Genomic DNA, 126,150 nt, shown 5'->3' with positions numbered 1-126,150 from the left:
AGTTAGAGCAAATTAAACACTTACAGAACCAAGGAACTGATGAGTGATTTGTCAAGTGCGTCTTGATTGTAAAGGAAATAAAGTTCCTCAAGCGGCACATTTACAATGGCATCACCACGGAAATAAAGTTGATCTCCAATCCGAACTTCTAGCATGAGTAAACCGGTAGCTCAAGCCTCCGTGTACCATTGGTGCAATTTGTACATCTTCGTTGGAAGACGGTCCACCAACTACGGCTACACAAGCTCTTTCCCTAACTCAAATTTCCATTTACCAGCCCCAGCGTGCTTTGGGATGTGATCCTCCCCTCGAAGTTGAGCTGCGGTGAGATTTGTATCTTTAGAGAATGGAAGCAGGTTCTTATCAAACTCCAAAAGCACCTGGAGCGGGGCAATCAATTGATTGGATTGGGTTCCTAGTTGTGGAATACTTGACCCACTTTTCTTCTTCTTCTAAAAAGCCTTTGTTATTGTGCGGTCGTAGTCAGATAGCGGTGGTTTCTCTAGCTTTTTCTTTTTCTCCAACTTTATGCCTCTAATGAAAGCCCAAAATGTAACCTTATCAAGTGGTGGATCTTTCTTCATGGGAGGCTTTTGTGCAAAGTGAGCTTTAACCTCAACATCCACTACTGCGTCGATTTTTGCATCAGTCTTCTCATAAGCTTTCTTGGGATTTGGTTGCTTCTCCTTCGGCTTCTTCTGCTTCTTCTTTGTAGCCGCAGTAGACGGAACTGAAGGCGTCTTTCGCCGTGTAGCCTTGCTCATAACGGGGGATGTGGACTCATGCTAGGATCCCTATCAGCTGGTGGAGAGTGTGGACTCATGCTAGAATCCCTGTCAGCTAGTGGACTCATGCTAGGATCCCTATCAGCTAGTGGAGAGGATGCCCTGGTAGATGGCGTAACTGATCTTGCCCTTGAGCCCTGAGGAGATGATCCCGAGGTTAGGGGATTCGGTTGCGGAATCCTTGTGTAGCGCTTGGGCCATAGAATCCAACCGTGGATGGCTTCTTCTAGATTCTTTTCCCCATCAGCTCCAGGTATCTCCAGTTCGAGGTCATCCCAACCGTCGACCACTCGGTCCACCCCAACTTTGGTGTAACCACGAGCTGGAATCTCCACGCCATGAATTGTTTGGTCTTGTGTCGGTTGTTTAGCCACACCATAAGTCAGCATGATGAGCTTGTTTTTCATGGGAGTAACAAGCTCACAAGGGCCCCTCCTAGTGATGTTGTCCACGGGGTGGTGTTGGTTGTCCTCAACCATGTCAGAAGATCCTCCAGCTGGGGCTTCCGTGGAAGCGACACTACTTCAACGCTGAGAGGGGCTTACGTCGATATTAGCCCCTGATGATGCAGCTACTTGTTCACTGGCTTGTTTGCTAAGAGCTAGAGCCACATGCCGGTCGATTGCTTCCTCCATTCTTGCCTCTGTCAAAGCTACGTGTTCTTGCAACTCTCGCAGCTGTTGTGCGTGTTCGGCCTTACTTCTTTGGCGACTTCTGTAGGAATCAATGTGCTCACGAAAGGCAAACTTCCATGGAATTACTCCTTTGCCTCAGCAATGTCTAGGGTGTTCTGGATAACCTAGTGCCATAGTCAGCTCATCCTTCTCTCGATCAGGCACAAAAGATCCTTTGGTCGTAGCCTTTATTAACTCAACAAGCCGTCGTAGCCGATTCTCTTAATTCTTTGCCAAACACAAATGATCCATCTTTGGGATTGAGCATGCTGCCATGAGTATAATACCAATGCTTTGCTCGTTCTGGCCATTCTAGAGTCGCCGGTACTATCCCCGTAGCAATTATGTCATCTTCCATCCTCTTCCATTTGGTGACCCCCTTGTTGTAACCTCCTGGTCTAAGACGATGAAAGTATTTCTTCTAATGAGCATTGTCAGTGTTGGTTTTAGTTGCCTTAGCACTCTTTTGCGACTGCTTGAACTGCACAAACGAATCCCAGTGATCTCTTAACTTTGGGTGCTTCATGAAATCTCGTGTAAGACTCTTCTTTATATAGTCTTTGTTCGGGTTCTTCTTGTATGTCTGAAAAGCAATTGCACCCTTCCGAAAGCCCCAATCTTTAACTTTTTCTTCATCTACACCTTCGAACATGAAGTTTCTTTTATCTGCTCCCATATCATTTCCTTCTCTCACTCGGGGACCACGCTTATGGGGACCGTGCTTGTGGGGACCACGCTCTCATCAATTTCAAGGCTTTTCCAATTCTGAAAGCTTATGGGGATGTTATACCTAACAAGAATTGATTCACCAATTTGGTCTTAGCATTGTTTGGAGCAGTTAGTTCACCCTCTTCATTAAGTTCCGTGATGATGATACAACCCTGTAACTTCTTCTTCGGGCCTCATTTCCGTTTAGGCCTGCTTAATCTAGATGGCTGAAAATGAAATAACTATTAATTCCAATAATCTTGATAAGTAGAGAATTCAAATCATGTTTGTGTATAATAATTTCTATACCTCACCTTGTTGCCTATCATTGCCTCCCTCGGCAATTGATTGCTCCTCATTGCCATCACCAGACATGTTGAGGTAGATGTCAGTCTGGCTGTGATCGACCTCTTCATTTGGTTGATCGTTTGTGCGACCTTGAGCAATAAAGTCGATTAAGTATTCCTCGTCCCATCGGGCCTGCTCGTCCTCTGATCGTGCCATTGTAACTAATACCATATAAAAAGAATTACTCTAAGAAATAGTAGGCCGCAACAATTAAAGAATAACACAATAAAGAATTCAACACTTGTACAAATTGTTACGGTGAATTCCTCATCATCAACAATTTTCTAATATTTTATGCACAATTACTGTAAAAAGAATGACTATAACTTATACATATAATTACAAAAATGTCCATAAAAAGTAGTTAGATCAATAAATAACAGGTTATTCCAAGAAGTAGTAGGAATTTAAAGAATTATTCTAAGAAGTAGTAGGAATAACACTTGTTACGATGAATGACTAAAAACAGAATTATTCTAAGAACTAGTAGGAATTTTACAATTTTCTAGCACTATTCCACTAATTTTACAATTTTCTAGCACTATTTATACATTTCCTAACACTACATATATAGATCAAATTTATAATTTTTTAGAATTTTCTATAAATTACCATGGCACAATCAATGTTGTACATATATAGCTAAAAATTACAATTAATAGGTTTTTCCAACAATTTATAACTATTTTCTCTATATTCTAAGATTTTTCCTATTAGTTCTTGCTATTTTAAACTTTTTTACCATATTCCAGAAATAAAATGCTATTTTAACAAATTCCAGAAATAAAAAAAACTGACGTCATCCGACCATGGACTTACGTTAGCACATACGAGGCCCGTGGCCGGCGTGGTGCGGTGTTGGGGGACGGGGGGTGGGGAGGCGTTGGCTGGGAGGGGACCGGGCGGCGCCGGTGTTGAGGAAGTCATGGGAGGCGTGCAGCGGCGCATGGACACGGGGACGGCACCGGTGTACATCGACGAGGAGGGGGGCGGGGCGGCGCCGGTGTCGGGGAGTGGCGGTGCCGGTGTAAGGGAGGAAGCTGCGGGAGGTGGCGGTGCGTGGACACGGGGGCAGCGTCGGTACGGTGTACATCGATGGGGAGGGGGGCGGCGTGGCACCGGTGTCGGGGAGGGGCGGCGCCGATGTCGGGGAGGAAGTCAGGAGGCGGCGCTGACGATGAGGGCATGTGGCGGTGGCGGCGCACAATGGGCTTGCGCATGGCCGGGGGTGCGCGGCGACGGCGGCGTGTGTCGACGGGGGCGACGGTAGCGAGGGAGGACGTCGATCGAGGCGGCGGCAGCGGAGGATTTGGAGAGGAAGCAGGGGACATCACGGCTAAGTGTTGGGGGAGGAAGGGGATAGGGTTTTTATCTCCCCTTTAGTACCGGGTCTCATCCCCACCTGGTACTAATACCCTTTAGTACCGGGTGGTGGTGAGCACCGGTACTAAAGGCCACCCCTTTAGTACCGGGTGTAGCTACCACCAAAGAGGTGGGCAACGTGCGAAACGAAAATGCACCCCCTTTAGTACCTGTGTAGCTACCACCTGGTACTAAAGGATTTTTAACCCACTATTTCAGTTCACGCCAAGACAAATATTTCATTTCCTTTCCGTCAAAATTGCTATTATATTCATTTATTGCATAGTAATTGAAATAACGTTTATAAAATTGCAAAAAAAGTTTGTTATCTTAATGTTGATTAGATCTACACAATAAAAATACTAGATGCTGTTAAATATCAAACATAGTGAAATTAGTAATAATAAGTTAGTAATAGGTTATAAATGGACTTATACTTATGTTAACTTAAAAATTAGAAAAAATGAATATTTTGACCATGCAAAAATCTATAAAAATAGTGCTTGTAGTGTTATTAACATGTTTACCATGACTTAGTCATGTACTTGTTTAATTGTATCTAAATTTATTATTTAATATTGAATGATGCTACAAAAAATCAAAATAATTAATATTTTAACCATGCAAAAATAGTTTTTTTAATAAACCCATAGAATACATGACATATCATTACAATGCGTTATTACATTACTTTGTCACTTAACCACAAAACACACGATAATGGTTCTAATACATTACACATCATCATCTAATGTGTAACACCTGCCATTTTAGTCACCAAAGTAACTTTGAAGAATTGGAAGCAATTCGAGAAGAAAAGACAAAGAAATTGGCCGAAAATCAAATTCGGGCCAAATTTGACCGAAATTTGAATTTTGAATTTGAAATTCAGAAAAATTCGGCAAAAATATGGGATAAAGGTGTAAAGGTGATTAGAACTTGAGGATCAAGAAATTGGAACAGAATTGGTCCTAGATATCTCAAAAGAATCAAAGAAAGAAAATAAAACCGAAATGCACTATTCACCATCCGATGATAGGAATTCAGAAAAGAACAGCAGCAGAGTCTGATTTCAAAATTGATTTCTGATGAATTTTTCAAATAAGTGAATCAGAACAACTACACCATATTAAAGAGTGGACTCTGGACTACTAGATTTGGGTGTTGTTGGTCAAGAATAGCAGAGGAAGCTATTTCAAATGGAGGCCTAAAGTCAGCATCTTGTCACTGTAATTGCATCACTGAAATTAGCTAAGTCTGAAAACAGCAGTACATGGCTGACTTTGGAGTTGATTTCAGAGAAATGTAGATAAAAAGGTGTAGGTGTTTTTGGGCAAAATGGAAACCTTGAAGATAGTAGAACACAATTGGGTAGAAGTTGGATTACAAGGAAAGGATTTGGATCACTGAACTCAATCACAAAGTGAGGTGGATAGCACTGGTAGTTAACTGACGAACTGAACTTTGAGTTCAGCGAAATTCAGTTGAAGCAGAGAAAGAAATTCAAATTACACTGTGCTCGGATGTTTATCTCGGGTTAGAGCCAAAATAAAAGTTGAAGGATCCAAGTTTATCTACAACTTTGTTTAAGCGACTTGGGGACCGTCGGTTTTGGAATCGGCCGTGGTGAAGCTCTGAAGTTTCGGCGTCAGAAGAAAAAGGGGGGGGGAGCGATGACAGAGCAGGCAGGACGTGTCGCCGCCGCCGTCGTCGGTCGCTCGCCAGCGCAATAGCTACGCCACCTCCTCACCACGCAAGCCTACGAGTAGGCCACGGTGTCGCCCATGCGTGCGGTAAACCGTTCGTATATTTACCGCTCCCGCGCCGCCGCTTCTACCACCGTCCTTTTTACCGCCGCCGTCTTCTCTGTCAAACATCGCCGCCGAGCAAAATACTCCCACCACACCGCCGCTCCCGTCGATTCCCTCCATCCACACCTCCACCCACACCCCACCAGCAACCCTAGCAGCTTGTTGTCCGGCCTCTCCGCCAGCACGCCCTAAACCGCCGCCGTTTCTGTCCGCCGACGCCGCACCTCCCGCTCACGGTGAGCACCCCCTTGCGCTTGTTCTCTTCTTTCTTGGGTAGTCTTAGGCAGGTCCTTAGGATGCTAGGATGGTGTAGCAGTAGTCGTTGGGGTAGTTTGCGCCGTTGTCGTGCGTAGCCGCGACCGGCCGTGGGTGCCGCTGCCCGCCGCCGTGGAGGGAATGGCTCCGGCCATCTCTCGAGGAGCTGTTGCCACGTGCGGGTGCGTGAAGGCACGGAGGTGCTGTCCTGGCCCAGTCTCGCCGCCGGTAGGGCACCGGCCGGCGAGCAGCACCGCCCCCTATCTTGCGCGCGGGATTTGGCGGGAGGAAGAAGAAGGCGCTGGAGCCTTGGGCCCGCGCATCAGTAGGGAAGAGAGGGAGAAGGAGTCGGCCGGCCGGACGCGGAGGCCAGTTGGGCCGTGGCCTTAAAGGCCCAAGAGCGCGCACGGTTAACCAAAGAGAGAAAAAGGGCCGGAGGCCCAGGGAGAAAGACAGGCCGCGCCCGCGGGGGAAAAGAAAAAGAAAGAGGGCCGCTGGGCCGTCGCGGGTGTAAGAAAGGAGAAGGAAAAAGAGAAATCGGCCCAGTCAGGCCCGGCCGGGAAGGAAGGAGGCCGGCGGGTAGGAGGAATAGGAGAAGGAGTGGGTCCGCGCCGCGGGCCCAGCGCAAGTGAGAGAGGGTAGGGTCGAGCCGCGTGAGAAAAGTTTTCCGGGGGTGTTTTTCGGAAAAATTAGATTTCCTTTATAGAATAATTAGTTTAAATCCGAATTTCACCATTTAAATCACAGAAATTTCTAGGAGTGTCCAAAATTAGTGAAACCAATTTTGTTAGGCTTGTTTTATTTTCCTTTATGCATTAAAATTTTTACACCATAGAAAAATAATAAAAATTTGGGTATTTATTTAATGCCTTTCTTTTAAGGTAATTAATAAATACTTAATCTTTATAAAATGCATAAAATATGAAGTAACATTTTCATAATTACAAATTATTCTCAACTCATAGGAAATTAGGTTTTCAAGTTAGAAAATAATTATAACCTTTGTAAAAATAAAAGAAAGGCCTTAAGTAGGGTTAAGTAGGAAAATAAAATTTGTGGGCTAATCTTTTCGGGTTATTGTGTGTTGGCTTGCAATTTTATCATGATAAATTGTATAGTCCTTGTTGGCTTGCAACTTTATCATGAAGGAAAGTTGTATAGTTTTTTATTCAAAATTTGCATTCCTAACCCCTGCATGTGTTGTGCTATAGACCCCGAAGTACCAGAAGGAGATTACTTGGAATTTTCAGAAGGATCTTCGGAGTTTGAAGAGGTCTTTGAATTAGTCCCCTGCGAGGCCAACCCGTCAGACAGTGCTAACTTTTTAAGCGAACAAGGCAAGCCCCGGTGCATTACACCTATTATTTTGAAGTCAATATTTCATGTGTCCTTTATTCAGCTAATTGCTATATGTATGCACTAAGTCTAGGAGTTGCTTGAAACCTATTCTTGTGCATGATCATACCTTGTTTTAAGGACATCTTTGCTACTTGTTCAAACCTTAGTAGATATCCCAAGTCTAGAAATGCTTAGTTGCTTACATGCTTGGTTACCAACCTTAGGAAAAACTTTGAGTCATACATGTTATTTATGGGAAGATGACTTGGAAAGTGAGAAGCGGACAGAAGCTAGGGATGTAGTTCTGTCTGCTAGATTAATTTGGTTAAGGCCCGATTCGTTGTCTTAACCTTTGATCAAGTGATAGTCATCTGATCACTTACTGGGTATGGGACCAGTAAAGCCCACTAGGTTAGTAAACTCTCTGATCGGGAATACTTCGTACCCGCGCTTGATGTGCTGGAGATTGGCAGGGGCGTAGCCTGAAACTCACATGGTGATCGGGCCAGACGTGGGGTCCCATGTGGGTGTGCGTCCCTGGGTCCGGGTAGTCTTATTCCCAATCATTGATTTTGCTAATCGAAAGGTCGTTGTATACGACCTGGACAGTCGTATATAACTGGTGATCGGGGTACTCTCCTGCAGGATGTAAATTGATCCGGATCGCCGCAATTCTCGGTTATGAATGCACTTGATCACTGTTGAGCATCGTAGTATAAATTCATGAATGACATATCTTTCTGATAAGGTTTGATGTATGGCTTAATACCTTATTGTTGCGTTTACTTTCTTCTCATCATCTAGAATGGTTAGGTAATGACTTAACCCAAATAAAAGATAAAACTAAGGCATCACTTGTAGTAAGCTTTTCGGCAAAATGTATCAGCCAAGTACACCAAAAAGCTATCATGTACTTCCAAGAAAAAGCTATTATATTGGTTAGTCGGGTAAGACTTGCTGAGTACCCCGTACTCAGGGTTATCCCTTGTGGTTATCTTTCAGAAGCACCGCAGGAGTCTACCGAGGAGGAAGCCCCGAAGTCCTAGGGTATTGTTATGAGTCTCACAATACCCTTGTTAAGAATTTTTAAATGCTCATCTCCACCTGAACCGTTTTTATGTTTTAAGTCTTAGAACTCTGTCTAACACTGCACTATTAAGTTTGCTTCAAACTAAGTCTTGTAATAACTCGTACCTATCGTATGTATGTAAAAATGTAATATTTGTTGATGCTATCCCATCGCGGATACTATCCTGATGTATGGCTATGAGACACGACGTGGATCTTTCGAGGAGTCCTAGGGACACTCGACGGACGACCGAACTTATACTGTTTTAAGTGCGTTTCGGATAATTGCTGCGTCGGCAGCAATTAGGCGCATTTAAACCAGTTTAAGTTGGACGGTTCCGCCACATAATGGAACGCTAATAACCTTTCTCTTGAGGAACGTCCCTTGGTTGTGATCGCGGCGTAAATATGAAGCGCCCTCTTTGGCTAACAGGATGCACTGGTCAACCTCGACTGAAAATGGCGAAAGATCATCGAACTGATCATAATCTTCTGAAATGTCAATCTTGTCCTCAACTGCAATGATTTTTCTTTTTCTTGGAAGAACTATGTGGCGCTTTGACTGGTCACCTGACTTATTAGCACCCTTCCTTATTGGTTTGCTTGACATGTCCTTTACGTAGAAAACTTGAGTCACATCATTAGCTAGGATGAATGGTTCGTCTCTATATCCAATCTTGTTGAGGTCCACTATTGTCATCCCATAGTTGTCTGTAGTTACACGTCCTCTAGTAAGTTTCACCCATTGGTACCGAAATAGAGGATTTTCAAAGGTCCATAGTCTAGTTCTCATATCTCCTCAATGACACCACAATATCTGTCTTTTTTCTATTGTTGTCTATTGCATATATACGGATACCACTATTTTGGTTTGTGCTCTTTTGGTTTTGGGCTCTCGTGTAAAATGTGTACCCATTTATCTTGTATCCTTGGAATGTCGATATTGAGATAGATGGATTCCTAGCCAACAATGCTAGTTATTCTTCAATCGTTTCATCACCCATCAGTCATCACCGCAACTAAGAGGCGAAAGTGTCAATGTGACGACGTGTAATCCAGGGCTCAGTCTTCCCTTGGTTTGAGGTCCGTACAATAACCTTGTGCTCCTCTATATATGGAGAGATCAGGGATGATTTTTGTAGGACCGTGAAGTGTTCTTTACAAAATGTATCCTCATCGAAGTCCATCGGAGCTTTCCTCCCTAGTGTGCTCTATTCCTTTGAGTCTCCCCTCATGGCGTGATACATGGACTCCAATCGAACTCAGATCGTTAATAAAGTCAACACAAAACTCAATGACCTCCTTTGTTCCATATCTCTTTGCGATGCTTCCTTCTGGACGGGCATGATTATGAACATACTTCTTCAAAACTGCCATAAACTCTCGAAAGGGAACATATTGTGTAGAAATACAAGACCGAGAACAAAACTATCTTCAACAAGGTGGACTAGAAGGTAGGTCATGCTATTAAAGAAGGAAGGTGAAAAGACCATCTCAAAGCTAACAAGGCATTGCACCACATCATTCTGCAGATTTAGTAGATTGTTTGGATGGATTGCCTTTTGAGAAATCATGTTGAGGAATGCACATAGCTTCACGATTGGCATTCTCATTCTTTGGTAGAATACCCCTCAGTGCAATAGGCAGCAATTGTGTCATCAGGATGTAACAGTCATGGGCCTTTAGATTTATGAATTTCTTCTCTTTAATATTTATTATTCCCTGTATATTCGAGGAGTAACCCGATGGAACCTTCATACTATTCAAGCACTCAAACATGCTTTTTCCTTTTCTTCCTTGCTGAGAGTGTAACTGACAGGATACAAGTAATGTCCATCATCTTTGTTTTCCGGATGTAGGCTATCACGTTGTTTCATACGTTTCAGGTCTTGACGTGTTTCAATTGTATCCTTTGCCTTTCCATATGTACCTAGGAAGTCGAGCACGTTCATGCAAAGATTTTTCATCAGGTGCATCACATCAATTGCATTACAGATCTCAAGGATTTCCTAATAAGGTAGCTTCCAAAATATAGACTTCTTCTTCTACATGGGCGCATGTCCGTCCTCATCGTTCGGAACAGGTTGGCTACAGAACCCATGCCAAAGACTACCTCACATCCTTTATCATAGAAAATACACGTTTACCATTACGGTGAACGGGCTTAGTACATTTTTCTTCCTCCCCTTCAAAATGCTTCCCTTTCTTTCTTAACGGGTGCTTAGCAGGAAGAAATCAATGATGGCATGTATACACAACCTTCCGGCAGTGTTTCAAATACATGTTGCAAGTATCATCTAAACAGTGCGTGCCGGCTCGATATCCCTTACTTGTCTGCCTTGACAGATTACCAAGAGCAGGCCAATTATTGATGGTTGAACAGAAATACTCCTAGATTAAAATTCTCCTTTCTGTCCTCATCCCACACACGTACACCTTCTTCTTTCCATAACATTAAAATTTTATCAGCCAATGGTTTTAGGTAAACATCAATGTCATTGCCAAGTTATTTTGGGCCTTGGATAATTACCGGCATCATAATGAACTTCTGCTTCATGCACATCCAGAGTGAAAGGTTGAACATACATAAGGTCACAGGCCAAGTGCTATGACTACTATTGAACTCACCGAATGGATTGAATCCATCCATACTTACACCAAACCTTAATGTTTCTTGCATCCTTTTCAAACTCGGGAAATTCTCTATCAACTGTTCTCCACTGGGACCCATCAGCGGGGTGTCCAATCATTTCATCAAGCTTACATTCTTCTTTGTGCCAACGCATCAACTTTGCATGTGCCTTGTTTCTGAACAAACGCTTTAAGCATGGAACTACAGGGAAATACCATATTACCTTCGCAGGACCTTTCTTCTTGCTGACCTGACCCTCAACATCACCGGGGTCATCTCGCCTGATCTTGTAGCACAGCGCTTCGCACACAGGACAAGCCTCCAAATTCTCGTATTCCTCATCGTAATAGAGGATACAGTCATTAGGACATGCATGTATTTTTTGTACCTCCAAACCTAGAGGGCAAACAACCTTTTTAGCTTCGTAAGTTGAGGACGGCAATTTGTTCTCCTCTAGAAGCATGTTCTTTGTGATTTTCATTAACTCATCAAAACCCTTGTAAGAAACTCCATTTTTTGCCTTCCATTGCAGCATTTCTAGTGTGGTACCCAACTTTTTGTGCCCCTGTTTATAATTTAGGTACACTAATTTCTTATGATCATCTAACATATGCTCAAACTTCTTTGACTCCTTCACATTCTCGCAATCTTCCTTTGCATCTCGCAATACCTGATCTAGATCATCGGTAGGACCTTCTTCTGCAACCATCTCTTCTTTAACCCCGCGCATTGCAGCATCTGCAAAGGCACCTCCTTGACTGGACTCAGGAATGCAGTTATCATCTTCTTCATCATCATCATCTTCCATCATAACTCCTCTTTCCCTGTGCTTGGTCCAAATGAAATAGTTAGGCATGCATCCCAAACTGTATATGTGGGCATGAGTAGTCTTTCTGGATGAGTAATCCTTCTCATTTTTGCAAATTCGGCATGGACAATAAATGAAACCAGACTGTGGCTTGTTGGACTCTACCAGATTGAGAAAACCATGCAAGCCATTAATATACTCCATTGAGCGTTTGTCCAGCTGTACATCCATTACCGATCCATCTATAAAGTATTACCGAACCAAAGATATTTTGATCATCCATAGAATTATATATGAAGCATAGCAAACATGATACAACCATTAAACTCAAATGTTGCTGAAAGTTTAAATAGAAATACACAAATTTAAATTTCAGACCCAAATAACATGATACACTATGACAAACTCAAATGTTGCTGAAAGTTTAGATAGAAATACACAAATTTAAATTTCAGACCCAAACAACATGATACACTACGACAAACCATCCACTAAGTACTATCTAGGAGGACTTTAAGCATCCTTGGACGGTGAAGATGAAGGTTTAGCTGATCCAGCCTCATCCTGTAATTTATTTGTGCCTCCTGCAATGGTAGTACTCAGTGGACCTGAAACCCCAGGACTGGCGGTGGAGCATAACGACCACCAAAAGGAGATTCCTGACCCGCCACAACATCTCTCCAAATAATGAAGCATTGCTCTCTCCCATCTCTCCACAACATCGGCTTATCATGAGGGCCAACTATGGTTTCCCCCTTGCCGCGAGAGGAACAACGATCGCCCTCACCATCGCCACTACCTCCATCATCAGTAGCAATCTCTATGTACCATAATTTATTTAGCTCATATTTGCAAATGACTAAACTATGAACAAATTATATTTTTTCTCCACAATTTATTTAGCTCAAACATAACATATAAATAAAATTTTTCTCTATTGTAGCTTATTCTAAAAATGACTAATTACATACCTCTATTTCATCTTACTATCTCTATGTACCACAATTTATCTCGCTCATATTTGCAAATGACTAAAATATGAACAAATTATATTTTTCCCCACAATTTATTTAGCTCATATTTGTAAAGGACTAAACTATGAAATTATTTCTCTGACCTCATATCTATTTCTTTAACTAATACGAAAAATAGCATCCAAAAAATTGTAGCTTATTCTAAAAATCACAAACATGAGCTCTAAATAACACATGCATATAAATGAAAATTTTCTCCATTGTACCTTATTCTAAAAATCACAAATTACTCTAGCTCTAAAACATGAAACTTAGTATACTAACCATGTATCAAGGGAGGATAAAGTTTCTAACCTTTAGAACACTTGAATGAGTGAAATCCCCACGAAATGGTCAAAAATCCGGCAGCACCTCCCCTATTTCACCATGAATAGATGAAGCCCGAGCTGGAGGAAATGACTCGAGCAGGAGGAAGAAGACGCTTGATTTATAGGAGGGAAGCTCAGGCACAGTAGTACTGGGTGGAGGCTTCACCCGGTACTAATGGGTGACCTTTAGTACCGGTTGGGGGGTTGGAGCCCCCAACCGGTACTAAAGCGAGCCATGGGGAGCTCCTTGGGAACTAGCCGTTAGATCCGGTACTAATGCTCACATTAGTACGGGTCAAAAACCAACTGGTACTAAGCCTTGGGGCGAATGCCGAGTTTTCCGGTAGTGCATGATATCCACTTCCTGCTTGGATGGGGCATGGATACTAGTCCTCATGCGTGTCACCTCCATAGCGCCGTTTCCATAATCAGCAAGGATGAAGTTTTATTTGCAGTAGTAAGTAAACACACAAACACTATTTATACACCAGAATATGGTTCTTCCCAATCCATGAGTGGTGGCAACAAGATTGATACTATAGACCTCACATCATATATAGGTTATACATTACTAAATGTTAATAGTGTCTTGCCCTAAATACTCGCTAGTGACATTTTTGGTGTTCAAGCTTTAACTTTGACCAACAATTAATCGAATTATGTGCATGCTTAGTGTATAAAAGTAATATCAGTAGATTCATATTTGAATATCTTTTAATGCACAATTGATTTTATAGCAATTAATGCTAATATATTTTAAGGGCACCATTGATTTTGTAGTAATTGGTGATACATTGTATGAGAAATTGGTGGTTAAAGTATGCCTCAAAATATTTTTTTCCAAATCCTATTTGATACGTCTATTAAAGAAAAACATAGAGAGTATTATGAAGTTATCATATCTAACAAGTGGTTATAAATTTTAATACAAATATATACATGAGAAAATTCCAAATTGTTGGACTAGGAAAAAAACCATATTGATGCAACTATAAAAATGTTGAGTTGTCAGTTGTCACACAACGTGAGTCAACATTTACAAAAAGTGTCCAAATATTGGATGCTCAATATTTCTAAGAAAAATACTGAACAGAACACTTAAAAAATAAAGTTAAAGTAGGGTTTTATTCCAAAACTGTTTTTTCACTGAAGTCAGCAAGGGAAGCCCTACCTATTTTTATATTTTTTTTATTCCAGACCCGTTTAATTCGCTCCCATGGAGAGTCGAATCCGAGCTTGCTGGGTGCTATTCAGGTGCTCTAACCACTAAGCTAGAGGCCATTTCGCTTTATTCCAAAACGGTTGAATAAACATTTGGTAGAAAAGTTGACTCAAGAAAAAAAATATTGGATTGCACTTAAAAAATATTGACTTGGTAAGTGTAGGTTTTTTGTTGAGTCAAAAGAGAAACTGAAAAACCAGAGTTGACAAGTCTAGTAAAACAATGCAGAATCAATAAAGATTATTGTTCTGAAAATGAGATACTTAATAGTAATAAGAACATTGTTGAGCACTTCGAAAAATGTTGAATCAATGAATTAATAAGTCTGTGAAAGGGCCTCTAGCCTAATGGTTAGAGCACCGAATAGCATCCAACAAGTCTGGGTTCGACTCCCATGGGAGCAAATTAAACGGGTCTAGAATAAAAAAAATATTAAAAAAGGTTGGGGCTTCCCCTCCTGACTTCAGTAAAAAAATTAATTAATAAGTTTTAGCAATAAAGCAAGAAAATACAGCAAGTTCAAAAAAAGAAAATTTTAGAACAAAAAAAATAATTTCCATGCTATTTAATATATAAAAGAAGGAAAATGAATAGAAGAAGATAAGAGGTGAGGATTATGAATCAATGAAAAATATTATATTAACATAGTGAGTAACTTTCGCAAAATATTTGAATTAACCCATACAGAAAGTGTGACGTTAAAAAGGAAGTTACGCCAGAATAAGGAACGTTTTTGCTATCATAAATCTCATGCACTTTCACTAGATACATGGAAAAATTGTTTCCCCAGGAATAAAGAGGAAAGTTTGTATAAATAAACAAATTTGAAACTAAGGGAAGGTAAAAAAAATCACTAGCTAAAATATGGCCGTTGATGCGTGCAAAAGGGGAAATTAAAGTATCAGAGAAGAAAATTGGCTATGCTGCTGCATGCAAATAAGAGGAAAAAACCTACTTAGGGCATCGAAGCATCGATCGCCATTTTTTCAAATCCTGTAGAAGCATTGATCCACTAGTCAAAGAGGTGAGCCACCATAGCGACTAATCGAACAAGCACACATGTAGACCAGTGAGACTAGTCCTAAATGAGTAAAATGAACCCATGGCGACTGGTGGGAAAAGGATGGAAATGCACTGCTCCTTCAACTTTTCTTAGATTTTGAACTAGGCATATAAACTTTTAAAAATTTGAAGTGGTTCATTCCAAGTAAAGTGAACCACTAAAAATTTAAAAAGTTGAAGGACCTAGATTCTAACATTAAGCATTTATGGGCCTAGGTGGGAATCTAGAAAAGGTTTAAGGACTTATGGTACATTTTTCTCCAATTAAAAATAAATATAGAATTTTTAAGATTGGAATTGAGCATCACTAGGTGTGGTTAGCCAATCAGAGTAGGTTTTGTCAGATCTGTAGGTTCACTATAGCTCTTGGTAGTTGGTGTGTCAATCATGGGATGTGGTTGGTTGTCTTTTGATGTGGCAACTTCAATCTCTTCTCTCAGTTTGTTATGTGGCAAGATCTGATTTCTCCTACCATGTGTGCTAGTGTTGAAGGATTTCAAGCATGGATTAGTGGATTCTAGATCTTGTTGCTAGTGACGAGTGGTTATTGCAGTCTTCAAAGCCTTGTGTGGCGAGGACATTTGCATGTGTCCATTTCCCTTACTGCCTTTCAGTTCATTTTTCAAGCTTTGGTAGGCTAAGAACAATCGAAGGAATAATGCAATCAAAAATATATTCGGTGTAGTTTTATTTTGTGGATATCTTTTTATGGTAAGTTATGATTCTCTTGTACCGGATATTGTTTATATATAAAAATATCAAATATGAGGTTCTTTTGGGTGTCTTTCTAAGAATGAAGTTTGTTAGATCTCCCTTGTTCTAACTAATTCTCGCGCAGCATATATCTTGCCTCCATTTATATATTTCGACGAATCTGTAGATGGCTACTGCATGCAAAGTATGTATTATAGTGTGGCATATGAATTATGATATACGTAGATCAGAAGGGAGATCCACAATAATAGAAATATTATCCCTGTTTATTTGTCTGGTGTGCTTGTGATGGAGTCGATAATAGAGGCATATTTTTCTTGAATTCTGATTCAGAATTTCCCAACCGTTTCTCGGATGGTATACAAAACTCTTATCGAATACATGGATGGCAGCTCAAGCTTCTGAGTTGTTGAGTGAAAACAGAATTGTTCCCTCCCGTTAGCTTCTGGTAGACCGGTACCTTTTTCTTTTGGCAAATATGGTAGACTGGTACTACAAAAGAAAAGAAAAACAAGCAGCCGTATCATTGCCCTACAGAAACCGATAGAAGATTTTAAAATATCAAAGTAGTTCATAATGTCGCAGAAATGAGACATAGATTAACAAGAAGAGTATCTCTCTGTTAATTGGTTTGGTTAGGTCGTTAGCTTGCAACCGATGTCAATCTCTCCGCCGATCTAAGTATATACTATGGCACACATACTGATTCAGTGATCGTGCACGTCGCATTAGCTGATGATACGCCGAAATATTGATTCTTCCCCAAAAGCGCGGCTGCTACGAGATAGATCTCATGTGAGAAACCTCACACCCGATCGGCACGATACAGTTATAACGCGTGGCAGCCGGTTAGTTTGCAACGTTTGTTGATTGATTGGTTGCAGAGACGAGAAGAGCCCTGCTCATGCAACAGATAACTTCTTGCGACAGATCGAATAATGAATCCTTGCACAGTGCGCTCATAGATTCGCTTGTCATAATATATATGTCAGTCACTTAATAATTAACTCATCAAGGAATAGGTAGAGTACAAATTAAACTACATACAAACTCGCCTACTACATGTAATAATTTGTGGACTGATTCCTGTTCCATAAGGGGGTTGAAGCTGGATAATATTTTCATTATCTAAACACAAACTACAGACAAACTGTGGCTGTTATTATTGTCTGAATTCTCCAGTTTTAGAGCTTATAAAAATGAGATCTCATCAGCAAACCTCAGGATTGAGCAATCTAGAAGATAAGAAAATCACAAATCAGCAGGGATGAAACCGTGCATTCTAAGTATAAGCAGAACCGAACATCACTGTCGACATCTCGTGGTTTCACCCGACAGACTTATCTCACAAATGGATACTCGTAGTAATTTTGGTATCTCCATATTGATTTTATCCGGTACATTTCCAAACAAATTACCAATTTACTATATCAAGGCCTCTTTGCTTACAACCATTTCACTCTTATACACTTCAATTTTGATCGAGAAAGAGGCAAACTAGAAGCCAAAATGAGAGGTAGCTAGTACGGTGATGGTTGTCTGATCCACATGGCAATCTTTTTCATTGTGCTCTATGGATGATGCCTTGTTTTGCAAACATAATGTAAGTGTGTATTTTTTTTGTTTTACTTGTGATCGTTAGCTTGTCATTGAAATTATAAGGATCATAGGGGTATGTTGTTTGAGTTTTATGTTTGGCACAACGTTTTCGCATCTAAAGGTCACTCTAGCTGTTTAGGGTATAGAATATAGATGTGTGTGGTCAAATATGAAGAGCTTGGACCCCGAATATGTGTCACCTGAAAATGGTGTTAGCATTATATATTTTCCATGAAAATTAATTTCGAACTGATTATATATTTTAATAACTTTCAACAAAAATTTTTTTGGAAATGGTACACCGCGTGCCACACCCATCGAATCAAAACTTTAGATTCCATACCACAGCAAATGTTTTGGGGACATGAGTTCTTTTAGGGTACTCAACAATCCTCAATCTTATACCTCTCTAGTGAACCGGTTTAAGAAAGAGACCTAAGCGGCTTTTAGATCAGAATGTGTGTGTGTGTGGGTGGGTGGGGGGGGGGGGGGGGGGGGGGGGAAGTCTTGTTCCTACTACAATAATGAACCTATGAACCTATTTATTAGCCGAGAGTATTTTTTGGAGACAGCGGTGTGCTAACAGAGTTAGGCTCTAGTACAAAAAGACCTTCTTAGGTCTTTTGTCCACGCAGCTAAAACATATGATGTTTATGACATGCTAATTAATTTAAACACGAAGGGAGTATAGAGTTGGCAAAAGATTTATAAAATGGCTTCAGAGTTTACAAAAATGCCGTAGTTCATTAGCCACGTTGTTGTCGTCAACGGATCGAGTACTACCAATTCCTAACTTTTGAGAAGGCTATAGCTGCTGCTCGACATGGTGCATTCGGAACGTATACCCCTAAACATTGGAAAGGGTGATAGATGGCGGAGCTGTAATGTAGCACGCAAAAGGTGGGTGAACACATCCATGTCCAACGATGTAGCATCGCACCAGCGGACCATGCCCTCCTATTGGCCAATTCAGCCAAGTCAGTCCTCAAATGGTTGGAATGGGATACACATGACTACATGAGTGGATCTTGATTTATTTTAACATCTCTCAATTTGTTCTTTATTTAGGAATGGTGGGTACAAGGTAAGAAAAATGAATGTGTTTTAAGGCGTCCTAATAACAGCTGATTTTTTTTTGTTGTACCTTAGTTATATTTTTTTTAATGATGATGTAAAAAAAGAGAGTGTCGGAACCTCAAATAACACATTTATCTTTTGTTAGTAAAATGGTATATCTAATGTGACCCGTAGATTCCAGAATTGGTGCATTAAGCACGCATATAACCGAAAATAGGAAGCTCTTGAAAATAATACATATGCAAGAAGAGATAATCACAAGAACATATGGATTTTCTACTTTCTACTATCAATCTTGCTACCTAGTTATCTAAAGGAATTTTAACCTATTTTGTACAATGTAATTCTGCAAATCCGTGGAGTCAAAAACATTTTGAGTGCTGATCTTTCGTTCTCTTAAGGAGTGGTCCTACATTGGAGATAAACAATGATGGACAGTCAGGTTGCTGGTTGCCCTCTTGCTCCGAGCGGCATCTTGCCCTAACTATTTTCGTGCAGCATCTTGCCTCGATAGATTTGGACTGCAGCATGTGTAGAGAAGAATAACCTACAAAACGGCTACTGCATGCACAGTAGTGTATTATTATAGTTAAAGATGATATACTTAGATCAGAAGGCAGATCCCTAACAATACAAATCTGATCCCATGTTCGATGTCAGGTTTGCCGTGTTCATGTGAGGGAGAAGAGATCCATGATTAGGACGGAGTCGATCGATAACAGAGGCAAAATTTCCTCTGAATAATTCTGATTTAGAATCCCACAACCGTTTCTTGGATGCGCTATACAGAACCCTGACCGAATACATGCATGCTCTGCTAGCTTCTGATGAGTTGTTGACTGAAAACAGAATTGTCCCCTCTCTCATTAGCATCTGGTGGGAGTGGTACTAAAGAACTGGCAAGTTGACCCGCGCTAATAGCGCGGCTAGATTTTCTACAATATATACTTTTAATATAAATGCTCTGTTAGCACATTATTTGCTTCTTCGTCCTTGAAAACTTTGCCCTACCAGTTTGTCTACTTGACTAGCACAAATACACATTTAAAATACATATACGCTATTTTCTCTATTTCACTATACGTTTGCATTGACCAAGAAAGTATTGAGTTTTATAAAAATAGATGTGACTTGGTATACATATCTCTATTAAATATCATGGTATAACTAACTTTCTTCTGTCAAAGTATTTAATTAGGGGTATACAGTGGATTTGTCATCCAACAACATATTATTTATGTTTAGTGGACCAAAACTTATGAGATACATAGCTGTTTTGGCACAGCTTCCCATCCATGAAAAGCTCTGCTAGACAGTCTTTTGCATTGAAGTATTTCTCTGAAAGACTGGAATTTGAAAAAAAAATAACTTATCATAATTAACTTCCCATTCATAATCACTTTATACTTAAATTTAACCTAGAGAACCATAGATAATTTAACTTAGAGAATCACTTCTCGACACAGAATCACTTCACATTGAATCAGAAATAGTAGGATCTCTATCAAACATACCTATAGATTCTCTAAAGGTCAACAATATATAGCGAAACGGAGCAACTACAATCCATCAAGAGCATATATTCATATGTGAGCTCAAAGAATCAAAACATACCTCGTAAGTTGTGTCTTATCAAGCGATGTTAGTCGTAAATTATTTTGAGATACAAAGAAAGATAAAATTGACTTGTGCTTCCGGTCGGCACTTTGGCCATGCTCGACTCCCCTTGTAGCATCCTCTAACGCGTTCTGATTCCTCGTGCTCACCGTCTCACCGATGCATGCCTATATGTCCAATAGTTGTGGCCTCTCATGTGCTTCTTCCTTACCTGCCTTACCTCACTTCTCAATCAAAGCAGATCAAGTGTGTGGGGGCGTCCGTTAGTCTGTCATCAAACTCAACCAAGCAAGAGTGTCCAGGTGAAACCACCTACACGCTAGAGCCCGGAGGCAAAGCTCGTACATCTGCTTGCATTTTTCAACATGGCTTGCTTGTCACCAACCCTGTTAAGAGCCGCATCTTGGTTTCCACCCATCTCCATATGTCCATGGTGCTGCTCCACTCTTGTGCATAGCGCTCACCAAGCTTTGTCATCATGAACAGGCTTAATTGAGATAACTTCATTTGTTGATTTGCGAGCCCTCTTTGTTTTGGACATATCCGACCCTGTGACCATGCATCTTGAAGTTCTAGCTTCATTGCTTAGAGCTTGGAGAGAATCGAGAGAACTTATTTGTTCTGTAGATTTTTTGGAAACTCAAAATCAACTCCGTTTATCTTTCCTCTTCTAGCGTCCGTTGCAGGTTGCTGCTCCCAACAGCTCTAATATCTCATGTCTCTTCTTCTCTCCTTGCTCGCAGGTCGGCCATTGTTCTTCTCTCCTCCCAACCATTGTCATCACTCTGTATATTATCTCCCAAGATCGGGTCTTATTGCCACTTCACCATGGTCTTGCACCGTGCCACTGCTCTTCTCTCCTCACCAACTCCATGATTGCGATGTTGCTCTTCTGCAACGCGGTCGCGGTTGCTGCTTTGCCCTGGCAGCACCATCACATATCATGATTCATGTTCGCGCCGCTGCTTCGGTCTCTAGGCCGTTGTCATGATTTCGTTTGTGCGTCGTTGTTGATTTGAGCATGGAGATTCAACGGGAAGCAAACACCAAATGCTTTTTAAGGGATCTATGACTCGAGTCAATTATATATAGAAATTCAGTAAACATTCTTTTGCGAGTAAAATTGCAGTAAACATTATTTATAAAGGGACAAAAGAAGTAGATGTTGCCCCGAACCTACATGACATTTTTGTTTGAACTGAAAGGGTCCAAAGAGTAATATGTTATATCGTATATATCTATAAATATAATTTAGGCTTACCTTATCGTCTAGAATCAATTTTTTTAAAAAAAATGTGAATTAGTTATTGATTAAGTGTATTAGATATGCCTGGAGGGTGCCGATTTTTTTTTATTGTTCGTTGTCCCAAAAATCTCAAATTGGTTTCTTAAATCCAAATACTAATACACATAGTTGTCATCATTGGTACATCCCCTAATGCTAACGCGAGAATGCGAGATGTCTTGACTTAGCGCATGTATGTTCCATGTAGTTCCATATCTATTTTTTAGTTCCGAAATTATAGCTATTTATTAGCCGTATTTGATATGGACTCTTTAGGTTAGTTTAAATCGTTAGATCTTTATAAAATCCAATGATGTATATCTTTTTTTAATTAACATGGGAATTTTTAGATGCCTGGGCAAACGTGATGTCTTTTTTAATAGATGGTATAACACTATACTGATTTGGCGAAGTCTTAAAATGAAAGTGTTTGCGACTGTATATAGATAGCATTGTGGCACATGGTAATTGCGTGTGGACATGACCTACACCGGCACAACAGCATGCTTGGTAGGCTCTTGAGTACCACGTGCTTGCCAAATTAGGTCTTCGAGATATATGGTTAACTAATAGCTGAATATAGATGGCATATATCAGTGATTTGGATCTCATCCGTATAGGCATCATGTTTTATTTTTTGAATTCCGAATTTAGGCATATTTATTGTTTTATTTGGTATGGATTCTTTGAGCTAGTCTAGGCCGTTAGATCTTCATAAAATCCAACGGTGTATACTCTTCTCTTTTTTGGATTATCGTGATAATTTCTAAACTCTCTCGATGAACGTAGTGGCTTCTTTTAACTCTATTATATTAAGATAATAATAGATGGAAACTGATAAAAGTTTTTAAAATGCGCAAGTAGTTCATAATGTCGCAACAATAATGAGAGATTGATTAACGAGAAGAGGATCTCTCTGCCAATAGGTTGGTTAGGCCGTTAGCTTGCAACATGTTCATCTCTCTGCCGGGTTTTAGTACTCCAGCACACGCATATACTCGTGCACGTCGTCGCATCAGCTGATGATGATGCGCTGAAATATGATTCTTTGCCCAAGCGGCTGCCACGAGATCGCTCATGAGACCTCACATGGTACACCTACACCGAGCGGCATGATACAGTTATAACGGCAGCTGGTTAGTTGCGTCTTTGCTAATTGACTGGTTGTTGAGAGAAGAGCGCCCGCGACGCACATATTACTTCTCGCAACAGATCGAATAAATCTTGCACAATGCGCCGCAGATTCGATTGCCATGATATGATGATGGCCACTGCACAATTATACATGCTCGAGCGGTTGCATCAAATTAAGCAAACTGAGAGGGCTAATCAAACACCTTCTCGACATTAAGGAATAGGGGAGGAGATTGAGCTCGACATTGTGATGTACTCCTTTCGTCCCTTTTTATCTGTTGTTATCACTTCCCGAGAATTCAAATATAATCAACTTTGACCAAACATATATAAAAAAATATTAATATTTATGATACATAATTAGTATCATTAGATACACTAGTAGAGAACTCACCTTCCATCCACCCCTTTAGTCCCGGTTTAAATTTGGCCCGTGACTAAAAGTGGCGCGCCACCGTAGGTCAGATTGTGGGGGAGCTTTAGTCCCGGTTGTAAATACCAACCGGGACTAAAGCCCCCCTTTAGTCCTGGTTGTAACAGCTAGATTTTTCACACCGATGGCGCCCCCCTTTTGTCCTGGTTGGAAACTCCAACCGGGAAAAAAGCCTCACCCTTTTGTCCCGGTTGGGGTTACCAACCGGTACAAAAGGTTTACTTCCGGTTGGAAATTCCAACCGGGACATATTGTCGCGGTTGGAATTTCCAACCGGGAGTAAACTACCAACCGGGACAAAAGGGGTTTGGTTTTGTCCCGGTTGGAATTTCCAACCGGGACAAAATCTTCTCCCCTATAAAATCGCAAGACAAAGACCTCTTCTTCCTCCTCTAACCCGAGCCACTCCACTCCACTAGAGAGCTTCATCCTCCTCTCCATGGCGAGGAAACAACCTAGGGGAGGTGTTGCCCGAATTTTTTTCCTCATTTTCGTGGGGATTTTACTCGTCCAAAGTGTTGTGAAGTTTAGCCATTTCATCCTCCTTTCATTTATTGTCATTATCCTTTGTTTTATGCTTTAGAGAGGGAGAAAAAATTAGTTTTTTGGAATGAGGGAGAATGGAGAGGATTCTTATTTATACATGTTTTTCAGCTAGAATATGATGGATAGTTAGCTTGTTATATACGATTCATATTAGTTAAAACAACTTGATGTGTGGGAGAATGTGAGGGAGAATGGAGAGGATTTTAAGCTAGAATGTGAGGAAGAATGGAGAGTAAATGTGAGCGGAGAATAGAGAGGATTTCTATATTATATATGAGAAAAAATTAGAGTAAATGTGTTTGTAATATTTAGTCATTGCAATAAAATTAAGGTAAATAAATTGTAGGTGTAAGAAAATAGAATTTGGTCATTGCTACATTTTTTCATGTCACTATAATTTAACAATTAACAATTGTATTTATTTGACCAATAATTTATTTATCTCATGTTTAATGCAAGAACTAAATATTATAAACAATAATCCTATACGAAACCCTATGTTCATTTTCCACGTAATATGATACAGATATACCGGCAATGGATGTATAATGCAGACAGACAGACCAAGGAGTTTGTTGATGGTTTGCATTATTTTCTCAAAGTGGCCAAAACGAACAAGCTAGAGAACGGGTTCATATGTTGTACATGCTTCCAATGGAGTAATAAGAAGGACTACTCTTCCTGGGGCACTGTTCATAGCCACTTGCTTAGATACGGTTACATGCCTAACTATTTGGTTTGAACCAAGCACGTTGAAAGAGGGGTTGTAATGAAAGACGACAAAGAAGAGGAGGATGATAACAACATTCCGGACTGAGCTGCAGGCCAAGCTTTTGCAGATACTACAATGGGCGAGGCTGATGAAGATGAGTTTGCAGAAGATGGACCTACTGATGATCTTGGTTAGGTGCTACGGAATGCACACAGAGATTGCAAAATTGAGAAGGAATCAGAAAAGTTGCAGCGCATGATAAATGATCACAAAAAATTGTTGTACCCAGATTGCAAGTAGAATTTATGCAATGGAAGGTCAAAAATGGTGTGCCCGATAAGGTATTTCAGGGGATGTTGAAAATTGTCAAGAAGATTCTTTCCGAGAATAATGAATTGCCGTCCACAACATATGAAGCTAAACAGATTATTTGCCCTCTGGGATTGGAGGTTCAGAAGATACACACATACCCTAATGACTGTATCCTCTATCATGGTGATGAATACGAGAAATTGGATGCTTGTCCTATGTGTGGAGCGCTGCGGCATAAGATCAGGTGAGATGATCCTGGTTATGTCGAGGGGCAGCCTCCCAAGAAGAGAGTTCCCGTGCAGGTGATGTGGTATTTCCCTATGATACCATGTTTGAAGCGTTTGTTCAGAAACAAGGCGAATGCTAAGTTGATGCGATGGTGAAAAGAAAAACGTAAGCAAGATGAGATACTGAGACACCCCACGGATGGGGCCCAGTGGAGATCAATTGATAGAGCATTCCCGAACTTTGAAAGTGATGCAAGGAACATAAGGTTTGGTTTAAGTACTGATGGATTCAATCCATTCGGTGAGTTGAGTAGTGGTCATAGTACTTGGCCTGTGACCCTATGCATGTTCAACCTTCCTCCTTGGTTGTGCATGAAGCGGAAGTTCATTTTGATGCCAGAGCTTATCCAAGGTCCAAAACAACCCGACAACGACATTGACGTGTATCTAAGACCGTTGGTTGATGAACTTTTACTGCTCTAAAAGGAAAAAGGTATACGTGTGTGGGATGAGGATAAACAAAGAGCTTTGACCTATGAGCATTGTTATTCGTAACCATCAATGATTGACCTGTGTTGAGTAACCTTTCGGGACAGACAAAGAAGGGATATCGGGCCTGCACCCACTGTTTAGACGACACAGACAGCATGTATTTGAAGCATTGTAAGAAGGTCGTATATATGGGCCATCATCGATTTCTCCCTGCTAACCGTCCGTTGAGAAAGAGAGGGATGCATTTCAAAGGGGCACCGGACCATCGTAAAAAATGTGCACACCGTAATGGAAAGCGTGTCTTTGAGATGATAAAGGATGTAAGGGTAGTCTTTAGAAAGGGTCTTGGTAGTGAACCTGTTTTGAATGATGATAACAGATGTGCACCCATGTGAAAGAAGAAGTCAATATTTTGGGAGCTACCTTATTAGGAAATCCTAGAGATCCACAACTCAATAGACATGATGCACCTGACGAAGAATCTTTGCGTGAACGTGCTAGGCTTCATGGTGTTTATGGGAACTCAAAAGATACATTGGAAGCACGACAGGACCTGAAACGTATGAAGCAACAAGATGACCTACATCCGGAAAAGAGAGATAATGGACAGCACTACTTATGTCCTGCCAGTTACACTCTCAGCAAGAGAAGGATAGCATGTTTGAATGCATGAATAGTATCAAGGTTCCGTCTGGGTACTCCTCGAATATAAAGGGAATAATAAATATGAAAGAAAAGAAATTCACAAATCTCAAGGCCCAAGATTGCCACCTGTTGATGACCCAGTTGCTTCTAGTTGCACTGAGGGGTATTCTACTAGAGAATGTCTGATTGGCGCTTGTAAAGCTATGCGCGTTTGTCAATGCAATTTCGCAGAAGACAATCGATCCAACCAAGCTAGTAGAGCTACAGAACGATATGGTGCAATGTCTTATCAGCTTTGAGTTGGTATTTCCACCATCCTTCTTCAATATTATGACGCACCTTCTGGTTCACCTAGTCAAAGAGATTACTATTCTCGGTCCAGTATTTCTGCACAATATGTGGCCTTTCGAGAGGTTCATGTTAGTCCTAAAAAACTATATTCTTAATCGTGCACATCCAGAAGGAAGCATCACCAAGGGATATGGAACAGAGGAGGTTATTGAGTTTTGTGTTGATTTTATTGACTCAATTAATTCAATTGGGGTTCCAACTTCACGCCACGAGAGGAGGCTGTGGGGAACGGGCACCCTTGGAAGGAAATCAAGTTTGAGAAATGATACTAATTTGTTCCACAAGACACACTTCACTGTTTTGCAACAATCATCCTTCGTGGCTCCGTATATCAAGCAACACAAGCAGATTCTATTTTCCCAACACCCGATGCAATCCAATGCCTGGATTATAGATCATCACATGGATACTTTTCCCTCTTGGTTGCGTCAACACCGCATGGGTAACTCTGAGATTCACCCACAACTCTCTTGGTTAGCCAGGGGACCTTCTAGCACAATTGTGAAATTCCAAGGCTACGAGATAAATGGTTATACATTTTTCACGAGAACCCAAGATCAGAAAAGCACGAACAAGAATAGTGGTGTCCGCATAGATGCCATAGACAGCAACAGGAGCAAGGACTCGTATTATGGTTTCATAGAGGAGATATGGGAACTGGACTACGGACTACTGAACATCCCTCTGTTTCGTTGCCAATGGGTGAAGCTAACTGGAGGTGGCGTAACAAAAGATCAGTATGGAATGACAATAGTGGACCTAACCAAGACTGGATACAATGATGAACCATTCGTCCTTGCCAATAATGTGCATCAGGTTTTCTATGTGAAGGACATGTCTAGCAAACCCAAGAAAAAGTCAGAAGAGCCATGGGAGCCAAAGCGCCACATAATTCTTCCAGGTAAAAGAAAAATCGTGGGAGTCGAGGACAAAACAGACCAATCAGATGATTATAATCAGTTTGATGGCATGCCTCCATTCGCTGTTGAAGTTGACCCAACCATCATGCTAGCTAAAGAAGAGGTTTCGTACTTACACCGCGATCATGACCAAGGAACTTTTGTGAAGAAGAAGTTTTTTAACCAAGGAACTTTTGTGAAGAAGAAGTTTTTTAACGTTACATTGTAATGCACTAAATATGCTTAACCTTTATGTAAAGTTACATTGTAAAGTTCTATGATTTCATGTACTACTTGATACAATTTTTAATTTAACATATCTATGATTTCATGTGTGTTTCAATTAGTTGAGGTGAAGATTTATTCGATCAATATGAACAATAATGTTAACCACATATATCAATTGAATTTTTTGCACATTGAAATTATTTAATTGCATAGTTTCTTGATGATAGTAATGCATTAAAATAATTATTTTAGAAACTAAAATAACTAAGTATAGAATTAATGACTGATTCAATCTTATTTTAAATATACTTGCTAATTTAATATATTTTTGCATGTTCGAAATATGTAAAGTTTTTTTCTATAACAAAACCAATTGAAAACATATATAAATTTGTGTGTTTAAATTAGTTGAGGTGAAGATTTATTCAATCAATATGAACAATGTTAACCACATACATCAATGGAATTTTTCGCGCGTTGAAATTATTTAATTGAATAGTTTCTTAATGATAGTGATGCAGTAAAATAATTATTTTACAAACTAAAAGAACTAGTATAGAATTAATGACTCATTCAAACTTATTGTAAATATATTTGCTAATTTAATATATTTTTGCATGTTCAAAATATGTAAAGTTCTTATTTTTTCCTTTCTAAAATCCAGTGAAAACATACATAAAATCTATTTGCAAAAAACAGGCTGGAGATGAAAATTGGAATTTTTCGCTCATGGAAGCAACCTGAGCCAAGAGGATGGGACACTGGTCTTCAATGAGACAATACGTCTGAAGGCCAAAAGGCTTATCAAGAACATTGAAGATGCTAAAGCTAGGAGGTTGAAGGTGGATCGAGAGAATGATGAGCTCACATTGGCCCTCGGGAATCCCAAGCACCCAGGACGTTGCCGAGGGTACGGGGTTGTTCCGTGGTAGTACGTTTTCCGAGGGGACATCGACGCGTACAGAAGTCGCAAACGAAGAAAGGAACCGTAAGAGGAGAACTGGCGGTGCATGTTAGAATCCAAAGTGCATTCACAAGAAGTAAGAATGCAGGAGGAAATCAATCGTCGAGTGGCCCTAGCAGTTGCCGAGTTGGCCCAATCTTGAGCACTGCCGGATTCAAACGTCATCAGCCCTTCTCAATGCCTCGAGAGCAGTTGTGCTTCCACAGGGGTCCCCGAGGAGCAGACGCCAAGATTACCCGTGGACGAGCAACGGTACCCTGTGGATGTCATCACGCAACGCACCTCATGTGAGCTGCATAGACCATTCGGCAACATCACCATTAAGGTATACTTATACATAATATTTATGCAATCTTCTCAATCCATCCATGCCTCAGGAGTTTAATAACTTCTTTATTTCTGCTATATGTACAGGTGGCATGCAGGAGTGCCTTACCAATCCTGCCAGGGCAGACAAGCCATGGTATGGAGATTCCACTGGCTACGCCAGCGTCAGCCTAGAGCAGCTTGTTGATAGCCAATATGAAGGCCTAGAGCTCGACCTCCCGGGAGGCGATGGGGAAAGGACACTAGGAGATGCGTTTCATGGAATCATTCTATGACGCAAATGCTACATCATCATCCCCGGCACGGAGGCATCACTGCTCCCCGTAGATCCCCCGCAGCGACCATCTCCTCAAAGCTCAAGACCGTCATCTCCACCACGGCCTGCTCCAGGACCGTCATCTTCAACACAACTTGCTCCAGGACCGTCGTCACCATCGGGACCGTCGTTTCCTGCTCGATCACGGTCTCTATCTCCAGCACATCCTGGTGGTGCGAGCAACGACGACAACAACACCCCTCCCCGATTACCGTCGCGGGGACTAAGAGCCGCATCGAGCAAGGAACCTGCAGCACCACTTAAGAAGTCGCGACCACCGCCTTCCAAGCTAAGATAGCAAAAGAAGAAAACAAAGGAGATGGAGCCACCGCCAGTAGATCGAAGACAATTAAATTTTTTTAAAGAAAATGTCAGAAGCAGCCAAGAAGATGATGCCACAACTATCGAACTACGACCGGGCATTAGTCAAGGCTGATGTGAGGCAAAAAAAGGAAAGTCATGTTCAAGTGGAACTGTCCCCCACCTTGGGCATCTACCAGAAAAAGACGGTAAAAATATAGCAGCAATGCCCTTGGATCAACAAGCACATATCGTGAAATTCATGCAAGAAACAGGTATGTCCCATGCTGAATGTCTAGGGCAAGTTGATCTGCTAGCTGCACAACCAGTTGTACCAAAATGGACCTTTGAGCTAGGCAAGTCTCTAGTAAGTCCTGAATTGGTATGAAAGCTATCCACGAAGATGTACGAATTTCATGAATGGTACATGAAGCAGTCTGCCGACGAGAGGGAAATGTTCAGTCTTAAGGTAAAACTAATAGATTTTTTCGGCGAAGGCGAGAAAGTCTTGTGGCTGCAATTCAAGGATATATATACGAAGTGTACCATCAGGATGCCTTTGACATCTCTCTCATCAACGCTTGGGCTCTATAAGTGTCTATTTATCTATATGTAAATTTTGGCTCATATCATTATTTTTTGTGCGTGCGCCGCCCTACTAAATTCGTCTTCTATTTTATGTAGGATGCTAATTCAGACGTACCGTAGAGAAGCGTACTTCCATGTTGGCTTCATGGATCCATCCCTAGTTAACCAAAACCAGATATGGGATCAGCTAGAGAAAACGTTGGAGGAGGTATACAATATCCTGGACAAACAATATTACAAGAGTTACATACTACTGCCATACAACTTTGAGTAAGTGTGGGTACCGTCTATTTTCGTTTTCTTTTTCTTACCTGATAATGTTAGTTAGCTCTAATATGAACATTTATGTACGCAGTTTTCACTATATCCTCCTAGTAATTGAGCCTAATAGAAGTCACGTCATTGTGCTTGATTCATTGAGGAACCCACCGAAGGACTACGAAGACATTCAAGACATGCTAAACTTGTAATAATTCTAAATCTTTATCTCTATCCAAAAGTTTGTTTCCTAAATTTTCACCTAACACTGTATCATTCATCATTTTAATCCGCAGCGCATGGAAATATCTCCTCAAGAAACAAAAAGGTCCATTTAAAGAAAAACTTACATCCAAAACAGACTTCCCGGTATGTATGAAGTTTGCACATTTTGTACATTCTATAGCACGAATATTCATAACTTATTTTTTTCCCACTGAAGTGCTTAAGACAGGAACCCGGGAATAATCTATGTGGCTACTATGTCTGTGAGCACATGTACATTTTTGTGGGACCCCGCCGCATGAGATGAAAGTACGTAAAATAAAACTATTAATAGTTAATTATTTTCTAGCTCCTGATATTTAATTGTTCGTGTAACATTCACATATTTCCCAATTACAGATGTATAATATTCAACTAAAACTCTTAGAGATGGAAAGAATAGGGACAATATGTGAAGGTCTCGTGGGATTCCTGGTGAACGAGGTGGTAAATCCACAAGAAGAATTTCATTACAATGGATGAAAATTAGACGCACCGAGCAACACCTCGACAGGAAGAACCTAGGATGACCGGGACAAATTTTTGTATATTTATACTAATTGTATAAATACTAGTTTGATTTGTATAATATGCTAAGATTTGTATAGTATGCTAAGAATTGTATAGTATACTAAGAATTGTATAGATAGTAATTGTATAAATAATAGTTTGATTTGTATAAATACTAGTTTGATTTCATTACTAAAAAACTCTTAAGTACTCAAGGGTAATTAAAGGGGTACGTGATGCATGAAATTACAGGCACCATGCAGGCAGGCGCCTATAACTTCATGCATGCCCTTTAGTCCCAGTTGGATGACCCAGGACTAAAGACCCCCTTTCGTCTCGAAAATTTTATCCGGGATAGTTTTTAGAGAGATTTGAGGTCTACCAACCGGGATTAAAACCGAGTTTTCTACCAGTGATAGATCGTTAAATCTATTTTCATAATAAATTTATTTAAAAATATAAATGTTGCTAATATTTTTCACGGCGACATATATTAAGGATAAACCAACTGCAGTCGTTATCGCTGTCTAAATCCTTCACCTTTAGAATACATCTCAGCGCAAAAGCACATGATTGAGCAGCAGTCTAGCAGAGAAGAAATTAAACCACAAATCAGAAGAGATGCTGAGACCGTGCATTCCAAGTATAGCACTCAACGTCACCGTCGACGACGTCGTCGCGGTTTCACCCGACAGGCATATCCACAAGTATCCGCTTAATCTATTTCGTAATGGCGTTTAGGGGAGCAGGCAGGACGATGCCGAGCTACGCTTTCGGCCCAAACCCCTGCGCTTTGGCCTAGTTTAATCAAGTTAGTGGTGGTCAAATCGGGGCATGATCCCCCTAAACCCCTCCCTCGATCTCCCATCTCGCCCGGCTCAATTATCTATCCGTCCCCCTTGGCTTTTCTTAGGGTTTCGAGCGAACGATTCGTGCGTGGGAGGCGCGCGCGGCGGAACATCTCCTCGTGCCCGGCCACTACCTAGGGCTCATTCCCACCTGCCGTTTCTTTGCCAGTAATGCCCTCCGTCAGGTTTGCCAAAGCTTTCAAAGGCGAGGAATGGTGCGGCCTCTAGGCCTGTATTGTATTGGTGTAGGGCTTGATTTCCTGGGATGATTCCAACAGAAAGGTGCATCATGGATATCTCCTCAGATATGGCTTTGTGAGTGATCTGAGGCCTATCATCGGCAGATAATAGCTAGCACTGCTGCATTGCCTGTAACTGCAAGACACATCGGGGTGCGGTTGGTAGCGTCGTCAGCTTTGTAGTAGTGCCTTCAATTGTTGAACCGAAGTATACCGAACAGATGCTCGATCAGTTCCTAATAAAACTAGCATTGTTGGGAATTCGGGAGCTTTTCTGCGCATGACCGGTGTGATCAGGTCAACTAGAGTAGTTTTGAGGAGGTAAATCAACGGTTCTTTACGAGCACGATCGTGTGTTCCAGTCTTCCAGACATCGGAAATTCGAATGCCGTGCAGAAAGATCAGTTGACGGCAATGTTTATTTCACCAAAAGTCAGTCAGGGGTCAAACCGTGGATGAAAATCCTAGTCTTACTGCATCACATCTTGAGCGCAGCTAGCAGCTAACGTATCTAATACTCTCCTAGCCACTAGTTAGGTGGCAGAAGCATCCAAAGGAAACTGATCAGCACCTAGCAGACATGAAAGTACCAAGTGGCCGGAGAGACATGCCGATCGAGTGAAGCGTAAAGGAGACGGCCGCCGGTGGGAAAGTCAGTCAGCAAGCGGGCACCCGATGCTGCCGAGCAGAAACGGAGGAAGCCGCGCCCGAGCACGCGCCGGTCAAGCTTTTCTCGGTCGGACGACGGGAAAGAGCACGGCAGGATCCCAACCCCAACCGCGGAGACGGGCAGGGGCTCCTCGCCTCGTCGGCTGGGGGTTGGAGCCGGGTGCTCGGTGCTCCTGCCGCGCACAACACGTCACCAACCCACTGAACCTGAACCGGGGCCGGGCGCGGAAGAAGGCATCGGGTTCGGCTGTCGTCAAAAGGCGAGCAGGGGACAGCGCGCCGACATGCCAACTGCCCCCCGGCCCTCCCTTCCCTTCTTCCTTCCCCCACTGCGCGCGACGACGGCGACCTGGCATCGGGCGTGGTCCCGGATCCTGACCAGTGGGTCTCACGTGCCTCCGCGCCACCTGTCAGCCGGATCGGGCGAGGCGCCCGGGGACCGGGACTGCCGGAGTGGGAGAGATCTCCATCGCCTTGTCCGCGCCCTTTTGTCTTCTCTTGCATTGCACTGCAAGGTTGTCTGTTCCTTGCTCGTGTCCCAAACGAGAGTTACTGTGCTGCTGCTAGAAAAGGTTCTTTCTTCGGCTTCCAGATGGTAGAATCAACCAACGTTTAATCCTGACAAAATCGAACTCTTGTTCGGTTAACTTGTAGTTCCGGTTCTTGCACCGAGCCTGGATCGAGTTTTACGCGACCCGCGAGGCCGCGAGTGCTGCGAGCCTGCTGTGAACGTGCGCGACACGCTCGTGGTCACTCACAGTCACAGCAACCGGCACCTGACAAGTGGCCAGCAGCGGCCGTAAAACTTCGGGGCCCTCCGGAACCCCAGAAGGTGCTGCCGCCGAACGCGCCCCTCCCACACGCGCGCGCGCGGCGGGGCCCGCGCCGACCGCGCGCATCTTTATAGGCAGCGGCATCGGCGCGGCCACCCCACGAATCGCGCACCATTCCTCGCTCACCACCATCGCACCGCACGCCCTCGCCTCCGACAGCGACCGCGCAACCGCGTCGTCCCCCGGTTCCTCTCCTCCGCAGCCGGCAGCCGCCAAGACAGCCGGGAAGACCCACCAGAGCAAAGCTAGCGCTCCACGGAGGCGACGATGACGACGAGCTCAGCCAACTCCGCGGCGTCCCCGGCCGTGTCCGGCCTCGACTACGACGACACTGCGCTCACCCTCGCCCTCCCGGGCTCCTCCTCCGACCCCGCCGCCGCCGCCGACCGCAAGCGCGCCCACGCCGACCACGACAAGCCGTCCTCCCCAAAGTAAGCACCGCCTCCAGTCCCCTCTCCCCCTTCTCCTCTCCCGCCGCGCGCACCGATCGGGGCGCCCGTGGATGATGGATCCTGGCTTTGTTGACTGACCTGGAGGCGACGATGTGCAGGGCGCGGGCGGTGGGGTGGCCACCGGTGCGCGCGTACCGGCGCAACGCGCTGCGCGACGAGGCCAAGCTCGTCAAGGTGGCCGTCGACGGCGCGCCGTACCTGCGCAAGGTGGACCTGGCGGCGCACGACGGGTACGCGGGCCTGCTCCGCGCGCTGCACGGCATGTTCGCCTCATGCCTCGGCGCCAATGGGGCCGGGAGGCTCGTGGACGCCGCTACCGGTGCCGAGTACGTGCCCACCTACGAGGACAAGGACGGCGACTGGATGCTCGTCGGAGACGTCCCCTTCAAGTAATTAGCTTGCCTCTTCTTCTCGCTAATCCACTTGGATTGTCAAGCGTGCTAATCAGTTTCTTCCACATGAACGCAGGATGTTCGTGGACTCGTGCAAGCGGATCCGTCTCATGAAGAGCTCCGAGGCTGTCAACCTATGTAAGAACCAAATCCATGTCCTATAGCTACAAGATCCACATACTTAGCTGATCATCGCACAAGTGCTAACGTTCCTTCTTTGCTTGATGCAGCTCCAAGGACATCATCCCAATGATTGTTGTCGTCGACGCATATGCGCTACGCTGCGGCGGTTAATTTGTCTGAATTTGTTCACAACAACGCGCGCAATGGAAGAGGCTTGGCTGCTCAGGTCCTCCATGCGCCTTATACACCGTAGGATCAGAGTTCAGTCTGTTGCTGTGTTCTGTACAGGCCACACACCACCCATGGGAACTTCTCTCAGTTCCAAGTGCCCCTTCTCTCGGCCGGACGGTTTGGTTTTTGGACGCCGGCGAGAAGTGCCACTTTGTCAGCTAGATTATTAGGCCGGCTTTTTCAGTTTCTTTCAGACTTGGTTTTCCATGTCAGTCTTTGTTTGCCCTCAGTCATCTTGTCTCGAGGGGTGTTGATGTATACAAGAATATGGTACATGCTGCGTGCTGTTTCCATTGTAAGGTCAAAGAATACAACTGTCACTGTTCTTGCAACTTCGGTAGCCTGATCTACTAACCCATCGTTTCCTGATATGTGGTGGTGTTTTATTCCATTGTTTGGAAATTCTGAGCTTGGCTTTGTGGATGGCGATTGCTGTGGAAAATTGGGGAGCAATGGTAGTGGAAAGCTGTGTGCTGGGATTGCGGCAGCTTGGATAACTTAACCCACTGAAGAAAATGGCGCAGGGACTGAACCCAAAGTGGAATGTTGAAAGGTCCAGCTGCCTAAATCTGCTGTTCACTTGACCTGGGTCATCCAAGGAACTGATCTTGTAGTTCACAACTTCACATAGCCGTGGATGAGACTGCACTCCAACTAGCCCTACCGTTTCGTCGTAAACATCATGATCCGAGAATTTCCAAATTTGTTCAGAAATTCAGTTGTCAGAAACACAATCATGATAACAGAGGTGCTGCTTAAGGTCTATCAGCTCAGAAGCACAAACGCCACATGTTTCCCTCTGAACCTAGCATGTAGCATTTCAGAACTTCCTGTTGCAGAAGACTCTTTCATTTCAGCCAGTCGTTTTGCTCCACCAGCTCTGATTCGGCCCATGGTTTTTAGCGCGGGGTGATGCAGGACCAGTCCCTACTGCAGTGTCTGCAGTTTCGTTCAGATGACGATGCCCACAGGATTCGCGTTTGGATGATGTATCTATACTAGCAGTTGCGCAATGATGTCTGTCGCTGAAAGCAACATCTTGCGGTTGCGGCTGCAATAATATTGTGCCAGTATTTTCCCAATAGAAATGACTGAAATAATATCTTGCCCAACTTTGTGTAATCAACTTATCATGTGAACCTGCCGCTGTAATCTGCCAGCTCTAATGTTGCACGACGTTGTAAATTGTTTCTAGCTATTAATGAAAAGATGTACTGGTATCTTGCGTATTCGAGAAAAAAAAGAAATGACTGTTTTGAAAAATGAAACTAAGTTTGCAATGTTGCTTGTAAACAGTTTGATACAAGGGTGGGAAATGTTTCAAAATGTTTTGAAAAACGAAAGTGAACTTGCAATGTTGCCTGTAAACAGTTTGATAAAGGGTAGGAAATGTTTCAAAATGCTTGTATATAATTAGAAGCTTCTTTCCTGCACTATAACTCACGGGCCAACCCAAGCCTATGTGCTTATTGCCAGAGGCTTGTATTAGTTTGCATGGACTAGCTAAGCTTGTGTTGCTATGGTTTTATTTGGTTACATAGTTTACCTTGAATACAATCATCTCTTTGTTGTTGAGGTAAATTTATATCAAAAAAGTTTAAAATACCATCTTCATGCATTGGATAACTCTCCGATTCTCTACCATCCAAACAAGATAATTGTCAAAGGAAATCAAATCAAACCATACAAATACTCCAAAAATTGAGGCAAAATCTAGAAGAAGCAAATGTAAAATAGAAAGTAATTCCAAAATGAAATATGATGAAATTTCAATCGTTTTGAGCTGAAGCACATTCCAAAGGACGGTCGTGGATAGAAGAGACAAGTTTGCCCATGCGAATTTGCTTCTACTTTTCTGACACCAAATATTTGAAAAGATTTGGAAAGATTTGAAAAAAAAATAGCAACCAAAGTCAATCACATTAGCATACTTTTCAGAGCTAAGCAAATGATTGGCAAATTTGACCAACTGTTGACTACATCATAGCACAACTTTTATACATTTAAGTCCATACCACATGCAAATCTAGATCATGTCCCATCATATAAGTGCAGCAAAAGCAACAATACACCACCATATCACATTCACATCCCAACAAAAGCACCAACTGGGTATAGAGATACTAATGTCCAGTGAAAATACATCACATTTTTGCGTCTATTCCTAACAATGCAGCCAAGCTCCTTGATCTCCCTCCACTTCCACTTCCTCCTCCTCTACCTTCTCCGGCACCTACCGTTCTTGTTCATGTTTCACTTGCACTTGCACTTGCACTTCCTCTTACCATCCTCTTCCACTTGCATTTGCAATACATATGAAAGGACAAAAAAATGGATCAATGAACAAGTTGACTAAATAAGAAAAAAAATGCAAATGAGCTTTAATACATATCTCAATTGATGTTTGTGAAGATGAGAACTTCCTCTCTTTTGACTAGCAATCGGACCTTCTTAGCAATGTTTGGCATTATGGTCTAGCTCGTGACATTTAGAGCAAGATCACTTTATCTTACTAGTGCCAGCCTCATCATATATGACTTGATTCTAGAGTGTTATACTTGGATGTTATTGGATTGAAAGTACGTGCATATGACTTTTTGAACCTATCAAATTCATGGACAAAGTCATCCATCCATATACCTTCCTACCAAGGTTAGCAATGAAAACTAAAGTATGCGTGCATGGCTTTCTAGTCACTTCCCAAGCCTTATAACCATATGTTTTTGGCTCCAATTTGATTGCATGCCTGAATCTGTTCACAATTACTTCAGCTGTCCCAGCCCCATATATTAATGGTTGATGGTATTGGCTTTAGCATTTAGAGCATTTTTGATATTTGGGGTGATTATTTCAAACATGTTACTAGCATTCTTGGCTCTCAAAACAAATTTCTCAATGATCATCTATAATATCTTGTCATGTATGTTCACAATTTGATAACCATTGGTTTCTTATACCCAACTACTAAAGCATTCAGAGAGGTTGTTATTGATGTAATCTAAGTGTCACCACAGCATGTATCATATTAATATTAATGATTTTTTCTTGATTTTAGAGGTTCATGAGCAATGGAGCAAGTCCTGACATAACTCCTGAGGTTTGCATAACTTTACATTGTTTTCTTTTTGTCAAATAATGTTTATTGACATTGTGTTCGTACATAAACTTATGAGTTGTTTTACAATGCAGAAATGCATCAAGCTTATTAAGTAGTTAAATTTAATTGATCAAGGTCTTCGGAGCCAAATAAAAATGCTCGACAACATAATCATCTTAATGTTCACGCTAACTGGAGGAGCTCTTATTGCAGTGTCAGCTGAAAATTGTATTAATAAAAAGAAGAATGCACAAAGGGCTTTGCAGCTAACAAAGTCACAAGAAAATTTGGACAGAGGTATGGATCATTGTTGGAGGTATGCCCTAGAGGCAATCATAGAGATGATGATATTCCATTTGTATCCATGATTTATATTGTGTTCCTTGAATATCCATTAAAGGCTACTTGAATTGATTTGCAATTATGTGAATTGTGTGTGAAACTCCTTACTTGTATGGTTATTCTAAAGTTTTCCCTAGTCGGAGTTCATGTGAGGACACACATGAATATTAGACTAGCACATGTATTAGTTGATGACTATGTTTCACAAGTCATGGACATGGAGATGTTGGACTAATAATGTGGGCACATGTGGAGACATGTGCTAGGAATGACCCAACACGAGAAGTAGTTCTCTCTTTAAACAACATATACGCTTTGTCCTTAGACCTGAGATTGTCGCATGTATTCAAGATGTGGATCGACCTACTTATGGGCTATCAAACGCTACGCCGTAATAGGGTAGTTATAAAGGTAGCTTTCGGGTTTCTCAAGAAGCATGCTATGAGACATGGTCAATCAAGATGGGATTTGCCCCTCTCTGATTGAGAGTGATATCTCTGGGCCCCTCGAGTGATCGGATCCGAAAATGCATGGACATGCTACATACGGTTAAGAGTTAACCTACAAAGGGATTCCGAATCACAGGATCAAGAAAGAGCGGTCGGCTTGAAGCTAGACCAAATATCGTGAGGCAAAGGGAATAGCATGTATATTATGTTGTGATGGTTCGTCTGATATGATCTTCGTGTGCGTATAGGAGTTGGCACATCTTGCTAGAGGCCGCTACCGATTATTGGGCCGAGTAGGAGTACTCGGGCCATGTCTATACGTATCCGAACCTATAGGGTCACACATTTAAGGGGCTGGAAGCCCAATTCGGATGTGATCCGAGTTGGATTAGGTTTAGAAGTACTAATGGGCCTCGGACCCAGAGGCCCATTGGGAACCTCTATAAATAGAGGGGTGGGGCGCCCTAGGGTTTACACCTTTTTGGCGAAACACATCTGTCGCGCCTCCCACGCCCTCGCCTGTTGCAACTCGCGGATCTAGCAGTCCGGATTGCGACGCTTCCTCCCTGCACGTGTGGATACCTTGGAGGTGTTACGCCTGCAGCACTTGGACGAGCCGCCGACGAGCCACGACGAGCCGACGACGAGCCGCGGTACGAGGGAGATCTTGCTGCACGTGGACGAGCTGCTGAGGAGCTGCTGGACGTCGACGTGATCGACTACGTACGACTACGCTGATCCACTTCGCTGCATTGACGCAAATCTACATCTTCCGCACTAGTAGTGCGTCGAGTGGTAATCCCGTGATCCTTATACGGCAGTTTTCCTGGTTTACGCGGTAGAAAGTTTTGTTTTGCGCTAGTGTAGCCTACCTCGTATCCCAACAGTGGTATCAGAGCCGTAGCTGCTTTGTTTTGGATTCGGGATGTGTGCATATGGAGATATGCGAGTTTTTAGTTTGATCTATGTTCTGGTTTCGTGTTCTTGCTGCAATGGTAGTGTAACAACATACTCCTACTGGTCGGTTTCCGCTATCGGAGTTAAGTGATACACGTAATTCCAGTTGCAGTGAGTAAAGATCAATGTGATTGGTCGAATCGAAATCCAGGTTCATACGTCAGGCGCATGAGATGTGCAATAGTAGATGGGATCTACTACCGGGATCGAGATTTTTACCGTGTGTGTATGCTTCGGTAAATCAGCCGTAACTTTTCGGTACGATCTTGGATTGGGGCGAATTTTATATGAAAATTGATCTACAGAAAAAGTTACACATGAAATTCAACGGCTTTGCCATTTTCGGCGAAATTAGATTTCCCAAATTCAGCTTGGAAGATGGAGTTTCGGGCATCCGAAGTTTGGAACGTTAGGACGCTTAACTCTGTTTTGCAGGATGTATGTATGTATCTTGTGATCAGTATGGCCCCTTTGTGTATGTGATGCATGTGTGTAACTCATTCGTGACCTGTGTGTCGCGCGTACGGCAACACGCAGGAGCCATATGTGTTGTCACCTTAATGTATTTAATGGTCTGCGTACCAATCTGTGATGATCCAAGCAACTATGTAATCTTCATTACTAGCTTCCTTACTAGCTATTAGGCGTAATAGCATGTTCTAGTTCTTGGAGGACTCATCACCAGGAGGATGGCGCACATGGAATATGGAGATGGAGATCACCATGATGAACAGGTTCTATGGAGATGGAGATCACCATATGAAAACGGACCATACTGTGTCACAACTGTGTGAATGCTATTCTGTTTATGTTTTACTTTCTGCATGCTGTGATGTTAGAAGTAGAACGATCCCTCACAAAGTTTAAGTTAGTATGCCCTCCCAACTAAAACTTGCACCGTCCCATGTCTTGTACAATTAGTGGTGGGTCTATGAAAATAGGGTGCCACTAGTTTTCCTTGATTAGACGGGTTTGTGTCGGACACTTACACGCATAAGGGTTGGTTTGCTTAACAATGTTAACTTAACGGTTAAGGACCTTGGGGCATAAAGGTTGGGCGTCGAGACATGGATATGTCACCCAACAACAGGAGTCATATGTGATATGATTAGCAAAAGTTGCTTACCGATCTACCTTGTTTTGCTAGCGGTGATGCTAAAGCTTACTAGTACACTTGTTAGTTGTGGATACTGAATCACTAAGTATCAATAGAGGGATATTGATTTTAGTGGGAGTAGATTCTGTTAAAATAGTTTAATATGATTTGCTCCATCATGGATACGTTTGTCTTAGTGTATTTTGCATTACTTTTGTTGTAGATTAAATGGCACCTAGCAACACCACATCGTTTGCTTTGCGTTCGGTCCTTGAGAAGGACAAGTTGAATGGAACAAACTACTCAGATTGGATCCGTAACCTGAGAATTCTTCTCAGGGCCGATAAAAAGGAAGATGTTCTAGACACCCCACTACCACTAGTACCTGCTGATGATGCATTTGCTGCCGTTAAGGTTGCTTACAAGAAGGCATTTGATGCTAATCTTGAGGTAAGCTGCCTTATGCTTGCTTGCATGGAACCCGAGCTGCAGATGCAGTTCGAAACAAATCATAAGGCACACGATATGATCGTGGCGCTCAAGGACATGTTCCAGACACAGGCTAGGACTGAAAGGTTCAATGTGTCCAAAGCCTTTCTGGAGTGCAAGTTAGCAGAAGGCGCAACAGTAGGACCACATGTAATCAAGATGGTTGGTTACACTCAGCGATTGGAGAAGCTGGGCTTCCCAATGGGCAAAGAGTTGGCCACTGACTTCATTCTTTCATCTCTTCCGCCTAGCTATGGAAACTTCATCTCGAACTACCATATGCATGGGATGGAGAAGGGTCTGAATGAACTGTGTGGTATGCTCAAGACAGCAGAGGTAGACATTAAGAAAAGCGCTAGTACCAGCCATGTGATGGCTGTACAGAACAAGCCTACCTTCAAGAAGAAGGACAATTCTTGGAAGAAGAAGGGTAAGGCTGGAGTGTCCAAGCCAAACCCAGCGCCCAAGGCTAAAGCTGGACTTGCTCCAGATAAAGAGTGCTTTTATTGTCACGAACCTAGTCACTGGAAGAGAAACTGCAAGCAGTACCTAGCTTCGTTGAAGAATGGCAGAAGTAAGAGTACTTGTACCTTAGGTACGCTTGTTGTTAATGTTATAGACAACATTTTTCTCGCTGATACAATTATTAATTCTTGGGTATTTGATACCGGATCGGTTGCTCATATTTGCAATTCGATGCAGGGAATGATAAGAAGTAGAAGCGTGGAAAGAGGAGAAGTTGATTTCCGCGTGGGCAATAATGCAACAGTTGCTTCGTTGACCGTCGGGACGATGCAACTCCACCTCCCGTCAGGATTTATTATGGAGTTGAATAATTGTTATTTCGTTCCTAGTTTAAGTCGAAACATTTTGTCTCCTTCATGCTTGATGAAGGATGATTATTCATTTGCGAGTGAAAACAATGGTTGTGTGATCTCTAAGAATGATATGTTTATGGCTTTTGCACCCATTGTGAATGGATTATTTGTTTTAAATCTTGATGGTTCACCTGTCTGTAACGTAAGTGCTAAAAGGCCTCGGCCTAATGATTTGAGTCCTACCTACTTGTGGCATTATCGTTTGGGTCATATAAGTGAAAAGTGCATGAAGAAGCTCCATTCTGATGGACTTCTAACTTCGTTTGATTTTGAATCATACGAGACATGTGAGGCTTGCTTGCTAGGCAAGATGACCAAAACGCCTTTCACAGGATTTCCTGAGAGAGCAGTAGACTTGTTGGAACTCGTACATAGTGATGTATGCGGACCAATGAGCACGACGGCTAGAGGAGGATTCCAATACTTCATAATTTTCACTGATGATTTTAGTAGATATGGCTATGTCTACTTGATGAGGCACAAGTCTAAAACCTTTGAAAAGTTCAAGGAATTTCAGAATGAAGTTGAAAATCAGCGTGGCAAGAAAATTAAGGCCTTACGATCTGATCGTGGAGGCGAGTATTTGAGCCACGAGTTTAGCAATCATTTAAAGAGTTGCGGAATTGTTCCACAACTTACGCCACCTGGAACACCTCAGAGAAACGGTGTATCCGAGCGATGTAATCGAACTTTGTTAGACATGGTTCGATCAATGATGAGCCAGTCGGACCTACCGTTGTCATTTTGGGGATACGCTCTAGAAACAGCAGCTTTCACACTTAATAGGGTACCATCTAAATCCGTAGTTAAGACACCATATGAGATGTGGACTGGAAAGGTTCCCAGTTTGTCTTTTCTAAATATTTGGGGATGTGAAGTGTTTGTCAAGCGACTTCAGTTGGACAAGATCACACCCAAGTCGGATAAGTGCATTTTCGTGGGATATCCAAAGGAAACTTTGGGATATTATTTCTACAACCGGTCAGAGGGCAAAGTGTTTGTTGCTCGGAACGGGGTTTTCCTAGAGAAAGAGTTTCTCAAAGGAGAAAAGAGTGGAAAGACAGTGCATTTTGAAGAAGTTCAAGATGAGCCGATCGGGCAAGAATCAATGAGTGATGTTAACGTAGCAGAACAAGTTGAGATACCCATGGCAAGAGAAGCACCGCCACAACCACGAAGGTCGGCAAGGCTCCGCGAAATGCGGGAAATATTATTGTTGGACAATGATGAGCCTGCGACATATGCAGAAGCAATGATGGACCCAGACTTCGAAAAATGGCAGAGTGCCATGCAATCCGAAATAGAGTCCATGGGAGACAATCAAGTTTGGAACTTGGTTGACCCGCCTGATGGTGTTAAAGCCATAGAGTGCAAGTGGATCTATAAGAAGAAAAAGGACATGGATGGAAATGTTCACATCTATAAAGCACGAGTTGTTGCAAAAGGTTTTCGACAAGTTCAAGGAGTTGACTACGACGAGACTTTCTCGCCCGTAGTGATGCTTAAGTCCATTCAGATTATTCTAGCTATAGCTGCATATTTCGATTATGAGATATGGCAGATGGATGTCAAGACAGCTTTCCTGAATGGAAACCTAGCTGAGGACGTGTATATGATACAGCCTGAGGGTTTTGTCGATCTGAAAAATGCTGGAAAGGTATGCAAGCTTCAAAGATCCATTTATGGATTGAAGCAAGCATCTAGGAGTTGGAACATTCGTTTTGATGAAGTGGTCAAAGGGTTTGACTTCACCAAGAACGAAGAAGAGTCTTATGTTTACAAGAAGGTTACTGGGAGCTCTATAGTATTTTTAATCTTATATGTGGATGACATATTGCTGATTGGAAATAACATTCCTATGTTTGAGTCCGTAAAGACTTCACTGAAAAATAGTTTTTCGATGAATGACTTAGGGGAAGCGGCATACATTCTGGGCATTAAGATCTATAGAGATAGATCGAGAAGGCTTATAGGATTAAACCAAGATACTTACATTGACAAAGTGTTGAAGCGGTTCAGCATGGAAGAGGCAAAGAAAGGGTTCTTGCCTATGTCACATGGCATTCATCTCAGTAAGACTCAGTGTCCTTCAACTGCTGATGAGCAGGATCGCATGAGTAGAGTGCCATATGCCTCGGCTATTGGATCTATCATGTATGCAATGATAAGTACTCACCCAGATGTTTCATATGCGCTAAGTATGACAAGCAGACACCAGTCTGATCCAGGTGAGAGTCACTGGACAGCGGTGAAAAATATTCTTAAGTACTTGAGAAGGACTAAAGATATGTTCCTCGTCTATGGAGGTGAGGAGGAGCTCGTTGTAACAGGTTACACCGATGCTAGTTTCCAAACCGACAGAGATGATTCAAAGTCACAATCAGGATTTGTGTTCACGCTAAATGGTGGTGCTGTTAGTTGGAAGAGTTCCAAGCAGGAGACGGTGGCCGATTCTACGACAGAAGCTGAGTACATTGCGGCTTCGGAAGCCGCGAAGGAGGGTGTTTGGATAAGGAATTTCCTCATTGAGCTTGGTGTGTTCCCGAATGCGTCCAGCCCATTGAATCTCTACTGTGATAACAATGGGACAATTGCGCAAGCAAAGGAGCCAAGGAACCACCAGAAGAACAAACACGTAATGCGGCGATTTCATCTTATTCGAGACTTCGTTAACCGGGGTGAGATCAAGATATGCAAAATACACACGGATCTGAACATTTCGGATCCGTTGACAAAACCACTCCCGCAGGCTAAGCATGATGCGCATGTAAGAGCTATGGGTATTAGGTACCTTCTAGATTGACTCTAGTGCAAGTGGGAGACTGTTGGAGGTATGCCCTAGAGGCAATCATAGAGATGATGATATTCCATTTGTATCCATGATTTAAATTGTGTTCCTTGAATATCCATTAAAGGCTACTTGAATTGATTTGTAATTATGTGAATTGTGTGTGAAACTCTTTACTTGTATGGTTATTCTAAAGTTTTCCCTAGTCGGAGTTCATGTGAGGACACACATGAATATTAAACTAGCACATGTATTAGTTGATGACTATGTTTCACAAGTCATGGACATGGAGATGTTGAACTAATAATGTGGGCACATGTGGAGACATGTGCTAGGACTGACCCAACACGACAAGTAGTTCTCTCTTTAAATAACATATACGCTTTGTCCTTAGACCTGAGATTGTCGCATGTATTCAAGATGTGGATCGACCTACTTAGGGGCTATCAAACGCTACGCCGTAACAGGGTAGTTATAAAGGTAGCTTTCGGGTTTGTCAAGAAGCATGCTATGAGACATGGTCAATCAAGATGGGATTTGCCCCTCTCTGATTGAGAGTGATATCTCTGGGGCCCTCGAGTGATCGGATCCAAAAATGCATGGCCATGCTACGTACGGTTAAGAGTTAACCTGCAAAGGGATTCCGAATCACAGGATCGAGAAAGAGCGGTCGGCTTGAAACTAGACCAAATATCGTGAGGCAAAGGGAATAGCATGTATATTATGTTGTGATGGTTCGTCTGATATGATCTTCGTGTGCGTATAGGAGTTGGCACATCTTGCTAGAGGTCGCTACTGATTATTGGGCCGAGTCGGAGTACTCGGGCCATGTCTATATGTATCTGAACCCATAGGGTCACACACTTAAGGGGCTGGAAGCCCAATTCGGATGTGATCCGAGTTGGATTAGGTTTAGAAGTACTAATGGGCCTCGGACCCAGAGGCCCATTAGGAACCTCTATAAATAGAGGGGTGGGGGCGCCCTAGGCTTTACACCTTTTTGGCGAAACACATCTGCCGCGCCTCCCACTCCCTCGCCTGTTGCAACTCGCGGATCTAGCAGTCCGGATTGCGATGCTTCCTCCCTGCATGTGTGGATACCTTGGAGGTGTTGCGCCTGCAGCACTTGGACGAGCCGTCGACGAGCCACGACGAGCCGACGATGAGCTGCGGCACGAGGGAGATCTTGCTGCACGTGGACGAGCTGTTGAGGAGCTGCTGGACGTCGACGTGATCGACTACGTACGACTACGCTGATCCACTTCACTGCATCGACGCGAATCTACATCTTCCGCACGAGTAGTGCGTCGAGTGGTAATCCCGTGATCGTTATACGGCAGTTTTCCTGGTTTACGCGGTAGAAAGTTTTTTTTTTTTGCGCTAGTGTAGCCTACCTCGTATCCCAACAATCATCTCACATGAACTAAGATAGCCATCACCAAGTTGAAGGTAACTTTTTACTCACTTGATGTTCCTAGTTAACTTAGTTTTCGTTACTCCTTATTGAGTTATGTAATGAAAACTGATTTTGATGTGTGTGTTATTGTCAAAAGCCGGTGTGTTCTTGTGAAGCTAAAATTAAAGCAGTACACCAACTAAGGGCTCCTCAATGGATGACTTCACTCAAGACCTACCATTATTTGCGTCATTCCAAGGTGATGTTATTTTGGTTGAAACTAAGTCAAGATCCAACGGCTCCTTTGCATTGTTGATGCTATTTCAAACAACCCCTATCTTTCTTTTTTATGATGGATAAGCAAATATTATTGTCATTGATCTACCTTTGTTTCTAAATTGCAAGTATCTTTGCTTTATGGTAGACAAGTGAATAACATTGTTCTAAAGTACCATCTAACTTTTTTTTGCAAATTATGACCGGAATTATTGCAATAGTACCATGATTCTAGCTATTGAGCCCTACCAACAAAAGTCTAGCAAGGCGTGCAGTATCTGCAATATCTTAGTATAACTGTTGTAGCATTTCTTCATGCAATCTGCATGCAATCTATTTTAAAAAGAGAACAAAGATGGTTCTAATGACAACACAATTTTTCATCACTTCACTATAATATTACCATACGGTCTATATTGTATCTACAATAGTCAGCATGGAATAGCAACAAAAAATACAATTATGAGACTGGAAGTACAATCCAGTTTGAAAATAGAAGGCTCGTTGTTGGGGATTTGACTTCTCTGAACATAGAAGAGAGAGTAGGGTGGACAATAGAAATGAGAGGATGATGGAAGAAAAAAGAGAGTAAGTGAGGAGTGCTCAAGTGAGTCCCCTCCTCGTGACCCATTGGGTACTTTATACAAAGGAGTGAGGGAGGTGACAATTTGCCCCCAAGCCCCTGGTGGGTACACCATTTATAGGTAAGCCCTTGGTCCTTTACATCACTACTAGATTTTTACCCTATTACCACAGAACAAATTGCAACAACATAAAAATTGTTGCAATTGATAGGTGTTATTGCCACCATTTTGATAAATGCTTGCAGTATGACAATAATATTATGACGAATATCTTCCGTTGCAATAATCTTGAATTTCCTTGCAAAAGGTAGCAATTATTGCCACCATTTACAAAATGGTTGCAATTGCTTAATAATATTGCTATGAATTTCTTGAGTTGTAATAATCTTGACTTTCATTGCAAAATCTTGGTCTATATTGCAACGAAAAACTAAATGGTTGCCATGAGGGAAGTACTGTTGTGATGCATGTACACTATTGTAATGTTTTCCATCTATTACCACGTATTTTTGTGCATTATCATTCCGAAGAGAGGGGATAAAACATGATATTTAGCAAAATCTACAGCAAAAGTTATTCTAGTGTAGTGGTAACTGAATATGTATCTAGTTATCTAGGAGGTCCTGGTTTCGATTCCATCACAAAACAACTGAATGTTAATTATTTTGATTCCTAATTTATTTTTGCCACAAAATCTATGATTGTGAAAACTTTTTATTGCAATAGTTTAATTGCATGGTAATTACTAGGTATTGTAACATGACAAAAAAATCGTTGCAATGCACCTATTACAACAAAGGTAATTGCAACGGCTCACAACACAACCCCCGTTGTGGCAATTTGTACCTATTGCCACTATATTAGCCCTATTACCACTTTTTTCCAAACGTTGCCATAGGCCAAGGCCCATTTACTACATGAGCTAGGCCATTCCCACAACACCTGCTTTCTGCAACTAGCAGTTTTTTTGGTAAAATGTGAAGTGCTCACAATCCAACATCATTGAAATTGTTGTTTTTTTACAGAGAAATATGAAGTTGTTTGCAATCCAAGTCATTGAATTTGTTGTCTCAATGCACAAAAGAAAATCATACCTCCAAGTCCCCATCCATGTCAAAAGATCTCATCCAAAAAAACATCTCAAAAAAGGGTGATTGGCTTAGCCCCATGCGATCATGTGGGGGAACAGAAACACATCTCGAGTGAGGCTGGAAACGGCATATCAACTCCATTCACCACCACCAGTCAAGACACTTCCTTGGCTTTGGGATCACTTGAATCCTCAAACCTTTTGCCTTGCAATATTTTAATAATTTGCTTCTACTCCACACATATGAGATGATTATCATCCAACAAGAAAGTGCATTAAGATCCTTGTCCCCCATCTTCTTCCCCATGAAGTAGTTGAACTTATCAATTGTGAAGCTCTTGGTAGATAACCATATATCATCATCAACAACAACAACAACTACTACTACTACTACTACTACTACTACTACTACTACTTTGCCATCAGGATCAAACTCTGAGTCAGGCGATCATCATCAAACTCGAATGGTGCATCCCTTGATCACTATAATAGCTACTATCACTTGGCACCACAAGCAAATCAATGTCAAAATATATGCTCTCGTCATCAACTCCTACACCCTCATCACCATGTGCACCTTTCCCTTTGGATTTGATGGCTCTCTTTTTTGTGGATATGGCTCTATCATTTGTGGCTCACATTTGTGGGTGATCTATCCCTTGCTGAAGGGTGACACCTACATTCAGTTGATGAAAACCGCGGTGGGCCCTTAAAACCATTTATCTAGGCATTGATGTGGGCTACTTCTTTCTATAGATCGAGTTAGTATGCCGCAACGGGTTCGTACAAACGATTAAAATTGAAGTTAGCTTACGGTTTTCATGGAGTCTACATCTATATGTCAGGGGTATCTTTCAAGCTGCGAATGGTACAAAGAAACTATCAATCTCTAGTCTGACAGAAGCCAGTTTAATGGCGTCCGTGCAGCAACAAATATCTATAAGTTTATAATTTATACGATTATTCTTTAAAAATAGCTGCTTTATTGTTGTAGATTGTCGGTGACTTTTGTAAAAGATCCATCACTTCTTATTGATAATGAATGACATTTCAATTTTTTTACTAAAATGGATGTTTGATGTAGAAGTCTGAATTTTCCAACTAATACAAACATGTTTCTCGCACCCGTATGGTATCCATTCATTTTGTTTTCTTATCGATTTTGCATATAACCATATTTATTTATCCAAAAAAAAAGTTTATTACTGCTTTCATGGCTGCCCCCGGAGATTCGGCAACCATGTGCTATATAGCTATATTGAATTAATCCACATTTCGCACCAGATGGGAACATGCAAACGTTCAAATAGAAAAACACAAATTATATCAAATTAATAATTTTAATGCATAGAAGAAAATAAAAAAATCCTAAGTAAATTAGTTTCACTATGTTTGGATATTTCTACAAATTATAAAGAATTAAAAATGAAAATAGAATTTAAATCTAATTTATAAAACTCAAAAACCATTTATTCCAAAAAATACCATGGAAAACCTAAACCTACACACCCCTATCCCAACCCCTCTCACTGACGTGCGGGCTCGATCAACGAACAAAACCCCTGGTGAGACCGTGGGTACGTGCGTGGCGATATCTCGCCTCCGGCAAGGTCTCCGATGAAAAGATCACTGCAGCTCGTCTCGCCTCACTCATGAGCACTGATTGGTGGTGTTGTTGGCCTGGTTTGGACACTGAACATTGGAGAACGGCGATAGCATGGCAGAGCAGAGCAGCACTAGGGTTCGCAATGACGGTCAGCAAAACGACATTGACTTGATGCAAACAAGCTTCACCTAAACTCAGAATGCAAGGCATGCTTCGGAACCAGGGCTCTCCACAGCCAAAGCAAAGATCTCGACTATGGCAGCCATGGTGGAGGCGCACATGCCGCAGCACTGGCACACCAGCCAACCAAACCACACTCCAGGCCAACAAGCTACTCCTACAGCTTCTATGACTCATGCACGACACAATAACACCCTCAAACGACGCTTACAACTACTGCAAGGTAGTGCTCACCGGTGGCGGCTCGACAAAAATAGGGACGATGGACAGAGATGGGGAAGACGATGGTGAAACGGTTCTATCATGGACGGGGCTGGACAATAGCTATCAGAGGTGTAGGGGACTTCAAGGTGAAGGTTTCGGTAGAGGGAATCGGCGAGTGGCGGTTGGACGACGGAAAGCTTCACCGGAGACCTCAGGCGGTGAAAATGGTGTGGCAGGAGGAGAAGGGATAAATCCAGCCGGAAGGGTCGGTATTTATTAAAATTATTACCATCCTTGACCGTGCCACCTCCTGCTTGCATGCATGAGGTTGTCCTCGGGGCGCACTGGCAAAACTAACGTTCTCATCGGTGGCAAGCAGCTATGTGGCAGCATCGTGCTCCTCTGCTCTTCTCCTCCTTTTTGAAATCTGCCCGATTTGGCTCCAAATTTTCTCCCAAATTCAAATCCAAACTCAATAAACTCCTTTAACAGAGCTTGTAGCTGAATCATAGGGCTTCAACTTACAGATTGGCACTTTGGTCTGAAAATCAAATCTTTGGTTGAATTTGAACTCCAAAGATTGAACCCGACACTGTCCTTTAATGCTTAGGGAGTGTTTGGCAGAGCTCCCAGAGCTGATTCTCTGCTGATTTTAGCAGGAGCTTTACTAAATAGTTTTTCAGAGAGAAATGATTCTCTGCTAATTCTATGAATTGATTCTCTAAAATGAACTAAGAGACTGGGAGCGAAAAAAATAGCTTCTCCTAATTCTGTGAAGTGATTCTCCATCCTAATTTTAAGAGTTTATGCTAGAGAATCAAAGAGAATCACTTTCAGTCATAGAATTACTTCTTCTAAAGAATCAGCTCCCATAGAGAATCAGAATCAGATGAAGCTCTACCAAACACACCCTTAATGACTGTCTAATTTAGTTTCTTCAGTCAAGGTTCAAAATAGTTTGAACTTGCAAACTTTGAGCTCTGATTTGAATAGGAAATTCTTACTTTCTCTGAGCAACAACTAACCCAAATTACACACTGGATATCCAAGTTTACTTGTTGTCCAAAAATATCCAAAGTCAAGAAGTTAAATCTCTCAGAAATTCAACTCAAAGTTGTTCACTCAGTTCAGTTTTTAGACTTAGGATTTTTTTTCAAGGTTTGAATAGGGTTCACCTTGCGTAACATCTTTGACCTTGAATTTGAGATCCTTCTGATCTAATTTTTGGTCCAAACTTGATTCCATCATGTTCCATGCACTTTCAACTTTTTATTCCAGTTTTTTCCAATTTTTTCAAATATATTTTTATTTAAAGTTTGACTAAATTGACCATATCTTGACCATGACCCCAAATGATGTCTTTTTAGCCAACATTTCTCATTAACTTCCTTGATGACCTTCTTTATTTTTGCTTAACACAGGGTGTCATAGGTTGTGGGGTTGGTGGGAAGACATCGGTCTTGAGTTGGTGAAATAGTGAGAAGACCGCATGCCATTGCCTCTACACACGCCACTAGAGAGGTGAGGAGTGGATTCATCTTGTCCCAGGGGGGGGAGAGACAGAGAGAGAGAGAGAGAGAGAGAGAGAGAGAGAGAGAGAGCAGTCATATCCATTATATAGTAGGTAGGGATAGTAAGGGTGCGTTTGGCAAAGCTCCCAGAGATGATTTTCTTCTGAATCCAGCAGGAGCTCTGCCAAATAGTTCTTCAGAGAGAAGTGATTCTCTGCTGATTCTGTGAAGTAATTCCCTGAAATGAACTAAAAGGCTAGGAGCTAAAAAAAGTAGATTCTCCTGATTCTGTGGAGTGATTCTCCATCCTAATTTTAAAAGTTTATGCTAGAGAATCAAAGAAAATCACTTTCAGCTACAGAATCACTTCTCTCAAAAAATCAGCTCCCATAGAGAATCAGAATCAGATGGAGCTCTACCAAACATGCCCTAACCTAGCCGGCCCAAAATTGTTGCTAAGGCCCATGCGAGCTCTTGCCTGTGTCCCCTTGCTCTTGCTTTTCACGTACCCACCAGAGCCAAGCACCGTAAGGAATTATACCTTTTTCCATTCCTTGACACTCAGTCCTCATGCCCATTTTTGAATACCCCCTCCCCGTCCAAGACTCTCTTCAGGCTACCAGCCCAACACGACTACTTGCAACTCACCAGCTTAGCTAGAGCCTGGTCCAACCTACCAAACACAACCAATGAGTGCGGGACGATGTCTTTCTTCATTTTAGAAAAATAGTGATCTTCCTAAAAAAAAGTTACCCAATAAAAGTGTTTTAAAATCTTTACAATAAACATTTATTCTAACAAGTTTTTTCTAAAATTTTTATGTTATTTTTTATAAACAAATAGAAACTTGTCATACTTGGTTAAGAATTGGTTGACCACTAAATAGCAAGGTGGAAGTAGGACTCTTTCAACTTGCTTTCTATATAGTATAACAAAAATTAAAAACAAATCCGAGGTGGAAATTTCTAAAATTCTACACCACGACGATTGGTATGAATACAATTTTTGTGACATACAAAGTTCTTGAGAGCCGCTTATAGGAAGCACAAACATATAGGGCCTACTCAGATGTTGATGTGTATATTATCACGTCTAGAATTTAAATCATGCTATTGTAGGCGGTTGTGCAAGGATATATGTCGCCGAAAGCACATCTTGCATTTTTCACAAAACGGAATTAAACTTGGCAATTTGCAATGCTGTTCATCAATAGTTTTTGCTTCAATGATAGAAAAAGATTTTTTTTCAATAAAGTGTCAAATCGAAACATGTGTCTAATGTGCATAAACAGTACCAAGTAGTAAAGATGACATGAAGATCTTGTGTAGTTAATCCAAGAGGATGCATCAAGTTCGTATCATTATGTGCGGAGATGGACACATGGCGATCCACCCACGTACTGTATATGTTGATACGATTGTGCTGGATTTGTTCGCCCCGTACATGCATGAAATTTTGTCGTGTGCCAGTTTAGTTTACAGATGTAATAGAAGTAAGGGCCATATGGGCTAATTAAAAGCTAGCTAAAAATTATCCCTACCTCATCCAAACATGAGGGACTAATAATAGCTAGGCTGAATGTTAGCAAATGCTCCAGCGACTATTAGCCCATTAGCTGGTTGGAGGGATCTTTGTTTTTTTTTTTTTTTTTTTTTTGCTAAAAGGAGCTAACAGTTGCCAAAAGATTCTTTGCCAAAAGAGAGAAGGAAAAGTGGGATAAGGCAAAATAGACTTTTCACCGTATAGAAATCCAAACACGCAAGGACTAATTTTCAGTTGCAGCTAACAATTAGTTTTAGCATATCCAAGCATACCTTTAGTAGCATTATACTAAGTAAAAGTGAACCAATCCGGCGGTTTTTGGTCTCTTTTTACTAGTTCCTTCTCGTAACGGCAACTAGTTATGTTGTTCTTTTGGTTTTTATATATCTAACTCTCGTGTCGAAAAAAAAATCATCGGAGAGTTTCACAAGAAAAAGAGAATTGGTTGGTGTGTATTCTTAGTCATAACAGTAGTCTCGCTGCAAATGGGTCAATTTGTATACTTGTGAGTAGTCTTTGGTACGGTCTTGGTTTCTTACTGTTTGGTGTCTAGAGTTGGTGGTTTTAAGGTCTTTGGTTGGTACCTACTCCTCGTAATGTATCTAGTATTAGGTTTGACTTTGAGTAGTTATAATAGTAATTTAAGACATTTAACTTGGCATATTTTGTCGCCTTCTAAAGGTTTCCAAATTTTTGTCCACAAGTTTGGCATCCGTGACATGAAAAAAAAAGGTAGTCGCACTTTTTAGCAAAACTTGAGTAAGAAATGAATCTTTGATGTATTGGCCATGATAATGGAATAAGGTTGGCATGCCAAATCTATATAGTAGGTACCAACCACACACAGAAACACTTACCAAACTTTACTATAACGTGTTAGATTTTTAGTGTAGCGTGCCGTGATACCAATCAAACATGTCCTAAGTACTAGGAGGAAATATAGGAACAGAGCCATTCTGTTCTTCTGCAGTCCGAGGATCTTTGGCGCAGTATGTTTTGAGTTTTGCCCCATCTCCAGGCTATTAACCCTACGTAGCATTTGTAGTTCGTTGTACTTTCCTTTTGGCTCCATTTGGACGTAGATATTGGAGGCTTTGGCATTGAATAGGGTTCAATACCAAATCAGTCTAGATATTGAAATGGTTCAATGCCAAAGCGATTGTTTAGATGTAGATGGAATTCAAATTGAGGGCAGATGTAGCAATTCATGTTTGGATTTACATAACATTGACTTAGAAATTCGCTGCTCCTCAACTGGATGTCTCATCTTCTTCGCTCGGAGCCAGACCAGAGGAAAAGGCCACGACGGAGTGGTGCTCGTCTCTACGTGGATGGGAGCAAGGGAAATGCTCGGCTTGGCGCAGATGAGAGTAGGAGAGCAGCGCGTGGCTCGGCGTAGGAGGGGGAGAACAGCGGCGCGGCGGCGGAGGGAATAGGAGGGGGCACCGGCCACAATGAAGAAGAAGAGGGGATTCCGGCTGCGAGGAAGAACAAGAGGGGACCGCAACCGCAAGGAAAAGGAGGAGGAGGCCGCGGTCGCGAAGAGGAGGAGGGATGTGGCCACGAGGAAGAGGTCAAGGGGACACCGGCCATGAGGAAGAAGGGGATGGGGTGCCGGCGCGAGGAAGAAGAGGAGGAGACCATGACAACGAGGAAAAGGAGTACGAGGCTGCATCGCGAGGAAGAGGTGGCGGGGAGGACGCCAGCCATGAGGAAGAAGGAGATGGGGCGCCGACTGCAAGGAAGAGGAGGAGGAGGCCACATCCGCGAGCAAAAGGAGGGGGTCGTGGACGCAAGGATCTCTAACCTTGGTGCCGGATGATTGAGAAGATCGACAGGGAATCTCCGGTGGTGGCAACCGGCGGTGGAGTTCCGACGATGGAGGTCTGGGGCGGAGTTTCGACGATAATGCTGATCTGCGGTGAAGGAGAAGAGCTAGCCAATTCATCCCAATATGGAGGGGTAAGGCTTGGTTTTGAGAAAGCGTTGTTTTAAATTGTTGGATTCCATGGTATGGTTTCCCAACATCAATTCTCAATTCTGCGGATATCTAAACAGCAATATTCATCGTTAAATCCAATTCCAATTCTCAATTCCGAGCTCTAAAGCTAATATCCAAAGAGGTGTTTAAGTTTTTATGTATACCAAATCATAAGAAGCAAAGTAAATTGTACAGTACTCCCTCCGTTCCCTCCGTCCCATAATGATTGTTCGTTTAGCCTTCAAAATTTATCCCACAAAGAGTGTTCATATAACTTTCAGATAATCCAACAAAGGCCCTCATAATACCTATGGTCCAGTTAACGAATCGATGCCTGAGCAAGGCTCGCTAAATAAGGAAAGCTAGTAGGTCCGACAATTACTGCTAGCGTGCATGCATAATTAATTCTACTCAGTAATCCATCCGATTAAGAAGAGTTAGAGGGTGTTTGGTTCCAGGGACTATCGAATGTTTAGGTACTAATTAGGAATATTAAATATAGGTTAATTATAAAACTAATTGCACAAATGAAGACTAATTAGTGAGATGAATTTATTAAGCCTAATTAGTCCATGATTTGACCATGTGATGCTACGGTAAATATGTGCTAATCATGAATTAATTAGACTTAATAGATTCGTATCGCGAATTAGCCACGGGTTATGCAATTAGTTTTATAATTAGTTCACGTTTAGTCCTTGTAAGTGTATCAAACATCCGATATGATCCGAACTAAAAATTAGTCCATGGATCTAAACACCCCTATTAGAAATACTTTGAACTTTTAGCATTTAGCATTGCTACTATATTATCTAAAATTTTCTAAACGCAGTGTGTTGATAGAGGAGCATATGATATGATGGGTTATAGCCGTCACATGTGAGTATGTGACTGGTCCCGTGCACGCTCCGGCGCCCCATCCGCTCGACACGTCCCCGCCTCCGCACGTGCCCTTTATCCAGCCGCCCCACCAATGGCAGCGCGAGCCCCGCCCACCGGATCTCGCATCCCCACGGAGCTAACCAGCGGCTAACCGCCGCTGCTACTCGCCGTGATTAGCTTAACCACCCCCAGAATTTACCAAAACACCCCTGCTCTGCCCCCCTCCTTTTCCCTTCTTTTTCCGGGCCGTGCCCCGGCTTTCCTGCTACTGTTCACACTCCACAGTACGGAAGGCTACTGCAGGCAAGCAGCTCCGGCGCCGAATCCGAACCCTAACCCTAGCCGATTCGGTTCCGGGCCACGGCGCGCGCGGACTCCGAGGGGAGCGGCGGCGATGGAGGAGCAGGTGCCTCGAGGCGGCGGGGGGAGGCCCCCGATCCCGGCGGGGGGGAGGAGGCCGGCGCTCGCGAGGCACGCCTCCTTTGTAAGTCTTGCTTCCCTCCGGATCTCTCCGCGATCTCGCTTCCTTCGGCCTGGCTAGCACGGTAGCTTGCGTGATCTGCGCGAAAGGTGGGGGCTTTGTGTGGCGGTCGGCTTGATTCGTGCTTAATCTGTGCTGTCACGTGTGGCTGCTGCCTCCTCCGATGCGAGGTGGGAGCTGATTGTGCCAACTGCCAAGGAGCTAGGGTTAGCACCGGTGTTATGGGATGGTAGGTGTTGTCCCGGATTTGGGCGGGGAGAAGAGACAGGGGGATAAGGAATCTTGGGTTCTGAAGCTGCTCGTACATCCTCGTTGTACTAGAGTACTGGTAGTGACTAGTAAGTTGGGGGCAAGATGCTTGGATCCGTGCGGTTTATCTGGATGCAGGCTATTGAGAGTCTAGAAAGCTGTCATAATTACTTGTGATCCGTTGGCTCAGATTATATGAAATGAATCAATCATATATTCTAGTATCTAACGGATCAAGTACTGGGTGCAGGGGACATTCCAGAATGTTTGTGGGAAGTAATTACAGTCTTAGTATCTTTGTCGTGTGTATTTATTGAAGACAGGTACTTGGTAATGGACATGAATACATGATGATCTAATTTTCCTCCTGATATGCGTTTTATTCCGGCAAAGGTTGGTTTATGATGGCCTCTGGTGAAAAAGGCTGGGTGGGGGTTTGAGTACATTGCAAAAGAGCATGATTGCACAGTTACTCTGGTACTTATATGTCTTGAAAAGTCTGATACCCCCACTTCCTGTTCTGACCTATTGGCCCCAGAACATTATTCAAAGTTCTGTCTTGTGTCTGCTACTCTGCTTTATATATTGATTGATTCCATAAATTATCCACCCCACAGTTGGGAAATCCCTAACCTATTTTTATATTCCCCCATCAAATGATCTCATAGATCTCTAGATACCTGGTTTATGTTTAGAAATTTTGGGACCACTTGTATCAAATTTTTCAGGATTTACTTGATAGAACGATTAATAAGGTGATACGCACATGTTTGTCTTTTACGTTCTCATTATAGTGAAAAAGGATTTGAAACAAAAAAATTCACATCAGTTTAAAAGTTGTATATTTGATTAGTTTTTATAAATGGATCTGGTTTTGAAGGTGAGGAGTCCTGCAAACAGTACAAGGCCTGAAACTGAGAGAACTTTTGAAAGCATGGACACTGAATTTATTCCAGTTATACGGTCTGGAGGCTGGGCTGATATTGGGTCAAGGCACTCAATGGAGGATGTGATCATTTTCTCTGATAATTTCATGCAAGATTTTGGATTTGAAAGTTATGAAGAAGGCCCCAGTGCCTTTTATGGGGTGCGTTCTTTATGAAATTCGGCAGTGTACAATTTCCTTTCTCAACATTGCAATAAATCCTAGCAGATTGTGGTCATTTCATGTCTAGAGAAACAGTATTTACTTCCTACTTGGAAAGTAGTTTAGTCCATGTGGCAAGCTTTCCTGCATGTTTAACCTTATTTCAATTTCATTGTTTTAGGTTTTTGATGGACATGGTGGAAAGCATGCCGCTGATTTTGTGTGCAGCAATTTGCCAAGGTTTATTGTTGAGGATGAGGGATTCCCAAGGGAGATAGCAAAAGCAGTGTCCTCTGCATTCTTGCAGACTGATGCTGCTTTTGCAGACGCTTGTTCTCTGAACTGCGAACTTGATTCTGGCACAACTGCGCTTGCAGCACTTGTGGTTGGGAGGTAAACTTCTGTGGTTGTAGCCTTACCAAGTTATTATAACTACTATTTGAATTTTGTTACTACATATGTGCATTCAGAGCCCTTTTTTTGTTTTTTATCCAAGTTGTCAAAATCAATTGTAACATGTACACGCATGCACACGGTGTATGACACATGATAACTACCATCTGAAGCATATCATTACTTATGTACAATGAAAACTTTCTTATTTGCTATTATGGTATCATGTGCCCTTTTGTGGCATTTGCACTCATGCACATAATAGCAAATGTGCAGACCAGTTGCACATGCCTTCAATTTTTTTCCTTACAAAAATCTGTATCATGTGTCCTTTGGTGACTGCAATTTTGCAAATTTTCATGTGCATACATATGTTTTTTACATGTTCAGGTGTGTTTTTCTCATTAAGACAGGTTACTGAAAAGAACTACTATTGACTGCAATTTGTGAATTACTAAATTTGTTAGTGCTGCTGTCTCAAATTTACACACTACTAGCTTTTCACTTAATCCTCAACTGCTGGTATATTTATGTTCTGGGTGCTCGACAGGTCACTTCTGGTTGCAAATGCTGGTGATTGTCGAGCTGTACTTTGTCGTCGTGGAAAGGCAATTGAGATGTCTAGGGACCACAAGCCATCTTGCAACTTAGAGAAGATGCGTATTGAGGCATTGGGTGGATATGTTGATGATGGCTACCTGAATGGGCAGCTCAATGTTGCACGAGCAATCGGGGACTGGCACATGGAAGGCATGAAGGTGTGTGGTGGTCTAGGCCCTCTTAGTGCCGAGCCTGAGGTAATGACAATGGATCTTACTGAGGAGGATGAATTCCTGATCATGGGTTGCGATGGGATCTGGGATGTATTCCGCAGCCAAAATGCGGTAGATTTTGCCCGCCGGAAGCTCCAAGAGCATAATGACCCAGCTGCTTGCTGTAAAGAACTAGTTGATGAGGCCATCAAGAGGAAGAGCGGCGATAACCTTTCTGTGGTTGTCGTCTGCTTCAACTCTAGGCCACCTCCTGTCCTAACAGCTCCGAGGCCTCGTGTACAGCGGAGCATATCTGCGGAAGGACTGAGGGAGCTGCAAAGCTTCCTTGATAGCCTGGCCGATTGACATGGGGCTCTAGGAGCCCCAGTATACTGTAAGTTTTGACCTTTTCCATAGCTTAGCTTGGAAAATAGGTTTAGCATGAGCTGTCTTATAATTTCGCTGAGATGGCTGTTGTTGAGTAATCCGGAGTTGTAACATATGCTGCGGCTAATTGTCTCTGCAGTTGAGAGTATTTATTGGTTTCTGGGACATGTTAACTTTGTAAGTCTCAAATGATCAGAGTCGACATTTCTTAGATCTCGATGAATTAGTGCTGGTTTTGGTAAAAGGAGATTAATGTTCTTGAACATTTTCCTGTGTTATTCGTTTTGGATAAGTCATTTAACTGAAAAACAGCAGTTTTGGCTTAAAAGTGCATGAACTTTCTAAGGAAGGTAGGCATGGTTGTATGTTGCTACACTACAGTGAACAGTTTTTCTTTTCTTCCATGGGTGGCCCAAAATGTATATCCAGGGTGTTGGGCCAGGCCAGCGTGTGCTGTTGCTTCTTGTTTGGATGCTTCTTTTGTTGTTGCTGCAATCTTCGTTGAGAAAAGTAACCTGGAAAACCAGGCGACTGTCACTATCAGGTCCTGGCTAACTGTAGTGGCACTTGTGATTGAACCGGCTTTGGCACCTGATTCAAGGGGTGTTTGGTTCAAACTGCTTATTTTTAGCACATGTCACATCGAATGTTTTAAATTATTTACAAAACCTATTATACAGATGAAGGCTAAACGGCAAAATGAATCTATTGAGCCTAATTAGTTCATGATTTGACAATGTGCTGCTACAGTAAATATTTGCTAATGGTGGATTAATTAGACTTAATAGATTCATCTCGCCGTTTAGTCTCCATCTGTACAATTAGTTTTATAATTAACTCATATTTAATCCTCCTAATTAACTTTTGAATATTCGATGTAACCAATGTAACATGTACTAAACTTTAGCTTAACGCCCCCTCAACTACAGCTCCATGCAGCCGTTAGAGAAGTTCATCAGTGACATCTTTTTACCATAGATCACAGGCGCAGCGCTGCTGCACTGCCTTTCACCATCACCTCATGGAGCAGATCACGTCAGAAAAGTAACCGCAGGTCAACTCATCAGTTCCCATGAAGTGTGATGCTTCCTAGCTAAGGATGTCGATGAGGGCCCAACAAGCCACCGAGTGAGCAAATCCCTGACGATGAAACCTCTCATCTTTTTCACCTTTCAACCTATCAGTGCTGGCTTTCACCGTCACACCGAATGATTTGGCTATCTCAGTCATGTCGCCTCCTGCACATCTCAGTCGTGTTGCCTCCTGCAATGATGAGATCCAGGTGTTGCTTCTAAATTACCAAGGAAGATAGGAACGCCTGACCAATGAATCAATCATTCATGTGCGCTCTGATGGAAAGTCAGATTGCTGGGAAACCAAATTGCTAGCTTGTTTGGAGCGTGGAAATTACACGAGTCTCGCATGAATCAGTACAAGCTGTGCAGAAAAGTAAAGGATTCTCGGGAAGCATGTTTCCAGGGTTGCTGCAGCTTTCGGGGGATGGCCCGTAAGGCCGCAACCATCAGGAAGAAGGCCCATGAAGCCATGACGCAACGCACGGAAAACAAGCAAAACTATTTGGTCCTGATCAAACAAAATAGGAACACCGAACACGCATAGCACCTCCTAAAATTCATATCACATCGAATATTTGATGTTAATTAGGAGGATTAAATATAAGTTAATTATAAAACTAATTACACAAATGGAGCCTAATTCACGAGACGAATCTATTAAGTCTAATTAATCCATCATTAGCACATATTTACTGTAACACCATATTGTCAAATCATGGACTAATTAGGCTTAATAGATTCATCTCGCAAATTAGTCTCCATCTGTGCAATTAGTTTTATAATTAGTCTATGTTTAATACTCCTAATTAGTATCTAAACATTTGATGTGATAGAAATTTTAGGAGGTCCTAAAGAAACAAACACCCCCAAGCCTAGAAGACTCGTATGGGGCTGGATGTAAACTATTATATATAAACTCCAACCCGTTTTTCTCAAAAAATTTGGTCCTCAAACGATCAATACTACTCGCCCTTCATGCCATTTATGTGTAAGTCAACTTTCGTCTTCCATTATACTGGTAGTACAATCATGAATCATCTAAGCAAAATTGAAGTCTGAATGAGAGAAGGTCGGTCGTATAACAAACTGTAATCTTAAAATTGCAGTTGCCAAGATAACAACGTTCTTTCTCGGTTCTCATTCTTTGAATTGATATGCAAAGTGCATCGCTTAGTAAGAGAATAGCAAAAACTCGGGATTGGAATGTTATGGTACATGCGAACTGAGCGTTCTTTGAAACATACCCATTAGGATTCGAGTCCTCGACTCAATGCAGGTGTTCGAATTTTTGTATATTTATTCTAAGATTTGATCGGAGCTTCTCTTTGAGTGGTAAGTGATCATGACATGTCGTCGATAGCGAGGTGCATGTGGTAACTTCGTGAATCTCGAAATCCGATGACTCAGTCTCTCGAAGATATTCATAGACGTAGGGTTACGTGCGTGTATTTATAAGGATAAATTTATGTACGTCTGTGTATTGTGTTGAGAAAAAAAGAATGTTCTGGTACATTGAATCCTATGCTTCGAAAATTATAAAAAGAAAACTACAGGAATGATTGTTGGATGGGGCGTAGGATAACATAGAAATTACGAAGGAAATTTTCAATAGATTGGACCTCATGCTAGAAGAAATTACTGATTCCTATGGTATGAAGGCATTCAATAAGACCCTTCTAGGGAAAAAAATATTGAGTGCTAAACCTCGAAAATTCTTTAAGAATCCGACGACCCAGAGGTATAACTATGTCATACAAATGGTGAGTCGATGCTTACTGGGCTACATATATAGGAACTTAGTCCTTTCTTAATCGTTGGACGTCTATCCTACAATTGATGCTTGGCCAAAATGAATTATTCAACCTCTTCCCATCGTACTCATGGCTCGTGTTATCTGCTTATAGGTTACTTATGCAAATAATTCTTCCTTTTTAGAAAAGAAATAAAATTTGATTCAAAATCTAATGATTAGAAATCTCATATATGAACTTGGTTTTTGCCACTTGTCCAACACATGATTAGGGGAGGAGAGGGGTATATGCCCTACGACCAGAGGTCAGATTAGACACTCAATTGGAGGCTTAGGGTATGTTTGGATATTGTCCTGCACCTGTCCTGCCAAATCAGATTGGCCGGCCAAATTCTGGCGACGAAATCAGCCGCCGCGATTTGGTTGAGCATGACCTAAAAAGTGAATAGTCCGTGAGCTGACAGTGGCCTGCCAAATCACGACAGCCTTCCAAACACCACCTACGGCCATAGTCAACAGCCAAATATTGCCTTGGCTCGCGTTGGCCTCAATCCAAACGCGCTTACTTCCTCGGAGATCTCACACCACATTTTCCATGTACCTTACCATGAAGTAATCCTAAGTTTTCTATGTGCCAAATTGCCAATCCTCTCATCAAAAATATTTCTTTCATTTTTTATTTTTATTTCTTTTTTTGCAATCATGTAACCCTTGTATCTGTAAAAAAATGTTGTATTTTCTGTCCTATGTGTTTTAGACTTTCTGTCGTTTCTATGTTCCAAAGTCCTGAGTGTTTAAGCATTGACATTACTTTTAGATATCATAGATCGCTATTGGGGGAGAGAGGGAGGGAGGGAGAGGGAAGGGGGAGGGAGGGAGGGAGAGATCGACCGAGCATGGCCAGGATGTGTGCAGGTAGATAGGCTTGATTGGTTTGCATGTATTGCTGGGGCAGACTACATGTGATGCTGAATGTTTTCCTTGGTTACGGCTCTGTCGCATAGGTGGGTGCTGGGTTCATTGCTGCTCATCTGTACGAGTTGTAGTGTAGTGTGAAATGGAATTTGTTCTCGTTTCCGCCGAGCCAGGCCCAGAGCCCCGCATTGCACCTATTCAGCCGGGCTCAACTCTCTCTCCTCTCAGGCAACCAATCATCCGAATGGTGCATCCTGCGGATCTACAAAGCATAGTATTAATGCTAATACTCGATACATAAAAGCAAATTTCGCGATTCTATTTTAGAAATAAAAGTAAAACGAAAGGTAATTAAGCAATAAAATAGAAATAGAAGTATTGCAACAAAAAAAAGTAGAAATAGAAGTAGCTAGACCAAAGATGGTGTTATGAGATAACTAGCCTCATCAGGACCCAAAAACTAATCAACGGGCAACAAATGTACATACTCCTTTCAGCTGGAACGGTAGTTTTTTTCCCCCTTCGATGATTGATATTGATCTACACTAGACTACGCACCATTTGCCAGCACACACGTTGTTGAGTGAAGATCACGTTTGACACTACCAGCGTCCACTTTATAGGATTCCATGCCACCAGCATCAGCGCACCTAATAACAGAAGGAAACATCTGGCCATCAGCCATGGACGTCGCATCGCATTCACATCGGTGGCCGTTACCTGCATGATTGCCTGCATGATGGCCATCTCTCACTGGAGGCCACTCAATCAATCACGACCAGATCAGTCCACTCTGAGCCACCCAAGATTTTATCTGCCCTCTGAAAATTTTCAGGAGTGGAGCTGCACTGCACGCATCGCAATTGCGAAACGACACACAGCAGCAGCAGCGGCAGTCCAGCGCCCAGCAGAGCACTGATGAACTGAACCGATGATGGCGCCATGGACGAAAAGGACCGCGCTGCGCAGGCAACCGAGACATGCTCCCCATTAGCGGCCGTAGTGGGGGGTGATGGCCCAGCAAAAGCCCCATCTTGGATGCAACCAGATGGTTCACACTTCACCACCGTGAAATCGTTTGGGAACAGTCACTGAAGATACACAAGACACTGCTGCGAGTCACTGACATTGGGAGCCTACTGATAGCTTATGGTAGAACTTAGGAACCTGCATGTGAATTTTGCGTGACCTTTAATTCAAACAATATAGAGATTCTCATAAATGATCATTTGAAATTTCCATGTTCCAAGCATGGCCCCAGGTTCATGTGTCGCGGTTGTTGGCAGCTGTTTCAGTGACAACGGCTTGGCAGCTGTTTCAGTGACAACGGGGGGCAGTTCATGTGTGCAATTGCGCCCAGGACTGGGGGCAAGCAATGTCTTTATCACGATCGCCAAGCCGTCCTTGCATTCAGCAATGGAGACATGAGGCCACACAGGCATATAAAAATGGGTTCCCTCCATCTTTCACCATCAGGCAGGCAATGGTGGCAAGTGGCCATGACTCCAGCAGTGCAGCTGCAGCAGCGGCTCGTTCGATCGATGAAAAAGGCTCGAGAGCATCTCTGCTTTAGTGTGGTGACGCGTTCAGAGAGGGATGACATGAGGCGGCGGCAGTGACAAGTGAAGGAGGGCCTCCTCTCCTTTGGTCCATGCGTCCATGTCGCCGCCCGTAGGTACCATGTGTAGACTCTGCGATGATTTATAAATGGCAGTGACCATCACTGCATTACGAGTCCATGCAGGCATCTCATGGTCATGGCTCTCACAAGTCACAACGAAAGGGAGAATCTTGTGTTTGTAAGGTTTCATGTCTAGACTTATCCATACGCAATTTTTTTCAAAAGTTCGATTTACACCATCCAACTATATCAAAAGTCTGATTTTTAATCCTCAGTTACAAAAGGAGACATAGAGGGCCATCAAAACCGAGAAAATTTCATCCTTTGGGTGGTTTCAAAGGTGTTTTTTATTTATGAAAATTTAAAAAAGAATGGTTTCACTTCAAAAAAAATATAACTAATTCATTTTAAATTATAAAAATATGAACCGATACCAACATTTTTCTAACAATGTAACCTATGTAACGGTGCACTATTTCGATATTATTTCTTAATGTTCCTAGTGCTTTATTGCTTTTTTCTAAAAACACTAGGAATAGGAACAAATAACATGCAAATAACTTCAAATACAACACTAAAATATATGTTGCCCTTTTTGAAAAAAAAATGGTACCGATTTCATATTTTTATTTAAAATGAATTAGTTAGGAAATTTTTAGATTAAACCTTTTTTAAAAAATCCCATAAGGTGGAAAACCACCTTTGAAACCACTCAAATGGTCAAATTTGTGAGATTTCAACAATTGAATGACCCTCGATGTCCGGTTTGTAATTGATAGTTGAAAAAACAGACTTTTTTGTTAGTTGCAAAGTGAAAATTGAACTTTCCCCAAAAAACATTTGCACGCCTAAACAAATCTACTGCCATTGGACACATGTTTGCACGCGTAAACAAAATTTAGCACAAATTGGATTCCAACCACCAAGTATCATCAAAATTTTGAATACCAAAAGTATTATCACATGGCAAAATTAAGTTCAACGGTAACTTTTTCAAGCTGCGATGCACATAAGTGAGCGTTAATTTGATAGGAAAATTGTGATTGAAACCTAAACTCACACCCACAGTCCGCAAATGTAACATGCCACCATGGCAACACCACCGCCACACGGGCGGAGGATAGAGTGATGTCCAAGGTAGGCCTTTCCCCTCTGCATTTATAGCTCCGCTTTCAGTAACACTGATTAGTAGCGGTTAATTGTGCCTTTATGTTACTATTCTAGTTGATTACATGCGCTAGCTAGCCACCTCTGAATTTCGGCGCCACTGCCGCCCCCCAACCTTCTCCACAGAATCGAATCCTAGAACTACACATTTTATCACAAGCACTTGTGTAATATTTGGCATGCTAAAACCCCATGCAGAACGCATAAGAATTACAGAAACTTCTCATGGAACAGCTCAAATCCCTCGAGAATTTTTCAGGGATTCTGAGTCCAGGAAAGCCTAACAGTGGATGACTCAACTGCACTGCTACTGACCCAAACATTGCGTGATGCCGTGATGGGAGTACACGGTTTGAGATATCCATGACTTCCACTCCAAGATCCCATGCTGACCACCAGACGCAATCTCTTCACCTGGCACACTCCAAACGTGGCAGACGCATTGGCAGGTGAGAGCAATGACCAAACCGTCCTCTGCCCAAACACATACAACACTGTTGCATACGTATGCGTCGCCGCAGCCCCCGGCCCCACATGTCAGCACGTCGGTAGGCACATTGTAAAGCCCTATCTGGTACGGTAATCATGGGTCATGGCCCATCATGACCCCATAAACCTAATTGGGGTACTTTAGCCTCCGGTCGCAATGATGAGCGCGATCTGGATCTCGCGAGAATAATCTTAAAATCCCTCCTGCCATGGCATTCAAGCTCTGCTTGTGGCGTTGCATGCAGCCATGCGTGCCCGATCTGCACAGTGGCTGGTGGTACTTGGTGGGGGCCATGGCTGCACGAGCAAGGACACGGCCGCCATTGATGCACCACCGGAAAAGAGGCCTGGGCTTTTGTGATCTTATGTGATTAAACAACACTTCCCCCTGGGAAAGAGATCAAAGATCCGCTTTTGGCAAACGGATCTGCTAGCAGAATCCGGGAAATCAAACTAGGTGTTGAGTACTGCTGGTAGTGCTTATATTACGATCCAATGTGCGGTTGGAGGAATATCAGGTCCGTATCAGAACTCTATTTTTGCTTGGAAATGGCAAAAGCTCAGTCAACAATTCGAGACATGCGCCCTCTTCATCCATCATCACCCTTTGCCGACAGTCACCACCGGGCGACGGGGTTCGCCAGAAGGGCCAGGGCCACCAAAATGTTCAGTGTGTAAACTCGATCGGGCAAACTTTAGAGTAAGCTTTGAGCCAACTCCCTCCGTTATCTTTTCACCGGGACTATTTCATTTCGCTAGGTAAAGGTTTTGATGGTCAATTTGCTCTTCTAATGCCTGATTTACTTGATACAGAATTATAACCACAACTAAATATTTTTAATATAAATAAACAGCATTACTTTTGTGTAAAAAAAATATGTATTCATAGTGTAATTGTTGATCAAATGTCTGTCCTAACAAAACTAAATAAGCTTTGTAATTCAAAGTACTATTGGGTTTTGGACGCCTTTAATACTGTACAGAAAACAACTTCAATATCTGAAATCGAATCCGGCAATGTGCAGCGACATTTTAATATAATATATTTCTGATTTGCTTCGATAACACTTTTATTTGTTGATCTAATACATTAAAAATGCTTATATATTTTTAAAAATGTAACATAAATCAGTATATGTCCCTTTTCATCACTTCTTGTGAACATCAAGGCATGGTTCTAGCATTTTACATATTTAAACGAAAACTTGATTTGAAAGATGAATGCTTTTGAACCTTGAATAATACTTGAAACTGCAGCCTCTTTTCCTCTGAAAAACAAAAGTTCACTGCTTTTTGTGAGAGAACTATGAAATCAAGAGTTTCTTTGTGCTGTGAAAATTATTGTTTAACTCTATTTCCAAACCATAGAATTAACATTATAGCACAAAATTTGCAATGGAGAAAAGAATGAGATAGAAAAAAAATGCTTCGCCGCATTTCCATGGGAGACTGCTTTCTCTTTTTCTGCAAATTAAAGGTTGTCAAGCTTGGCCATGAGCTTCTGTTTCCATCACTACTGATTTTTCCGTACGTGTAGGGGGCTTTCTCTCGACTCTGCGACCGGTTACCCGGATCGAGGTCCAATTTTCCAAACCCGCACCAAGAAATGGAGTACTACTCATGTTCACTGCACGCATCAAAGTTTGCACACTCACCATGTAACGAAAGGTACGAGTTGGTGTAAAATTTTGAATCAGTCCCGGCAAAAAAAAAAAAGAGAAGAGGCTTTGCTTTATTCCTTGGGTTCAACCAAAGGTTGATGAGGTTTGGACCAAAACTCTGGGAACAGCTCCAACACAAGGGAGATGAGATGAGAAAAACAAAAGCTCGCTTTACCTTTTTATCGCCGAGAACGCTTTAGATGGACGACAGGCCATGTTCGGCGTGCACGCAGGAGATCGAGCTCGTCGACTCGCGCCACCAAGCCAAGCCAAAGCGCTCGAACGTTGGCGTGCATGGTGTGGGCCGGTTCCACCATCAAAAGACCCCGGTCAACCGTGCCAAGCTATATCGACCGGCCGACTTTTTCCTCGTGTACCAGAGCCGGCTGGGCCCCTGTAACAGCGACACCTCCGGACCTCGCGCTCCACTGTGGCTTTGCGCGCTCCCATCTCCGATCCCATCACGTACGCCGCAGGGCCGAAACAAGCAGATGCGGCTTTCCTTGTTTTCCCAGCTCGGCAGGGCACCGCACGTACAGGTCCTATTTCTCAACAGTTTGCGCTCAGAGTGATATAAAACGAAGGGAAATGGACATCGAGCTGAAGCGAGCAAAACCCCACTTGCTGCACGTACCGCGTGTCCTGCCGCTGCTTTCGTCGACGGCGCGGCGCGGCTCGGCCGGACCACCGACCGGAACCAGAACGGAACACAGAGCCGGCCACGCCAGCTGCCCAAAGGATACTCGGTGACCACGCCCCCGGCCGGCCCGCGTACGTACGTACGTACAACGCCCCACAAAACTGCTTTCTGTTCAGCTACCCGTATGGCCGTATCCTATTCCTATTACTCCCCTCCTCCCAAAATAAATGCACTTCTAAAGTTTGGATGAAAAGATCAATGTTATTGAGAAATTACATACATACCTTTTAAAATAAATGCACTTCTAAAATTTGGGTAAAGAGATCAATGTTAGTGAGAAATTACATACTTACTCTTGTACAAGATATAATCATTCAACTTTGAGGGGAGAGAAAAGTAGAAAAAAAATAGTGATCCTATTTCTAAATGTGCATTTATTTTAGGATAAATTTTGAAGTCGGAGGGAGTACTCGCCTAGCCTAAACGGCGCTTGCATGCATGTTGCATGCCCATATCACCATGCCAATGCCATGCAACTGCAAGCGAGTGAAGCGCTCTGTTCTGGCGACTAGCGACGCCGCCTTCGGTCGGCTCGGTCCGGCCGCCCTCGCCGCCGCGCCGGCCGGCACTGCACGTCTGCGGCGGCGCCCAACAGCACTACAGCAGCAGCAGATCTCGAGGATCGAAACGAGCAGTAGACAGTATCCGACTCGCCATCCGTTGGACTGTTCCTCCGTGGCCGTCGGCCTCGGTCCGTCCACGGAACAGCGGCAAGTTCGCGTCAAAAAAGACATTCCTCGGCCGCGCGGCCCCCTCCTCCCTCGGCCCCCGCGCCGCGCCGGGCCGCGGCCGTCTTTCTTTCTCGAGTTTTTACGGCGCGGCCGGTCGGCACGGTAATTCCTGCCACGTCGACATGGGAAAAAGAAGGGGGACGGCGAGGGAGGGACTGTGAGAAAAGAAGCACGTAAAAAGACGGCCGACTCGTTCGCCTTTTCCCCTTCCGGCTTTATATAAGCTTAGCCCCCGTGCCGTCGCGTGCCACTCTGGATGGCATCCTAGCTCCGTTGCCCAACGGTGGAACGTAGAAGCTTTGCTAGGGGGAGTGTGTGCAGGTGCTCTACGCCTCTATACCACTACCATCTTGGCCGCTTGGGAGTTCCGAGCAGCGCTGCTAGTTCATTTTGGAGGTGCCGTTTTGTCATCTCTCTCGTCAGGCCTTCCAGGTACGCTTTCTTGTGTTTGTGCAAGCTAGCTAGCTGCATCTTCATCTAGAGCTTGTGTTTTATGTGTGCCTTGTGAGTGAGTGAGGATACCTTAATACGTACTACAATCCTATTTGCTAGATTTTCAAAAAAAAAAGGAGTTGACACTAGAACAGCTGATTCGTGCCGCCTTTGCTGCCATGCGCATTTGTTGTGGCGCTGTTGGTGGGAGTGGGAGCAAAGGATAGCTAAGCGCAGGAGTAGGACTGCACCAGTGCCGGTCCTGCTGTTGCACGCGGCGCTGCCGTCGCATTTATGGGCGCGCATTTTGCAGGCTCGCATGGTTCAGGGACGCTCGTCGAGTTTTCCTTCTCTTTTCTCCCTCATCTCTTTCGAGACCGGCCGCCCGGCCGTTGCTTCTTTCTTGCTGTTGCTGTGGCCTGTGGCTCGGGTCGGCGCTTTTGAGGCGCAAGCAGCTGAGCGCCTGAGCCTGAGCGGCTGAGCTTGAGCCTGCCAGCGCGCTGCCGAAGCGACGGGCTAGCGAGCTAGCAAACCGGCTTTATTCCGCCCGGGAGCAGCCTGAGCCTGGCATGAAGCCAGTGACCTCATGCCCCGGATTCTCTCTCTACCCCTCCCTCCCTGTTCCCTCTCTCTCTACACTGTCGAGATCCTAGTCACGCATCAGCTCCATGTGTGCAGTGCGTACGCGCACGTCGCCTCTGCTCTGCACGCCGGCCGGCCGGCCGGCCAGCCAGGCAGGCCCAGGTCATCGGGTGTTTATACTAAGTGCTAAATTTTAAGAGCGTTACATCGGACGTCTGATACTAATTAGGTGGATTAAATATGAGATAATTATAAAACTAATTGCAGAACTCCTTGCTAATTCCCGAGACGAATCTATTAAACCTAATTATCCATCATTAGCAAATGGTTACTGTAGCACCACATTGTCAAATCATGGACTAATTAGGCTTAATAGATTCATCTCACGAATTGACTCCATCCGTGCAAATTAGTTTTATAATTAATCTATATTTAATACTCTTAATTAGCATCTAAATATCCTATGCGACGGGTGCTAAACTTGTTAGGGGTATACAAACACCTCCTAATGCGCGCCGACGTTCTTTTCTTAAGATCTCACTCTCACCTACAAGCTCATGATTGCCCGCCTTGTTGCCTTGCCGCTCGTCGTCTTCCTCCGTCCTTCGCCGTCGCCGCGCAAGGGGTACGCTGCTCGAACTGATCCCTGGTCCTTTCCTCACCCTGTCGCCACCCTTACTGTTCGTTGTTCGCGTACCAGCACCACGCCCTGTCCTGTCATTGCGAAACACAAGCAGCTACTACGGCTTTAGCGGGAAGGAAAAACATTTCAGACCCTGAGAAAATATTGAAATAAAAGGTTGATCAAAGAACTCGTATAGTCGTATGTGAGGAAGAGGCCTTGTGCATTTACGGTTTTTATAATAAAATACTGTATTAGGAAATTCAAGCTTTTTTCAACAAAAAAAGGTAAGATGAATCAATACACATGAACAGCCTTTGTAGATCATGGTGAGATTCCCAGCATCTCTTCTCTGCATGTAAAAGGAAACAAAGGCCAAAGGGGAATTCTGAGTCGGGAAAAAAAAGGAAAGTGCACACGAAAGCACGCCGCTTTTGTCCATGGCACAGCGGTTAAACAAACCCTCGGTTCATGGGTCCGGGCCAAAAGCTTCTTTTCTCGCAGCGCAGGCCATCTCTTTTCTGGCTTTTCCTCTCTTGATCGACTAGCTAGAGGCAGAGAGGCAGAGAGAGGGGTAAAGCTTCCGGCTACAGCATGCGTAGTGACTGACCTGACCCTATCCTACTACTGTGCCACTCACTGGTAATGGTGCCTGCCGCCGGTCACCCATCCCATCCATCCGTCGATCAGAGGTGAGGAGCCCTCTGCCCTCATTGCCTTTCGCATCAGGCCCTGCGCTGGCGGAATGGGCATCGCCCGTCGCATCAAGCGCCCGGCATGATAAGCTCCGGTGACGATGCTGGCCTGCTGGGTGCCTCCGTGCCTGGGCGAGAGGCACGACGCGCGCCTTGCAGCCATACCCGGTGCCCGACTGTCCGTGCCCGCCTCCCTCCCGGCCCGGCCGCGCACCGCGCGCCGGCCGACCGACGTGACGGCTGGATTCTGCCCGCCCCCGACGGCCGTTGCTGCGGTCACGGATCGCCCGCTCGACGACCCCGACGTGGCTGCCTGTACGGCCGCGGCATGGCGCGCGTCGTGGCCCGCGCACGCATCGGGTGGCACGGCTTTGATGCCCTGATGCACCTCTTGCGCACTAGTACTCCGTACTGTAGTAGCTAATTCCATCTGAAGAAATTTTCTGCGGTACTTTCCATAATGCAAAGATCATAGTGCAGTGTAGCTGAATCAACCAAAGCTAGAAAAAGGGTGGTAACCTAAACCTAGCCGTAGGATAATTCCGGGCCATGGTGGAGAGCATCCGATTCGTAACCACGCCTTCACAGCACTGCCGTAACATCAGCGAAAGGCTAAAAGGGCCGAGGGTTCCCAAAAAGGAACGCACCCGTGCTCCACAAAGCGGGGCAAAAAGGCCCCCTCCTCCCTCCCCACTCCCCCCATCCCGCGTGGCGTGCAGCGTGCTCCGTCCGTCCGTCCGTCCGCCGGGGCAGCGGGGCCGGGACCAGCGCCACCACCAGCCGCTCGTACGACGTACTCCGTAGCACCTAGCCCGCCGGTTAGCGTGGGGCTCTCCGGCTCGGCGTGCGCGCGTGGAACGGCCACGCGCGGTGTGGGCGAGCGAGCGATCTCGGCTAGTGGGTGGGGGGCGGCGCGGGATGTTGCATGCCGACTCCTCGGAGCCCCAGAGCAGATCGCGCGCGTGCACGCGTGATCTCGCTGCCGTTCCCACCGTGCCCGGCGGCGTTGCCGTGCGCCCGTGCCATGCCCTGCCCTGCCTGCCTTTTCGGCCCTCGGCGTGCTCCGCTGTCTTGGTGCGGCCTGCACGTTGCGTCGCTGTCCCGCGCGCTGCCACCACTTACGGAAAAGGCGCGGGAGAATGGGTGCGTGGGGAGAAAATGGATGGATGGTTGATGGATGGGGTGGCGCGAGTGCGACGCCGACGCTGGCTTGGCTGGCCGAATGCGTTGGCCATTACGCACGTGGACGTGCCCTCTCCCTTTCGGATATACTCCTACACCATAGAAGAAACGAGCCAGCCACTCTCGTCTGATCCAGGCCACACCCGCACGAGTAAAAATTAAAAATCCCCTACCGAACTGTATGGCCACATTTGTAAATTCTCCAAGTGTTGGCATGGTTCGTTTGCCCCCCGGATCTTTTCAATCTGGCCTGCAGAGGAGGATCGGAGCGCATGCATGCACGGCGGGTACGGCGCGCGCGCACGCACGCACGAGCTCTGCTCGCCATCATGGGCGCCGTGGCGCTTTTCCTGTTTCAACGGGGGTCATGATTGCGCTCAGCCACTGCAGATACCGAATCCCAACCCAACCCCCCCCCCCCCCCACACCTGCTGATAGATACAGTACCAAAGCTTCACTGTCAGTTAATTATGGCCTTCTACCTCCTCCCTGCCCCGTCGGTCAACCGCCGCTTCGAGTGCGTCCTCCCTCGCGTTCCCGGGCGTTCCGGGCCGCGCCCAGCCATCGACGGCGAGGCGCGCCTGCCCACTCGACGGGTGCAGCGCCGTCGGCAGGCAGCGCCTAGACGCCGGCGTCTGTCCGTTCCGCGGCGTCGTGGCGCGGCGTGGTCCTGCCGCTGGCGCCGCGCGCGCGCCAGGCTCGGACTCGGGGGTCATGAGATCAATCGTGGGCGCGTCCGCACGGCGACGACGTATTCCGTCTCCTCCAGTCCTCATCCTCTGTGGCTTTCCGCGCGCTACAGCTTTATTGACCGCCCCGAATACGGCCGTGCGCGTGCGGCACAGCACTTCAGCCTTTTCACAGGGCACGTACTCGATCGGGCACCAAATTCCGTGTGCCGGACTGCCGGTACACAGAAAAGATGCACGCCCCACGCGTCGAAGTACTCCCTGGTTTGGTGATGGGAAATTTCCTTGGTCCAAACCAGCCACCTTGCTGCCTGGACGTACGTACGTATCACTGTACGTACAAGATCGGTCTGAGTCTGACCATCGGCTTGTAGCCTTGCACGGCGCCAGCAAGAGCGACGCTGCGAAGCGCCAAAGCCAATTGCTTTGCTTTGGTTGCCGTTGCCTCGGCATCTGTGCCTAATCCACCGTTGTCCCCGGCCTATTCCGTACGAAGCCACCTCCAACTGCGCTAGCCGCTAAGTACTCTGGCGGTGTTCGGCCGGCCCATATCATCGTCTTGTACGAGTCTGACTCACCCCGCCACCACGTCCGGAGCCAAGCGGCAGGCAGGCTCAGACCAGTCAGTGCCAGCCGGTGGCCGCCTCTGCTCGTCCTGTCCCGCGGCGGCCCCCGGCGGGGTGCCATGATGGCGCCTTTTGAGCAGGCAGGCCCGGCACCGGCAGGGTGGCATGCCTACCAGTCCAACCTACCAACAACGCCGCGCAGGTGGCCGGGCCGGCCCCCCAGCAGCAGGCAGCGGCAGCGGCGAACAATGCACGCCCCGCCGCTGCGACGCGCACAGGCCGAGCGAGGCATGCCACCACATGCGCGGCCGCGGGGCCTCCAGCCTCCAGCCCTCCTTCATCCAGCTAGCGAGCCAGTGGTTGGCGCAGGACGACGGGCTCGGACTGACTAGCTGGTGGCTTGCTGGGTTCGGTGCCGTGGCGCGCTTGTCTTGGCCGCTGGTCCCCCGGCCGTGGCACCGGAAGCAGGGGCCCCCCGCGCGGGCGGCAGCGACGCTGCTCCCGCCTGCGCGCTGCACGCCGTGTAGGCCTGCCCCTCCGGCCCCGCTTGCCCGAACGCTCCGCTTTGTCCCTCGGCGCCCCCGTCCCACTCCGCGCGGCCTCGGCACGCGCGCCTGTGCTGCTCTGGGCTGTGGCCGTGCCGTGCCGTGCCCTGCCGCCCCTCCCCCGGCGGGCGTGCGGCTACGTGATCCGTGGCTGCGATTCCGCGGCCCCGTCTCAGACAGGCCCCTCCCCTCCCAGCCGCGCACGCCGGCGCTGAGAGCATGCCGCCCGCGACGGCACGATCTGTACGCCACGACGCATGCGTTGCCTGCTCTGCTCGTCGTAATAGGCGTGTATACGGCTGCTGCTGCGCGGCTACGAGGAGGACTAGGGCCTGTCGGCTCTGGCCTCTGGCTCGCTGGCTGGCGGCCATCCAGCCGCGGGCCGCGGCCACGGGATAGAGCGCGCGTGGTGGCGCGATTAAAAAACGGGTTTCGCCCATGAGGGAGGAGGGGTCGAGGCCGCCAGGCCGGGGGTAGGGCCGTAGGGGGCGTTCTGCTGCGATTCTATTCTGCAATAGTGGAGCGCCTTCCTGTCGGGGGCACGCTTCCAAAGCGCGGAGCACGGCCGCCGAGGCGGCTGGCGCAGCGGCCCTGCTGCCGGCGTGCCTTTGGTAGCGCTAGCGTTTAGCAGCGGTGCTGCTGGCCTGCTTGAAGCTTCGCCTTCGCATGGGTTTTCTATAATCCACGGACCATGCCGGCAGATTAAAAATAGCACTACTACTAGCAGTAGAAGATGAATAAACTAGACAATGTGAAGAGACAAGAGAAGTTTCACCGCTTCATCTTTGGGCTTGGAACACTGCATTTCTGTGTCTCGTTACTAATCAAAGAATGGACCAGCTGTTTTGTCCCCACGCCCCACCTCCCTACAAAACGTGCATCCGAGCAAGCTGGGCCCTGCGACAGTTTTTGCAAAAACGAAACGACTGGAAACCCGTGGATTATTCAAACAAAGAGTCTCCTGTTGTCACGATCCGCGCCTTAATAACGTTCCTAACACCACGGAGCGGCGATCGAGTCGGGTGGAGTGGAGTGCGAGCCGCTGCCGCACACTATCCGCCAACCACACGAACATGCGCTGCACTTTTCAATAAAAATCCCCATCCGTCCGTTCCATCCATGCGCTTGGGGAACACCACCATCCGAAGCCCTCGCCCCCACCGCGCCCACTGTCTCGTGCGGTGCCCCCAGCAGCTCGTTTTCCACGGCTTTTTTACGGCCCGCGCCATCACCACCGCGCCGCTGCTGCCGCTGCCACTGCCACCGGGACGGCGCCGTCGCCCGTCGTAGCGCACTAGCGGAGTACTCGTACCAGCACAATCCCCGTTTCTCCGACGCCTGCCACCTTTGGTAAAAGCAGGAGGATTCAATTCAATGGCTGCCGCCGCTTCCGCGCTGTGTGTGTGTGTTCACTTTCACCGGCTCTGAGAGCTGGTATTAATCACCCCCCCGGCCCCGACCCCGTCCCTGCGACGACGCCCAGTCCCCAGCAGGTCAAACCTGCCTGCCTCGGCGCAGCTCAGCTCAGCTCAGCTGCTGCCCATCAGTGCCGTGCCGGTGGAGAGAGGTTCTAATGCCTTTCTGTCCCGCGCCGCATTAATTTCGCGAGGAGAGGGGAGGAGGGGGACGAGGGGGGTTGGTTATTTTTACCGCGGCGGCCTCGCTTCGCTTTCACAGTGCGGCGGCTCTTCTTGGTCCGTTTCTTGTTGCGTTGCGCTCTCACCTTCTGCTGCTGCGTTCCGCGTTCGCCTTGCCGCTTCCTTGCTAACACGCTGATCACGTTATAAGGCTTCGCGCAGGCGTGCTGCTGCCGCGGCTGTCGGGTAACAAACTCGCTCGCCGCCCCGCGCCCGCCCCAGTGGTCCCATGCTCGAGGTCCTGGACATGGCGCCGCCACCGCCGCCGCCGCAGGCGCGGCACCAGCAGGGGCCCGCCGGCAAGGGGAGGAAGCAGCCGCTGCAGAGCAGCGTGGCGCAGCCCAAGGCGGAGCCGGCGGCGCCTGCTGCGGTCGTGCCGCCGGAGGGAGGCAAGAGGTGTGGCGGCGGAGGAGGAGGAGGAGGGAGGCGCCGCGGCGGGCGCGGCCGGGCCAAGGCTGCTGTGGCGGCTGCGGAGCCGAGGGCGCTCCAGGCGCCCGCCCACGCGCCTCCGCCGCGCACGGTCATTGGGCCGCCCGTGCCCAGCAGCAAGGGGCTGTCGTTCTGCCGGCGGCCAGGCTTCGGGACCATCGGCGCGCGCTGCGTCGTCAAGGCCAACCACTTCCTCGCCGAGCTCCCCGACAAGGACCTCACCCAGTACGACGTAAGCGCTCTCTCGCTCTCTCGCCATTCGCTAACCCACCTTCGGCGCTCAAGCGCAATTGAGATCAAAAGGTGAGGCCTTTTTCTCCGTGCGGGTGGTTTCGCAGGTCAAGATCACGCCGGAGGTGAGCTCGCGGGCCGTGAACCGGGCCATCATTGCGGAGCTGGTCCGCCTCTACCGCGCGTCCGACCTCGGAATGCGCCTCCCGGCCTACGACGGCCGCAAGAACCTCTACACCGCCGGGACCCTCCCGTTCGACGCGCGCGAGTTCGTCGTGCGCCTCACCGACGAGGACGACGGCACCGGCGTCCCACCTCGGTACGGGCCTGCATTTCTTTTTCCAGCACCACTTGCGCCGCCCGCCGCCTCGTGCGTCTTTCTTAATGGCAGTGTCGTACTGACTCGCGAGATTGCGTCCCTGCAGGGAGAGGGAGTTCAGGGTTGCCATCAAGTTCGCCGCGCGCGCCGACCTCCACCACCTCCGGCAGTTCATCGCCGGGCGGCAGGCGGACGCCCCGCAGGAGGCCCTGCAGGTCCTCGACATCGTGCTCCGGGAGCTCGCCAACCAGAAGTAATTACTCCAACGGCGCCTGCATTGATTGCAACGCCACGCATTGCCCGATGGCGTTCTTGGATTTGAGGAAGCTAATGCTAATGGCGCTTCTTCCCCGTTCTTAGGTACGTCTCCATAGGGCGGTCCTTCTACTCGCCGGATATCAGGAAGCCGCAGCGACTCGGAGATGGCCTCCAGTCCTGGTGTGGGTTCTACCAGAGCATCCGGCCGACCCAGATGGGATTGTCGCTTAACATCGGTGAGTTGTGCTCCGGCTGGTGGGGAATATTTGTTGCCCTCATGCATGTGATTTCTTGTTTGTCCTGTGGCTGCTGCTTACATGGCGACGTTGACGCTAGACATGTCGTCCACGGCGTTTATCGAGCCGCTTCCGGTGATCGAGTTCGTGGCCCAGATATTAGGGAAGGATGTCATATCGAGGCCATTGTCCGATGCTAACCGAATCAAGGTAATCTTACTGTGGGGAGGGAGGAATCTAGCATAGAGCTCCAGTGACATGTAACAGCTGCTTTTTGGTGGCTATTGCCTATGGGCTATTAGCTGGTTATGTCCTTCGAGTTTTCTGCTTTCTCTGATGAAGTGATTTATATTTTATCTGTGTAATTTTGTGATTATGCCAAACAGATCAAGAAGGCACTGCGAGGCGTAAAAGTTGAGGTCACTCACCGAGGAAATGTAAGGCGGAAGTATCGCATTTCTGGGCTAACAACGCAACCAACTCACGAACTGATGTATGTTTTGATTCTTAACGATTTTTACTAGCTCCTGAAGATCTCTTGTTCTCATCTGTTTTGACTTTTGGTACATGATCTAACCTGATTCAATGAACATATAAGAATGGTATAACCTGTTGATACGAAAGGGCCCAATATCATGTAACCTCAAAAGTCAATTTGGGTTTATGTTGACTTACCTAATCCACCTTATCGGTGAAATAGATTTGACCTAATAAAATACATGTTGAAATGCCCTGTTCTAAATCATGGAATTGATTTTTCTACTTTTTTGACAGTTTCCCAATTGATGATCAAATGAATATGAAATCCGTAGTGGAGTACTTCAAGGAAATGTATGGGTTCACTATTCAGCATCGTCACCTTCCCTGCCTTCAGGTTGGAAACCAAAAGAAGGCAAACTATCTTCCGATGGAGGTCAGTGTACTAATCAATTCACAAACTTATGTTTACTCGGTCAATTATGTTTATGTTTCTAGCAAGTGTCTACTGGTGGCATTGTAATTTTGATGTTGAGACCTTTCATACTAGGCCTGCAAGATTGTTGAGGGTCAGAGATACACGAAGAGGCTGAATGAAAAACAGATCACATCATTGCTGAAGGTTACGTGCCAAAGGCCTAGAGAACAAGAGATGGATATTCTACAGGTGGAGTTTGTTTTTCCAATAACCCTAACACACACATGCTATTATGCTAGGGTTTAGCTGAATGTTTTCTGTTGAACAGATCTTACATAATACATATTATATGTATCGCTAGATGTGCTAGCCTTCTAGGGTTTTGTTATTTTCATTGAACTAATCTGAACATATCAAGCCATGCATTTTGCCTGTTCATTGTCCTATCCTATAGTGTCACTGCTTTTATTTTCCTGTGGTCCAAACTTTCCATGCAGTGGACCTTGAATTGAGAGCCATTAATACTGCTAAGGGTTCCTCTTTTCATAAGTGATGGAATTTATTAATCAACACTTTTGTTAAAATGGCTCAAAAGACTCAAAAGGATTATTTGTTTTCAGACAGTTCAGCAAAATGGATATGAGCAAGATCCATATGCAAAGGAATTTGGCATCAACATAAGCGAGAAGCTAACCTCCGTTGAAGCTCGAGTCCTTCCTGCACCTTGGGTAGGAATAATCTTATGCCACTGTTATTCTTTTTTTTTTAGAGTACCTTAAATGTTATTGAACACAAACTTTTGTGGATTCAGCTGAAATATCATGATACTGGAAAAGAGAAAGAGTGCTTGCCACAGGTTGGTCAATGGAACATGGTAAACAAGGTAAGATTCCAGTTTGTTTAAACATCTTATGTTTGGCGGTTATGGTGTTCGATCCCACTACTTTTGCACCTAAAAGAAACTCATTTTGGCAGAAAGTGATCAATGGATGCAAGGTGAGCCACTGGGCTTGTATAAACTTTTCAAGGAGTGTTCCAGAAGCTACTGCTCGGGGATTTTGCCAGGAATTGTCACAAATGTGCCAGATTTCGGGCATGGTACTATACCTCTCATTTCTGCTCATATTTATGCACAAGGCAATACCTGTGTAAACTGAAACTATGTGCATCTTTTCATTTGGCCTGAATGTTACAGGAATTTAACAGTGAGCCTGTGATACCAATATATTCAGCTAGACCGGATCAAGTGGTAAAGGCACTTAAACATGTGTATAATATTGCATTGAACAAACTCAAGGGTAAAGAACTTGAGCTTCTTTTGGTGATCCTTCCTGACAACAATGGTCCATTGTATGGTAAGTGTCATCTGCTAATTGCCTTGCATGTATAGCTCCTCCTTGAACCCTTTTTCAGATATAACTTTATATTTTCAGGTGACATCAAACGTATTTGTGAAACTGATTTGGGATTGATATCGCAATGTTGCTTAACGAAGCATGTTTTTAAGATCAGCAAGCAGTACTTGGCAAATGTCTCCCTGAAAATTAATGTTAAGGTACTTACCAACTTGTTTATACATCAAATATGATGCAGAACAGTGTATCGATAAGACAACTCACTGTATTATTGACTAATGGTGCCACTAAATTCAGATGGGAGGAAGAAACACTGTGCTCTTGGATGCGATAAGTTGGAGGATTCCTTTGGTCAGTGACATACCAACAATTATATTTGGTGCAGATGTAACACATCCAGAAACTGGGGAGGACTCAAGTCCATCAATTGCTGCAGTAAGGCTCATTATTACTCTGCCTCTGGATCAATATGCTCAATATTTTCACCAGAATATACAATATCCTTGTCCTGGTTTCAAAAAATACGAGTCCTCATCTCTTTTCCTAATATGCTGCTTGCAGGTTGTTGCATCTCAAGACTGGCCAGAAGTTACAAAGTATGCTGGATTGGTTTGTGCTCAGGCACATCGGCAAGAGCTTATTCAAGACCTTTACAAGACATGGCATGATCCTCAGAGAGGCACCGTAACAGGCGGCATGATCAGGTCTTCATCTAGGAACAATGTGACATTCTGAAGTGGAAAATATAATTAGATGCAGTAGTATCTATTAAAATAATTAAAAAGTCCAATTGGTTAATTTGCACTTATTTTTTGTGATATTTGTTTTTGCAGGGAGCTCTTAATATCATTCAGGAAAGCCACTGGGCAGAAACCATTGAGAATAATTTTCTACAGGTATGTTTGTGCAAATGTCGCGTCTTTCTAGCTGGAGTTTGCTTTGCTTTTGTAGTTGTCAGGATCTGCTTGTGGCCCTACCGTACTATACTCTGTAATTTCATTGCTTGATGGTAATGAAATTTGGGCGAGGCCCTTAGTGGAATGTTTGTGCAAATGTTGGCAGCCACCTCTAGCTTGTAGATTTGAACAGTCAAATATTGCTGATGACTAATATTTCCATCATTCCATGTGAATATTCTTTAATTACATTAGAGTGCAGGTTAGCGATTGTAGCTATTGTTAGGGCGACCACAATGTGTGGAGAAAGTAGTCCATAGCGATTATAATATTCCATCCAGTAACATTGTGCAAGTAGTCCATAGGAAGGAGATCGCAAAAATCACCCATAGCACTAGGGGCAGGCATAGCCATTTAAAAATTATTTCTGTACAGATTCAGCCAACTAGAAGCGGAGATAGATGATATTTTTCTACTGTGATGGGACTCTTCTCTTTCACACCATTGTGGCTCTTTCCATAACTAAAGACTAACTGCTATGGACCCCACTCCTATGGACTGGTTTGCCAAATACATTGGAGTTGCCCTTAGTGCTCCTTTATGTTTCAACTAAATTATCCATTTCCTTGCAGAAACTAAATTATGCATATGTTAAGTCCATTAAATTTCTCTTTCAGGGATGGCGTTAGTGAAGGTCAGTTCTATCAAGTTCTCCTTTACGAGTTAGATGCTATCCGTAAGGTTGGATACACTTTATGTTTTCTTACATTGGTCTTCTACACGCTTTCTTAGAGTTGATTAACAAGTGCATTTTTTCAGGCGTGTGCATCCCTAGAACCAAATTACCAGCCTCCTGTAACATTCGTGGTCGTTCAAAAACGTCACCATACAAGACTATTTGCAAACAATCACAAAGACAGAAGCAGCATGGACAAGAGTGGAAATATTTTGCCTGGTAATCAGTCATTCATGCCTCTAAATCTTTAAGATGTGTATCTATCACATACACTTTCAACTGACATTCCAAAATTTATTAGAACTTGAACTAAAAGCTTACGTTTTGAAGCAAAAAAAAATGTTTCGAATATTTTAGCTTGTCTAATTTTAAGATATTGAAGAATCTGGCCACTCTTATGAGATATAGTCAGATTTGTTTTTGGTTTAAATTGCATTATGTTGAAGTTATTCCCTTGTTTCAATGACTGCTCACTTGTTGCTTGAAAACAGGGACTGTCGTTGATTCTAAGATATGCCATCCAACAGAGTTTGATTTCTACCTCTGTAGTCATGCTGGAATTCAGGTAAGAATATCTGATTGTCCCTTGGAATCCTGACATATCATTTCAGTTGGAATATTCTACCGTACTGAAGTTGTCATTTGTGATGAAATAGTATCGAAAAGACCTGTCATATGCTCTATTCCACAGGCTATCACTACACCTAGCTACCTAGTGAAGGCCACATGCTAAAAGAATAACAAACTGATCCTATGGTCAACTTTTTAACCATGTGATTGTACAACTATGATACTTCGTACTTGGATCAGTAGCATGGGAATATATAGTCAGGATTCTCCACACGGTACTGAAACGACTGATGTGTGAGTTTTCAGGGAACAAGTAGGCCTGCTCACTACCATGTCCTCTGGGATGAGAATAATTTCACAGCAGACGAAATGCAGACATTGACAAACAACCTTTGCTACACGTAAGGCACTTGTGCTATATGCTATTTTTGACCCATGCACTATGAAACTTTGTCTTTTGAGATTTTTCTTAGCTTAATGTGCGTATTGATGCAGTTACGCAAGGTGCACACGCTCTGTTTCTGTAGGTATGTTCTTCTGTGCTTTACAAACTTTTTCCAGTTCCTCAATTTTAAATATTGACTCTTTGGCATGCTCAAGCCTGTTCAGAAAACAAATCTGACTGGTGTTCTATCTTTTGCTTCTTAACAGTCCCGCCTGCATACTACGCCCACCTGGCAGCATTCCGGGCTCGTTTCTACATGGAACCAGAGATGTCAGAGAACCAGACGTCAAAGAGCTCCAACGGCATGAATGGAGCCTCGGTGAAGCCCCTGCCCGCCGTGAAGGAGAAGGTGAAGAGGGTGATGTTCTACTGCTGACAAAGAAACCACTTAACCACTCACATGCTGTAGCTAACTTGGTAGAGTTTAGTAGAGTTTAGATTAGATTAGCTTTCTCCGGGAATGGAAGAGAAGAGCATTTGGATCCTGAACAACCAATCTGTTGACTGCTTCTGTAAAGTACTCTGAACGCCTGTATAATAGTTCTTGGATCAGATGGCATCCAATCTGATGAAGTACACTAAGAATCTAAGATGGTGTACATACCTGCTGATATTTATCTAGTCAGATTTCTTTGGCAGCAGACAGCACTGCTTAAGATCCGTGTATATGATCTCCCACCAATGGGTCAGGGTTTTGAAGAAACACTGTCATGTATGATCTCCTTTTGTGACCTTGGGATATAACAAACATGCATAACAAACTTTAAAATACAGTAACTTTGGCAAGCGATTTGTACGCCCACTCTGTAAATAACTAAGGATTAAAGTCTGAAACAGATTGAACTGGAGTGGGAAGCTGTCTATGGTTTTGGTCAATTCTAGCAATATGAACTTCAGTTGGACTAAATTTTCCTAAACCAAACTGCAAGAGTTCCCTACTGTTATGGAGTAGATGAATTATAATGTTTCCCAGTGAACCACGACCAGCTAGTAGCAAGTATCTGCCTCGCATCTTGCTTGCTAATCCTGGGAGTTGCCTGAAACAAACACAGGAGACGTATACTCCCTATAGATGTCCATTCGGGCCGCCCGGCCCGGTCCGGCCTGGGCCCAACAAGACCTGTTAAATTTTGTGCCGGGCCTGGCCCGTCATGATGACTTCATCGTGCCGGGCCTGGCCCGTCATGATGACTTCATCGTGCCGGGCCGTGCCCGCCCACGGGCCTCACCGGCGACCCAAGCACGGGCTCGAAAGGCCTTTTTCGTGCCGGGCCGACCCGTAGAGCACGGCCGAAATCGGGCCCAACAAGGCACACGGGCCCCCACGCTGCTGCCGCTCCCCGCAGCCGCAGGCCGCAGTCGGACCCCTCGCCGCCGTCGTCGCCGCTCCTTGCAGCCGGCCCCCTGCACCACCGCCGGACCTCCCCGACGCCGGCCCCCTGCGTCGCCGCTTCTTCCGCTGCCCGCGCCGCGGCCGGCCCTCTCGTCGTTGTCGTCGCCGCCGCACCCCGCAGCCAGCCCCCTCGTCGTTGTCGTCGCCGCCGCACCCCGCAGCCGCCCCGCGACACCGTCGGACCTCCACACCGCCGCTCCCACTCCCCGCGCCACCGCGGCGGTGGAGGAGGCCGAGAGGGAGGAGGCGGCGCCGACGGCGGTGGAGGTCATAAGGGAGGGAGGCGGCGCTGGAGGAGGCCGTGAGGGAGGGAGGGAGGGAGGGAGCGTCGCCCGCCGGAGATGGCAATAGAGAGGGAGGCGGCAGTCGGAGCAGGTGGAGGGGAGGTCGGAGGGGAGCCGGGGAGGCGATAGGGACTAGGGAGATGGCGGCGGCGTGGTGGACTACTGGGAGGCGATAGAGATCGGGAGTCGGGAGATTGGGAGATAGGGTTGGCCGGCTTGACAGGGCGGCAACGGGCCGAATGCTCGATTTCGTGCCGGGCCGTGCTGCCCGTCGGGCCGAGGCAGCAGCCCATGCCCGACACGAGCTAGCGGGCTGGGCCAGCACGAGCCCGAAGGGTGATGGGCCGGGCCGGGCTATGTGCGGGTCAAAAAAAGGGCTTCGTGCCGGGCTATCGGGCTACGGGCTGCATGTACATCTATGTACTCCCTCCGTTTCAAATTGTACGTCATTTTGACTTTTCTAGGTTCATAGATATTATTATGCATCCAAATTGTACATACTATATTTAGATGCATAATAATATCTATGAATCTAGAAAATCTAAAACGATCAACAATTTGGAACGGAGGGAGTAGCATCGAACTTGACATGTCATCTTGAGATTTGAAATTAATTAGGACTGCTAAGCTAGGAGTCGAGAATTTGACATGTTGTTGAGAATGTGGTGTCTATAGACGGTACATTCATTAGTACTTATGGCTTGGGGGACTAACCTCCCTCTGAAGAAATGCATGCCATTTTCTAGCAGATGTGCGATGTTTAATTTGCACCTTTCTGAAAATGCCATAAACTTTGCGAAGATGAACTGCTTCAAGGAAAAGGAAGAAATTGGGCAGAAGAGGATTCAATGACTCTGTCAACATACACCACGCTTTGCTGTCGACTATGCTGCAATCGATACAGTTATGTCGGCTGATGTTCCTTCAGTTAACTAATTGCAGAAGGCCTTAAAATGCTCATAAACTGCTCTCTCTGCTTCGACTTAATTCTCGCTCTCCTCTGTTTCTAGTAGGCTAAGCCTGATCCTACTTTGTGAGTCCATCCGGTCTACTACTCTTTTATTTTTCATTCGAGAGAACTCTGGGCACTTCAATATCTTCAGTGTTATGGTCATTTTGGTTTAATATCTTTAGGAGTTGATAAACCAGGCTGGCTACTAAATTGATTAGAATTGTTACTAAATTGAATTTTGTTTGACTATATGATCAAGCATTCTTTTGGTCAACATGGCGATTAATTGAATTCGATGAATGCTTAACCATTCCGATTCTGAAACATTAGATGTATCTCAGTATTGGCTCCGCTGTTAGTATCCTTTAACCTCAATCGAGCTGCACCCTGCAGTCTTCTTGACACTGGGGTGCGCCATCTTGCTCCTTACTCTTACAGCTTCCTCCCATCGACATGCTGTTGCATACACATTAGACATGAGGACATTGACACCAGGATTTGGGGAATCTTGCTCGGCAATTCGTTTGGTCAGCCGGTCGCTCATCTCAACATTGCCATGAGCCTTGCAAGCAGTGAGGAGTGCACCAAACAGTGGCATAGTGTCCTTGTTGACAGGCACGCCATTGATCAACCTCTCAGCTTCATCAAGTGCACCGGCACGCCCTAGAAGATTGACAAAGCAACTATAATGTTCGATTCTAGGTTCAATCCGATAGACCTCCTTCATGGCTTGGAAATGCCTCCGTCCTTCATCAACCAAGCCACCATGGCAGCAGGCACTCAGTACCCCAATGAACGTAATACCATCAGGCTTCACTTTGCTTATCTGCATCTCCTCAAACAATTCAAGAGCTCTACTGGCCTGACCATGTGTGGCCAGGCTGCAGATGATGGCAGTCCAGGCTGCGGCGTCTCTGCCCTGCATTCGCTCAAAGACATCCAGTGCCTTGTCAACATGCCCACACTTTGAGTACATCTCAATCAACGCTGTGCCAAGAACTGCATCAATCTTCATCTTCCTACCCTCAGCATACTGATGGATCCATTCACCTTGATCAAGAGTGCCGATATTGGCACAGCATGTCAGAAGAGTGACAACAGTGAACCTGTCTGGTTCCACCCGTTGCAACTGCATGTCTCGGAACAGCGACAATGCCTCCTCAAAGCTTCCATCTTGCACACAGGCGTTGATCATTGCAGTCCACAGAATTAGATCCTTCTCTGTGCATTGATAGAAGAGAGCTCTCGCCTTGTCCAGCTGTCCAGCAAGGGCATATCCCGACACGAGTATGGTCCAAGAAATGATGTTCCTCTCCGGCATTTGCTCGAACATCTTCACCGCCTCTTCCAAGCAACCATTCTTCGTGTACATGTCCAGAAGTGCATTTGCAACTGGGAGGTTGAATCCAAAGACTGCATCCATGTATGAGTGAATCCTCCTTCCCAAGCTCAGGTCCCCTGCTCTGGAGCAAGCGGTCACGGCAGTCACCAACGTTACCCTGTCAGGTGTGGCACCGCTCCTCTCCATCTCCTCAGCCAACGCAACTGCTGCTGTGAAGCGGCCGCACCTGACATAGCACCTGATCATCATATTCCACAGCACCAGGAACCTCCGCGGCATTTCGTCGAACACCTTCCGCGCCAGATCCGCGCGGCCCAGCATCGCGTACATGTCCATCAGCGAGCTCGCGGTGTACGCGTCCCATCGGAACCCGGTCTTCACGGCGGCCGCGTGCGCCTTGCGGCCCTCGACGGACAGCTTCATCACGCCGATCGCCCTGAGCACGAACGGGTAGGTGAAGCTGTCGGCGACGAGGCCGCGCGCGCGGAGGTCGTAGTACACAGCCATGACGCGCTGGAAGCTGCCGCGCCTGGCCAGGGTCCTGATCAGCACGTTGCAGTCGCGCAGCGGCATGGCGTGGTGGCACCCCGTCGCCATCGGAGGACGCGTGGGTAGGAGGCGCCACGCCAAGGCGGGGAATCTTCTGGTGGGTGCCGTATAGAAACGGGGAGAGCGACACGGATGGCTGGGGCCAGCTGTTGGCGAGATGGGCAAGCGGGTGGCCGTGGTGGTGGGAGGGAGCGTGGCGGGGCTGGCGGGCGCGCACGCCGTGGCGGGCGCGGGATGGGACGTGGTGGTTCTCGAGAAGGCGGCGGCGCCGGCAGCCGGGGGCGGCACGGGCGCCGGGCTGGGGCTCGACCCCCAGTCTATGGAGACGCTCGCCCGCTGGATCCCCGGGTGGGGCCTCGATGCGGCCACGCTGCCGCTCGCCGTCGACCTGGTAAGCCCCGCCGCCCTCTCCGAATCGCCTGGCGCTCGCAGTGAGGTGGAGATCTATTGGGAGCGGCGAACTGCTAACCGTTTATGGCTGCAGAACAGAGCAACGGACAGCGAGACGAAGGCGGCGCGGACGCTGGTTAGAGACGAGGACTTCAACTTCCGCGCGGCGCACTGGGGCGACCTGCACCGGCGGCTGCACGAGGCACTGCCGGCCTCGGCGACCGTGCTCTGGGGCCACAAGTTCCTGTCGTTCGAGGCGCCAGACGACACGCGCGGTGGGGTCATCGCGACGGCCCGCGTGCTGCGGACGGGGAAGACGGTTGATGTCGCCGGCGACATTCTCGTCGCGGCGGATGGATCCACGTCGTCCATCCGCCGCCGCTTCCTCCCCGACCTCAAGCTCAGGTTAGCTGCCCCTACCAAGGCTACGAATCCGTGGCGCTCTCGCGCGTTTGTCTCGATCGGCTCCGAAGGATGATCCATTTCTCACTCGCCATGGCTGGTGCAGGTACTCCGGGTACTGTGCGTGGCGAGGCGTGTTCGATTTCGCCGGGAAGGAGAGCTCGGACACCATGATCGGCATCCGAAGAGCCTACCCGGAGCTCGGCAACTGCCTCTACTTCGATCTTGCTTACAAGACGCACGCCGTGCTCTACGAGCTGCCCAGGAGCCGGCTCAACTGGCTCTGGTACATCAATGGCCCAGAACCGGAGCTCACGGTAACAATGGCCGTCCCCTCGTTGCGTCATTGACGCTATATGCTAGTGTCCTTCCCTCTCGTTGTTCGTTGATTCCGACACGACTCGCTTGAGCAGGGGAGCTCGGTGACCATGGAGGCGACCGACGCCATGGTGGCGCGGATGCGGGGCGAGGCCGGGCGCGTTTGGTGCCCCGAGCTGGCGCGGCTGGTCCGGGAGACCGCGTCGCCGTTCGTGAACGTGATCTACGACGCGGACCCGCTGCCGCGGCTGTCGTGGGCGGGCGGCCGCGTGGTGCTCGTCGGCGACGCGGCGCACCCGACCACGCCGCACGGCCTGCGAAGCACCAACATGTCCGTCATGGACGCGCGCGCGCTCGGGCGGTGCCTGGCGAGGTGGGCCACGGAGCCGGCGGCGCCCGCGCGCGCGCTGGCGGAGTACGAGGCGGCGCGGCTGCCCGTCGTGGCCGCGCAGGTGCTGCACGCGCGCCGGCTCGGGCGGGTCAAGCAGGGCCTGCCGGTGGACGGCGAGGCGGAGGGGTTCGACGTGAGGATGGCGACCGAGGACGCGCTGCAGCTGCGGCAGAGGTCCATGCCGTTCTTTGGAGGCGCGCCAACAGCAGATGATGGCGCTGGCGGTTCGGATTTTTGTTAGAATCAGAAAGTGTTGTATTTTGATTTTTTTTTAGGTTTGCCACCTCCATTTATCAAGAAGTTTGTTGGTAAAAACTACTATGATTCTTTAAAGTTTAGATGAATTATATAAGCATATTAATGACTTTAACTGGAAAAACTCAAAATTAGAATGTTGTAGATCCCATGTTTCATATAAAAAATCATCTTCATCCGAATTTGTATGAAAAAAGATATAATTGTTTTAAGATAAGAACTAGCCTGTCACGATGTCGTGACAAACTTGCTACGTGGAATATGTATTGGTAGACCTCTCCGCATATTCCATCATGATGCACCTTATCACACCAATACAATCCGCACACACAGTTTTTATCATGCCAATGTAAAATAGCAGGATAGAGTATTTTTGTCACGCCACACGGACGTGTGCGACCAAAATAAAAAAGTTTATTTGGATGGATTATTTTTAAAATATTAATTAGAAAAGTTAAAAATAAAAAATATTCTACCTAGTGGTGGCCATGTTATTTTCTCTCTCTTTTGATTGAAGGAAATATTTGCCCTTGTTACCTATTTTTTCCGCTCATCACACTACAATCCATAACTTCCACGGTCTTTCTCGCACTTTAGGTGGATAAGACTATTTTCGATGGAGTTTAATAAGGGTTTATTTTTATTAAATTATGTGACACTCTAGCAAATTTGATAACATGGCAAAATAAATGGAGAGAGAGAGGAGAGGGAGTTTCGTCGGAGTGAAATTAGGTGTGCGATGTTCTCAAGATTATAAAACCTATAGAAACTCCAATTAGATAGTTTCATTTTATCCAATTGCGTCCAACCCCGTGCATTGCAATTAAATTGTACGGCTAGCCTAACAACCCGTGAAATAAAACTAAGTATTGGAGGTTTTTTTAATCCATCAACTCAAATATCTTAAGATGACATGGCACTCTCCACGGGAATGCTCTAACAGACACTAAAGGCCCGCTTCAGTAGAGTTTATGGGTTTGGTTTCTCGCTAGAAACAAAACAAATATTACAACACACAAATAACTTCTGTAGATAAAAGAAATCCTGCCAAACAGTTCAGGGTTTTAGAGGACAAACCAAAAATATTTCTGCGTCTCTACTATAACCTCCAAATTGGAAAAACTTATTTCACACATTATACCTCTAAGACTTACAACCTAACTTTATTTCATGCAAGAAATTATCTTTAGCAGTTTTTTACACGAATTTTTTCTAGAATTTTAGTGTCCCTACTTGCAAAGCTATTCTAAATGGCGAAAAGATGCTATTAATCCTCTTTTGGCACTTCAGTACGCATGGTCTAACTAAGGGGTTGAAATGAGTCCACGTGCACAAGTAGCGAATTCACCATCTTTTCATCATGTGGTTCTCTTTCTCGATCAGTCTCAAAATTCCTACTTTCTTCCCCACTATCTTCTCTTATCGCGCTCCATCACCTGCCTCTTGTCGCCGGAGACAGGGATACGATGAGCCATACCTCCATCCACTGAGTCTTTTCTCATCAAGGGTGGTTTCTACCCTACTCTCCCTGTCCTTTTATACTCATGCTCAGCGCAAAGAGAGGAAATTTATCTGAGCTCGAGCTAATTTCTTCTTTAGCTGGTAATCATCCTATCTTTCATGGATGGGTTGCTTCAAGAATTCCTCTTGCTGGTGTGAATATTTGGGTGTAACTAAACCCCAATTCCTCCAATATTACCTCGACCTTATTTTATTAATATCAAGTAATTGTTTTCACTATATTTAGTTTCTCTTATAACACAATCCACACAGTAACTCCCTCCGTTCCAAATTGATTCAAAACGACCTACAACGGATGGAGTATCTTAGGTACCTTCCGAGATTGCAAACACATCGTATTCATATATGAATCGAATTGCAAGATCACATCAATCAAAAATCAATTTTCAACTTCACACAAGCTTCTCTCTCTCTTCGCACAGTACGCCTGGGTCGGGCTTCTCTTCATCCCCGAGCTCCTCCTCCCTCCCCAACCTCCCCTCTCTTCCCAAAATCTCAAGTCCCAACCTCCCTCCCTCCGCAGTCCAAGCTCCCTCGTCTGGGACGGCGCGGACGGCCACACTTGGGCGACGCGAACCGAGGAGCCGTGGGCTGCGTGGAGTTGCGGGCCAGCCGCGTGGGGGGCGGCGCGGGGTGCCGAGGACCGCGGGCGCGGGTGGGGCGGTGCCGAGCTGCGCTGCCGCCGCGTGGGAAGCAGGCATACTTTTCTCGGAGAAGTCCGATGCGGCGCGGGAGAGCTCGGCAGTTGCGGCCGGCGACGGACGAGGACTCCCGCTCGCTTTGAGGTGAGCGACGCTGGATGAGAGGTCTCCCATAGTTAGGAACTGGATGAGGGGCTCGTTGGAGCTGATTTTTGCATCTCTCTCGGGTAGGGGGTGGGATGAGAGTTTGGTTGGAGTTGCTCTCAGTCGATGTGTCTGCAGTTGGGTAGTATGTGGTTATCTGGATTGTGCAATTGAACTGCCTGAAGATTGAGCCGTATGAATGATGATGCTTAGAGCAATTTGAAATTAGTCATGCTACTAGCGGATTTATTGAAGTTTGTGATATGGGTGCTCTTGGCTGCTGATAGGAATGGTGAAATTTAAGCCTGTTCGGACGGTGGATGCTGCTGCTGCCCGCTGCCTGCTGCTGCTGCCGCTGCAGCTGCGCCGCTCTCTGCCGAGCAGCAGCAGGCAGCTGCAAAGCAGCGCTCCGAACAGGCTGTAAGTTGTCATTCACTTTAGTTGAGGATACATGTTCTTCTATCAGTGTTCAGGTGTCAAATTTGTGCTGTATCCATGATGTTTTGCTATCTTTTCCAATTGCCTCTCTGTGTGTTTGCCCCCTCTGAAATTCAAGTCAAAATGTCTAATGTCTTATCCTTGTCTGGCCATTCGTCTGGCTATCTAATTATTGCAGTGATTTATCGCACTCGGAGGCATGCATTTCCCTTGAAAATTGGAAATTTTGGAGATTTTGAACTGTTGAATGGAGTATTCATCAAGTGAAGATGAGGAATTGGTTGAAGAGTTCATCGATGTTGAGGATGATACGGGTACTGCGAATATTGACCAACGAACTGGTGTGATGGCTTCCCAGATTCATGGTATTGATCCCTCTGATGGATCCATGGCACCAACCGGAAATGAGCTGCTGATGGCAGCTGATGTGGTGGCAAAAAATGATGAACCACGCATGGGCATGGAGTTTGAATCTGATGCAGCTGCCCGGGCATTCTACAACGCATATGCATTACGTTTTGGGTTTGGGATCCGTGTTGCACGATCCCGTAGTGAGCGGAGAAAGGGTGTTGAAGTGCTCGTTATGAAGCGTTTTGTGTGCTTGAAAGAGGGACATCACAAGAAGAAGCCTGTGGACCCTAGCAACAAGAAAAAGAGAAAGCGCCTCTCTATACGGGATGGGTGCCCAGCGATGATGGAGGTGGTGCGTAGGGGCCCAGATAAGTGGGTTATCACGAAGTTGGTGCTGGACCACACCCATGTTATCATTAGTGCAGACCGGGCACGGGAGGTCCAACTCCGCCGCCTCTCTGGGAAGTTTCAGGAGCATGAGAACCAATTGCAGGAGTTGCGAAGGAATGTGTTTGGAGATACAGATGCTCAGGGGCTTTTTGATTACTTCAAGAGAATGCAGTCAGAGAACTCTGGTTTTTTCTGTTCTATACAAGTGGACAGTAAGAATTGTGTAAGCAATGCAGTTTGGGTTGATGCAAGAGCTAGAATGGCCTACACATACTTTGGGGATGCTGTTTACTTCGACACTACTTATAGTCAAAATGAGAATATGCTGCCCTTTGCAGCTTTCACAGGCGTGAATCACCATGGTGACACTGTTGTTTTTGGCTGTGCCTTAATTTTGGACAGGACAGAATCTTCATATGCTTGGATTTTTGAGACATGGTTGACAGCGATGGATAAACGGTTGCCATTTTCCTTTACTACCGATGAAGGAAAGGGAATGGCAGCTGCAGTTGCGAAAGTATTTCCTCAATGTTTTCATCGTCTTTGCAGATGGCGAATCTTGTCTAGATGCAAGAAGAAATTGACTGATGTATACACAAGATTTCCTGGGTTCCATGACGAACTAAAGAGATGTATTAATGAGTGTGATACTGTGCCTGTTTTTGATATGTTCTGGGGCTCCATTCTTGACAAGTATGGCCTGAGAGATGATACTTGGCTTCAATCACTGTATGAGATAAGGCACAAATGGGTTCCTGCGTACCTAACCAGCTCCTTCTTCGCTGAGTTGTCATTAACACATAGAGTAGAAACAGTCAGCAGGTTTCATAGGAACAACTTCAGTGCAAGAGTTTCTCTGAGTAATTTTATCACTAGATTTGATCAGTACATGGACAGTTTGTATGTGAGTGAAGCCCGGAAAGACATCATTTCACTTCCTCCTGAACAGCTTCTGAAAACTAACACAGTCTTGGAAAAACAAGCGGCAAGCATCTACACCAGAGCTGCATTTGAAACATTCCAGGTGGAATTGATTGAAGCATTGCAGCATTTTGCTGTCAAAGTTCAGGACGGACCATACATGAAGTACTATGTCGAAAGAGGTGGCAATCCTCCTACCAGGCATACTGTTTTCTACAACGTCACTGAGAAGAAGGCCTGGTGTGATTGCTGCCGGTTTGCCTTCTCAGCGATACTTTGCAGGCATGTGCTTGGAGTGTTTGTCATGGCTGGTGTTATCATGCTTCCGGAGCCTTGCATCACGAAGCGATGGACAAAGAAAGCCAAGATGGGGCCAGAACTGATCGGGCTTAATGTGGGCAATGAAAGCGGCAGTGCAGATTCTGTGGCTTCGAGGTATAATGATCTCGTTCGTGACGCAATGAAGTGTGCGGAGAAGGGAGCTGTATCAGCCGGAACCTTCAGAGTTGCGAAGGAAGTGCTGTGCAAAGCGTTCATGGAGATCAAGGCTCTCAGGGAGAAACTGAACAAGGATGCTCTGCACTCTGCAGTGAGTAGATAGCAGATAGCAGCGGTTTGATGTCTTGAGAGGGCATTTGAGAGATTGATTTGGGCATATTTTGTGAAGAATTTGTTGCACCAGAGGATGAGCTTTCGGTTTGCTTGCAGCAATGACCTATCGACATGTCAGGTGCTGTCAAGAAAATCCAATCATGCTGATCGAGTTGTATATGTCAATAGCATAGTGCATCCTTCCATCTCTACCTGACTTTTGTGGCAACCAGATAGTAGGTTCTGGCCTCCTGCCTGAGTGCCTGAATGCTGGGCTGGTGATCATGACGTCACAAATCACAGCTGCTGATATACTTGAATGGTCGTGTCTGCAGGATCTTCCCTTGTACTCCCTCTGTTCTAAATTATAGGTGGTTTTGCCTTTTTTAAATTTATAAATTTTCTAGGCGCATAGTAAAAACTAAAGTTTGAACTTTAGGATGCCAAAAAACAACTTATAATTTGGGACAGAGGGAATACAGTTTATCTAATTTTTTGAAAAAAATATGACGGTTTGCTTGTTCTTGTACAGTCTAGGCTTGTTTGTTCAGCTGTTCCCTTTTTAAGGGGAATTTGTTCAGCTGGTTATGCGTTGCAAACTGTGTGGACTGGAGTGAAGAGCTTCACTAGTTCGCTCCGGGCCTGTGGCTAGGAATTGAGCAAGACCAGTGATCTCCTGGCCCAAATTTTAACACGCGCGCAAAAAGATGAAGCGAGGAAATTGCAAAAGAAAAAAAAATTAAGAAAAAGTAAAGCGAGAAGCTCCAACACAAACGAAATCAAACGGCAGCAATGGCCACCACCACATCTCTCCGCTCCCGCCTCCTCATCCTCCCACCGCCGCCGGCGTCCCCCACCGCCGTCTCCCTCCGTCTCCGCCCACACGCCGCCGTACTGCCCTCATGTTCCCGGAGGAGGAACCTCCACCTCACGGCACGGGCGGCGCCGCCCGGCGGCGCGGTGGCCCCCGCGTCGTCGTCGTCGGCCCCGGCGGAGGAGAAAGAGAAGGATGAGAAGGGCGGGGGTGTGGGGCTGTCGGCGACCGATGCGGAGATGCTGTGCGAGTTCCTTCGCGCCGACCTGCCGCACCTGTTCGACGACGTGGGCATCGACCGGTCCGCGTACGACGACCGCGTGCGGTTCCGCGACCCCATCACCCGCCACGACACCATCGACGGCTACCTCTTCAACATCCGCCTCCTCAAGCTACTCTTCCGCCCCGACTTCTACCTCCACGCCGTCAAGCAGGTTCGGCGCGCTCGGCTCTGGCGAGGACGCGAGCGTGCGCAGCGAAATTTTGCAGCTACGGCAGATATTGACTGTGCTGAATTTTGTTTCTAGACAGGGCCGTACGAGCTCACCACGAGGTGGACCATGGTGATGAAGTTTATGCTCCTGCCGTGGAAGCCGGAGCTGATCTTCACCGGGCTGTCGATCATGGGCGTCAATCCACAGAATCTCAAGTTCAACAGCCATGTGGTAAGCACTATTGCTTATCCAGGGACATTGATGATTCCAGAAGAACTAGTGGTGCCGGTCTACACAGTCCTTAGTATAGTAGTATTTGCACTATTCAGTACCTCGAGAGTTAAGATGTTATATATGTGCATGAGTGGTAGACCAATATCAGGACTATGGGTTAGTTGTTGGGTCAACTAGTTAGCACACCACAAAAATTATCAGAGATTTCTCTGACGAGGTGCCTGCCTGTTTTCACATATTTAATATCACACCATGATGTGTTTCCATTTTTTAGTCGGTAGTTATGCCATACAATACAAAGGCATTTTTATCACAATGTTCATGGTACAGCGTTCCCCCTACAATACAGTGCTTCTTCCCCGCCCTCCCTATATGGGCTACAGTATTTTTTACCTGGCCAATCTCCTTCATTTAGATTGTAATGATCAGCAATGTAGTCGTTTTCATTAAATGGTGCTATGGTTTTCTGATATGCTGAACTGCAGGATCTTTGGGATTCAATACAAAACAATGAGTACTTCTCGTTTGAAGGATTACGGGATGTTTTCAAGCAGGTAATCTTCCATCAGCCTATTATTTTCCTTTTTCACACGCCAACATGTATTTACAGACTCTGGTTTTTGGCTTTTTGCACAGCTACGGATTTACAAGACGCCAGACATAGAAACACCAAATTACCTTATTCTAAAGAGGACTGCACATTATGAGGTATTAATGCATCACCCATACTGATTTTCAATGTGATTTATGCTTGATTTACAATTTTTGTGTACACAGTCACCCAGGGCAATCTAATGCATCTTCTATACTGATTTACTTCGTGCTTGATCTACAGTTTTTGTGTACCTAGAGTAATCTAATGCAACAGCTATACTGATTTACTATGTTCTTGATCTGCAATTTTGAGTATTCAGAGCAATTTAATGCATCATCTATACTGATTGAAGATTTGCTTTATCTACAACTTTTGTATACTCAGAGCAATATAAGCCTTAGATTGTTGACATCTAATGGCCCATATTCATTTGGCTCTTATCAGTAATTGTTACATTCGTCAAATATATTTCAGATACCACTAATACCTCATCCGCTAATTATTACGTCTAATCAAATCACTTCCATTTATTTCAACGATGAATAACAAATATTATTCTTATTTCTAAAACTTGGATTCCACTTACATGTTGATATATAAATACAGCAAGTGTTGGCATGCCCTCATAATCCACCTATATGATCTTTTACTTGCAGAGTAATAATCTGTAAAAAGGTTAATAATAAATTTTAGTTCTTCAGAGATTTTATGCAAGAGGTGAAACTTATGAGCATAACTATTTTCAGGTTAGAAGTTATGAGCCATTCTTAATAGTTGAAGCAAAAGGAGATAAACTGACAGGATCATCAGGCTTCAATAATGTAACTGGGTGAGTTTTTCTATACGTTACAGTTGTCCATAAATATGTCAAACAGATTCTTGAAACTCCATGCGTCGCAATACTGAATGTACTTATACATGTAGGTATATATTTGGCAAGAATGCTTCATCTGAAAAGATTCCAATGACTACACCTGTCTTCACTCAAGCTTCTGATGACACACTTTCAGATGTATCCATCCAGATAGTTCTGCCGATGAACAAAGACTTGAACAGGTATATCCAGGGATTCAGATCTCAGCTCCAGGCTTCCTGCCATTTCTTGTTATATTTTTTCCCTTGGTGTTTTGCCAGTTTCCACTTTTCTCTTCTTTTTCTTCTGATTTTTTTAGGCTATGATTTTATATCTGTACGATAAGTTAAATGAAGGAAATGTTTTCAATAATTTTCATGGTTTTACTTATGTGGCTAATGGTATTTTCTATATCAGTTTACCAGCTCCAAATACAGAAGCAGTTACTCTGCGGAAGGTAGAAGGAGGCATTGTTGCAGTAAAAAAATTCAGTGGACGACCAAAAGAAGAAATTGTGCTCCAGAAGGAAAAGGATCTACGCTCCCAGTTACTCAAAGATGGATTGAAGCCTCAACAAGGCTGTTTGCTCGCGCGTTACAATGATCCCAGGACAAAGAGCTTCTTAATGGTATATTTCCTTGTATATCTTCCATTTAATTTAAATATTAATTACTTTATGTGCCTTCCATGTTGTTGTATGAAATTCAAGATGAATTATCTCTCATAATTCTAGGAAATCTACATGAATTTCCTTCAGAAAACTAGATAGTTCATATTCTTGGATATTGAATGTAGAATGTTGCCTTACCCATCTCTGCCCATGGTTCCAAAAGGCCACTTTGATCTTTTATTCTCCATTGTTTTTTTAACTGAAAATCTGCTCTTTCTGATCCAAAGAGGAACGAGGTGCTGATACGGCTAAATGACTTTACATTGGAGTTGTAATCATCACTGTCAGCAACAGATTTATGTAACACTACGTGTTGGGTTTGGAGATTTCAGTGCACCATTGGAAAGGTAAATCTGATATTTATTTGTGAACATTATCTGCACTGAAGTCATTCATAGGTGCTTATCATTTTTATTTGAAACAATTTTTACATGTTAGATTATGAATACTGCATCATTCTTGCTGCTGCATTTTAAGTCTGTCTGAGCCTGAGCTGCATTTGATTTTGGTTCCTGTGCAGGACAAATCATGTAGATGGGCGGATGTGCTTTATGTAAATGTAAATTCTGAAAGGTAATAAGCTACAAGATAAAGCAATAGATCATCCTATTTTGTTTATACACCAAATTTTGAATTGACAGAAAAAATAAGTATTAGAACGAAAGTAGATGAGAAATGCTCTTAACCTGGGCCTTAACCTCTCGTGCTTCTACAATTGGATTGGGTTGTCAGTTGTCACATCCTGGGTGCAATGATCTGTTTTGGGCCAACTTTGCCCTGTACAATATAACGCTGAACTAGGACTCGCAGAACTGACTGTGCTCAAGTCTTAATAGAATTCAGTGCTTGTCCTTAGGTTTCAGGTGATGACAATAATTATACACTTGCCATGCACAGTCGGAAAGCATACACAATAAATAGGCCATTTCGGTGGAGGCCTGAATCTGCATAATCTGGCAAGGAGGATGTACAGGCTGTCTAATTATGAAATGCAGTTGCCTCCATGGAGTTCTGACTGACCACCAAACTCATGATCCAAATCAGTTTTCAGCACTACCTTAACTATGTCCTCGTCAGATAGCGATTGTTGCATTGCATGTTTTCTAGCCCCACGCGTGCATGCAAATCCAGTCTGTGCCCATAGATGCTGAAGGTTAATATGTCTGTATCCTTGTCAAGCTGTCCTGCCCCTCCAGGCATGCAGCCCGTACTCCTAGTAGTAGGTGAGAACTGCCGATGCCTCTAGAATCATTCATCCCCTTCTCGTTTGCAACGTAGGTAACCGAAGAGGTTTAAGAAACCCTGGAAGGTAAGAGGTAACACTTCGAATGTAACACTCCCGAAGAGTCGTCAATGAGGATGATAATGCTAGCTACTTTGCATACTTAATCGAAGTAAAGCTGCAATAGAGGATTTCAAGAGGATGTGACAAGATGGTTGAGGAAACTAAATTTGATTGAAACATAACTGCATTGTTTCACAAAATAAGTCATTCTAGGATTCTTATAGTACTTTGAGGTATCTCTGTGTTTATTTGCAAAAAAAAAACAAAAACCGTAAGATAAAAGGGTGCAAAACAAAGGGAGGAAATAATCAGTCTTGATAACTATATATGTAACTGATAACTAACTTAGATCATATGATTTGTGCGTGTGTTCTCATCCATCTTTCTCCCTTGCGTTAAGCCAACGGACAGGCCTTCACGCATGACGGCATGGTGTTGAGTGAGCCATTGTTTCATGGGGCGTGAGTAGCATGAATACAACTGGCTAGGCCTGCACTTTTAGTGTACTGCTACAATGAATGTTTTTGTGTGTGAGGCATTTTCCTTGTGGGACTAGACTCTTTCAAAAACTTAGAAAAGTCTGAAGCCCTCAAAGTGATGTTTAAATTTCAGCACCTCTGTCCTCTCCCATGTTCTGAATATTGTCTTAAAGTGTCCTTGTATCTTGTGTTACACAAAGAAAAGGAACTGCACATATGGAGAACTAGCACAGTCTGGCTTGAATATCAAGAAACTTATCTGAAAGAAACTTGCAAGAAATTGCACATGGTGCATGGTGAATACAAAAATAAACAAAGTCGTCTGACTTCATGTAATCTGGTGCAATTCTAAGCTAAAATATGTCAAATCTCAGCTATCTGGTATTGCTCCGTGAATGGCTGAATGATCACATGAAAGCTACTGCTTATCAGGTAAGAGTGAGATCACTACTTGGAAACCAAAGCCAGGATTATTATTCAAAAAAAAAAAACAAAGCCAGGAACATGACATCAGAAATACAGATTCCTTCCATCACAAGTACTCCAACTTACAACTTGACTGCTTTTCATAGATAACACCAAAATTATGCATGGGAGTTCTTTGCATGCTTAGTCAATGGTTACAGTGGATAAAATTTGGCACGCATTATTATATTACACATGTGATTTTGTCATGCTGCTTTTGTCAAAACTCAGAACTATGAAAATCAAGTCAAGTCTGTTGCTTGGTTGGTTTAATCTGTGCATTTTCCGGGAAGGTTGCTAGCTTGAAGTCTAGGTGTTGAAACATGAAAACGTATCCACTTTACAGTGCCAACTACACAACACAAAAGGTTAAAATGGTGCAGGGTTTACATTGCAAACAAACAGATAAGTCAATACTGAAACTCTGAAAGCTGACTACCATATCTTTCTTCTGATATAAAAATGTCCATCCTTAATTCTTAAAAGTTTTTGTCGGCCTAACAATCCAAGAAGTTGTTGTGTCAAGACTGAAAATACACATTCATTGTATTAATTACAACCTGTGATGTGCTAACTATGCAAGCAGTACGGAGGTTGTGAGTTGTTTTCGGCAGCAATGTAATGAAGTCAAGGTATGAACAGTTGATGATGACGTGGCGGTGGTTCTGCGCCATAAGTGTGAAAGCAGCTCTTCGATACATAGGTTTTAAATCCTGCCGGGGCACGCGGCACGCATGTACAATGATCTACATCAGCTACCAAACGCTTAGTTTCTTTTTTCCTTGAAAGGAGCTACCAAAATCAAAATACACAAGAAACCGTTGATGATCTTATTTGGACCTTGTCCTGGCGCCCAAATTCAACCTTCTCGGTTGAACACTAATCAAAGCACCTCAGCGCAAAGATAAATCCAATCCGTATTAGAGAACAATAACGCTACAGAACTGAAATCTTAAAAAATCGGACACTCAACGTATATTGCAATAGTTAAGCATAAATGTTGTAACTATTGTTTCTTCGTGTTTCACAGTGAATGTTGCACGAAACATAGTGTTCATGTTGCGGCGGAAATTTTCTATTCCAGAATCGAACGACGTACTCATTTTATACATTACTTTTCATGTTGCACATGATTGCTAATGTTGCATTTCGAAATTTTTAATGTTTCATCGGAGCGTCTGATGGAACGGACGATCCGAGCGCTAGCAGCCACGATCAGAGAATTTCTCCTATAACAACAGTACAACCACACTGTTTTGTGTGATTTATCATGAAATTCCTTGTGTATTCACAATACAGTGTATTGGTGGGAACCACCTCATAGTGTGCTCATCCTTGTATAATGAAAAAAAAGGTGAAGTAGCTCGGTATGCTACATAGAATATGGTAGAGCGTGCGTGGGTAGTAATTCCTGTGGTTGGGCTGGGCACCACCTTGCCTGCCTGGTACTGTAGCGAGACATGCCCAGCTGCACAGTGGTTTAAAATTTGATGTCCAACAGAAGGGACCAACTTATGTCTTTTACGCACGGCATGCGTATTTATGGACCCTCCAAGTATTGACCACAGGCCGGATCTCAAAAGAAAATTATTGAGCACAGAGTGTGGTCATGGCTCAATTCAAGATGGGCCTCTCTCCTCCCTGGAGGCGAAGGCAATGGCATTCCAATCCCTGCCGTCTGACCTGAGTGGTCCGGTCCGGGCTGAATGAAAAGAATACTACAAACAGTGCACAGCACATGCAATGCAGGCAGTGGATTTCCTCTTGGCAGCCCTACTGTACTACCTTCCCTTTTGCCCTCAAGGAGATGACCACTGCATTAGATTATGATCAGATCTTGCCCATTGGTTGTCTCTCTGTCTTTCTTTCTGTATTTACATTCTTTATATTACTAAATGCTTTTCAGCTGCACTACCTTTACTTATGGCCATGGACCAAATTAAAGAATTGTAATTATCAATGGGTGAATACAACCCACCAAGGCATTTCCTTTAGGCTACATTTGGATGTAGACATTGAGCTGCTGGAATTGAATTAGGTACCAATACCAAAATGGATTGGTCTTGGAAATGTGTTACAATACCAAATCTGTTGTTTGGATGTATATAATATTGATAGATGGAATTCAATGAGCAGGCAAATACCAATTCACGATTGGATCCAGCATGTCTTGAAATTGAGAATTGGCTACCTTCTTCTCCCCTCCACCCAGCCATGGCAGCCATTGGCCACCCGCGCCCCCACCTCGTCGGAGAAGGCCGAGCCGCGCCGCCCGCGCCTGGAGCAGAGCCGCCCCAACCCCCCCCCCCCCCCCCCCCCCCCACACACACACACACACATACCCCGCACCTCACCTCGTCGGAGACGGCCGAGCCACGCCAGCCGCTTCTGGGGCGGAGGTCACCCGCGTGCCACGCCCCCACCTCGTCGGAGAAGGCCGAGCCGCACCGCCCTTGCCTGGGCGGAGCTCACCAGTGTCACCCTTGACTCGCCAGAGAAGGTCGTGCACGCCGTCCTTGACTAGCCGAGAAGGATGTGCCTCAGCTCGCCTCGCGTGCCCCGTCCTCCTTCGCACTGTTGGGACCTTGCGGCCTGACAGATTTCTGACTCTTTTCTGTTCATCATTTTTTTTGTTCGCTCGCGGAGAGGTGTAATGTCTTTGCAGGAATGGATTGCTGGCGCGGGGTGGTGACTTCGCGTGCGGCGACACGGGGATTGCGAAGCTCGGGAGTGAAGACTAAAGTCAGATCCGTAGAATCCATGGTTGTTTTTTTTGGGGCGCTTTCGGTGGGACGACGCGAGTTCGCCACGAGCTTGGCTGTAAAGTGATGAGTTATAAAGTATGTGATAAAAATAGTGTTTTGAGGGGGGGGCGCTTTCGGTGGGACGACGCGAATTCGCTACGGGAGGCCACTTCGAGCTTGGCTGTAAAGTGATGAGTTATAAAGTATATGATAAAAGTGGTGTAATGTTACCGTAACGATCCGAATGTGCTTCGATAAAGTTGTAAGGGGGCATTGTGTTGGGCACGTCGTGAATGGAAAAGGACATGTTCTGGATGGAGGGGGAGTTCACTTTAGCTCACCCGAAGTTTTTTCATTTGGAACTGTTCAGCCCCTAACTTCGGGGGACAGTATTTTACCCCAACACGCACCATCCACTGGAGCACCAACTCCGTCCGCTCCGACCCAAGCGGAGCCCTTCGCTAGAGCTCCACACCGAAGGTCGGTGGAGAGATGAAGGGGGGAGAGAGACAGATACAAGATACGGAGAAGGGGAGAGATGGGAGATGGAGAGAGATGTAGGAGAAGGGGGAGGTCGACATTGCCAAAGGGAGTGCGGCAGTACACTGAATGCCGCTTGGTATTGGAGTGAGATTCCGATCAGCAATTCCAAAACCATCCGAACAGCAAAATTCGGATGCACCCGCACCAATGCCAATTTCGAATTTCAAACTTCAATATCTATATATAAACGGTACCTTAGAGATCGAGAAAAAGGAACTGAAGGCCGGATCGTGTGAAGGATCAGAACACGTTGAAAACAAAGTATCTTAACAAGTCTCCCTTTTCTTTTGTGAGAACCAGGATTTCAGCTCTGGTTGGTGTAGCACCACATTTGATGACTCACCACACGTACGCGTTCTCATGGTCATGGTCTCATGGACCAGAGACTAGGGTTGAAGTTACACCTGCCGTAGCCCATAGGTGACCATATCTCGGTTGTTCACCTTGAAGAGCGGCCGAGCTAGGAACGAAGATGAGGAGAAGATGAAGCCAGAGCAAGGGACTGCTGATGCCGGGGCCAGGCAGGGTCACATCACATGGGCTGCTGCGTCACGTGCCAGCCAGTTCATGCTTGCCCGCGGTGGCTCGTGGCCGGAGCGCGTGCGCATTTACATGACCTACCGCCGGCATCCGGTGCCGATGCACAAGGGAGGAGAACAAACCACCAACCAACCCCACGGTAGATTGATCATCCTTGGAAGAACAACGGTTTCATACTTTCGTCCCATTCCAGAAGTGGGAGATAGCATGTATATGCATTAGCAGTACCTAACCTAACTAAGAAAGGAGCTTTTTTAACTATAAGAAAGAAGTACCGTGGCATCATATGTTTACCGGGGTTCGGTTGGAGAGAAAAAGGCATCCACGACATGGTACATGGCATTCAAGCCGCACCAGCCAATTGTGTGTGATTCACCGCAAGGACATGGCTCGAAAAAAAACCGACACCTCCGTGCCTTCCGGGGCCAGGTAAATGTCGAGGCCGTGTGCAAGGACAGGTAGTGTTGCAGGCCACAGTAGGAACCACGGATCCGACGTGGCATGATCAATCGACGAATTTTGTACTATACGCGTGTACACACCTTCAGGTTCACAGGCTCATCAACACCTGCGTCCCTGCGTGCTGAGACGTGGCGCGAGAGCACGTATTGCTCTCGTCTCCGATCCGTTCAAAGTCTCTCTCTCGATCCGGACGCAACTGCCACCCTCGTCGTTGAAGGCGAGTCAAGGTCCTCCTCTCGAGCTGGTTTCAAATTTCAATGGCTTGTGATGAGAGGAAACGGCGATGGGTGTATACTTGTCGAGCTCCATCGGCACGGAAGCAACCGCAGCCGCGTCCACTTGTACTTGGGTTCCATCGTCACTGCTCGATGTGTCCTTTCGTGCGGTTGACCGGAAGTGTTTGACGGGAGAACGCATCACCTAACGCAAATAAATTAGTAATCAACTCGTTTATTGATTCGGAAAATTGTGTTCATAGCCGGTGGTAGAATGCAAATTTCCACACTCGATTCACATCTTCTTTTTACATATGGTTGCTTAGCACACTCGGACCAAATGTGCTCGTGAAAGACGCTGAGTTTGGCCACCCATAATTCCACACCTCACCCCTCTTGTATAATTTGAAATAAGAGATCACATGTAGTAGAATTTAACACATCATGTCAATTAGCACCCTGTACATGCATAAATAATACTGCTTCTATCAAAAAATAAGTGCTCTTTTAGAGTTGAAATATAATTTTACCCCATAAATGGTGCATTTGTAGGTTACAAGTGGGGCTTGCACACCAATGTCGGCTCCCCTCACGAGTCACAAGGTTATTAGGGCAGTCCCAATCCAAGACACTAGCCATAGTTTTCATAAACTCCACATCATCAAGAAACTAGTATTAGGCACTACTCTTCCAATATAAACATCACTATTTCATACTTACACTTAATACTACTCATATGTCATTATGGCTTGGATGGTGTGTAGAAACTAGGTCTCATGAAAGACCTGGTTTCCTTCTCTTTCTTCGTTTACTCCCTTGCTGCATCATCTTTTATTCTAGATGACAGCTCATTTAATTTTATATACACTAACCTAGTCATTGGGTTAGGACTGCCCTTACATACCGAACAAGCCTTCCACTCTCTTAGGCTAGTCTCAATGGAGGTTTCATTAGGAGTTTCATGGTCATTAAATAATACGCCATATCAACAAAATTGTTGATATGGAAAGGTTATTATGAGGAGAGAGGAGATGGAGTTTCATCATATCTGAGAGGAGTTTTATCACCATGAAACCCAGCAGGCACAGTTACCAAGTTCTCAGCCTTGGTAACTGTACCATGAAACTGTGCACTGAGACTGGCCTTAGGGACACTGAGTTAATCACATATATGCATAATTAAATGGCTATATGAATTCATAAGACATCTCGGTTATCGAAGCCAACTAAATAATTTTATTTGGGGTATGTAGGGCATTTTACATCCTTCTTAATTTTGTCTGCAAATTTGTAAAAAGGCTTATTTTGAGACGAAGCGAGTATATTAGTAATGTTTCATATATTTTAAAACTGTGAATGTATGAATATATGTGTGAGTACATGTGAATGTGTTTAGTGGATGTATTTTTTTAAATACAAACTTTTTCATGTCATCTTAGATGAATACAAACTTTATACAAAAATTGTAGAGCTCAATGAGACATTAAACTTTGTAATTGACAACTTTTGCATTTGAGATCATTTAATAGCTCAAAAATACATTATAGAAGAAAAAAAATAGAGAAATGATTTTCACGTGCGGGTGACAGCGTCACCTGCCCCTGCTAATGCCACCCTATATATGGTGGCGCCCGTGCGGACTTAGCCAAATTTTTGGATAAGCCCGCGGAACGCCGTCAGGCTGCCAAAATTTCCCCAGCCCCTCCCTCCGCTCCCGCTCCGGTGCCCCTCCCCTCCCTCGCGGGCTCCACCGCTGCAGCGCTGCGCCTCCTCCCCTCCTCTCGCGGTGCCTCCTTCCGCGTGTGGGCAGCCGTCGCGGCACCCTCCTCCCACGGCGCCTCTTTCCGCGGTGCCCTCCTCCCGCGCGGGCACGGCTGCCACCACCACGATGCCAAGCTTCCACCGCCGCCGCTGCAGCCATGCCGCCACAGCTTCCGCCACTGACCACCGCCGCTGCACGCGGCCACAGCTTTCGCCGCTGCAGAGGAGGACAAGGGAGGCAAGGCAAGCTGTTGACCTTCTCGTCGTCTTATAGCTCCTCGACATCCTTCGAGAACAAGCAAGTGAAGGTCATGTCGAGTACCTACCCATCGTCGGTGCCAAGTCGCAACCAGTTCGTGCCACTCCCCCTCGTCGACTGCTATAAGTGTGGAATTAGGGTGATTTGGCTCAAGAGCAATGGAGGCTACATGTTCTAAAAGTTCCTCAACAACATTAATGTAAGATTGCAACCCTGACATCATGGAATCGACCATGTTGGAACCATAGGGTTGACTTGCATTTATGTTGTTGATGTAGGGAGATCCTAGAACATGTGACCAATACTGGTTTGAGCCTCAGTACTTGAACCATTTGAAGGAAAAAATTTCCCATTTGGTGCCTCCAAACTATCAATTGGCGGGTAATGCTCCAGGAACAGCAGTAGCTCAGTCAAGTGTTGGATTTCGGCCTCCTCAGCCATCGGCAAGCACTGGTTTGTTGAATGAGATAAGTCAGATAAAGCTGGCAAATTGTGATATGAAGATGGAGATGTTTGAATTGAAGATCCAGTGTGGAGAAATGAAAGGGCATATTAATGAACTAAAGTTGGAAGTGGGAGAGTTGAAGCATCTTCTGGGGAAGAAAAACAAGGCTGTTATGGCCAAAAAAACAAGGCTACTGGGGGTGGATGCAACGTGGATGCCATTACTATTGTTGTGACCTTGATTGTAGGTGTCATGCTTGGGATACTTGCCTCAGGAGTAGCTAATGTTAAGTGAAGAAATGGATAGTGCAGTAGTGCTATTTGTCAAAGAATCTTGGTTCTGTTTCTGTTGTGTGAAATTTGTCGTTTGGTTATGTTGAGTTGTGATCTATGAACTTCATATGCAATGTGACATGTCTTATCTGTTGTGTGGGATCTATCATTTGGTTATAGTTATATTGAGTTGTGACATGTCTTATCTGCTGGTTTATATATGACACTTATTTTTGTGAGCTACAATTTATATTTTTGTGAGTTTATTTTCTGACATAGACACATTTAGGAAGGTAGTGAGGCACTATGCAATCAAGATTGGCTTTGAGTTTGCAAAAGGCATAAAAACAGATAAAATAAGATTCATCAAGTGTTCCGCTGAGGATGTCCATGGCGCATTCATGCATCAATGATTTTATAGCGTACCCATTTCTAGGGGCGGGCCACGTCATCACCCCTAGAAATAATTTTCGGGAGCGGGTGATGCCATCACCCACCCTTGGAAATGGGGGCTATTTCCAGGGGTGGGTGATGGGGTGACCTGCCCCAGAAAATTGTGATTTCCTGGGGTGGGTCACCCATCACCCGCCCCTAAAAATCGCCCCCATTTCCAAGAGTGGGCAATCCTGTGACCCGCCCCTGCAAATGGTTTTATAGGGGCAGGCCGTATGCTACAGTAACTGACCCAATTTTGTAGGTGCGGGTGGCAATTTCGCCCGCCTCTATAAAAAAAGAGGCGCCCCTACAAATTATTTTTTAGTAGTGGTGCATGGTCAGTTCTTAAACTTATTTGTCTGTATTCTCAAAATGCAAATTTGGCTCCCTAAACTTAGACTCGAATGTCATTTAGGTCCCTATACTTTTAAAATGCAGATTTAGCCCTCGAACCTTATCTTCAGGTGTCATCTAGATCCATATACTCTTTAAAACTTTGCCATCCTAATTAAATTGATAAAAACTAATTTTTATATAGATAATAGTTTCATTATAATTAAGTAAAGTGAATTCAGCTCAATGTGTGTTGAGAATATTGGTGTGCTGAATCTATAAATCGTGATAATCTTTTCCTTTGAAGGCAATATCTTACCTTGCTATAGCATGACAGCCATACTATATTATTCTTGAAAGATTCCTCGAATTTGAATAACTTGTCGTTGTACTTACCGGATGAATATTGGGAGAATCTAAAGGGGTAATAAAATAAGTTAGGAAATATGCTAATAAATAATAATGGCTTGCTTGGAAGCACAAAATTTAATTATCATGTTCTATAGGTGGGATGACACCGTATTTAAGAGTTTAGGGATATAAATGACACCTGAAACCAAATTTAAGGGGCAAATGTGCATTTTGAGAATATAAGAACCTAAATGACAATCGAGCCCAAATTTAGGAAGCCAGATCTGCATTTTGAAAGTATGAGAACCTAAGGGTGTGTTTGGATGGAGGGACGGGATGGGACGGGTCTATCCCAATTTTGCATATGTTTGGTTGAAGTAATAGGTGGGACGGGATAGCATCAAAGAGGAATATTCCTTGAAAAGAGGGACGGCTCGGCCCCTCCATAACTAGCGGACGGATCCATCCCCCGTGCACGACGTCTCCCTCCGTCTCCTTGCGCCTACCCATCTCCTCGTGCTGTCCGCCCCTCCAGCTCCTCCTTGCGTGCGCCAACCCGGCCCCGGCTCTCCTACTCCTCCGGCCAGGCCCGTCGCCGGCGTCTTCTCCCGCTCCTCCGGCCATGCCTGTCACTGGTGTCTTCTCCCGCCGCTCCTGGCTTCCCGCCCCTTGCCGACGTTTCCTCCCGCCACTCTAGGCCTCCCGTCCCTCGCCCATTGCCAGAGTCTCCTCCCGCTGCTCGTGGCCTCCAACCCCTCGTCAGCGTCTCCTCCCATCCTAGCGTCGTCGAAATCAGGCCGGAGCTAGCCGAGACTGAGTAGGCAGCGGAGTATATCGGGCCGGAGCTGCACTAGCCGGAGCAAGTGGGCGGCGACAAAGCAGCCCGGGGATGGCGCGCAGCCGGCTGATGAGCTGGCTGGGGCATAACAGGCAGGATGGTGCGCACCGACAGCGAGGCAGGAGGCGGGCACGCACGGACGGCACGGAGGTCCTCTATTTTTTGTGACTGACACGCGGGTCCCGTAGCCTTCTACGGCTGACATTTGGGACCTGCTACTTGCAAACGCCATCAATAATGGGTCATCCTCATCAACCAAATAATGAATTGGGACGTCATCGTCCCTCCAACCAAACACTAGGTGGGATCATCTCATCCCTAAAAAGAGGGATGACTCTGTCCCGTCCCCTTCGTTCCTCCAACCAAACACACCCTAAGTGACACATATAATCAATACAATCAAGTTAAGAACCAACCATGCATTTTACTCATTAAAAACTGTCGCCATTGATTTTTGTACTTTATTTGGTGAGGTACGTGTCCTTGAAAAATTAGATGTCTATATGATAAACTTTGACTTAACTTGAACTGAATTGGTGAGAAATTTCCATGTTGAAAGTACCCAGAGTGACCTTCCCAGAAATAATGTTGTGAAAAGTCGGATGACACTCCTCTCTTCCTCAGCAGCTAGTCCAGCCAGAGAGGGCCCACCCGTTCCGTGGGCCCAGTTGTCCAGTACCTCTGTTTCCACTGGCAAAACCACATGGGGCCCACATGCACGTGAGAATGAAAAGGCTACGGGTATCTGGAAAAGGGTGGATGGGCACTATTGGAAGGTACTCGCGCAACGTTGGTGCCTGTTACCGGTCTGGGCCCGATCCAGCCGTCCGTATCAACCCGCGCTGCCCTGGCAGCCGTTGATCCTTGTACGCGCAGAATTTCTTCCGTCTTTTCGCCAAAGAACGCGCAGAATTTGAGCATATAAACAGTTGCGTAAAGGTTTATTGCTTCGCACTTTAGCCCCCCACTTTTGCACGAAAATTATGGTACAGTACTAAATAAGGAAAAGCAACGCTTTAATGGAACTTTTGCTAAATCATGGGAATCTATATGTGTCAATACCCATGCATTTAAGCTTCAAAAATATTTTTTAAACCAAAGAAACCCCTACCTATTTTTTATATTTTTTTCTTCAAACCAGTTTAATTTGCTCCCACAAAAAGTCGAACTCAGACCTACTATGCTATTCGAGTGCTCTAACCACTAGGCTAAAGATTTTTTCGCAACTTCCAAAATATTATAAGTGAAACAACAAACTACCCTCTACTTCAAAGTCGAGGCTCACAAAATGAAAAGTTTATGGTGTACTTGCCCTGAGCAATTGATCCCAGACTAGACTACAGGGCAATTGATTGCTAAATCTCTTGTGTTTGTATAATATATTTGATAGCTAAATTTCTTTTTTTTAAAAAAATATATATATACACACACAGGAAAAGGAATCTCTCTTACTTTGTATGTCAAGCACTTAAAAGACCTTGAATTCTGGTTCCAGACTTTTGCAATCAAGGCGCTTTACCAAAACGAACAAGATTCCTTTCAAGGAAATGAATTAGATTTGGTCTATTATTGCCGTGAATATGAAGTGCTTGCCTCCTATACCAAGCTATTTTTAATATTTTCACATACTATACATTTACCAAAGTAGAAAAAGATTACTTAACCGAACACGCCTTGGTAAAATAAGGTGGTAAATGTGAAAGGGCCTCTAACCTATGAAACATCCGTCCGTCAAAATTCGCTACCCGTGGGAGCGAATCAAGGTCTGAAAAAAAAAATATATATATATATAGAAAAATAAGTTCGAGCTTCTCTAACTTCCATCAAACAAAAAAAATAAGGTGGTAAATATTTTCAGGTGCCAACTCAGAAAACAGCTTGCAAAGAAATGCTGTTTGATCCTTTTGGATCGAGATGAGAATAGAGGAATTAGTAGAGGGGGCGACGAAAACTTTTCCTCTTCCCCGGCCTTGTCTTCCCCGTTTGTTCATTTCGCGTGGCCTCCTTTGGCCCCCTATTAAACCACCGCGCTGGGCGCCTCCCCGTGGCGCTCGCGGCCGCATTAGCGCGGAGATCGAGAGACAAGAGAGGGAAGGGCGGCGGCTTGCCGGTTGAAGCCTTCTCCTCTTCCCCCTCCGTCGCCTCCTCCCTCTGCTCCTCTTCGGGAAACCAATCCTCCTCCTGGTACGCGTGGAAACCTCCCTCTTTCTCCTGATTAGCCGCCCGCGTCAGATTTGGATTCTCCGGGCGTTCCAATCTGAAACCTCGGTTCGGAGATCCAGGAGTTCTTGCCTGAGATCCTGGCATTTGGGATTTTTCTGACGGGCATCTTTATTTTTCAGTAAAAGTATGGGGACATCGGCGGCGGAGCCCAATGCTGCCCCCGCGCCGCCGGCGCCGGAGCCGGCTCGGCCGCGGCAGCGGCTGCCGGACTTCCAGCAGTCGGTGCGGCTCAAGTACGTGAAGCTGGGATACCACTACCTCATCTCCCACGGGATGTACCTGCTGCTGTCGCCGCTCATGGCGCTTGTCGCCGTGCAGCTCTCCACCGTCTCCCCGCGCGACCTCGCCGACCTGTGGGAGCAGCTCCGCTTCAACCTCCTCTCCGTGGTGGCCTGCTCCACCCTGCTCGTCTTCCTCTCCACCGTCTACTTCCTCACCCGCCCGCGCCCCGTGTACCTGCTCGACTTCGCCTGCTACAAGCCGGAGCCGGAGCGCAAGTGCACGCGCGAGACCTTCATGCACTGCTCCAAGCTCACCGGCTCCTTCACCGACGAGAACCTCGAGTTCCAGCGCAAGATCCTCGAGCGCTCCGGCCTCGGCGAGGACACCTACCTGCCCCCCGCCGTGCTCCGGGTGCCCCCCAACCCGTGCATGGACGAGGCGCGCAATGAGGCGCGCGCCGTCATGTTCGGCGCCATCGACCAGCTGCTCGAGAAGACTGGGGTCAGGCCCAAGGACATTGGCGTTCTCGTGGTCAACTGCAGCTTGTTCAACCCGACGCCGTCGCTGTCAGCCATGGTGGTGAACCATTACAAGCTGAGGGGGAACATTGTTAGCTACAACCTCGGCGGGATGGGCTGCAGCGCCGGGCTGCTGTCCATTGACCTCGCCAAGGATCTGCTGCAGGTGCATCCCAACTCGTACGCGTTGGTGATCAGCATGGAGAACATCACCCTGAATTGGTATTTTGGGAACAACCGGTCCATGCTCGTGTCCAATTGCCTGTTCCGGATGGGTGGTGCTGCCATCTTGCTCTCGAACAAGAGGTCCGACAGGCGGAGGTCCAAGTACGAGCTGGTGCACACAGTGCGCACGCACAAGGGCGCCGATGACAAGTGCTTTGGCTGTGTGACGCAGGAGGAGGATGAGATTGGCAAGATCGGTGTGTCACTGTCCAAGGACCTCATGGCGGTCGCCGGTGATGCTCTCAAGACCAACATCACCACTTTGGGGCCGCTGGTGCTCCCGTTGTCAGAGCAGCTTCTCTTCATGGCCACATTGGTTGCCAAGAAGGTGCTCAAGATGAAGATCAAGCCGTACATCCCCGACTTCAAGCTGGCCTTCGAGCACTTCTGCATCCACGCCGGCGGCCGTGCCGTGCTTGATGAGCTGGAGAAGAACCTGGAACTTACTGACTGGCACATGGAGCCATCGAGGATGACCCTGTACAGGTTTGGCAATACGTCGAGCAGCTCGCTCTGGTATGAGCTGGCGTACAGTGAGGCCAAGGGGAGGATCAGGAAACGCGACAGGATCTGGCAGATCGCGTTCGGGTCCGGGTTCAAGTGCAACAGTGCCGTCTGGAAGGCACTCCGGACCGTGAACCCGACCAAGGAGAAGAGCCCCTGGATGGATGAGATCGACAACTTCCCGGTGGATGTCCCAAAGATCTCAAAGGTTGGCAACGCATGAAGATACTAGTTGTTCCCAGGTGGCAAGTGGAGTTGGGTCATTGTCAAGGGCTGGGCAGAGGTTTACGCTTCTGACCCCATCGTTCGCACCGTCAGTTCTTGTTTTCAGTTGTAGCATGGCATCCGTGAGGGAACTTGGAGTAGATGATGATTTGATTAGGTAGAAAGGGTGTGATTTCTTCACTAGGGCTGCCTGAATGGCTTAATGTCTGATATGTCCAATTTATTCAGATTGGCGGAATCAATTGGTTTTGTCGCATTCTTTGCTGCCTGACGTCTCAATTGCAGCCCAACTGAAACTTCAATTCCCCTATTCAATTGATCTGTTCTGTCCTAGTATCATCTAGATTGTCGTGTTTTGGATTGGTATAGGTTGTTATGGGGAGGTACTGATGTGTCTCAATTGAAGCCCAACTGAAACTTGAATTCCCCTATTCAATTGATCGTTTCCGTCCTAGTATCATCTAGATTATCAACATGGGGAGGTACTGAATGTGATGTGCCGGACGTGCGGTGCGGTGCGGTGCCCGTCTCTGGTTCTCCAAGTGACCTCCAGCAGCTGTCTCTGATGTGGATCTGAGCTTGCTTGGATGATTTGGGTGCAAGCGCCTGTCAATTATGCATTCATACTTGGAATCAATATCCAACCTGTCAATTATTGCTTTGATAGCAGCTGTAGCCTGTCTTAGCATTATTTTGAATTAAACCAGAGTTGACCACGTGATCTTGGCATCACTGTATTCATTAAAGAAAATTACGGATTATGCTACACTTTAAGTTTATATACAAGGTTTTTGTGCATTGCCAGAAGGCGATACATTTGCTAGTAGCACCTAAAAAATTCCGCAAGATGACTCTGGAATTTGGCAATTTGGCCATGGAACACGCACATCAATCCAGCCTGCAGCCAAGCGTGCACTGGAAGGGGTCCAGGGCCTCATGGGTGAGGTCCCCGTACTCTGCATCCGGCCAATTTGTAGCTGCCTGGCGCGCGCCTGCCTTCTGTGGCTGCAGAAGCGCAAGAGCTCAGCTCCAGTTGCAAAACCATATCCTGACATCCTGAAACGCGCCTGCTCTTCTCTCGGTATTTGAATTGATGAATTGAACGGCGTTCTCCGTTTCCTGTGGCAGGGGGGCGATGCAGAAGCCTACAACTTCCTGTGACACTGACACCACGTGAGGCCATTGCAATTTACAAGACGGAGCACTGATACGACAAGATCAGAATTGCATGACTGTCCGTTGCAGAAACGCATTTTTTTTCTCTTCAGAAACCATTTGCAGTGTGCGTGTACTTAGATACTCAGATCTGAAGTCCTGAACCATATGGGTCCATTACGACAGCAGTTTTAGGTAGTACAAAACTCCAGTTTCTTTGCCGGATGAAACGACGACTTGCAACAATAATAATAGTACCAGGCTTTGTACAACTAGCGTCAATCATGAGATGGCCATGAACAGCGATTCCACATGCACGCCGCGGCCGGGAACGGCACGGCACCATCAGATACACGCAGACGCAGCCATGGATCGGCTCACGTGGCGGGGCATGTGACGCGATTCCCTTTTGCGAACGCAGTGACGAGGAGGATGGAGTGCTTCCTGTCTAGCACAACATGCTGCCAGTCAGTGCCATATCCCAGATGACCCTGGAAAAAGTCTTTATGCAATGCCAGAACCAATTATGAGCTGTAGATGCGAGAACAATTACATGCGTGCAAACACCGTTTCAGGTTTAGCGGATCTGGTCACTGATCTGCAGTGCCGCACGTTCTTGGCAACCATGACAAGAGACTGTCACGTATGGAGCTCGAGTCATCCTAACAGGAGGAATCTGTCACTCGTTGGGCATGACGATCTTGAGCTACTTCAGGAGCAAGAGACATTCGCAACTTCAAAATCGGCATTCAAACTTCAAAAGCTACAAAACTTACAGGTCAGTGAAGCCCTCATGCATCGTACGGATTGGAAAACAGAGAAGCAAAAAACGGGTCAACACAATCACGGTTACCAGCGGCGATACAAAATACTCCACTTTCCTGAACGCAAACACGGTACCTAAACTACCCAACTCTTTTCTCAGGTTTATTTTCGACACTACAGTCACTATGTTGATACTGTTCTATCAAGCGAGGGCCCCATACAAAAACCCACCACCATTTGCTTACGAAGGGATATGGATTTTTCCCCAGTGCTGTGATGACTCAAGAAGCCAGGCTATACCCTTGCATAGCAAACAGGCGCTGATGATGGGAGAAATTGAATGACCACGGCAGCTCTGATGGCAATCTCCTCCCAATACGATCCAATCACCGCTAAGCATGCCAGAGATGCCATGCTGTCCTAACCCTCAGTCTGCCCCTCCTTTGGGATGTGGAAGCCTTCGATCTTGGTTGTAACCTCGTTCACCCCATCAGCCGGCTTGCCATTGGCCGCCTCATTGTCATCAGCATTAGGAGGGCTAAGCTGCCAGATACGGATGGTGCCATCTTCTGAACCTGATGCATATGATTCACCACCAGGTGCAAACCTGACGCAGTGGACTGGACCATGATGCCCTTTGTTACAAGCTGCATATTAGAAGAACAATCATCATTTCATCTGGAAAGTGTAATGGAATAGAACCATAAAAGGGCCTATCTCCCTTGAAAATACTGAACACAAGAAGCATTTCTAAAAGATTAAAACCTTAACCACAGCAAAAAGCTTTTCAACTTAAGAGAAATACAAAAACAGAGCATAAATGCCATCAAGATACTCCCTACAATTATTTATCAACTAACCAAAACTATAGCTAATTATCAGGTGAATACGGGTCAGAACTATTTGAAAAGATTTAAGTTATTCAGGGTGGCTGAAAACTCCTGCAACATCCAAAAAAATATTCCACTAGCAAACCCAATACTTCACATTTTTTTACAGGGGCTACGGCAGGCAAGAAGCCGGTCTGAACATTTGTATTAATAAGCGAAGTTGTTGCTTACATGATTTGGGAAAAAGTGTGGAAGAAAAAACAAAGAAAGGTAAGCTACGTTACAATTAGTCACCAGCAAACCCAATATTCCTTAATAACAGTCTTTTCTCATGAAAAATTCCCTCCACGCTATTTTAAAGACTATTTTGCCCTAGATACCTCAACATGAGGCAAAATAGCCTTTTGGAGCATACAAGGAAAAATCTAGAGAACCCAGGTATATAAGGAACACTTGGTTCAACAATGGCAATGGAAGTCCAGAGTTCATAGTTGCCAAAAAATATCCTTTTTCTGAGTTTATTATGACATTTGTACTCAAAAGGAAAGGAGTTTTGATTCCTTAAAGGTACACAATTTTTGCTAAAGTATTATCTGTACTATGGACTAGTGAGCTAGAAGCTAGGACTGGCGTTGAAGCTAGAATATCGGAATATAACTGATAATGTTACTATTTAACAGTGAAAACCAGAATAGCAGAACGCAACATTGAAAGCCAAACAAACATAATATGCTACGTAATATGCTAATCTTTCTATTTGTATAGGCAAAGGCTACACCAGGGGTTAGCTGCAGGATTTGTGAATGATTAAGAACTAAAACAGATAAACTTACTTATTTCTTCACCAGTAAAGAAATCAAATAAATGAACCCACAAATCTTCTCCTCCAGCAACAAATTTACTCCCGGACTTCGGTTCAAGTGAGGCTGACTCCACATTGCATGGCATATCATAGCTTTTAACAAGCCCGAAGCTGATGAAAAATACCCAAAAACTTGTTGGAAAGGTATCAATCAATTAAAGTTGTCAAGAAAAATGATGATACAAGAAGCTTACTGATTCGCGTCCCAAAATTTTACACTTGAGCCATCAGCTGTAGTGATGAACCTGCCATCCTGGCTTACTTCTGCACTAGTGACAGAAGCCTTGGTTTCAAGAGTTTGGACAATTTTTCCAGTTCTCACATCCCATAGCCTGCAAATTGCCACAAAAGTTAATCGAAGCTGTAGTTAAAATAAATGGCCAATCAGTATACTAGTTTATTATTAATTGAGGCATTTCTTTCGTGTCCTTACCTTACTCCACCCATATCAGTGCAGGAACTTAATATAGTTTGGTCACTATGAAGCCAAGCAGCAGTTCGGACAGAACCAGGTGATTTGTCAAGCTCTCTTGGTGCTGCATCAGGACGATTCATGTCATACACACGCAAAGTCTTCTCCATGCCTCCAGTGAGTAACAGGTGGGTATCCTGCAGTGTCATTGGCAATTGAAATCAGGTTGGAAGTGACCCATAAAGGACAGCACCAATTGTTCCACGAGCATGTAAAAAAGAGACATCAAAGGACAAGACATAAAGCAGTTGCCCCAAGTCCAAAACATATGCTTTCACGTACTGATTTTAGTTTGCAAAATGCAAATACATATCTGTTGGTTTTAAAGGAATTAACATTTATAGGTAGCGTCAGATACATGGAAACATAATTATAATTAAAAGAGGTAAGCTATGTTTTATTTCCATAAGCATGGAACTAAAAAGGCAACTATATTGGAGTCTTGGACCAGGAGTATAAAGTAAAGAAAATAAACAAATACTTGCTACTGATAAGTAAGATGCACCCATGGATATGAATCCACATTAACAATATGTTTTTCGGATAGCCAATAATTGCAGTAAGCATAAAATACTAGGACAGGCTTTAATGTAACTGACCAAGTATTTCACACTGCCTAACCACATTAAAGAAATTTTATAAAATAGTTATGCACTACATCATTTTAAGGTGGAACACAACACTCCAGAACTGACATCATTCATAGTAAGCAGCGTACATAATAGCGGGATATAGCAGCGCTAGTGTTTGAAGGAGGCTGGCGGCTGGCGCTATGCAAATTAACTTGAGTGGTTCCCTGTTGGGTTTACTCCAACTTGCTTGGACTGAAAGACTTTGATGTTGACGTTATCAAGTGTTTGGAGGAGGCTGGTGCTGTGCACATGAACTTCCTCCACTACTTCAGTTACGGGCGCCCTCGTGTCAATTAGCAGCGCTAATTGCTGTACTGGTGAAAGGGTTTTAGCGCCGTTATTCTATTCTGCTCGTCTGCACGGTGTGATATCAGCCAAGAGAAGCCATGCTTGTCCAGGCGCCCCCACCGCCCACTGCTGGTCCCACATGGACAATGCAATGTCGCAGTCAACCTCAGCCATAATCAAGACCTCCCATATGCATGGTCTCCAAGACACGCTCTGCCGCGAGGTTGAGGTTCACACCTCCGGCACACTCACGCTTGGAGAAAGGGGCCATGGACAAGCAGCTGATGTGGCAGGGCACAAGGTTGAGGTCTGGAGGAGGGAGAGGGTGAAGTTGTGAGGATCTTGGGCTGGGAGATGGGGAGGAACCAAGGCTTCATTTCACAAGAATTGGGGGCATCAAGCTATGGAGGCACCAAGAATTTCAAGAATTGGTTGAATTGGAGGGGTCGAGCAGGAAGCAGATAGCTTTTGAATGGGCAGCTGGGCCAGCAAGCTAAGCCAAGGAAATATGTTAAGCTGCTGCTGCTATTCTACCTAGAAAACTATTCGTTTATGATATTTTTGAAACCCCTTGCAGCGGCCATATCCCACTAAAGTGGTTGTGTAGTGCTGGTGCCTCCGCTAAATCATTTAGCCTGCGATTTTAAACACTGATCGTAAATGTGGTAAAGATAAGTACCTCAGAAAAAGCACAGGCCCGGACTATATGCTTGTGTTCAAATGAATGTAGCTCATCACCAGTTAGCGCATCCCATACTTTACTGGAAAAAGAAGGTATCCATGTTAGTTACTAACAGATAATTGAAATCAGGAATGAACATTAAAACACCTGCTGTAGTGGATATCTTAAAGAGTTAAGACCTGCCAACCGATACATTTTCATGCAAACTTCCCAATTAGGCAGTTATCGCTTTGCATACAATTGTATACTTCATTGAACTAAGAAAACCTACTTAAAAGCCATATTCACTAACCTGAATTCTGTAAGATCCACATTGATCCTAAATAGATTGTGGTAACAACAACAGTAGGCCACTTGCCTCCTGAATCTTAGGAAAAGATTACACCCAAAGTTTTATCACAGTACTATGTATGATAACCCTTTCAAAAATTCTTCAATCCCACATTTTCTTCGTTAGGTTTAAAGTTTTCTCGCCCAAGTGTAAAGAGTTCAAAACCTTATGTAGGTATTATACATTCCTGATCTATAGAATTCAAAACAAGAGCAATGTACGCATTCTAACTATGTTTACATAATAGTTATTAGGTAAAAAGGGTGTATGTTAAGGGCAGCAAATAAATGAACAATAACTTCTATCCTAACACATTTGAGTAAAAATATGCCCTGTATAAATATGATTGTGTTCCAAGTTGCTGGCAGATCAGAATAGCGAAATGAACCACACAGCTAAATTCATGTATAACATGTCTCAGGTAGCAAATGAAGAATGAATTAATAGAAATTATCCATCAAATAAACATAATTTGATGCATCAATTTACCTATAAAAGAATCAAATTAACACCAATACCAACTAGAACTTCAAAGGGCAAGAAAACCATACGCTGAGAAGTCAGCAGAAGCAGATGCGGCACGCAGAGCATTTTTGTCAAGACAACAGCACCAAACAGCTCCTTTATGACCTTGAAAAGTCCCAATCCAATCGCCAGTCTCACCATTACGAAGCATTGGATTTGTATCTGCAGGACAAAACAAATGACAGAAGAGGCATTCAATAGCTAGCAACATAACTAAACGCAAATATGCTTCTCCTACTGCAAATTTTCATATGCAACAATGTAAAATCATTCAAAGCTGGCTGGCATAGGACCACACATGTCCAACTTAACAAAAAGCACTTCAACAGTTCAACGTTTACCACCCCTTTAGTGGAGCATCATTTTTTTTGCAATGTCACCAGCTCCCTCACTCATGATAGGTAGGTCTGACTCATTTTGGAATGTCGCTTGGTTCCACTCCAACCTTGGTAAGAGCTACCCTAATGCCTACCCATTCTCTTCTCCAATGCATAATATCCAGTTGAGGCTCAAGTGCTACAATGCATAGTTGCTTAAAAAATTCAGCCAACTGTTCTTGCTTCATCAAAGATACATTTCAATGTATAACTCATAAATCCATTCCAATGCCTACTATAGAGAGTTAATGCAAGGAAGCTCAAATAGGTATTATAGAACATAAAGTGCAATTCTATCCTCACAAAATGGGGATGCATTTAGATTCCGAAGAAAAAGGCCCGTTTGTTTACCCCCAGCTTATATAATCCACCTTATAGGTGTGAAAGAATAAAGTTAAAATAAGCTGGAACAGGGCAGTTATAGGATTATATAAGCTACGTTATAAGCAAGATTATAAAGCTTAAATAAGCTGAATCTGGGGTGTAAACTATGATACAACATGGCAATATTTGAATACCCATAAGGCCATCCTTTTTTGAACGGGCCAGGATATTGTTTGGCAAAGGGTATGCGATCTATTTTTCTACTTGTATAGCATTTGGATATAAAAAACCACATATTACTTTCATCATGATTCATGAACCTATAAACTAAGTTGTTCTTTCGTAATCCGGCCATCCGGGTAACGTTATCCACGATGAAGATTCCCGCACATCTTTCTATGTATCAAATATCCGTTTCTGTACCAAGCTTAACATGGTGTCCATGAATATCCAACCGTTTATTTTTGTTTCCAACCTTTGTAACCATAACTCTGGCATTCAAAACATTAAGCTATAAAAAATACTGACTATATATAGTATTGATTTGACAATTCCAATTTTAACTGACATAAATTAACTCATGAAAATATAAAGTAATCCAGATAACACAGAAATATCAATGAAGTACAGCCTAATTTAAGTAACTGAGCAGCTAACCATCCAAACTGGGAAAGGCACGCTCTAAAAAGGAACCCATGCACTACAAAATGAAATATTGCTCTAACAAGATTACATTAAAAGTGGCCAGCAATAGAATTATAAGGACTAATAATGGCAAGATATTGTATAAACATGTTCGCAATTACTTATTCATCCTCCAAATGAGTCCGATATGGTAAACTTCAGATAAATTGCACCATTCCAACCACAAATAACTTCAGTGATAGTATCTGGTAACTAATACTATGCATCTAAAGCACATGAACATAATGTTTCCAATCGCGTATCAGTCACCAGTAACATAAATTATTCAATATCAGCACCCTTCATAGCCATAACCATTGGAGGCTACTTGAGCATATGAATGGAAGGAACAAGTGGAAGTTCGATCTACCAACATAAAAGTAGAGTATAGTGATATGGATGGAGCGAGAAAATCACAATGAAATAAATCAAGATATGAGTAATGGGTTTCTCTTGCTCAAAGAATTGAATCAGGGAGTGGGGCTGATAACAGTAACGATTACAATTTTGTTTTCTCCAGAAATCAACCAAGTAGCCAGCCCAGCTGTTATCACCCATCCCACCAAGTTCCTAATAAATGTCTTCTGCCTAAACGACAAAGTGGCCGCCAGGTAGGCAGTACGCGCCAACCTAATGCGTGCCTAGTGCTTTGAATCATGCCCAAAAGGGGGGAAAACGCTTGGACATTTCTAGATTGGCGAATCGGCTGTCAGTTTCACACCATGGATGCTTTCAGAAATAGGAAACTACAGTGTTGTCTCTTTTGACTCATTCCTTAAATGGTATATTCCTTAATAAATTGATATACCCGACAATTCCGTTATCTGACACGAAATGGGTGTGTAAGCATATTTAGTGGATCAGTTCAAAAGAACACTGTCCAATTTCTGCAGGTCTAGAAGGTACTTTAGAAAAATGCAGCCCATAAACAAACCAAAGTACGCAGTTAAATCATCAGGAAACTATCATTGCACAGACTGCACCACCAACCAACTGCTATCCAGCTAAAAAACTAGAGAGAAATCAGAACGCTTAAACGCATACAGCCTAGCCAATATATCGCATACACATGAACAACATGTCTCCAATTGCATATCAGTCACCAGCAACACAAATTATTCAATTTCAGCACCCTTCATAGCCATAACTATTGGAGACTACTTAGCATATGAAAGGAAGGAACAAGTGGAACTTGATCTACCAACATAATTTGAGTATAGGGTTATAGATGGAGCGAGAAAATTTCAATGAAATAAATCAAGAAATGAGTAAAGGTTTCCCTTGCTCAAAGGCAATCCGGGAGCAGGGATGATAACAATAACATCTAAAATTTTGTTTCCTCCAGAAATCAACCAAGTAGCCTGCCTAGCTGTTATGGCCCGTCCCGCCAAGTGCCTAATAAATGCCTTCTGCCTATACGACAAAGTGGGCCGCCAGGTTCAAATAATCAGCGATTAGGCACTACGCGCCAACCTGATGCCTGCCTAGTGCTTTTTTAAATCATGCCCAAACGGGAAAAAACGCTCGGGCATTTCTAGATTGGAGATCAGTTTCACCATTTGACTGTGGATACTTTCAGAAAAAGGAAACTACTGTGTTGTGTCCTTTGACTCATTCCTTAAATACCGTTATCTTACACGAAACAGGTGTGTAGGCATATTTAGTGGGCCAGTTCAAAAGAACACTGTCCAATTTCTGCAGGCCTAGAGGTAGTTTAGAAAAATTCAGCGCACAAACCAACCAAGTACACAGTTAAATCATCAGGAAACTATCATGGGACAAACTGCACTACCAACCAATTTCTATTCCAGCTAAAACTAAAGAGAAATCAGAACGCTCAAACAAGCCTAGCAACATCTCGCAACAGCATATAGCTAACAGCAGGACATCGCGTCACAATCAACAGCCTGATCCGAACCAATCACAAAACTAAAAATAAAAAGCATCGCCCAGAACCGGAGGGAATGCCGGGGGATTCGATTCACTTACCCTTGCTGGCGCTGATGAGGAAGTAGCCGTCGGGCGTGACGGGGCTGTAGAAGAGGTCCACCACGGGCCTCGAGTGGCCGTGGCACACCAGCGGGATCGTCACCTTCTTCTTCTGCTCCATCGCGCCTCGGCTCGCACCCCGTTCCCCCGGTGAGATAAACACCCTAGCCCCGGCGACGACGATGGCCCTGGAATGCGCCGCCCCTAGCGCCCCAAACCCTAGCACTCCGATCGGAGAAGAGAGAAAACCCGCAACAAAAATCCGGGGCAAAAAAAATCGGAGGAAATTGGAATCAAATCGCGCGGATCGGCGCGGGGCAGGGCGATCCGGATCCTTAGGGTTGGATCTGTACAGGCGCTTTATTGGGTGGATGGATCGGCGGGGGGCGGGCGGGAGTGGAGGGTGAGGCGAGGCCGGCCTCCTTGGGCGGAAGGGTGGGGAAGGGGGCAGGAAGCCGGACGCCGGGCTTATATAGGGACGGGAAGAGGCGAAGAGGCACGCGCTCGAGCGGTCGCAGCGGGAGGGGAGGGCGAGACTGCGCGAGTGGGAAGCTGTCGCCTTGTCGGGTTGGGGTCGTTGTGGGCCGCAGGATCGTCGACTGACGGTCTGGATTTTCCGTGAGCGTTTTGGAAGATTTGTCTGGGCCGAGACGAACTGCTGTTCTACGGGCCTTTTATTTACGGAGAGAAATGGTGGGCCGTGTAATCTCACTTCAGAGATCGTGCTATTGCTACGGTTTGCAAAGGGGTTAAGCGGCTGGGCCTTTTCCCTCTCTTCCTGCTCGATCTCATCAGAGATCATGCATGGTTCATTGGGGGTCGGGTTCTTTAGTCGCTCTTAAAATTCCTATCACATTAGATACTAAGTATTAAGTACAGATTAATTATAAAACTAATTGCACAGATGGAGACTAATTTACGAGATGAATCTATTAAGCCTAAATAGTCCATGATTTGACAATGTGATGCTACAGTAAACATGTGCTAATGATGAATTAATTAGACTTAATAGATTCGTATCGTGAATTAGCCTCCATCTGTGTAATTAGTTTTATAATTAACTCATGTTTAGCTCTCTTAATTAGTATCTAACATTCGATGGGACCCCACAGTTGGTAATACATATTAAAATTTAAAAAGCGCCCATTGGAGAAGTTAAAACGTGATGGTTTGAAAGAAATTGCAGAACGGTAGGTCGGTAGCACGCTAGCATGCGGTATGTAGGATGGATGACACAGCACACTGATGAACAGGGTTACAAGGCCACTGATGATCTGCCTCGTTGGACTTGGCGGCTCAAAGACCGCCAAGCAAGTAATTGCGCAGCCCCGTCGCGATACAAGCACCGGCGGCCGCGAGCCTTGGGAACCGCCGGGCAACGAGCGACAGCATCGCGAGCGCCGCGCCGAGCAGCCAGAGGATGAGGCCGATGACCAAGTGCTCGACGTTGCCGGACGAGGGCGCGCTCCTGCTCACTTGGTGCGTGAGGGTGATGGCGCCGAGCAGCAGCAGGACACGGGCGGAGTCGATGAGCTGCTGGTGGTGGCCGCCGATCGCGCGGGCGCGGCCGTCCATGGCAGCCATTGCCGCGAGACGTCGGAGGTACCGGGCGAGCGGTGCGACCATCGTCGTCTTCCGCTGTATCTGCGTGAAGTAGGAGGTGACGGCGAGTGTTGGTGAGTGCGCACACTCGCATGGTTTTTTATAGCCGGCTGGAATCCGGGGGAACAGGGTTCATCTTACATTCCATCCCTAGAAAGGCGTGGATTTCCTAGTGTGGGTCCAGGAATGGTCCACCTTGGACATTCGATCCAGAAGGGCGTGGATTTCGTAGTGTGGGTCCAGGAGAGGACGATGTTTACCAATTGGTGCGGTGATAGGCTGCGTTGCACAGCATGCGTACCGTGCAGCCTTGTACCAAACTCTAAAATGAGATCTAGCTCTGTAAAAAATAGGATTATAAATAAGATATATGATATATCAAAAACCGTACCTATTCGACTCTTGCTTTCATAATCTTTACATGAAGTGCTTCATTCTTTTAGTGTTCCTTGAAATGAAATCTTCAATGATATGCCCTTGACCAAGTGACTGATTATCGGTGGACACTTGTGACTCTTTTCTAACAAATTTATCCATAGCACCTTTTTGAGATTGAGTTAAATCCTCTATTCTTTGTTTTTTCTTACGCTTTTTGGTAACCAGATTTATACTTTCTAGACCGGTTTGCAAAAAACATGACTAGAATCTTGAATTGGAACACTAGATAATCCAGAACCAGAACAAAGATAACCGAACACCTAGATGGATCAATATTATATTAGTCATCACCCATCAACATTGATTAAAATATTGAAAATTAACTGGACCAGATTAGTATACTTGAAGCGATCGATCACAATTGACAAATCGATTAGCGAAAAGGAAGTCTTCTACGGTTGTACCGGTGCCGATTCCGATTCCCGACGTCGCGGATGCGTTGCGCACCGTCGGCACCGGCGATTGGCGAAAAGGAAGGGCATCAGGGCCACATGCCCACACGTAGCACACCGAAGTCCGGAGTCTACACGCGCTGCGACGGCTGCGCCACCAGCGACATGACTGCACACCAGGGCCGACGGGCGATGCGCGACGGATGGACTCCTATCTCCTAGCCTCCTGCGAACCTGCGCCCGCCATCTATACCCTATTGTCCCTATAGAACCTTGCTGGTTGGTGGGCCCATCCAATTTGGGGGCCTGTTCCATCGAACCGCTCGCACACCTTTCGGCTCGGCCCTGGTACCGTGGTGCCCCGGAGATGCCTCAGAGATGGAGATATTTAGGCAGGCTGCCCGCTGCCGAGCGGCTGGATGTAGCACAATTAAGAGTAGGCCCAAGACGCATTTGGAT

At 45.0% G+C, this 126,150-nt stretch overlaps 9 protein-coding genes across 17 annotated transcripts; 7 read left to right on the top strand and 2 right to left on the bottom strand.

Moving 5' to 3' along the window:
* Positions 1 to 33,906: 33,906 nt before the first annotated feature.
* LOC117851610 (auxin-responsive protein IAA23) lies at positions 33,907 to 35,332 on the top strand. Its single transcript, XM_034733456.2, has 4 exons — positions 33,907 to 34,233; positions 34,353 to 34,643; positions 34,723 to 34,784; positions 34,877 to 35,332. The coding sequence occupies exons 1-4, from the start codon at positions 34,070 to 34,072 to the stop codon at positions 34,897 to 34,899; spliced, it is 540 nt and encodes a 179-aa protein (XP_034589347.1). The 5' UTR covers positions 33,907 to 34,069; the 3' UTR covers positions 34,900 to 35,332.
* Positions 35,333 to 56,594: 21,262 nt separating this feature from the next.
* On the top strand, positions 56,595 to 59,962 carry LOC117853892 (probable protein phosphatase 2C 57). Of its 2 annotated transcripts, XM_034736172.2 has the most exons (4): positions 56,595 to 56,832; positions 57,959 to 58,165; positions 58,347 to 58,558; positions 59,109 to 59,962. In XM_034736172.2, the coding sequence occupies exons 1-4, from the start codon at positions 56,743 to 56,745 to the stop codon at positions 59,674 to 59,676; spliced, it is 1,077 nt and encodes a 358-aa protein (XP_034592063.1). In that variant the 5' UTR covers positions 56,595 to 56,742; the 3' UTR covers positions 59,677 to 59,962. The 2 variants fall into 2 exon arrangements, with proteins under 2 accessions (XP_034592063.1, XP_072149371.1); XM_072293270.1 differs by lacking the exon at positions 57,959 to 58,165.
* Positions 59,963 to 70,053: 10,091 nt separating this feature from the next.
* LOC117852317 (protein argonaute PNH1) lies at positions 70,054 to 83,783 on the top strand. Of its 2 annotated transcripts, none has more exons than XM_034734350.2 (23): positions 70,054 to 70,239; positions 76,920 to 77,418; positions 77,525 to 77,736; positions 77,843 to 77,989; positions 78,097 to 78,230; positions 78,331 to 78,440; positions 78,617 to 78,723; positions 79,005 to 79,143; positions 79,258 to 79,374; positions 79,746 to 79,853; positions 79,937 to 80,008; positions 80,101 to 80,223; positions 80,321 to 80,480; positions 80,559 to 80,680; positions 80,778 to 80,915; positions 81,042 to 81,184; positions 81,314 to 81,376; positions 82,054 to 82,117; positions 82,196 to 82,331; positions 82,604 to 82,677; positions 82,989 to 83,083; positions 83,178 to 83,209; positions 83,334 to 83,783. In XM_034734350.2, the coding sequence occupies exons 2-23, from the start codon at positions 76,987 to 76,989 to the stop codon at positions 83,501 to 83,503; spliced, it is 2,898 nt and encodes a 965-aa protein (XP_034590241.1). In that variant the 5' UTR covers positions 70,054 to 70,239; positions 76,920 to 76,986; the 3' UTR covers positions 83,504 to 83,783. The 2 variants fall into 2 exon arrangements, with proteins under 2 accessions (XP_034590241.1, XP_034590240.1); XM_034734349.2 differs by having other exon boundaries at positions 76,909 to 77,418.
* Positions 83,784 to 85,970: 2,187 nt separating this feature from the next.
* LOC117851551 (pentatricopeptide repeat-containing protein At1g31430) lies at positions 85,971 to 87,695 on the bottom strand. Its single transcript, XM_034733375.2, has one exon. The coding sequence runs from the start codon at positions 87,693 to 87,695 to the stop codon at positions 86,112 to 86,114; it is 1,584 nt and encodes a 527-aa protein (XP_034589266.1). The 3' UTR covers positions 85,971 to 86,111.
* A 109-nt stretch (positions 87,696 to 87,804) lies between these two features.
* Positions 87,805 to 89,518, top strand: LOC117851552 (uncharacterized). 2 transcript variants are annotated; one of them, XM_034733377.2, is made up of 4 exons: positions 87,805 to 88,038; positions 88,132 to 88,442; positions 88,546 to 88,756; positions 88,853 to 89,518. In XM_034733377.2, exons 1-4 carry the CDS (start codon positions 87,805 to 87,807, stop codon positions 89,387 to 89,389), a joined length of 1,293 nt encoding a protein of 430 aa, XP_034589268.1. In that variant the 3' UTR covers positions 89,390 to 89,518. The 2 variants fall into 2 exon arrangements, with proteins under 2 accessions (XP_034589268.1, XP_034589267.1); XM_034733376.2 differs by having other exon boundaries at positions 87,805 to 88,442.
* A 1,785-nt stretch (positions 89,519 to 91,303) lies between these two features.
* Positions 91,304 to 94,936, top strand: LOC117852378 (protein FAR1-RELATED SEQUENCE 5). 2 transcript variants are annotated; one of them, XM_034734444.2, is made up of 2 exons: positions 91,304 to 91,709; positions 92,326 to 94,936. In XM_034734444.2, exon 2 carries the CDS (start codon positions 92,395 to 92,397, stop codon positions 94,408 to 94,410), a length of 2,016 nt encoding a protein of 671 aa, XP_034590335.1. In that variant the 5' UTR covers positions 91,304 to 91,709; positions 92,326 to 92,394; the 3' UTR covers positions 94,411 to 94,936. The 2 variants fall into 2 exon arrangements, with proteins under 2 accessions (XP_034590335.1, XP_034590336.1); XM_034734445.2 differs by lacking the exon at positions 91,304 to 91,709 and adding an exon at positions 91,730 to 92,129.
* Positions 94,937 to 95,139: 203 nt separating this feature from the next.
* LOC117852379 (uncharacterized) lies at positions 95,140 to 102,228 on the top strand. Of its 5 annotated transcripts, none has more exons than XM_034734450.2 (10): positions 95,140 to 95,648; positions 95,742 to 95,879; positions 96,368 to 96,436; positions 96,519 to 96,590; positions 97,224 to 97,306; positions 97,402 to 97,533; positions 97,748 to 97,958; positions 98,228 to 98,347; positions 98,521 to 98,573; positions 100,816 to 102,228. In XM_034734450.2, exons 1-8 carry the CDS (start codon positions 95,193 to 95,195, stop codon positions 98,273 to 98,275), a joined length of 1,209 nt encoding a protein of 402 aa, XP_034590341.1. In that variant the 5' UTR covers positions 95,140 to 95,192; the 3' UTR covers positions 98,276 to 98,347; positions 98,521 to 98,573; positions 100,816 to 102,228. The 5 variants fall into 5 exon arrangements, with proteins under 5 accessions (XP_034590341.1, XP_034590340.1, XP_034590338.1 ...); XM_034734449.2 differs by lacking the exon at positions 100,816 to 102,228 and adding an exon at positions 99,697 to 99,991; XM_034734447.2 differs by lacking the exon at positions 100,816 to 102,228 and adding an exon at positions 99,686 to 99,991.
* Positions 102,229 to 111,443: 9,215 nt separating this feature from the next.
* LOC117851943 (3-ketoacyl-CoA synthase 11) lies at positions 111,444 to 113,599 on the top strand. Its single transcript, XM_034733852.2, has 2 exons — positions 111,444 to 111,610; positions 111,769 to 113,599. The coding sequence occupies exon 2, from the start codon at positions 111,776 to 111,778 to the stop codon at positions 113,339 to 113,341; it is 1,566 nt and encodes a 521-aa protein (XP_034589743.1). The 5' UTR covers positions 111,444 to 111,610; positions 111,769 to 111,775; the 3' UTR covers positions 113,342 to 113,599.
* Positions 113,600 to 115,225: 1,626 nt separating this feature from the next.
* LOC117851944 (uncharacterized) lies at positions 115,226 to 123,698 on the bottom strand. Its single transcript, XM_034733854.2, has 7 exons — positions 123,260 to 123,698; positions 119,912 to 120,047; positions 119,027 to 119,108; positions 117,389 to 117,564; positions 117,150 to 117,287; positions 116,927 to 117,066; positions 115,226 to 115,910 (listed from the first exon to the last, which is right to left on the bottom strand). The coding sequence occupies exons 1-7, from the start codon at positions 123,378 to 123,380 to the stop codon at positions 115,684 to 115,686; spliced, it is 1,020 nt and encodes a 339-aa protein (XP_034589745.1). The 5' UTR covers positions 123,381 to 123,698; the 3' UTR covers positions 115,226 to 115,683.
* Between the last annotated feature and the right edge of the window lie 2,452 nt (positions 123,699 to 126,150).

The sequence above is a fragment of the Setaria viridis genome, chromosome 4, assembly GCF_005286985.2.
Source record: "Setaria viridis chromosome 4, Setaria_viridis_v4.0, whole genome shotgun sequence".
Taxonomy (NCBI): domain Eukaryota; kingdom Viridiplantae; phylum Streptophyta; class Magnoliopsida; order Poales; family Poaceae; genus Setaria; species Setaria viridis.
The sequence above is the reverse complement of the archived record's forward strand: the minus strand, read 5'-3'. Positions and strand labels throughout refer to the sequence as shown.

What these genes read in the sequence shown, in the direction of transcription:
- LOC117852378 (XM_034734444.2), top strand. Translation starts at nt 92,395, where the DNA reads ATGGAGTATTCATCAAGTGAAGATGAGGAATTGGTTGAAGAGTTCATC.
- LOC117851944 (XM_034733854.2), bottom strand. Translation starts at nt 123,380, where the DNA reads ATGGAGCAGAAGAAGAAGGTGACGATCCCGCTGGTGTGCCACGGCCAC. An exon ending in GCTTCTGCTGACTTCTCAGC is followed by an intron (nt 119,109 to 119,911) that starts GTATGGTTTTCT and finishes TTCTTTTTCCAG; the next exon opens with TAAAGTATGGGATGCGCTAA. An exon ending in ACTGATATGGGTGGAGTAAG is followed by an intron (nt 117,288 to 117,388) that starts GTAAGGACACGA and finishes GGCAATTTGCAG; the next exon opens with GCTATGGGATGTGAGAACTG.
- LOC117851551 (XM_034733375.2), bottom strand. Translation starts at nt 87,695, where the DNA reads ATGGCGACGGGGTGCCACCACGCCATGCCGCTGCGCGACTGCAACGTG.
- LOC117852317 (XM_034734350.2), top strand. Translation starts at nt 76,987, where the DNA reads ATGCTCGAGGTCCTGGACATGGCGCCGCCACCGCCGCCGCCGCAGGCG. An exon ending in CGGGAGCTCGCCAACCAGAA is followed by an intron (nt 77,990 to 78,096) that starts GTAATTACTCCA and finishes CCCCGTTCTTAG; the next exon opens with GTACGTCTCCATAGGGCGGT. An exon ending in TTGAGAATAATTTTCTACAG is followed by an intron (nt 81,377 to 82,053) that starts GTATGTTTGTGC and finishes TTTCTCTTTCAG; the next exon opens with GGATGGCGTTAGTGAAGGTC.
- LOC117851552 (XM_034733376.2), top strand. Translation starts at nt 87,805, where the DNA reads ATGGGCAAGCGGGTGGCCGTGGTGGTGGGAGGGAGCGTGGCGGGGCTG. An exon ending in CTCCCCGACCTCAAGCTCAG is followed by an intron (nt 88,443 to 88,545) that starts GTTAGCTGCCCC and finishes TGGCTGGTGCAG; the next exon opens with GTACTCCGGGTACTGTGCGT. An exon ending in GCCCAGAACCGGAGCTCACG is followed by an intron (nt 88,757 to 88,852) that starts GTAACAATGGCC and finishes TCGCTTGAGCAG; the next exon opens with GGGAGCTCGGTGACCATGGA.
- LOC117853892 (XM_034736172.2), top strand. Translation starts at nt 56,743, where the DNA reads ATGGAGGAGCAGGTGCCTCGAGGCGGCGGGGGGAGGCCCCCGATCCCG. An exon ending in TCGCGAGGCACGCCTCCTTT is followed by an intron (nt 56,833 to 57,958) that starts GTAAGTCTTGCT and finishes CTGGTTTTGAAG; the next exon opens with GTGAGGAGTCCTGCAAACAG. An exon ending in GCCCCAGTGCCTTTTATGGG is followed by an intron (nt 58,166 to 58,346) that starts GTGCGTTCTTTA and finishes TCATTGTTTTAG; the next exon opens with GTTTTTGATGGACATGGTGG.
- LOC117852379 (XM_034734450.2), top strand. Translation starts at nt 95,193, where the DNA reads ATGGCCACCACCACATCTCTCCGCTCCCGCCTCCTCATCCTCCCACCG. An exon ending in ACCTCCACGCCGTCAAGCAG is followed by an intron (nt 95,649 to 95,741) that starts GTTCGGCGCGCT and finishes TTTTGTTTCTAG; the next exon opens with ACAGGGCCGTACGAGCTCAC. An exon ending in GGCTTCAATAATGTAACTGG is followed by an intron (nt 97,307 to 97,401) that starts GTGAGTTTTTCT and finishes TTATACATGTAG; the next exon opens with GTATATATTTGGCAAGAATG.
- LOC117851943 (XM_034733852.2), top strand. Translation starts at nt 111,776, where the DNA reads ATGGGGACATCGGCGGCGGAGCCCAATGCTGCCCCCGCGCCGCCGGCG.
- LOC117851610 (XM_034733456.2), top strand. Translation starts at nt 34,070, where the DNA reads ATGACGACGAGCTCAGCCAACTCCGCGGCGTCCCCGGCCGTGTCCGGC. An exon ending in GTCGGAGACGTCCCCTTCAA is followed by an intron (nt 34,644 to 34,722) that starts GTAATTAGCTTG and finishes ACATGAACGCAG; the next exon opens with GATGTTCGTGGACTCGTGCA. An exon ending in CTCCGAGGCTGTCAACCTAT is followed by an intron (nt 34,785 to 34,876) that starts GTAAGAACCAAA and finishes TGCTTGATGCAG; the next exon opens with CTCCAAGGACATCATCCCAA.